A 144,179-nucleotide genomic window follows, 5' to 3' on the forward strand; every position below is an offset into this window, starting at 1 on the left:
TTTCAATCTAGCCAATTTGCTAAATAAATTTCAGAGGAGCAACCTCCGTATAACAAATAAACTCTGTTTCCCCGCGGTTATTCACAGAGGATGCACTTCTTTCGAAATCGGGGTGTCCGTCTACTCACTAAACAATCGAAACATTTCCGAAAGGTAAAATTTGTAGTAAAGTAAATAATTTTTATTCGAACATAATGATATAATTATATGAGTTTTTTTTTAATTTTCTAAAGTTGTATTACATTTGTTTGCCTCCATAAAATTCAAATTCTTTATGTAACCATTTTAACGCAAGGATATAGCGGCCCGTGATGGAATTCTGTATAGGTAATTATAAAAAATAAAAGATTGAGATAATTTAAATAAAGGATTTTGATTATATTCTATCGTTTTCTGATTTATTTTTGTAAATGTACATCGACACATGCCTGTTCATGTATTATCATTCACTTGCGAGATAAATCATTTCAATCTTAACGTTGAATGAAATCATTGCACAGTTGTAAAGGACTCATTTGATTAAATTCTACATTTATTTATGCATTTTTTTTATTTATATTTTTTATCTGGGATAGGGGTAGAGCTATGTAATTCAGAGCAACGGTAATGCGGTGTCGATTTTGTCGCATGATTGTGATAAATTGAATATATCAGAGTTCTACACTGAAAAAATTTCGCCGAGGGTAGCAGAGTTTTAAAGCATATTTTGATTAGATTGTACTAAGAAAAATAAAAAGCAGATTTATCCAGAAAAAAAGAGGAGATACTGGAAAAAATACTCACTTGCGCTATCTTGTGATTTAATGGTAGGGGAAGCGTAATGTAATTTGTCGCGAAAAGGAATTCGGTGACCCCATAATTTTATTCCTTCTATCGACAGAAAATAAACGTTTCATAAAGTTTACACCATTTTAAAGACATCTTCAAATGAAATTATGATGAGTAAAAGCAAATCGCGGTTCATAAAAACGGACGTAAACGATTGTGTTTGAAGGTTCGCAGAGAAAAATGTTATAGAAATACCAAAAAATTAAATACGCATTCGAATAATATGCTGAATTTCATATTGAACAAAATATCTTAACGGAACCCAACACCTTCAAATTAGGCGCATTCCACCTTAAAGTTAAGAAATAAATTAATTAAAATTATTGAGTTACACGGTGCGTTTTTTGATTGTTTGTTTTTTCCTATGGTCTGTAGATAAGCTGGTTTCAATAAAAAAAATCCAAAATTTTCACTAAATGATATTTTTAAAGATGCATCTAAAACATACCTGTTGCTGCTCTTTCTGGTAAGACATTAACAGTAACATAGATTTGTGCAAGGAAAACAGGTAATATGTAGTCCGTTTAATTGCGAATAAGACGTGTGTAAACAAGTAGTGAGCTTCCTTTTAAGCGCGGGTGTTCACATATCGTAAATAATATCTGGAAATTAGATCCCTTGGAATCACCGAAAACAAGGCAAACAGTGAAAATTGCAAACTCGGTTTGATCGAGTCTGTTCATGAGCAATAATGGAAAATGCAACACTGCCCACGCCCTCTAGCACCGGCTTAACAGAATTCAATCTTCAAATCTAAATGGGTTGAAATCAATGAACCCGAAGGACCAGAAATCATAACGACACTAAAATGAAGTCGGGGCGACTTTTTAAGGCCGCCACACAGCACCTTAACATCCGCTGTTGTGAAGTTAATAAAATCTGTAAATTAGATCCCTCGGAATCACCGAGAACAAAGCAAACAGTAACTTGCACCCCTTTTTTACGGAAACATGGATGTAGTGGATCTCACGAGAAATATGAAATAAATTCAACTAAAAGACATTCCACAAAAGCAAACTGTTCAACATACAGTTTTCAAATATCAAACCTACATGTTAACACTAGTTTTTTATCAATGAAATGAGCAGTCTCATCTTTTGTTACATTTGCCAGTAGAACAAAAATAAAGACTGAATGCTTCGATAACACATTTTGCCAGTGCAGCCAGGTCAGGCCCGTAGGTAGCATTGCTACAATTATAGGCTAGTGTTTGTTTCCGGTTTAACGCCGTTATGCAACTGTATTTCAGTTGTGTAACGGCGAGAGTTAAAGGCTAGAGGGACACCGTAACATGACGGCCTAAAATGGCCATATAACTAGATACTTGGCGTTTTAGAGCTATGAAATAAATTTAGTTCAATTATTGAGTTACACGATGCGTGGTACTTCTATGAACCTGCAGATAAGCTGGTTTCAATGTAAATACAAAAGCGTATCACTAAATGATATGCTCAAAGGGCTAATATAATACTTATCCTTAGACTTTAAAATGAGGCCACATACAGGAACATAGATTTGTGAAAAGAGAAAATGTACTGTGTAGTCACTTTTATTGTGAATAAGACGTATGAAAACATGTAGTGAGATTCCTTTACAACGTGTGTGTTAACATGTAATGACTTACAATCCTTTTCATAGAAACGTGTTTTTACTGGATTTCACGGAAAATATGAATTAATTTAAACTCGTGTTATCAAAAAATAGATAAATAAACAAGATAAATAAATAAATAAAGACATACCCCACAAATGCAAACAGTTTAACATACAGTTTTCAAATATCAAACCTACATATTAACACGAGGTTTGATGAGCAAAATGAATAGTCTCATTTTCATATTGCATTTGTCAGTAGAACGAAGAATGCAGAAGGGTTCGGAAACATATTTTGCCAGTGCAGACAGGTCATGACCGTGGGAAGCAAGTATAGACTAGAGAGGCACCGAGACTCGACGTTACAAAATGACCAGACATTTGATGATTTAGATCTATAAAATGAATTAATCTTATGTATTGAGTTAATCGGTGCGTATTACTTTTATGCACCTTCATGTAAACTGTATGCAACGTAAATGCAAAACCTTATCACTAATTGGTACATTCAAAAGTTTCATCTAGTACCTGTATTTTACCATTCTTTCTAACGACACTTTAAATTGAAATTGCATACAGTAACATTGATTTGTCAATGGAAAAGTGGACTATGTAGTCACTTTAATTGTGAATAAGACATGTGTACACATGTAGTGAGATTCCTTTAAAACTAGTACTTAGTGGATTTCACGGGAAATGTGAATACAAACTCGTGTTAACAAAAGAAAAATAAAGACACGGCCCACAAAAGCAAACAGTTTAACATACAGATTTCAGATATCAAGACTACATATTATTACGCAATTTAATGATTGGAATAAATAGTCCAATCTCATGTTACATTTGTTAGAAGGCTGAATATTACGTTAACATATTTTTCCAGTGCAGCCATGTCAAGCCCGTAGGAAGCAAGTATAGATTAGAGGGGCACCGAGACGCGACGGTATAAAATGGACAGATAACTCGACACTTGATGTTTTGGAGCTAAAAAAATAAATTAACTCAACTATTGAGTTAATAATCGGTGCGTGGTCCTTCTATGTACATGCATATAAGCTGGTTTCAATGCAAATGCAAAAGTTTATCATTAAATGGTATGTTAAAAGTTTCATCCAATACCTGTTTTAAACCACTCTTTCTAATGAAACATTAAACTGATGTTGCATAAAATAAAATAGACTTGTGCAATGCGAAAATGTACTTTGAAGTCACTCAAATTGAGAAGAAGACGTGTGTGCACATTGAGTGAGATTCCTTTAAAACGTGTGTGTTAACATGTAGTGTATGTATTGGATTTCACTGAAAATATGAATAAACTCAAACTCGTGTTATCAAAAGATAAAAAAAAATCAATGTTTCAATGTAAATGCAAAATCTTATCACTAAATGGTATGTTCAAAAGTTTTATCTATATCTTATATATTACCACTCTTTCTAACGAGACTTTGAAATGCGAATGCATATAGTAAAATTGATATGTGCTGTGTGAAAATGTACTATGCAGTCACTTTGATTGTGAAAAGGACGTGTGTAAACAAGTAGTGAGATTCCTTTACACCGTGTATGTTAACATGTAGTGACTTACAATCCTTTTCATACGTGTATGTAGTAGATTTCACGGGAAATATGAATAAATTCAAACTCGTGTTATCAAAACAAAAAAAAAAGACACAGAAGCAAACAGTTCAACATACAGTTTTCAAATATACAAATTTACATATCAACACGAGGCTCGATCACTGAAATTAATAGTCTCAATTGTATGCTGCCTTTGCCAGTAGAACGAAAAAGGCTAAATAGTTCGATAACACATCTTGCCAGTGCAACCAGATCAGGCCAGTTGGAAGCAGCTATATGGTAGAGAGACATCGGGACATTGCGGTACAAAACGTCCAGATAAATTTTAATCTAGTAGATGCATATTTACTAATTTATTCAGTCAAATGCAAAGTGGTATTTTCAAGGTTACATCTATTATCTATCTGCTACTGTTCTTTTCAATGAGGCTTTAAAATGAGGGTACATACAGTAACGTTGATTTGTGCGAGGAGAAAATGTAATATCTAGTTACTTTGATTGCAAATAAGACGTGGGTAAACATGTAGTGAGATTCCTTTCCAACGCGTGTGTTAACATGTAGTGACTTACATTGCTGTCAATGTGTCTTAATTTGATTTGACGGAAAATATGTATAAATTTAAATTAAAACTTGTGATTTCAAAAACAAACTTCTTCGTTTGTTTGTTTTTGGTTGTTCGCCGTTTTTCAATAGTATTTCAATTAGGTGAAGGAAGAAAATATATATACATAGTTCAGAAAAACAATTATTTGCACCTACAATTTCCTTGACAAGTGAAATAAGCAGGGGCATGGCGGTACAAAAAAGCCAGATAATTTCTAAATTATTAAATATATATTTATTTAAATTATTAAGATTCCTAGTCAACGAGCCGTTTTCAATCAAATGCAAAATTTATTACAAAATGGTATTTTCAAGGCTAATTGCATCTATTACCTAATCTTTAAAAATTCAAAATTTATCACTGAATTGTATTTCAAAAAGTTGCATCTATAACGTACCTGTTGCCGCCCATTCGGACTTTCTGATGAAACTTTAAAACGGAGTTGAATACAGTAAGATAGATTTGGCCAAGGGGCAAGTATACTATGTAGTCACTTTGATTGCAAGTAAAACGTGTGTAAACATGTAGTGAGGCTCCATTAAAACGTGTGTGTTAATATGTACTTAGTTCCATTCCTTATCTTAGTAATGTGTTTGTAGTGAATTTCACGGGAAAATAGAAATACATTCAAACTTGTGACTGTCCAGTCAGGTTTCAAAACGAGGATGCTGATGGACAAACAATTTCAAAATAAGACATGACTAACAAATTATAGACAGACACGTATTTAGTAAGAATGAAAGACAACCGCAAATCTAAAAAAAATATATTCATATGAGCAAAATGAGGATAACTTTGTTTAGAGTTACTGTAGAAGAAACTGTGGATTATGCACTCATATTCATAAAAAGGAACGTATTTACATGTTACGTAAACAACATAGGAAAAAACAACATTTTTACAAATTTGAATAATGTCAGGGACAACTACTATAGGTCCGCTGATTTGTATATTGGACCTAGACAAAATTAAAGGAAGGCAAACAAGTACACTAATAGCAGATTTGATTTAACTGAGTCTGTTTACATTCCGGTAATCTTAAACTTAACCCAACAAAAAGGCGTATTTTGTACGGCTTTAACTTAGCTAATATATGACAGACAGCAAGCAACTTTGCCATCATTCAGTTTACTATTCGTACATTGGTGCATGAGAGAATACTGGTAAAAAATTCGATTGAACTGATACAAAACTTCACAAAATAAGGTTTTCGACGGTATATAAGGGTAGGTAATCTTTTATGTTCAGTACTGGTGACTTATGTCTTTGATTGCATATACATGTATTTGTTTCTTAGATAATTGTCCTTCAATATCCAAAAGTTGAAGGAACTCTGTTTTTGATAAATATTTCGCCATTCTCATATACAGAAACTGTAGCGCAGGCCTTTAAACTTTTTAAAAGTGTCAATTTGCTTTTAATATCATGCATCAAGTCCCTTATTGCAAATACATGTAATTTATTCCGTCAAGTAACCTGTGCTCTAAACCCTTAGTATAACCTTAACCCACAACTTTATATTGACTACTTTTTAACATTTTTTCACTTCCTTTACCAAAATTCAAACGTTCTTATTGCAAGTTTTCGTTAGATAATAGTTCCGTTTGTATATCTACTACCTTTCTTGACGGAATGGAAAAGTTGTTCATTTCACTTTTGCCAGATAATGGAAGATAGCCTAAAACTTTATTGCTTATACTGCAAGCGCTTTGTATAAACTGTGCTGTATATGAGTCAAGCTCTGTTCGCCATTTTATTGCAGTTGCACTAGAATTTTTCCTCTGCGTGCAATGTCTACAAGTATCTCGGTTGGATAGTGTTTGGTTTTCCAAAAACATTTTGATGTTTTTTGAAAACTCTAAGCTTGCAAATTGAAACATTTCTTGTGTTGTTCGTATTGGTTCATTTGCCAGGTTCTCATAGCTAACAATGAACAGCCTATTAGGATATTGTACAAGAATCTTTTTAGAGTATGTTAGATCTTCTATTAATGTTCTGCAATGACTCTGTACTATCAGTTTCCAATGTGAGTGTTTTTGTTCAACCCATCTTGAATTAAAAATTCCCCTCGGATCTCTAACAAGATGTACCACTCTCAAATTTGGATACACATGCAAAAACCGTAATAAATATTTCATCCTCAATTTAATAAATTTCATAACTTTTACAGGTGCTTTTTTACAGTAATTTTCTTCTGCTTGTAGACTAGCTTTAAAAGTTCCATTTTTCCCACAGCATCCATTGGCATTTGGCGTTGACTTTTTTTCCACACATATTGGAATACATAATGAACTTAAATTACAGTGAAGCCAGAGATTAATTGCATCTAGCAAGTATTCCGTTTGTCTTGTCATACTAAACAAACTGAAAACAAAGGCTTATTCTATATTATATATAAAAACTTGTAATTGAATATATAGATGCCAATTCATATTTGATATTATGTTCAACAGTATTGATGCCTTTGTTTTTATTTAATAAACATTGATAAATAGCTTTTAAACTATAACTATAAAAAAGAGGATGAATATCAAATATGAAAAGCAACGTTTCAAAACCGCAACTGCAGCTGCAGGTGATAACATGCAGAACAATGTTATAAAAATATGAATTATTTTGCGATCAATTGGAACGAATGTGGAAAATTTAATATTGGCCAAACTGGAGATAAATTAAGAACTATTCATGCACACGAAATAAAAGATCTTTCAACTAGATACATCCAACTAAGTAACCATTTAGATGTTTATAATAATACAGCACCACAGTTTCATGTGTTCAAATTTCTTAAAATGAAACATAAGAAATGAAACTAATAAATATTCATCATATCCGAAAAAAATAAAGAATAGAAGAGAAACTTATAAAATATATCGAGAAATTAAGACATAGTTTGAAAGATACGAATAATATTACTGAAATACATCGACAAGAATTATTATCAAATGAAAAAGAACTGAACCAAATTTATGAAAACATGATAAACGGAATTTTATAAAAAGCAAATGCCACAAGAAATGAAGGAAATAGAAAAAAGGAAAATATTTTTCAAATCTAGAAAGAAGGAACGCAGAAAAAAGAACATATTGAAACTCATTAGCAATGGAGCTGAAATAAATCAAAATGAAATTTTAAATAAAGAAGTTAATTTCTATAAACGTTTACATAGTAAGCAGGATCAACATCCAACTGGAATTATTTTTTTTGATGATCAAGGAATTGAACTATCGCAAAAAGGAATAAAGTTTATGCGATGGATTACTCTCTGTGTATGAATGTTCAAGAACACTCTTACAAATGAAGAATAATAAAAGCCCGGGATCTGATTGCTTGACAACAGAAATTTATAAAATTTTCTGCCAAGATTTAAATATGTATTATATGAACTCAATCAATTTTTCTTTTGACAGCGGATCGCTGACACAACTACAAAAACAAGGCATTATTTCATTATTACCGAAATCTGGAAAAGATTTAACTTCATTATCAAAATGCATATGACGTCCAATAAGTTTACTTAATGTTGACTACAAAATTGCAACTAAAGCTCTATCAGATAGAATAAAGAAGTTACTTCAATCTATTATTAACCCTGAACAAACTGGATTCATAAAAGGGAGATGTATAGGGGAAAATAATGAACTTATTTAGAAAATAATTGAACTTAGAAAAAAATGAATTTCCTGGTATTCTCTTTTTTGCCGACTATGGAAAGGCGTTCAAAAGCCTTTATCACGACTTTATTTTTCAATGTTTGCACCACTTTAACTTTGGAACATCTTGAAGCAATTGAATACAACTATTTTGTTTTGATATAAACAGTATATTTATTAATAACGGACACTTTTCTGAAAGTTTTCCTATTAAACGCGAATTCCGGCAGGGCTGTCCCTTATCTTCGTCAACTTTTATAATTTGTTTTAACAGAAATGACTGAAACATGCAAATGGACCGGATGTAAAACAAATAGATACAGCCTGACTTGTGTGATTTTACAGAAAAGTGTAATTCTGGCAGTTGTTGTACACTTAGCCTGTAAATTTATAGAGTAAAATATTTAATAATAGTAATAACTCATTAATGTTTGATCATTTTCTTTTTGATCATTAGGTTTTAACAATTTATACATAAAATCATATAACCTGACTTTGTCTTGTAACATTTGTATGAACAATACAATAATAACCGAATAATTCACTTGTTTTGTTTTGATATTTCATGTTGTTATACTTTACTCCAGGTATATATATTGTTTTATTTCTTTTAGTGGAGGAACGGGTCGAAATATGTATTATCAATATAAGAATCCCAACGGGTCCCGGTCCGATAAAATCATCTAAATTGATTATTCCGCACTCATTATTTGACCTAGTACACTTAGTACTGTGAAAAACAACAGGTTTTGACTTAAGTTTTTTTTGGCAGATTATTCTACTAAAGTTTCAATTTTTAATTGTTCTACCAAATATTCAATTCTAAAGTTAGAAATTGGTTTGTTTATAAATTTTAATTTATTTTACAATAGGAATGCGTCTATAGGGCCTTTGTTGAGAATCAATCTGTATACCTTTACCACTTAACAGGTATTCCGAGACTAACAGCTAGCATAACTAAGAACTCATAGTCCTGTTTTTGTTTTTGAGTTTTCTTTGACTAGGTGTTAGAAATGGCGTTATCATGTTTCTCTTTTTAAGATTGTAAGAACAACCGAGATCATACCATTTCCAAGTAATTTACTGACTGACACCAGTACTGGCCAACTCAATTAATGTCCCAACACGTAATTTAGCAAATATTTTAGAGCTATATTGCAGCTACCGGAAGTACTGTTCGGCCTCACAAACAAGCCAAACCGCCAAGAAAACCCCCACTTTGGCCTTGACTAGCCATATGTTTTTTGTTGAAACTGTAATTTCTAATTCCCTCTTATTTCTCATAGACTTTTTAATTTGATTAATCTGTGTTTTTGATAAAAGTAAAGGAAGATTTCCACGCAGTTGTTCATATTATAATCTAAAAGTATATTGGGTTTCATTATTATAAGCTTTTACTAAGATTTTAGTTTCTCCATCTCGCGGGCGTAGAGCAAAATGGCTATAACTGCAATTTTTAAAATTTTACAGAAAGACGATATAACCGAATAGTTCATTAAACTTTGATTATTCAAATAGTTGGCTCCCCGTGTCCAGTGTTTGTAGACAAAAATCAGCGTCTTGGCGGTGAAGGCACAACCATGGGATGAAAGATCTCTTTGCTGGGAAATCACATCCAGGCAAGTAAAATTCAGCAAACCTCGGGTAAAATATTTCCGGGTCGTAACATCAACAGGTTAAAAGTCGTCTGGTGAAAGAAGCTAAAAACATAACATATGGTAAGCACCATAGCAAATACAAATATGGGCATAAAACTGCTCCTTCGGGTACACCATACCTCCGTAGGCTCCCATAAATTATACAAAATATACTTTCTACTAAGTTCATACGTAACATGATAACAATACGTCACTTATTACAGTAACTTCCATTATTTCTCAAATTAAATACGTACTAGTCTAAAGTTAAAGAATGAAAATATATAAAAAGATTATGATGAAAAATTATAGATAAGGAAATGATAAACTGCAGCTATTGTTTAATACTACAAATTAACAAAAAGCAATGTAAATCGAACTATAGCTTGTATAAATGTAATATCAACTACCGTGAAGCAAAACGTACTTTTCATCGATATGCTATAGACTGGCACACACATTTTCAAATTACAATTACATATCAAATACAAGGTACTATACTTGCCAACACATACATTTATACATTACAATGCAATTTTATACAGGCGTTCCATAATGTACAACGAAAAGATTGACATATACTATTTATGACAAAGATAACTTTCTAATTATCATGTTACACAATTTTCAATATAAATTGTACAAATTATACAACCGAAACATTTTAGATTCTTCTTTCGAAATAAATAATTTACAAAAGCCTGAAAAAAATATTAATTAGCCTGACATACTGAAACTTTCTAATCTCTTGCCGAAAAGTAAACATCTTACAAAATCCTGTATAATGAAAAAATGTTACAAAATCAAAATCGTAATTCATAAATTATACAAAAATCTAACAAATAAATTTCTTTCCTCGATCGAGCGAAATTTCTACCAAGAATATCATAGTGACATAATTTCGTCTGACTGTCAAAATGTTGTGCACTAAAGATATCTAGTCCAGTCTATTTCTAGGGTTATGTCCCGCCAAATATCGGATTTTCACGGAGTTCACGACATAGCCGTGAACTCGTACTATTTCAATTTTCACGGGAGTCACGATATAACCGTGAAATCCGATTACTTTGGTGCGGATGTGAATTTGACAATTTTAGGCCCGTTATAGTGGTCTTAGGGATAAACACATAAATTGCTGATGTTTAAAAGATATCAACTTCCTTTCTGCTGAACCGAATTTAATAGAATTTATATGGACATTTAAGTTATAAAATACAGAAAAACACGAGAGGTATTTCGTGCATAAATTCTGCCATTTACCTCAATAACTCAAAAAAAAATTACAAAAAGATGTTGCGATACCTGCATTTAAACTACAGATACATTGAGGCTCGTATGTCAGTTTGGGACAGAAACAAAAACTATTTCTTTTTCAATAAATTATGTGAATTTTTAATTCTGACTAATCATTGCTTTTTTTTTTTTTTTTTTTGTTTTTTTTTTTAATTTACTTACCTAACTACAAATAAATGCTGCTTTTTTTTGCCTAAATAATATGAATATGAAGCATACCATATTATAACTTTTAAAAGTAGCACTTTCATGCTGTGAAACAACCTTTGCAGACAAATAAACATTTACAACTGTGATTCATCTACTTCATATAATTGTGGTTATAATGTATATTTATCAAGAACGGATTATCTAAAAGGGCATCTGCAAACAGTGTACAACCAGATCTGATGTCAAAGAATGAGGTGTGTAATAAGGATCTACACTGTATGTATAGCATTAACTGCATTTGACAAAGATCAAAATAATTGATATGTCAAATGGACTTATTAAATATATAAGAGTGGAAGTGTCCATTCGGAATGAATAAGTCAATGCACTTTGATATTGAATCGACTGTGTTAAATTAAATGTTACAGAGGTATGAACGCAATGGTATGTCTTCATACACTATTTGAAGACAACAACATGCAAGTAGATCATCTTTAAGACTTCAGCGATTTTTCTGTTGAAAATCTTCATCTGCAATATAACATTTCAAAATAAAAAGTTGACAGCTTTTAAAAAAAGAAAGTTCCGGAAGTGGGTGTGAGTAGGTGTTAAACGATGTGTGGGGTAGGTGTGGGGGTATAGGGAGGTCTTCCACAGAAAATGCGTTCAATCAAAAAATTATCTCATTCGATTTTGAGGTAATCTGAATAGGTACTGTTCCTTCGGACACGCTGTATTTCATCATCAAGGGCGTCAGTAACTCGCAATCAATGAACACTGTTTGATAGTAGGCACTTAGATATGACAACATCCATGCATGTGCTTTTTCTGTGAATCCAAATTTTAGTTCGATTCTGTGTTACAGTATGTAGTGGTCTGTCGTGTCGAAAGCTGTATAGCCCAAAGACTTTTTAGATTTTTGGTCACGAGATGTAAAGACCCCATTCTGTACTTATATCAGCCGACACAGTTGAAAGAAACTTTATTTACACAGACTGCTGTCCCTCATGTAGCTAGATTTTACTCGAGTTCCGCTGAAGATGCGCATCTACTACATTTTCTTAAATTTTTAGATGAAAAAGAGCTTAGACACAGTCTTTTGTTTTTGAGAATATTTGGTTCAAGAGCTGGTTTCTTAAGCAGATGTCTTATTCTCGCACTCTTAAACTCTTTTTGTATATAACCTGATTCCATTGATGTATTTGTGATGTTTGTTTCTCGACAGCAAAAGCTCATCAAGACACCTTTTCTAAAGCTATGATGGTAAATAGTACAGTAAAATGGTGTAAAAATACTTCAGAAAATGGGAAAAGCATGAAACTTGGTACATAACTACTTTAGGGCAAAATACTAAAAATGAGCATGAGACCCACTCCGAAAAATCCAATATGGCCGAAAAATCCAAGATGGCCGCCATATATGCATATATTTTCAAAAATACATAATATTATATATAAAATTTCTATTGACACTTACAGTCATCAGTATAATAAGCTAAAACCAGCTGCCTGAATAAATCCAAACATATTATATTAACAAAAATACCGCTCTTCCAACAAAAATGAAAAAAGTTGTCTCCCTTGGATAAAATGTGCTATTAAGCAGAAGAAAAGTCATAATGCATTTATATGAATCAAAATTAAGTATATAATGGTAACTGGCATATCAAGAATGTTTAAAATGGCAACAGTCCTGTGCAGAACTTTACAACAATTGTAAATTAATTAATTATAAATACATTCGAACTTCGGTAACTGGAACCCATCAGGACCGACTAAATTTATTCGAATTATCGGTAGTATGAGTGATCGAAAAATATATTATAAAGGAATTTGTTTGGGACCTGACGATAGATTAATTGAAGAATGGTGTTCGAATTATCAGAGTTTGAGCAAATGAAGTTTTAGTCTGTAATGTCTATTAGTGAATAAATGACATGTGTTTCACTTTGTCATTAGTTTTCGTGACTCAGAATTTGTAAGTGTTGCTGTATTCATTTCAATTTATTTACACTAAGAGAACTAATGACACTTAATAAAACTATATAATTCATTAATTATGTTAGTGTGATAGACCATGTGAACATCCCTGGCCTGTCAGATCATCATGATTTCTTTGGGAAAAGGCCATTGCCGGTTGATCAGCGTAATCAAATTTACATTTGCATGTCCCTGTCATATTCTGTTTTTGTCAAATTGTAGCACATTGTGCCATAACAATGGTTTTATAGTTTAATGTCATAAGCATATAATGTACAATCACTAATGCCCTGATCACTCTCAGGCAAAGACCATGAAGATCATACTGCTTCCTGAAAATTTTGACGCGGTAGGGACGGGGATCAAACTCGAAAAATGTGCAGTTCTAAAGCTCATACTGCGCGCTTTTAACATCCTTGCCAGGTTCTCACGGCGTCTAACACGTTCACACTAATTTTCTTACCACGCGCTTCTTCACGTCCAGTGTGTTCTTACTACATTCTTAGTACGATCAGTCAGATTGCACCTCTCGCTTACCATGCTTTAACCATATGCTTATCACCTTTTCACTGCATTCGTCGGCTACTTATAAATACTACGCCATGCGCCTCTTTTTTTTTTATTCCTTCTGCAAGTTATATTGACATAATTGTGTCCGCATCTACACTCAACAACCATATATTACAATAAACGACGACCCCCCACCCCACCCCAATGAAGAAAAAAGAGCAGTCTTATAGAGAGACTGCGGTGGAATAAGCAAAAGCAGTGTGAAGGATATACGGAGGTCCAAAAGTCCACTACAAGCTGCCAGTGCTGCTGAGTCCATGATTATGTGGCAATTCCTGATGATGTTCGATACCCATTGCTGATTGAAAACGAAGTGATTGGGAATTGGATCCAGTATTCATACTTAATTATCAGAATCTGAACCAATCATGGTGAGAACCTGCTGCAAACGTGACATAGATGTGTTAAGAACCGAAAGAACGTATTAATAACCTTATGCGGTATACTACAATGTGGCATGCACGTAGCATGGTCATAGCACACAAACGTAGATAAGTTGTAGTAAGAACTCCATTGACGTAGCAAGAACGCAATGATAACCCAATGACAGCGCAGTGAGCACGCCATGCAGCCTTGCCCGTCCGCACCACGCTTGTACTATGTCCTACTAGGTTTTAGTTAATCATTACTACGTCCTTCTTGCTTCCTGATTAGACCACGTTCTCACTACATTTGTTTTGAACATGTCCAAAATTCGACCACGTTCTCTACACTCATGAAGACCATAATTATTAATTATCATGTTCTTATCGGAGTCTACTGTATTTCTTCTACATTGTACAAGTTCTTACTGCGTCCTGCTAGATTTTACGACGTAGTGGGAACGTAGCTGAGTGTAACGGGGGTATAAATTAAGAGCAGAATCTATCATTTCTACAAGAAAAATATGCTCTAATATCTATTTCTGGACATTTTACTGAAATTAAAATTAAATTAAATGTGAATACTTGAGGATTTTTCGAATGAGCACAGGTACATTCGAAACACAATTTTAATACCAATCTAAATTACTAGTTTTAAGACGACAAATATTATCTATTTACCATTTGTACTTCCAGTTAAGCAGTCCAATGTAAGAATAACACCGTCTTGTCAAACAAAACTAACCAGTACAGCTCGCGCTTACCGGTGAATCAAGCTTTTAAATGCATTTTCTACATCTTCCTACAAGCAAACTGTTCGTATTATATTTCTGGGGTATAAATGGAGGCTTTCGATACCCTTCTTTACAGCAAAACATGTCAAGTAGCTTGATCAACCATCTGTTCACATATAGATTAGGGCTATAATGTGCATTCCTGCATCGTCTGCTACACCTCTTGAACATACTAAAAAAGGTTGCCCATTAGGTCGGGCACCTAAAATTCCTAGTCAAGATAAATAAGGCTGACCAGAGAGATCTTTGATATATTGGAACGTTTCCAATAGTTTTTGTCTCAAGTACCCGAGTCTCGTACCAATAGCTCCTCAAGTGCATTTGCAACCTCGATAAAGTCTGTCGAGGAAGACGTAATTTGTCAAACGTGCTGAAATGCTCTGCACTGCCTTATGCAAGTTAACTAAAGTTGTCGACAATCTCGTGCTTGTGTGTACTGACAGGAGTATCTGACATGTACCTTATTTCAGATTTCAGCTCACTGTTCAGAGTAATATATTTCACAGAATAGTTACTAAGTGTTGTCCATGAAAGCAACTTTTATATTTTCAGCCTTACTCTTCTTTGTTACACAGTTAGCAATTTATTACGCAGACATTGTGACTGCGGGTGCATAATAAGGAACATTGTTTCATTTGATCCTACTAGCCCGTCGCTATAATCTATTCTTGCATTTCGAAGTCCCAAACTGAAAGGGGTAGTTGTCGTACTTGGTGTCAAAGAAACTACAATTTTATATAGCAACTAAGTTAATTGACCTTCACATTCTCCATATTACTTACCATCTATAAACAAGGTTTCATAAAGAAGTCTTTAGAATTTGCAATTTTGAAGTTATTGAAGAATCCGCCATTTGCTAATGATGGACCGACATACAGACGGACAAAATGATGTACAAGAGGAGAAAATAAGATAACAAGCATGTTCTCAATTTGTCCCTCTGTCTATGTAAAATTTCTCAAGAAACAATCTCTCCTTGTTTTGAAGAAATGCAGGATGACACTTTGTGTCATATTCGTGCACTATTTGTTGCCATAGCAACAACATTTGTTGCCATAGGAACAAATTTAAATGACATTGGCATTCTCTGCATTGCCATCTATCCATGTACCACGTATCATGAAAAATTCTGCTGTAGTTTCAAAGTTATTGCAGTATCCCACTCTGCATGGCTGACGTATTGACATGCATACAGGGGCAACCCATAAGCCCCATCTGGCTAAATACTGGTAAGGGAATAACAACAATGTTTCAATATGCTGCTGTGGAGGGAATTCAAGTGAAATAATATAAATTACATATATTAAAACAAAATATTCTTTAAAATATGAAAACTACGCAATGATAATATTAAACTAAGTTTTAAAGGTTAGATTTTTGCCGTTACCATGGAAACAGAAAGAAACTAACATCATTTGAATTGTTATTGTTGCATTTGATGCAAATTTAGGATTTATTTTATTATATACATTTATATTTAGTGCATTTTGGGGGTGAATGTAAATATAATGACCTTTCATTAGAATCTTCTAAGGTTAATATTGCGTTTTGGCGGCCATTTTGGAAAATGGCCGCCATATCGGCCATCTTGACAGATATCAAATGGGTCCCATGAAAAAAATGTTTTTAATGCTTTAATAAATAGCTGTGCCAATTTTGGTGCTTTTCCCATTTTCTGAAGTATTTTGGCATTTTCTGTTACGAATTGATCGCACTAAAAGGGTCGAGTTTGCAGAATTTGTTTGGAGACATTTGTATGAATTGTCTTCTGTAGTTACATTTTTCTACTTCCTGATACTCTGATCAAGTAAAGACAGCTGAATCAAAATTAGTCTGGCAATGCAAAATAATGTCATTCCTCATATTTTCAATTTTTAAGTCTTCTGGCTTTTGGTTATCTTGGCAAAGCCTTTGTGGTCACTGCCAATGACTTAATCTTATTAAAGAAGTTAGGGCCTGAATTATGAATGTATTTACGGGAGCATATTGGCCCCGATGAAGTTGATGGTCGAATTTTATTGTTACATTTAATTCCATTTCCGCTCAAGCTTGCGTTTTTAAATGTTTAGCCCCATGAAGTTCGTCTGTAAACAAAAGAAAGGATGGTGCCTTCTGGAAATATATTTAGTACAAGGGACGCTGAGATGCCTTCTCTGAAAGAATCTACTTCAATAGAGCATAACTGAATTAAAAGAAACCATCTTCTGACCAGTGCTGGTTTTGTGGCACAGACATTGAAATGAATTGCATAAAGGTCTTGTGACATCTTACAATTATTGTCACAAATACCTGGATCAATGATCTCAACACCTGGTGTTAGTCTGCTGCTGTCCCTGGTTACAACACATCTAATGTATGGCCACGGACATGGGTAGGTCCACTGGTACAGTTTGAAATGTTTGTAAAACTTTCATTCCGTGATTGAACTTTAATTGTGATTGCTTTAGACAGTACTTGTAAATTATTCAAATTGCCTCCTTCATTAACATCCCATACTGACTTAACTTAACATGTTCCCCCTCTTGTAGATCTACTTCTGTAGTTTATATTATTTTATACAATTAAATAACACACATTTTATACCACTACTGATATTTTGTCTTTTAACAAGAGCACATTTATTGTTCAAGAAACTAACTAAAAAAATATGTTTTCAGTTTTGAGCTAAAGCTGGCTTCAAGCTGAATGTCTTTCAGATAGCTAGGTAGATCGTTCGACCATTTTGGACCAACGATGGTCATAGATCTGTCTAATTTCGTTGGCCGTCTAGGGATGTTAAAGTTAGTGTCACTCTGTGAGCGTAGTATGTACCGTTGTCGTGTAGGTAAAAACATTTTTCCCCTCAGATATACTGGAGCTGTACCATTAATGACGCTATAATACACTTTTGTGCAAAACGGTTGTAACAGGCATCGACAAGGATGAATATTTTATTGATACAACCCTGCTGAGATTTTCAATGGATAAGGGAAGTATCTCTTATGGTAACAAACTAATAGACATGTGCAAGTCTGTCTCCCTTCGAATAGCTAATGGATGTTTAGGCGCCGATTTTGGTATGTACACGTGTTACAGTAATAATGGAGCAAGCGTGATTGATTATTTACTGTTAAGTGAATACGATTTTAAAATGATAAATAAGTATTATGTTAATAATGTCAATGATCATTCTACTAAAACGTTTGAAGAATTGTGTCATTCACAGGTTGAAAATTGCTCCACATCCTTTAAGATCTTATAAAGAAAAAACGCAGGTCTTTTAAATTGCAATTAACAAGAAAAAAAAAAAACGAAAAAAAAAAAAAAAAATAGAAGAAAAAAACACACAATTCAAAACTTGAAAAAGTTTTAACCTCGGGAATTTGGCATTATTTTAAAAAGTCAAAAGGGAGCCAATAATAATGGAATATCATTAGATGATTTTAAACTTTATTTTGAAAATGTGTTCTCGCACGTACATCATTCTTCTCATCAGAGTGCAGGCAATTTTAATAACATTCACTATTTTGATGATTTTAAACCTGTTTTTTTTCTGAATTAGTGTCGCGAAGTGCGAGAGAAATTTGTAATATTTACTCTACTAACCTAAAACCTAACTTAGCTTACATTTTTTGATAAGCTTATAATTAGCTTTTTCGACAGTATTACTCATAGATTGGCTATTCAGCTTTGCCTCTCTCCAAATTTGGGAGTTGCTTTTTGATTTGCACACGGCACTAGTTTTTTCTAGAGAAGAGAACAGATATATTCGGTATTTAGGCCAGACAACATCTAAAATTTTACAGAGATTTTAATATAGAAAATTCAAAGATATTTGTTACAAAAGAGGAATAAACTGTAGAAAACTAACATTGTTGTTCAAAAATTAATTTAACTGTTTCTAGTGTAGCGAAAAGGAAAAATAGTCACGGGTCGCTATATTAATTTGGTCCCGCGAACCGGATGAGGATTAAAGGACACCAGCAGGATTATGAGAAATTTCGATCTGGACATTTGTTTAAAGCATTAATTGCAGTTTGGAGTAAAGATTCGATCTGCAGACAAACGATTGACTAAATTTTTAACAAATGTGTTGAAGATGGAATAAAAGAAAGAAAAAAGGAGTAAACTGTAAAAAGGAAAATAAAATTGGGCTTGTGAACGAAAAATGCTGGAGTAAAGGGTTATGTGCTGCTGTTTGATAGGAAAGTAAAACGAAAAAGAGTCAGCAAAAATTGAAAGAAAAATTGTTAGATTTATGCAAAGGTTCAAATTTATCAGACAAGCAGCGTTAGGCGTTGCCCAGACAGGTTAAAGTAAAGAGTCGTGTGCAAAATTCATGAATGGAATTCCAGTGATATCTTTTTTGCTGAAACACGAGTGTGCCAGTCCAAAAATAATTAGGTGTTGAAATCGGAGACAATATAATCTACAGAGCAGTGATAAAAGGTCGTTAAAGCATAATTGCTGATGAAAGTTTCCATTGGAAATAAACAGGCTAAATGCTGTAACAATTATGTGATAAATGCCAGAACCTAAAGGTTGGTGGAAAGGGTCGTCTCAAAAGCAAAGAAGAAAAACGGAAAATAGACATATTTAAAAGATAAAGAAAGTTTGAAATGTTAAAAAGTGATGATTTGGTTGAATGAATTGTAACTGTGACTAAACAAATATGGAAAAGCAAAAAGACGGCCAGGAGGCTATTAGTGCGATGTCGTCAAATTCAAATTTACGATATCTGAAAAGCGTGAGGACAAGGTTTCGTAATACGTTGAAGGAAGAGGTTGAGAAAGCTGCATCATTGTTAACCTCGGAATGTGAGGAATACGAGTTAGATGAAAAAATAAGCAGTGCTTCGTCATGTATGGAAAAGATTAGCTTATACCGAGAAAAGGTAGAAAATCAGAGCGAAAAACTAGTCACATCGATGGGGAAAGTGAAGAAATTGAGGTGATTGTGGATGATGACTGTAGTTTGTGTTTTCCGTGCAATGGACATTATCTAGAACTAAAGAATTTCTTGAGCAAACTTTATAAGTTAAAGGACAAATTAGAAGAAAAACCACATGAAGAGTCGGACACTCATCTGTTAATTCAACTACAGCAAAATATGCAACAATTAATGTCTTCACAAATGAAGCAACAAGAATTTACAAACAGAAAAGAAGCTGAAAAATTGTCATCAGTTAAGCTACCGAAAATAGATATGATATCTTTCGCCGGCGATAAAACTAAGTGGACTGAATTTTGGGACTGTTTCCAGAGCGCGGTACACAACAATAAAATGATATCAAACATTGAAAAGTTTACCTATCTGAAGAGCAAATTATTCGGTGAAGCAGGAAGGGCGATTGCTGGATTAGCCCTGTCGAGCGAAAACTATAACGTAGCAATAGACATTTTGAAGAAAAGATTTGGCAATTCACAAGAAATAATTGATCTTCACTACAAGCGACTGATAAACATTCCGTCGGCTACAAACAAAGTTAGCAGTTTGAGATATTTGATAGACAATGTCGATAAACATTTTAGAAGTCTTGAAAGTCTCGATCAAAACGTCAACCAAGACATTATTGTGTCAATCATAAAGTCGAAAATACCTGAAGATGTGTTACTGCAACTTGAAATCATGAAAGATGTCGACGAAAAGTGGACAGTTAGAACTTTAAGCAAACGTTTAAATGACTATATTGTAGCGCGTGAAAGGGCAGTAAAGGACACGAACAGTACCGACATTAGACAACGACGCTCAGCTACGATGTCATATGAAAGGAAAGAGCGAAGCTTTGGACCGGGAATGAGAAATCGTACGTCTGAATCTACACCAAAACATACGACAGAGGCGTTTGTAGCGGGAGAAAATAGAGCAATTACGCAAACATTTACGAAAGCGTGTAGATACTGCAACGGCGAGCACTGGAGCGATGAATGTAAAAGGTATAAAACAATTGATGAAAGGAAAAAACGGTTGAAAGGATGCTGTTATAAATGTTTGAAAGATAATCATAGAGCAAAGGACTGTAAAAGCACAAGAGTTTGTACGTACTGCAAGAAAGTGAACGTACATCACAGAAGTTTATGTGACAAAAGATTTCAAATTAATCAAAATCATGAAAGCGCAAATTTGTCCAATGAAGTGGAAAATGTTGAAAATATGGAAAGCGAAAATAAAACATTAGAAAACGAAGAAACAGGTCTTCTATCTTACAATGAAAATGTATTAATGCAAACAGCATTTACAGAAATAAAAAATGCAAGAAATGGGCAAAGTGAACATGTAAGACTTATGCTTGACTGTGGAAGTCACCGAACATATGTTTCACAAAGTTTAGCAGATCGTTTGAACCTGGAGGTAAATGGAGAGCAAAGCATTCATCTTATAACATTTGGTAGCAGAAATAAAAAGGTTATACAAACAAAATCAACGAAGATCGATATTAAACTTCAAAACGGAGAGTACATGACACTGACTGCAAATATTGTACCTAACATCACTGGAACTATCAGTAGAAAGGCGGTTAGATTGAAATCACAGTCTAAATTTGACAGTCGTACAAAGGATCTTATATTAGCGGACAAAATCCCCACCCAAAATGAAACTGAAACACTTGATTTGCTTATTGGTAATGACTATTACCTGCACATTGTGCAGACTGAAAAAATCGAAGTTCAGCAAGGACTGTACCTATTAGCGACGAAATTTGGCTGGATGCTTTCAGGGAGAACAGAAGTTACTGATGAATACGATTCTAGTGACATGAACATGTTGATTCTAAACTATGGAAATAACGTAACGAAAACAAATGTATTCACAAACGCGGACAGTGTAGTTCCAACAAAACCAGATATCGAAGACTTTTGGAATGTTGAATCTATTGGAATAACTACTGAAAGGGAAAACACAGATGATCAAATTGTTATGCAACATTTCAAGGATACACTTAAGCGCGAGGACGGGCGATATCAGGTTACATGGCCCTGGAAACGAGATATTGATGAATTGCCGGAAAATCGTGGATTGGCATTAGGGAGACTGAAATCATTAGTTACTCGAATCGAAAGACAACCTGAACTGAAACAGCAATACGACGATGTAATTCAAGACCAGCTTGCAAAGGGCGTTATTGAAAAGGTTGACAAATGTGCAGAGTACGGATATAAACATTATATCCCACACCATGTAGTTATCACACCAACGAAAAGTACAACCAAACTTCGAGTTGTTTATGATGCATCAGCGAAGACAAGAGCTGACAACAAAAGTCTGAATGAATGCTTATACAGAGGCCCTGTCAAGCTACATGACCTCTGTGGAATTTTAATGCGGTTTAGATTACACAAAATTGGTATAGTTGCCGATATAGAGAAGGCATTTCTGCAAGTGGGATTGCAACCTTTAGAAAGAGACGTTACCAGATTTCTGTGGCTCAAGGACATCAATACATCAATCGTAAATGAAGACAATATACAAGAATTTCGCTTCGCAAGGGTGCCGTTTGGCGTAATTTCGAGTCCATTTCTACTGGGTGCCACTATCGAATGCCATCTGGATTCATATGAAAGTGAGATTTCAGAAAAACTGAAAAATGATATATACGTGGACAATGTTATTACTGGAACCGAAACCAAGACTGAAGCCATTAAGTTTTACGAAACATCAAAATCGATCTTTAAAGATCATCAATGAACTTACGTGAATGGACTACAAACAGTAAATCCGTGAATACTTCCATACCTACTGAAGATAGGTCAGGTTGTGAAAAGACAAAGGTGCTAGGACACTATTGGAATGTTAAAGATGACATATTTTCTATCAAAGCGCCGATTTTGTTACCTGAAACGTCACAGATTACAAAACGAACAGTGCTAAAACAGATAGCTTCAGTGTATGACCCTCTAGGTCTTTTCTGTCCGATTTTGCTTCGGGGGAAGATACTTCTACAGTCATTGTGGAGTAAACATTGTGACTGGGATGATGAACTTGAAAATAGTGACATTCTGTCATGGAAATCGATCAAAGAAGATTTTGTTAATATTCCAAATTCTCAAATTCCAAGATATGTTGGATTACAAGATGTCGATGAAAATACAAAAGTACAAAACAGATTGGTTTGCTTCTGCGATGCTTCAAAATATGCATATGCGTGTTGCATTTATCTTATTCAGGGAGATAAAAATGTAACAAAAGGGAAGCTTGTATTCGCAAAGTCAAGATTAGCTCCTATAAAACAAAATATGACGATTCCAAGATTAGAATTACTGGCGATGGTCATAGGAGTTCGTTGCACTGAATTTGTGAGAAAAGAGCTGAAATTAGAAATAGAAGAAACTTACTTGTTTACGGACTCGCAATGTGCATTGAAATGGACAGAAACAGAAAAGGCGTTACCCGTATTTATCAAAAACAGAGTTAAAGAAATAAAAAGTCACGGTGACATTTCGTTTAGATACGTATCTACAAAGGAAAATCCAGCAGACGTAGCAAGTAGAGGAGTTACAATGGATCAGCTACAAAACAATCAACTATGGTGGCATGGTCCTAGTTGGTTATCGAAACCGAAAAACGAATGGAAAATTGACGAAAAATTTGTGATAGCGGAATCAAAATTTGAAAATACTAAGCAAGATGTAGAAACGAAGAAAAATGAACCATTGTTAAAATCTGAAGATGCGCCTGCTTTAGGTTCAGACAATAATTCTCCTTGCGGAATTAAAAGTGAAAGTACTCATCTGCAATCAAGCTGTTCAGAGTTACAGCCCTTGTCTTACGTTTTATCAAAAGGATAAAGAAACAGAAATGTGAAACTGAATCGATTTCAAGTGATGAATTGTTACATGCCGAAAATTTGTGGATATTGCATTTACAGAGAAAGTGCTATCAAGATGTGTACGAGTCGATAACAAACGGTAAAAAATGTACCATAAAGCAACAGCTTGGAGTATTCATAGATAAAAATGGTCTGCTTAGATGCAGAGGCAGGCTTGAAAACGCAAATATTAGCGATGCAGCCAGATATCCTATCCTTTTACCAAAGAAAGATCATATTACACGTTTAATTATTGAACGCGCTCATAAACAGCAACTTCATAGTGGATTATCTCAAACGTTGAGTGCTGTGCGATATAAATTCTGGATTCCCAGTGGGCGTGCTACTGTGCGCAGTGTGTTACGACAATGCGTACTGTGTCGAAAAATCGAGGGCGGTGCGTACAAGATGCCGCCAATGCCCCCGTTTCCAAAGGGACGTGTTACGGAGGCGGTCGCGTTTGAAAGGACAGGTCTTGATTATCTGGGACCCCTGTACATAAAGACCTCTGGGGAATATAGAAAGGTATGGGTGTGCCTATTCACTTGTTTAGTAACTCGTGCAGTACATTTGGAGACAGAACACTATATGTCAACAGAAGAGTTCCTATTAGCGTTACGTCGATTCATTGCGCAGCGGGGATCACCAATGGAAATAAACAGTGACAACGCAAAACAGTTCAAGTTAGCCAGTGACACAATACATTTAATCTGGCAAAACACTATCAAAAGCGATGACGTGCAAACGTATGTATCAAATCATGGAATAAAGTGGAATTTTATTGTCGAGCGAGACCCTGGTATGGAGGTTACTGGGAAAGACTTGTGGGACTTGTTAAACGATCATTACGCAAATCTCTGGGACGTAGATCATTGACTGATATTCAGTTACAGACTGTTATCAAAGAAATAGAAAGTGTCATCAATTCTAGACCACTTTTATATGTGGATGATGATATAAATTCTAACATTACGTTAACACCAGGACATTTTCTGACACTGAACCCACGTACGGGCATACCTGAAGCGGATTACGATGATAATGATCCAGATTACGAACCATACGAAAGTTCAACGAAAAAATTGTTAAAATTGTGGAATAAGGGACAACAACTTTTGAATAATTTTTGGGAAATTTGGAAAAAAGAATACCTCATAAGCCTTCGTGAAAGGACTCAGTCGGAATTAAAATCACACAGAGTGCAGTCAAGTTTTAAACCTAGTGTTGGCGACGTAGTTCTGATTAAAGACGATTTGCCACGGGGATTATGGAAAATGGGAAAGGTGATTAAACTAATAATGTCGAACGATGGACAATACCGATCAGCCAAAGTAAATTTGTCAAATGGTAGAACAATTGGTAGAACACTAAACCATTTATATCCAGTCGAGGTATCCGATGACCATAATTCAGTGGAACAAACAAAATTATCAAAACCAGTACTAAAAACACCAAAACAGACGGAACAAACGCGTCCCAAACGAAAAACAGCGATTATGTCAAGAAAAAGAATACAGGAATTAATTGCTAATAAACTGATTAGTTAATAATAAAGTTAGTGAATGTTGACTGGGATTATATTAGATGCTTGAAGAAAAGACTGACATTTGCAAAATTCTTATTCTACAATAAACTGAAACCGTATAATACTGTACTTATAATATGCTTACTTGCTTTCATTTAATCACAATTTACGTTGACAGCTCATTTGGTAGGAAATGTTCAAAAACAGACACGTGCTAGAACAATCTGAATTAATTGCAGTGACAGGTGGATAATTAAAAATGATAAGCTCGTGTTTATCTAATGGTTTAGTGATAAACTTACATTCGGAGAACTGAAACGCATTTGTTTATGATAAGAAACAACAAACTGACTTCTGTTCAATGAAATGTATAAAAAGGAAGATTAATTCAACGTAAATTGGAATTTAGTATTCTTATATCTTACCATTAATATTATATGCTTTTACTTAAACAATTATTTCTTTCATTGCATTTATATTCTTATAATTCATAATTATTCTTTAAGCAAATAACTAAAACATGTTTTCTAGTAGATATTGTTAAGTGCTGTGAGACACCAATTTCAGCATTTTTGTTTAATTTGAGATTTGATATTATCTTCATTTAAGTTTATGTTAAATGTAATATGTACATGTTATGTTACATGTCTCTTTCTGTTCTGGCCGGAGTGTCGCGAAGTGCGAGAGAAATTTGTAATATTTACTCTACTAACCTAAAACCTAACTTAGCTTACATTTTTTGATAAGCTTATAATTAGCTTTTTCGACAGTATTACTCATAGATTGGCTATTCAGCTTTGCCTCTCTCCAAATTTGGGAGTTGCTTTTTGATTTGCACACGGCACTAGTTTTTTCTAGAGAAGAGAACAGATATATTCGGTATTTAGGCCAGACAACATCTAAAATTTTACGGAGATTTTAATATAGAAAATTCAAAGATATTTGTTACAAAAGAGGAATAAACTGTAGAAAACTAACATTGTTGTTCAAAAATTAATTTAACTGTTTCTAGTGTAGCGAAAAGGAAAAATAGTCACGGGTCGCTACAATTAGAAAGTGATATTACCTATCAGGAGGTATATAGGGCAATTTTAATGCTAAGAGAAATAAAGCAGCTGGTATGGATAACCTGCTAAACGACTGCTAAGTGGATATTTTACAGAAGCAAGTGATATTCTTCCGGGTCATATTACTGAATTATTTAATAATATTCTAGAATCGGGTATTTTCCCGGAAATATGGACAGAGGTTGTGTAATACCCTTACATTAATGAAAGGAAATAAAAAGTATAAAATTACAGAGGTATAATTATGTCATCTTGGGTAACGGTTCATTAGTGTATTAAACCAACGAATTACTAAATGGTGCAAAGAAAATAATGTGATATCTGATGCACAATTCGGATTTAAAAAAGGTTGCTCAACAATAGATGCTGTTTTCATTTTACAATCCCTGATTGAAAAATTTTTGAATGAAAATAAACGCTTTACGCCGTTGTTTGATTCCATATACATGAATGCACTTAGGTATAAATTGTTAAATATAGGTTTAAATGGTAAATTGCTAAGAATTGTAAGAAGTATGTACAACTCAGAAAAATCATGTGTACAGTCATGTGGCACCTTTTCTCACTTCTTCGATAATAATATATACTGTTGACTTTAAAAACTATAATAATATATGCTTTTATTCTGGATTACATTCCTAAAGAAGCTGTTTTCATTTTACAATCCCTGATTGAAAAATATTTGAATGAAAATAAACGCTTGTTGTATGCATTTATTGATTTACGCCGTTGTTTTATTCCATATACATGAATGCACTTAGGTATAAATTCTTAAATATAGGTTTAAATGGTAAATTGTTAAGAATTGTAAGAAGTATGTACAACTCAGAAAGATCACTTCTTCGATATTTCTATTGGTTTACATCAAGGGGAGATAATTTCCCCAGTTATGTATTCACTATTTATAGAGGATCTAGAACTGTATTTACAGAGTTTAGATAATACTGGTATAGGTTTTCAAGATGTTTGTTTGATTTTACATTTGTTCGCTGACGATATGGTCCTTATTGGCGAAAATCCTTTTGATCTTCAATGTTCATTAGATAAATTACACGAGTATTGTAATAAATGGGGCTTGGAAGTAGATGTGGCCAAAACTAAAATAGTGTTTTTCATAAGAGAGATGGTCTAAAAGCTAATGAAAAATGAACATACTTTATATTGTTTTGGTTTTGCCTACAGTTCTTCTTCTGATTCTTCGGTTGTTTCATCCTCATCTTGTATATTTTCCATAGTTTATGTTCATGAGTTTAAAATGTCTTTTCATTCTTTGCTTTAGATTTGTTTTGCGTATTAAGATTAATATACATTTTTTAGCCAAGGACTTTCAAAGGTTAATATTCTATGTATTTTTGTTACTTTTAATCATATCCGTTCATATTGCTCAAGACGTTTATAATTGACAGTAAAGTTTTTTTTTTTTTTTTTTTTTTTTTTTTCCTTTAATTTTGAAGCAATTTTTAACATTACTTTTTCCTATTTCAAATTCTTTTTTAGAATATTTTACTGTACTTTGAAAGCCATTTATCGGTATACCAATTTTCAGGAGCTAAGGGATAATCATTTTCAAGGTCGTGCAATTATTTTGGGTACTCAAGACCACACTCAATTATAATGTTAGTTTTAACTTCTGCAATGATGTTATTATATTGTTTTAAGCGTCGGGGTACAAAATTTATATACTGTCTAATTTGGGATTTAAACGTTTCATATATTTATTGCTTGCTTTGCTGTAACAATAAGCTATATAACTTAATATTCCTCTTCTTCTTAGTCCCTTTTCAATTAAGGTGAATATCAATATCAGATATCAAATCCAGATTTACTCCAGTCATTTTTAACATTGCATGCAAAGCTAAACCATTACTGCTAAAGTAGTGACAAGAGTTGAATTTAAAATATTCCAAACATAGTTTTCTAAAATTTTCCAAAACATCCGCTAAAACTTCAGCTTTTAAATACAGATCATGATATTCTCCTATTGTTCTTATTTTAAATTTATTCCAAACAGTTTAATCATTTCATATCTATTGTCGCTAATGCAACTTTCATTTATAATAGAAAAAAAATATTTAGGAGTTAACTTTGTTTCTTTAAATTTTTAAACGGACCCATGTAATCGTATGGACAAACACATTTTGCTTTTAATAATTCAATGCTATCGCCATCATATTCTTGATATGTGTTCTTCTATTCGGGAATATTTATTAAGTTATCCAATGGCTGAGGCAAAAATTGAAAACTATTTATAAAAATCAAACCACTTGCCATTAAAGCCATGTATCTTTCCACATTGTTAGAAAAAAATCCATCAATTTCTTTTTTTTTTTTTTGTTGCATAACAAAGTGGCCGTCATGGCCTTTTAAATTATAAAAAAATGGCAGGTGTTTAATGTGTTAGTCTAAATTTCATATAACATTTTGAGTGAGCACTTCCTCTAAATTTTCCTGTTATATGACAATGATCTCGGGCTGGAATTTCATTTTTGTTATATTCTTTTTCACAAAATTTTTCTTCTTTCTATAAAAATCAAGCCTCTTCTTTTTTGATAATTCTAAATCTTTGTTAAAGATTTCATTTTTATTTTCTTGCAATATTCTTCTTCCATGAGCTGGCCAAGAAATTGTACTCAACGATATTTTCAATGGATCCCATGTTTAACGCACTTTGTGAAGTCTGTGTTTGTGTTGACTTGTAATGATTGTACGTGAATTATACAAAATCTGTGAGCTACTTCCAAATGATCCCGGAGGGGGGATAGAAAATGCCGGCTGTATCTCCATGCAGAGGGGTACGACTCCCCCGAAAATGGAGCCGCCCGTTTGCCATGGGTGGCGGCCCGTAAGCCGTAGAGGAGGGTCCTGGATGTTGAGGTGCCCCATAGCACCCCGTGGAGTTGATGCATGCTTGTTTACATGTGTGCATCCCCTTTTCGAGGTGTGGGTGCCAACACACATTTTTGGCCTCTAATTCGGTCTAGACGTTTTTTTGCGGTCGTATTGGCCCGATACGATCAATCGGCTGGTCATGCCAAGCCCTAGGAAATTTCACTTCAATTACCCTTACATCTTCTTATTCGTCATATCAAATTGCATCTGATTTTTTTTGCTTTTTTTTTCCTTTTGACAATGCACAATTCCCTTTTTTTTTGGCAAATTAACGTCACACAAAATCAAATGTACTTTCCTTCTATCGTCACATTTTTCTGCGTTCAGACTTTCTGTACTTTCCCCAAAAAAAAGTATTGAACACGTAGGGCATTATGTATTAACAGCTCGGATTTTTTGCAAATCCGGAATTTTCGAAAACCAGCCCCTTTTTCTTTGATTTTTTTATGTGATCTTTTGACTCAAAACAATAGTTGGGTCCTAGAGAAAAAATTGGGCCCTTTTCCTTTAAAAAATCCAAAACAAAAAACTTTTGGGGCGGTTTAAAAGTTAGCCCTCCTGGGGTATTTTTTTTCTCCCGCGGGGTTTTCTTTTCCCCGGGGGTCCAACCGGGGGAAAATACCCCACGGGGTTTTAACAAAATTTCTGAAATTCATTGTTTTTCCGGGTAAGAAACCCTTAGTCTTTACTGTCGTGTTTTTTTATTTTAAAACCCTAAAAATAAGCGTTTTGAAAATCCCCCACTGGATTTTCCCCCCAATGTGATATGGGAATGGGGGGAGAGTTCCCTGCGGGAAAATTTTTCCCTTTTTTGAAAAGGGGGTTATTATTCGTTTAAAATGGGGTTTTCCCCCATTCATTCTAATTTTCATTATTGAATCATTTTTGGTATTTACCAACAATTTGTAATTACAATGTTTTCTTAAAAAATAAAAATAAACAACCAACAACAAAAAAATAATAATAAAATAATAATAAAAATATAATAACAAAACAACAATGATAAAAAATAACAAACTCTTAATGCTTTTTTCGTGTTTTATGCTTAAAAAGAGATCTCCCCAATTAATGTATGTAGTTACTTTATTGAGGAAATAAATATGTTAACGCGCACTGAAATAGTGGGGCGGGTTATACAGCTTCTCGGAATTCACCCGTGAAGTTTTTCTCTTGTTACCTGTTTGGTAAAAAATTTAAGATTTTCATTAGGTTTGCCAAACCTCATTTTTATGTAATTTTTTTGAACTACCTTTTTGGGGGAAAAACCTTGTACCCCGATCGTTTTATTAACTGAATTTCGGGGCTTTTTGGCAGTAACTCTTAATTTTCAGTTGCTTTCAAGTTTGAATTTTTTTTCATTCAGGCCTGCTGTTTTTTTTCTTCTTTGTTTTTCCCTTTTTCTAAAATAGCTTCGCCTTGATTTCTTTTTTTATAATTTTTTTTTAATTTTTCATTTTTAAATCTAATTGTACTGTTAATGAAAAATATTTTTTGTGTTTGTTTAGGTAATTTACATGTTCATTTCCAAAAAAACCCAAATTTAAAAACAAAATTTAATATAAAATTGTGAAAAAAATTTGTTCATACACATTAATCATTAATTTATTTTCAATGAGCAAATAAGTTACTTTTGGTATTATTATTTTTTTGCTTAATTTGATTTTTCAAATGTGCAGCGATAAATTAGCTTATTGCGCAATTTTTTACCATATTTTAAATATTCGCAAATTTAAAAGAATTGCATTTTAAAAAGTAACAAAATTAAAAACAGGAAACCCTTTACACATCCCGAATTTTAATCAATATAAAAATCAGCAAGTGACCACAATACAGTAACTGTAATATATTTTCGAAAAAGTTTTTTTTTGTATTCTTTTTCTTCGGGACCTTACAAACTATAAATAAAAACAATGAAAATAAAAATAAATTTTATTTTTTTTTTAAATTTATTTTTCCGTTTCCGTTTCTCTTTTGTGAGAGGTATGTCGCAATTAAACTGATTGCTAGTTTTTCTTTGTATTTTTTGGTTTAAACCCGTTTTTTAAATTATTTCATATAAGTAACGACGGTAATATTGTCAAAGGTCAGTGTCACGGGTGGGCTACATTTAGGGCATCTTTTTTCACAAAAGGGAAACAAACGGGTAAAACCCCTTGATCGGTTCTGACCAAAACCCCACCTGCTTTATCAGACGGCTTTAAATTAGAGGGGTGGCAGACATCTACGAAGTTAAGACACACATTTAACAGTAGATCGCATTTAACGGAATTCCGTTAGGGGGCATCGCCCTTTTTAAGTGTTCATCTGAAACGCGATACTCGTAGTGGATGATGAAAACGCGACAACACGATGTTAAATCGTGATACAAAGTAACGAAAACGCAAGAATACGAAGTCGGATGATAATGCTTACTGCGCGGTTTTTTTACCTTGGGCCCTGTCGCTTTTCGTTATCGAAGTATCGTGATTTCGCGTTATCATCATCGTATATCGCGTTATCACCATCTACTACGAGTTTCCTCTGTACTTCGCGTTATCACCCTTTGTCTGGTGCGTTAACACCATCGTACTGCCCGCATAACATTTTGGCATCATTGCCTTCCGGTGCGCTGTGCATGTCAAAATTAAAAAAATTAAAGTTATGCTTTTAACATTACAGCTCCCGCTCTCAAGATAGGCGATATGCCGATTCGAACCCGGGTCCCATGTACAAAAATCATTTTTTTTTTTGATGTCTCCACTAGCTACAGGTGCCAGTTAGCCAAAAGAACATAATTAACTATTACTTTGTTTGGCCAAATTACGAAAAATTTACAGAGAATGAATTTAAGGAGGGAACAGGTTCAAACGCTTTGAAAAAACAATTTTACTGCATTTTTCATTCCCGAAAATCGAATAAAAAATTTTGATTTTTAAAGGGTTTTAATCCGTCACTTTTGGTTTTAAGCGCTTCACTTTTTATTTTGACTGGAAAACTGAAAATGAAATGCATTTTTTGAAGAAAATTTTCCCGGTTGATGCATTAAAAAGAAAAAAATGTCCATAAAACTGCACCACACAAAAATCTTCGAATACTTGCGATGCTCCATTTCAGCGTGGTTATGGTTTTTGGAATTCAACTGATAACTTGAGTTTACAAGAATGCATTTGTTTGAATTTTATTTTCAGGAAAAATTTAAAACCAAATTTGTTTAAAACTCGTGACTATTTGTGAAAAATTTAAAGTTAGACACAAAAAAACTTTCTGATCATTGTATAATATGACATTCTCTTTTGTTGTTATTAATCTTGTACAACATAGAAAACTCATAGCGATTGATCTGTTTGAAAAATCACATATTTGGTATTACCTGAAAAACGTTATACAATGAACAAGCAACAGAAATCATTTTGAATTTTAACAGTACTAAATTAACGTGACAAATAGAAACCAGAATTCTGCTGGGGGAATTCTTCTATGCACATAGGCACCGGAAGGCGATGATGATAACGTGACAGTACGATGGTGATAACGCGACAGTACGATGATGATAACGCGGCAGTACAAAGTTGATAACGCGATAGTACTATGATGATAACGCGTCAGTACGATACTGACGATTGTGATAACGCGACAGTACGATAATGCGACAATACGATGATGATAACGCGACATTGTGATGGTGATAGCGCGGCAGTACGATGGTATTAATAAGACAGTACGATGATGATAACGCGACAGTATGATACTGATAACGCGACAGTGCGATGGTGATAACGTGATAGTACGGTAATGAAATTGCGAAATCACGATACCACGAGAACGAAAACACGATGATACGATATTACGATGGTGAAAACGCGACTGTATGATCGTACTATCGCATGATCACGTTTTCGTTATCGTAGCACCGCGTTATCGTCATCGTGTTGTCGTGTTTTCGTTATCGTAGTTTGGTGATTTCGCGTTTTCATCTTCGTACCATCGAGTATCGCGTTTCAGATGAACACATTCAAAGGTGATGGCCCTAACGGAATTCCTGACATTTAACGTTTTTATGTCGCTTTTTACGACTAAGTAATTGTGTATTCGAAAGTTGATTTTTTTTCACAAAACACACCAATGGCATGTGTGCGACTCATTGTTGTGTCCTTATTTTTTTAATTATGTCAAAAAAGATTTATGTTAATATTGATATGATTCAAATAAATCCATATTGTACTAGTATTTGGATTAATCGCCCCAAAATGCTATCGAATATTATGTCTTATAATTTTATATATTTTTTTAAATATACTGAATGTGAATATTTGTTAAGCGAGAGAAAGAAGAAATCCATTGTTTTGTTGGAGAGAAGATTGAAAAATATCATAGCTCCATGTTCTATGTTATTGCTTCGCATTCATCAAAACCGAATATATGTGCAGCACAAAAGAAGAAAGAAAAAAGACAAGTCAACGCCGCGAACAGCAGTATTATTTTTCAAGTAAAAATGGTATCGGGTATCAGGAGCAGATAATTATTTAGTGATGATTTAATATAATCTGTTTTTCATTTCAACAAAATTTATTTCCTTTTAAAATCACATCATACTTAGTTTTTTAAAAGGGAAATAGCCGGAAAATTCAAATACGTCAAAATTTTTATTTCTTTTAGTTTTTTTCTTTCCTTGCGCAATGACTGGGGGATAAACAAAAATGCGCGTTCCTGGGGTTTCCCTTCTTAACGGCACGGCAAATAAATTTTTCGCTTTCTAATCCTGTTTATTACACTTCTTACTTTTAAATTTTTTCAACATACAGTTTTTTTTAAACATCCCAGTAAATTTAAAGTTTAATTTCATTACTCCGATAATAAAAAAATTTTATATCTTTACTGTTAACCAAAAACATGCTGGACCGGGTTTCTGTTTTTTCGACCAGTGTAGATCATGTTTTAGTCTGCACATCAGCACTGTTATTTTCATAAGCGTTCCCTTTAACATTGAATTACCGCCCAAATTTAAAATTTGGGGACAATTCTTTTAAACAATTTCGCATAGAAAGGGTTTAAACTGTATTTTCAATTTTTTGAAGACTTCAAAATTGGTTGACCCCCTTTTGAAATTGTTACTTTTTTTCGGGAGTAGGGGTTGGGCGTAGGCAAGAAAAACAACAGTTCCACGAGTTCCTGAAACAATCCCACAAAATTTTTGCTTTGCATTTATCATTCACTTTTACAAACAAAAACTGACTTTTTTGGGTCCTGTGTTTTTGATTTTTTTGGAATATATGTTCTTTCTGCAAACTGTTTTCCCCGAATAGGAAAATTATTTTTTTTTTCATGATACACATGAGAAAGAATCATAAAAAGGGAAAACATTACTATTTTAAAATTTACTAAAGATTTATAATTTTACTCCAAGCGTTTGACCCCGAAAATAATTCCCAATGTTTTAAAAGCAGTGTTTTTTTGCGTTTTTTTTTGTAATATTTCACTTCCATCAACATTTTTTGTAAAAACATAATTAAACAAGGGTTCAACCCCAAATTAAAACAAAGCTTGACCTTCTATTTTACCAAAACCCCCATTCATTTCCAAAGTCAAAAGGGTCCCATTTTTCAGCCAATCAATACAAAGGAAAAAAAAAATCACACCTACGGCAACGTAAGTAAAAAAACCCTTCTTATACTTGTGCATTTTTTCACAATAAAAGAATTTAAAATTTGCAAAAATTTCTAAAATGAATGGTTTATTGTCTGGGAAAAAATTGTCAGTAAAAAAATTTATCTAAAAAATGCGGGGGTTATAAAAATAGAAAAAAACCCTTAAAAATTACTAATTTTATCCCGAGAATTATTGAAACATTTGAGCGAAATGTGGTTTGGTAGTCCCCAAAACAAAAGGGGGGTATTTGAATGGATCAATTGCAGATTTTGGGGAAAACAAAGAAAAACTTCAAAGTAAAAAAAAATTAATTTTTCTATCAAAAAACCCGGGTAATATTTTGTTCTCATTTGGGTATCCATAAGGCAAAAAAAAAAGAAAAAAAAAAAAAAAAGAGCTATACTTTTTAACACGAATGCTGCAGTCAATCTTTCAAAGAAAAAATACAAGTGGCAAAGTTTATTTCTTTTTTAAAATTTTTTGGATCCTTTTTATTTTTTTAAAAATCCGTTTTATAGAAGTGCTTATTTTCGAAAAATTTCATTGCTAAAAATTTTTTCGTGAATTACTTTGATGGAGGGGCGTTAAATATGCTCTATCGTGCGTTGCGTGGCTTTTATTATTTATTTTTGTTTTTTTATTTTGTTATACCCGCTTTTAGTTCATTTCCCACAAGACCAATGTACAAAAACCCCGAGTTTTCTAGCAAATTTTTATTTACTCCTAGAAACTTTTCCCCAATTTCGTTCAAGGAAAAACTCCTGAAAAATTCTCAAATATTTATATTATTCAAAAAATTGCTAAAAAAAGCTAAGAAAATATACAAAATGAATTAATAAAGAACAAGAGCGAAAGAGTGGTCTGATCAGTAGCAAGATTTGTGAAATAAATTTAACAATAACATTTTTGTATTATTTTATTCATAATTTATATAACAACGGGTGATTTTTTTTTCAGGGATATAACGTTCACTTTTTTCCCAAAAGAATGATTTTCGTTTTTACTCCACAGGACCAAACTTGAATTTGAAGAGTATGAAATTTAAAAAAAATTGGGGAAACCCCGAAAAAATATTTATCAGTAAAGTCTTCAAAAACAAACAGTTTTTAATTTTGCTCCGTGGTATTAAATTAAAAAGGAAAAATGAAAAATTATGAAACAAAGGCACTCCAAATCGGGAAATTTTAAAGGGAGTTGTGTAAAAAAAAATATGCCCATGCTTGACTGATGCGCGACTTGCGGTTCGGAAAGTTATGTGGCGTTATTTTGCCCAAAGGAAAAAGGCCCTTTTTCTTCCAAAAATAGAAGCAACGCTCTGTGCCGGTCGGAAGGACACATTTTTTAATCCCCCTTTAAAAGATTTCTCATTCGGTATATACCGATGCTACTGAAGAGGGGGCGATCCGGATTTTTTGTTGCTTCGGGTTTGGGTCGATTCCCGTCCCAAAAAAATTTTTTTTTTTTTCGTTTCAGCACCCTACTTTCAAGAATTTGGGGTATGAGTTTTTCAAAATGGCATCGACCATTTCGAGACGGGGGCTTGATTCGTTCCCGGCCACTCATACCCCAAAACGTGAAATTGTAAAACCCTATTCCCCTTGCTTGGCTCTCAGCATCAAAAGGGGAAATGGCCCCATCTCTAACCCTTTGGCGGGGGATTTAATCAGGGGAAAGAAGTGGAGATTAGAACTTGCTTTACAACGACCAAAAATAAATTTTGTATTAAAATAAATGGGCACACGCTGTGTAATCAAATAAAAAAAAACTTTAAAAAAACAGAAAAGAAAAAAATACGTTTCGAATTTCAAAAAGGGGTTTTACTTCTTTCACATTTCTTGCGTGTTAGCGAAAAATTGCATCTGATGTCAACCAAAGTGAAATTTTCCTTTTTTAAATGATAAAGAAAAAAACAAATTTCCTTATTCCCGTAACACTTAATTAGATAGTCACAAGGGACTTTAAAACCTCATGTGACATAACCATGTGTCCAGAAGTCAAAACGACTATACTGGTTTAATATGCAAAAAGATTTGTAAAATAATGTTAATACAGATCCAGATGAATTCTGGAAAGCTATTGGTAAAGTTGGTATTGGAATAAACAAGAAAAATAATATACCTATGGAAATCCTTTCCGACAATGGAAATATTGTTACAGACACTAGTATAGTTTTAGATAAATGGAAATCTAGTTTTGAAGCTTTGTATAATTGAAAGTCTATAGTTGATACATCTGTCAGTAAGAAACATGAAGTCATTTTGAATTACATTTCATCTTCCACACAGCAACAACAACCAATCAACAATAATATAAGTGTTCTAAGAAGTAAGGAAGGCAATTTTTAAAGCAAAAACGAGGAAATCTCCAGGAATTGATCAAATACCTTACGAAGTATTTAAAAAGGATGTATCTGTTTCTTATCTTCATGTTTTATTTAATGTGTGTTTTAATAGTGGCCGAATCCCAACAGAATGGGGTAGATGCATTGTTAATCCAATTCCAAAAAGTAACACAAGTGACAAACATGACCCAAAATGGTTTTCGGAAAAAACGGAGCACTATTGATCAATTATCGTCCTTAACAAATATCATTGAAACTAGAATTAAAAAGAAATTATCCACATTTACAGCATTCATTGATTTTAGGAAAGCATACGACTCCGTACATAGAGGTAAGCTCTGGCGAAAATTGAATAGCATTGGTATCCATGGTAAAATGTATAATGCAGTAAAGTCCTTATGTGATTGTACTTCTTCATGTATAAAGGTGAACGGTTTCTAGACAGATTGGTTTGAAATTACAACTGGTGTACGACAAGGCTGTGGTTTATCACCGGTATTATTCAGCTTTTTCGTAAATGATCTTGCTATTCAACTCAAAGCTCTTGGTCATGGCATTTATATAGGTAATAATGGAAAAATATGTATAATGTTATACGCTGACGATAACGTGCTTATTGCCGAAAATGAACAAGACCTACAATCAATGTTAAATATACTACATAGTTGGACTATTGCAAATCAGATTCATGTTAATCCTGCTAAGAGCAACATTGTACACTCTAGACCACGTAGTATGCCAGTTACGGAGTTCAGATTTAAATGTGGTGATTCATGTTTAGAATTGGTTGATAAATATGTATATCTAGGTCTTTTGTTAGACCAATTTTTGGATTTTAGTATAACAGCGGCCCATGTAGCTAAGGCAGCAAGTAGAGCTATATGACTTTTAACTGCCAAATTTAAAACATTAGGCGGTATGCCATATGATGTATTTACTCATGTATATGACTCACATGGGGCGGCTGTCTGGGGCACCCAATCATTTTCATGTATAGATTCTATTCAACAGAGGGCTATGTGTCTATTTCTTGAGTATTAAAGTTTGCCCCTTCTGCTGCAGTGTCTGGGGAAATGGGATGGAAACCCACATCGGTGAGACAAATGGATGTAGTGTCCAATTACTGGGTTAGATTGTGTAAGATGCCTAGAGAAAGAATAAATCATGTTGTATTTCTCTATTGTTATGGTCAAAATGAAAACAGATGTAGGAATTGGTGCTATAGAGTTACACAAAATTTAAGGTCAATAGAATGTGAAGATTTATTTAATATTATACTGCCTATGTCAAAAAATGAATTTGTTGGTAGAATAACAAAGGCTGGTATGAATAATTTTATAAGAAAATTACGAAAGACCCGTGGTGACATTTCAACTTCATTATTTCACGATTTCTGCTTCCTGATTTCACGATTTCCACTTCATGAATTCACGATTTCACGATTTCCACTTCATGAATTCACGATTTCACGAATTCACGATTTCACGAAAAAACTTCACGATTTCTTGATTTCACGATTTCATGATTTCACGATTTCTTGATTTCACGATTTCCACTTCTTGAATTCACGATTTCACGATTTCCACTTCATGTATTCACGATTTCACGAAAAAAACTTCACGCTTTCTTGATTTCACTATTTCCACTTCATGAATACACGATTTCACGATTTCTGCTTCCTGAATTCACGATTTCCACTTCACGAATTCACAATTTTGCGATTTCCACTTCATGAATTCACGATTTCCATTTCACGAATTCTCGATTTCACAATTTCCAATTCATGAATTCACGAATTCACGATTTCCACTTCACGAATTCACGATTTCACAATTTCCACTTCATGAATTCACGATTTCCACTTCACGAATTCACGATTTCCACTTACGAATTCACGATTTCACAATTTCCACTTCATGAATTCACGATTTCCACTTCACGAATTCACGATTTCCACTGACGAATTCACGATTTCACAATTTCAACTTCACGAATTCACGATTTCCACTTCACGATTTCACGATTTCCACTTCACGAATTCACGATTTCCACTTCACGATTTCACAATTTCCACTTCATGAATTCACGATTTCCACTTCACGAATTCACGCTTTCCACTTCACGATTTCACGATTTCCACTTCATAAATTCACGATTTCACGATTTTACTTCACGAATTCACTATTTCCACTTCACGAATTCACGATTTCACTATTTCCACTTCATGAATTCACGATTTCCACTTCACGAATTCACGATTTCCACTTCACGATTTCCACTTCATGAATTCACGAAGTGGAAATTGTGAAATCGAGAATTCGTGAAGTGGAAATCGTGAATTCATGAAGTGGAAATCGTGAAATCGTGAATTCATGAAGTGGAAATCGTGAATTCAGGAAGCAGAAATCGTGAAATCGTGAATTCATGAAGTGGAAATCGTGAAATCAAGAAATCATGAAATCGTGAAATCAAGAAATCGTGAAGTTTTTTCGTGAAATCGTGAATTCATGAAGTGGAAATCGTGAAATCGTGAATTCATGAAGTGGAAATCGTGAATTCAGGAAGCAGAAATCGTGAATTCGTGAATTCATGAAGTGGAAATCGTAAAATCAAGAAATCATGAAATCGTGAAATCAAGAAATCGTGAAGTTTTTTCGTGAAATCCTGAATTCGTGAAATCGTGAATTCATGAAGTGGAAATCGTGAATTCATGAAGTGGAAATCGTGAATTCAGGAAGCAGAGATCGTGAATTCGTGAATTCATGAAGTGGAAATCGTGAAATCAGGAAGCAGAATTCGTGAAATAATGAAGTTGAAATGTCACCACGGGTCTTTCGTAGAAAATGGAAAAATATTGTTAATTCACCTACCGGAGTTAGTAAACGAGGAGGCAATAAATTACGGACCTATAAATTGTTTAAAGTAGAATATGAACCAGAAAATTGTTGTAAAACAATACTGTCTCGATTACATAGATCTGCTTTAGCTAAATTTATGTGTGGTGTGGCACCATTACGTATTGAGACCGGAAGGTATGAAAGATTGCCTGTTAATGAAAGATTATGTCCCTTCTATAAGGATCAAATAGAAAATGAAAAACATGTTATTATGAATTTTGAGTTATATAGTGACATTCGAGATAATTTGTATAGAAAAGCTAAAGATATAAAAGAGACTTTTTTGGATATGTCAGAAAATGATCAGTTCATATTTATTTTTACCAGTAGAGAAATGACATATTTTACGGCCAAAACCTGCTTTTATATTCTGAGAAGAAGGAATGAATTTATATATAAATAATGTCTTGTGTATTTTATGTAATATAATATTTTTTTTTAAAGGTTAGAAAATATCTTAGGCAAATGCATAAAAAACAATGTTAATCAGTTCTTCTCATATCTGATATGAGATGATAAGTGTTTTAAGCTATATATTTAATAATTATAGTAGCCTTTGCTTAGATTTTTATGATCAGGTCTTACACTCCTTGTTTTAACTAGTTTTTAACAGACAGTAGTTGCTGTTTCTTCAGAATATGTAACAATTACTCTCTGTAAGATGAACATTGTTATTATGTTTCTTAAGTGTTAGTATGTAAATACTTAACAAAAGTAATTATAGTGTACTAGAAAGGAATGACACAATGACCTTTTGTTGTATCTTAAGAACGGATATGCACAATGTTATATTCTATTAGAAGTTATTTGCATAGATGATACTATAGAAATGAATAAACGTAAAATGTAATCATGCGGTCACTTACTCAACATTTATACAGGTATTATGTACTTACTTGGTCAGTTACTCTACATTGGTACACTCGTGTACTCGCTTGGTCATTTAACATCCGTACACTCGTGTACTCTCTTAGTCACTTAAAATTGTTGAAGAGGGCGTTTAGCCCGAACACACACACACACACACACACACACACACACTTACTCAACATCCGTACATATATTCATGTACCCACTCGGGCACTCATTCAACATCCGTACATTCATGTACTTACTCGGTCAGGTACTCAACATTAGTGCATTCATGTACTCACTCAACATCCACACACTAATGTACTCACTCGGTCACCTACTCAACATCTGTACATGTCCTCATGTACCCACTCGGTCACCTACCTAAACATCCGTACATTTATGTACTCACTTGGTCAGTTACTCAGCAAATGTGCATTCATGTACTCACTCAACATCCGTACTTTCATGTACTCACTTGATCAGTTACTCAGCATTTGTGCATTTATGTACTCACTCAACACCCGTACACTCATGTACTCATTTGGTCATCTACTCATCATATTCACATGTATTTATGTACCCACTCGGCTAATTACCTCAGCATGCGTACATTCATGTACTCACTCGGTCAGTTACTCAACATTCGTGCATTCGTGTACTAATTCAACATCCATAGCTGTATTCATGTAGTCACTTGGTCATTGTCAACTTTTATATAATGTCATACCAGAGGGATTTTATTCATATATGATTTTGAATATAGTACACATGATTTTATATTTTAATTCTTAATTAAGTTAATATGAATTTATAAGTTATATGGTATGTTTTTAAATGTGAGTATGTATATTGTCTCTTATAGTTCTATTTAGAACGGTCATTTACAATTGTTTTAGTCTGTATGTAATTTTATATGTTTGTAAATGAAAGAGACATAAATAAATAAATAAATAAATAATAAAAATCTCATACAGACTCTTTAATATTCAACACCATATTGTAGCTCATCTAACACCAGTCCGAATTGCAATGGATCCGCCGATCAGGCCATAAATCCCCCGCTGTCATGACGTAGTCACTTTAAATCGGATTAGTGCGGGAGAACATACAGACCCAGATTAAGGATTTTATGCAGGTTTGTAGTTTTTAACCGTTTGTTGCATATTTATTGTATTTTTGAGAAGCTTTAAAAACGAAGCAGAACGGTGAAACAGGGTTAAAAAGTACAGAACAGACATGTTATTATATTTAACTTGAACATTTACAGTTCATCGTCTATTGTGCTAGTTTTAACCCGTCAAATGTGATTGTGCGTTCGATACCATAACTTAGGTGCTATCCGTATGTTTTACGGAAATAAATTTTGGTTAAATGTCCAAATATCCTTATAAATGTTGTAAGTGAAACCCGTACTCGTCGTTCGTATTTGTGGCCCAGTGGCTAATATGCGGGAAATAGCTGGTTCGAGCCCATAAGTGAGAACATTTTTAATTTTAACTTTAGTTGTTTATTGATTTATGTTTTAAATTACAAAGGGACAAGGAAAATTGAAATCCACGGGCTTCACGATAAAATGTTTTTCGTACTGAAATTTTAGCGATCGAAACTGAATCATGAATATAGCTTGTTGTAATTCATATCTATTAAATTTTGTAATATACTGAAATGAACTGTGAATAAAAAATAATATGAAAAAAAAAAAAACTTGTTAAAATACAATGGAGGAAATATTAGATAAAACATGTACATATACCAAGTGTTTGTTGAAATTTGTGAAAAAAATCACAGACACTACACGGTTTCGATCTTAAGACCTCAAGGTTTCAAGCAGTGACCACTGAACTATCGTGACTTTCGTACCTCCGTATACACACAAACCATTTTAATTGCAGGTTACTTTCCGTACACGAACGAAGATTAAGACATTATGTGCACAGACCATGTAATCAATATGCATTTTGACAGGTCAATGAAATAGAACAATAACATACAAATAAAATCATACGCAGTCATGTAATAAATAATAACAAATGACTAGAAATTTAATGCCAGCAAAAACTATATAATTTATTACAACGAATTCAATTCATTTGATCTTAGTTTAAGGCTTTTTACAAAAACAAAGCCAAAATAATCAACGCTTTAACATTTGTAGAATTTAGTGAATTTTAACAAACATGGGGTGCCGATGGAAATATATAAAATATTTAGAATATATTTGTACATATACGATTTCTATTGTGCAAGACATTTTATCCATTATAAACCAGACATCAAACTTTAATTTCTTACACTTTACAATTCCTCTAATTAGGTTATAATTTTAGTTGTTGCTAGAGGACGGGGAATATGATAATTCGAGTGACATTGTTACAGTCTTCACCAGAACTTTTAAAAACGTAGGTCAATTTATTCTAGGTATTTGTGCAAAGAACAGAAAACGAAACAAAAACTCGTTTTTACTTCATTGTATTTCAATGAAAATCCATTACTTTTAAATCAGCAGTATAAATGAATGATTCATTTAAGGGAGTTGCCAGTTTTGCTTTCACTAAAGTTTGTTTTAGCCGACAGTGTGTCGAATATTGTCGTGTGTGAATGTAATGTAATGAATCAATACTTTTTATAGGCTTATAATAACACGACTCTCTAAGATATATATAAATCACAGGTCGATAGTTTGTGCTATTGACTATTCACTCGCGTATAGTTGGAAAATATATTTAGCTGAGCTAAAGTTAAAACCTGAAGAAAAGGTATGAAATTTTAATTCTGATGTAATGTAATAAACACTGCATGTTAGAAGTCTAAACTATTTGCTCTTGATATCTGAGCCTCGGTCGAACTGTCGACCGACAAGCCATCCAATAAGAGTATAATATTACACGATTTCTTAAACAAGAGCTGTCAGTTGACAGCGCGCTCGACTATTCTCAGTGCTTGATAGTATAATATAAGCTATGAGTAAAACTTTAACATTACAATAAGCATACTCTAAGTCGAAAAGGGGCCATAATTCAGTCAAAATGCTTGATAGAGTTGTCTGCTCTTGTTGCTTTAATGATACTTTTAAAGCTGCTATTTTTCTGTCGCCGCACATGTTTAGCTGATTCGTTATTGCTTTAAAAGAATAATTTATAAATACACACTGGATATACATGAATATTTACTTGTATATACTTTTTTAAAGATGAATTATACCTTGTCAAAATGGTAGATTCATAATAATCGGGTACTTCGTGTAATTAAATGTATAAGCGGTTAAAATTGCACGTTTTTTGCCTCTTCAAGTAAAATCTTTCTCCAGGTTTGAAGTACATAACCCTCTAAGGTATTTCAAAGTGAAAGTAGAGGGAAAATATCAATATTTAACACAAATCACGCGGCTTAACACTTTTCATCTGTCTTATGTTTTACTCTCCGAAGTCTGCGAATTTGATAATTCTATTGAATTTTGATCATTTCAGGTATGTCGGTTCATAAAGACACCTGATGTCGGGACGGTGAAGGCACGTCTACAAGATAATGCGTAGTAAACAGATGGTAAACGTAATTTCCGGACACAGATGCGAGTTGCAAGGGTCAAAATTTTTAAATTATGGTAAGTACCATAAACGTGTGTTCCGGTGGTCTAGAGTGAATAATATTAGATAAGATCAAGTCTCAAAGCGAGCTCAAAGAAATCAGATTTAACTAAAAAAATATGCATGTCATTTATATGAAACAAAGAAACTATTCGCTACTCAAAAGAATTCGCGAGAACCTATTCACATATTTTCTTTCATTTTATCTATTTTTTCCACAACTTCAAATTGTTGTTGTTACAGTATATATTTTTCTCCGACTTGAATGGCATCTACATACATAGGGGTCGCGGCTTCATGTCACTAAAGTTACTGTTTTAAGTAGTATACCGGAAATCATTACGTAACTATTATGCAATTGACATGATAAAACATAGGTCACTTCGGTAATCAAGACCCTAAGTTTATTTCGAGAGCGTCCCCTAATTAGAGCGGATCGTAAAATTTACTGAAGCATATAAGATGACTTTGATGTGACATACTTTAATGCCTTCGGTCATCAATGTCATAAAAAAAGCACTCGGATTAATAATATTGAGCAGCGCAATGAGAAAAAAATCATAGCGGCTTTGCGACCAGCATGGATCCAGACCAGCCTGCGCATCCGCGTGGTCTGGAGCCATGCTGGTCGAAAAGCCACTATGTTGATTGTTTCATTGTACGGCTTACATATCACATGGCGGAGCTGGGTTTTTTTTTTTGAATAAAAAATAAACATTTCACGCGATATCTAGTATTTTAAAATCTATAAGAATTAATATGCATGTACTTTGTGTACTTAGGAACTTTATGGACATTAACTTTTATAACGATGAAAGTATAGTTACAAAAAAATTTAAATTCGTAAGATATGAATCAAATCAAGGATTACAGCTACATACTGAAGGAAAATACCTTATTTAAATCTTTTTTTGTATATCTTATGTTTACATGCTGGATCATTTTCATATCGAAAATGTATCGTGCGCAGAAGGCATTACCCGTAAATTCATAGAACAATTATGTTAAAAGAATGGAACATCGTTTAACCCTTATCATGCTGGACACGACTGAGTCTGCCTTTGCGACCAGTGTAATCTTGATCAGCCTGCACATCCGTGCAGTCTGATCATGATCGGCACTGTTCGCCATTCAGTCAGTATCTTTTTGGTAAGCACCCCTTTTAACAGTTAATAGTACTGTCCAAATTGCAAGATGGAGAAGATCATTACAGAAATTTAGCAGGGCAAGGGTTAACAACAGATAAAGAATGTTAGTGTAGAACACCCCTCCCCGCTACCCGCCCCCTCTCTATTAAATCTAACCGCTGCATTAACCATCCAAACTACTTTGATATATTGTCAAATAAAAACTTTCGAATTCAAAGAATCAATAGAAATAAAAAATAACAGTATTAAGATGATTAATATTTTTTGAATACAGAATGAAATGATCCCCATTTGAGTATAATTTGATACAAAATCAATGCTGAACTTTGTTAATTGAACATTTTGTTTTTAGCTTCGACTTTTAAATTATATTGCAAGTATCATGTAAGCTTATTACCGTAGGTGGTAAGTTCTGTGAGATCATGTTAGGAAATAAAATAAAAACTTCATAATTACTTCATAAATTCATGGAAAATATAATTTTATTTCTTTTTCCTTAACCTAAATTTGTCGAGATCAAAATTGCTGTAAAAAAAGTTTATTAATCCAAAATCATCAATGATAATATGCATTAGTTAAAGTATACCAGGTGTGGTTTTGCAAAGATATTTTTCTTTGTCTTGTGGTGGATATTTACTATAAAATAAATTCATTACTGATCGAATAGATTGAAATACAATTTATCACATGCTTGACGTCGCGGGTGTGTAATAAAGCCATCAAATAAAAATGATAATACACTAGTGTAATAAAGCTTTGACGTCGACGTAATTTATATTGTGCGGTCAAGTCTTTTTGCCCTACATTGATTGCGCATGCGCGAAAATTATCTCCCGTTGCTAGGGTAATAGCTCTCTGTAAAATGATCTATACTTGCGTTACCGTAAAGCTCGATTCTTTGAGCTCGCTATTTGTAAAACTTCTGAAAAACATTCAAATGACATTATGTAGCGGCTCAAAATTTGAGTCAAATTCAAATGAGAAACTATCGGCAGCTATCTGTACTTGAACAATCAGTAAGATTGACTGTAGTATCTAATTGTATAAAATGCTACAGAACACCAATATTTAGGAAATTAACAAAACGATACATTTTTTATTTATCCTTTATTTCTTTCAGACCTCTGTGTGTATGCGATTATCTTCAGCCGACTTGTGAAATGTCCAAACAACTCCAACTGCTACCTAAGATGATAACACGGACGATAAAGGAATGAAGAGTTAGTTGATTTTTAAATTATATTTTGTTATGTGCAATGACACTTTTATTGATCAGGTGTGAAATGCTACAGTACACCTAGGCAATTAAGCATATTCGATACAATGTATTTTGTTGAGTTAGAACTTATGTATAGTTGCTTTTTAAAAAAAAAAGTAATCAGAAGCAGACACCTTACCGACAATTATCATCGTATACATAAATGCACGTTTTCTTAAAATGTCGTCAAAAGATGTACTTATTATATGCACTACTTCCGTTATAGACTTCCCTAGTATTCTCAAAATTGGATTTTAATGACGTTTTTCGCACTTGTATCAACGCAGACTTGTAACATTTGCGTGTTTTCAGCCCCTTGTCCCCATAATTTGTAAATTTTCCAAAGAACCGCTGTCATGGTGACGTTATTTCCTATTCGCCAAGTTAAACTGGCTTTTGGAATATTCATGCCAGTATTTCCAGTATCTTTCTAAAGTTTATCTGTCGGAAGAATATGATCATTTTGAAACTTGAGTGATAATTTAGAGCAACAGAATGACGTCTTCTCTTCCGACTGCGCAGAGAAAAAAAATCTCGCCGATAGGTTTGCCTTGTTAGCTTCCGGCGGTTATTTTCAAATCCATCACCATGTGCGTTACCGCAAAGCTCGGTTCTCGAAAAGGCCTGCTCTTAAAGTTCTGTACAACGCATGCATTTATACTTCATCTGCGTTACATTAGTTAACACATTCTGTTTCCGGCGTATGTTTTCAGTTTCTGTACATTATCTTGCTGATAATGTTTCAGAAGGGTAGATTTGGAAATGATGAACGATTAGGCAGTCTGTTTGTGCGACAATTTTATACATCTGTTAGGATCAGTTTGTGCGTAAATTTTATAAAGAAATTACCGATTTAGTGAATCCAAACAATAAGCGAGAAGTATTGATAAATGATGAATTGTGATTGTTTCAGGTATGTCTGCTTCATTACGATTGACAAAACTTGCACATATACTTTCAAGTTGGTGAAAGCATGACTTCAAGATGTAAGCTAAGAAAGAAGATGGTAATTTCCGGCCACAAGTGTCAAACTCTTGATATTAGGGTAAGTCTTAATAAATACATTGTTTTCCTCAATGCAGAGTTTGTGGCATGGCAATCAAGGTTGAATGTTAACGTAACTGCTTACAATTTAAGCATTCGTCTGACTTTATGCAGTCACTTTTAGTACTTTAGAACATTTAAAAGATATAAAAACCATATATAGCCAATTAGTATTACATGTCTTTTTACCAAAGAAAAGGTTAAGATGCTATGTTACATATAAGAAAAATAATCTGTTACGAAAAAAGGCCCTCTGACAATGCTCCCATGAAATTTGCAGCAATTAGGCGCACGTGGACATTTTCTCAATGATTAAAACTTAAACCTGGAAATTCACAATGAAAATGGTTTATATCTTATCTCAATACAATAAACAATGATATTAAGTAAAAATAAAGTTGTTTTATCCGCATAATACCATAATTTGCCAGCGACATGGAGCTACATTTTTGACAATTTAGCATGTAACTCTGAGTAGTCACTCCCCATTGGTGTAAACAGTCCTTAACAGGTATTCCTTTTACACCACACATGTAGATGAATGAGGATTTATTATTATTATTTACGGATTTCAGAATAAATAGTAAATGCTCGTTTAATCCGTTCTTTATTTCTTTCAGACAACTGTGAAAGTGATTGCTGTCAGGTGATGATCTTTGTCTTCAACCGACTTGTGTAATGTCAAAACAAGCGCGAAATTGCTACCTACGATGGGCACATGTATGATAAAAGAATACAAGAATTTAAGCTAAATGACTACCTTCGATTGGCAAATGTATAATAAACACAGACAGTAAGCTAAATTACATGAAAGTTTGTTATAAGGTTTAGTGTGAACATCTGCAGTGTACTGGCTTGAAAGTCGAATGAGCAGAATAACCGGGAACAGGAGGCAGACGCTGGCCCTACGTCATACGCACATACGTCGTAAATATCGCAAATATGTTTAAGGCGTAACACAGCCAAAGCCGTGTAATCATCTAAAATGAGTAAGATTTAACTGCAGGCTGACGTATTAAGTTTTGTTATTCAGAGCTAGATATGAGTAAATTTTAACATTGGTTTGCCAGTCGACCACTTCAAGATTGCGTTCTCCATTCTGAAAGGAAATTTTGATATTTGAATATTCAAGTTTACGAAGACGTGTACATTACGCTGCTGGTGTTGGGTATGGAAAGTCGAATCAACGAAACTGTCATGGTTAAATTTCTTACTTTCATCATTGTACTTTCGACATTTCGCCATTGTGGTTTCGTTGTTTCGACTTTTCATTATTATCGTAGTTTTAACTTTTGTTACACCGTACTTTCAACTTTTCATTACCGCACTTTCGACTTTTCGCCATCGAACTTTCAAGTTTTCAACATAGTGCTATCGCCTTCCTGTCGCCCATGTGCAAAGGTCTGTTAAGCATTAGACGAGGTAGAAGTACGCACAAACATAAACGAAACTACATGAATTATTTCTCAGTCTTGTACCCGATTCATTAACTGATAGGGTCAGATATATTTTCATTATGTCGTCATTTGTTAAGAGACTGTTTTAGAAATCTAAACACCGAATCTGAAAAAGTAAAAGTAGTTCTGCACGTTCGGATCAAAAGTTTTCTCCTACAATGTAGAGTTTGATTAAACCCCGATTTTTTAAAACTTTGAAACATGCGTAGAAAATTCGGCATTCAAAACAAATAGGGTTGTATGCTCGATCTTTTGCAAGACTATTTAAAAAAAAAGACCTTACAAAAGTTGTTGTAATGGTGCGCTACGGGAAAATAACAATTCTGATAGCATTTTGGAGAAAAGAATTGTTTCTGAAATGTAGATTTTGATGCAACCTCTCACCGTCTAAAATGTAAAGGCTTTTATTAAAGATATTTGTCCACGATTAGAGACGCGCAAATTTCATACTGATTTTAAAACATTGTTTTCGGAATGACATAACGTGTTAGACACATTTATTCTGGAAAGGCCTATACTGTACGCCTGAAATAACTGTATATTACCTGTATTATAAAAATGATTTTCATGAAGCTTTTATGGGCGATTAAAGTAGGTCACTAGGTCGTGATGGGTCTTTAACAGTAAAAATAAGTGCAGTTTTCCTTTAGTTTAAAAGAAGTAATGAAGTACATGCATGATGTATTGGTGTTAAAGCTAGAAAATGTGTTAACAATGTCGATACATGATAATGCAGATAACAAATCCTAATTGTATTTGTTCTCCCTTCTCTACTTTATTTACTTTGATTATGGGATAATTGATTTATTTACGTTTGAGTGTAGCAAATAAGGAAATTGTTTCTACTTTGGCAAGTATGTGTTTGTCTTGGGCGGTGACCCACTTGGTTGTTTGTTTTTTCTGGTCTTTTTGTTTTCTTGTGTATGTTAGAAGTGTATGTGTGTTTGTTTCTCTTATGTACGTGCTTGTCTGCACTGTTGCGGTTTACGGTTTAAGGAGACTGCGCTTTAAGAACGTAGACATCCCTGTTGAATATTCCCCCTTGCTTTCTTTCTTCTTTCCCCAATGCCCGACACTTCTCTTAACCTCTTCTCGACTCCCCTTTTCTTTTTTCTGCATTTTATTAAATATACTTTTTGATGGATCTTTGAAGCAATCCGTCTACAATACATTTCTGTGGCAGCTTCTTTTGTTGTGGACTTACTTTGCGATGCATGGTTCTATATTGTAATTCGGGTGATGTATGCTTCCTTGAATCTACTCATACCTATCATCTTGTTGGACATCAGTCCTGAAATTGCTGACCTGAGTTGGATTATATATACATGTTATTTTATCATACGAGGAGTATTCGAAAAAAAATGTGTATCGTGGTTTGAAACCTTGAAAACTGATGGAAACGTGCATTTTGTATTTCATATCCTCAAAATATTCTCCGTGGTAAGAACTGAATAATTCTAGTCTATTAATCCATTTCCAGAGAGCGTCACGGTAGGCTGAATTTGGTATTCTCAGTGGTTCTGAGGGACAGCAAACCCAAGAGCTAGTCGCGATCGTTATCTACGTCCAAAAAGGAAGGTTTTACTGTTTTAGAAACAGAAAGAAATCGCATGGCGCCAGATTTGAGAAATAAGGTGGATGTGATAGCATAGTAACCTTCTTCGATTTAAAAAAAAAAAAACTGTAAAAAAGTACTTCTTTAATATTTTCAAGACAGGGTCATGGTAGTACGTACTAGTTACATTTATACCCTTTTTATACGATGTGTACTTCTATAACATCGCAGGAGAAGAATATGGCATTCAAACTTCCTCAGCAATATTTGGCCTTTGGCAATGTTTGGTGGCTTATATTTTGTTCCAAACCTTTCTGGTAGGCTCAAAGCAATGCACGCAAGTTTCATCACAAAAACATTTTGACCGTATATTTGGAACATTGTTAGCATTGTTAGCAATTGTTTTGCAATTACAACACGTAGCTTGTTTTGGTCGTCAGTCAAAAGATTGGGTACCCACCTAGCAGAAATCTTTCTAACTTTCAAGATTTTCTTTAAAATAAAATAAACTGTTGAAAGTAAAATGAAAACAATGCGTGCAATATCGCGTACATTACTTTTTTAAAGAATACATGTGATTTTCAAATTTTTTTTTCACACGTTGTTGTTTTCAGCTGACCTGATTTTGGAACAGTTTTAACAAGCCATACACCACAATCGACAAAATTGACAATTGTTGAAATTTTCGACAAAGAACTCTTTCAAAAAACAACCGAGTTAACTGCGAGCTTTTATACATGATCTTCAGTATTTGTTATTTTTTTTCCAATCATTTTTGCTACTGTGGTCAACGACTCGTAAAACGGTTATTGAATTGTTACATTTATATAACAATGTGTAGATATTGATAAGAGGTAATCAGCTGTATAAACATCGACTTAAATTCCTCGTGAAAATGGCGTGTCTCACAATACACAATACTTCTCGAACACTCCTCGTATGAAAACGTTTATATCGAGGGATTAAATAACTCACGGGGGAGGAAGTGTTACGCGAAGGATGGAGTTCTTTTGATAACCTGTCATGTTTTCTTCTGATAACTGTTACGGAGTTCCTGGAAAACGTTACAGAGTTCTACTGATATCTGTATGACAAAACAAGGAATCGGTCGAAGAAATGGTAATTATCAATCTTTAAAAAGAGAGTCTGGGGTGTAAAACTAGTCTGGTGATCAAGTTTGCCTCATGTTTTGTGCTATGCGTCAGAAAAAACTGTTTAGTCTAATAATCAGCGCCACTTCTTTGAAATCAAGACATTTTGAGCAAAATATCGAAATCGTTTGTTTATTCATACATATTAATCAATTCATTCACGTTCTTATTCCTCACCACACGCAATAGCCTAATTTAGTGCAAAGCTGCAAACATAAACCACTATCTAACAATTTTATGCCCGATTTTTCAAATGCTACGGAGTTCAGGTGATAACTCTGAAGATATCACAGAGTTTTTATGATAACTTTTGTTACTGCCAGGGTGTTTCTTGAGCTATGTTAAGATACTTTTTAGCTAATTTTATTATTTAGAAAGGATGTTACTCATGTTCTAATGTAATACGTTTATCCTCGGCACAGTATTGTGGTTATATAATGTATGATATGAGTACTTTTGTAAAGTTTAAAACTATGTGCAGTATAATGACATATATATAGTAAAATACGAATAGGTAACAAATGCAGTAAATTGTATTGTTCATTCTATCGATGGATGTGCTAATGTTCGTGAACAACGGTTTAGTGGATTCCGTTTGGATTGATCACTGAATTAAAATCAAATCCTTTATCTTTAATTTAGGGTACATCTAAATAAGTGGTTTATTTGCATTACTATGTATGACTGCTGTTGTCATCTCATGTGATTCAATTACTTATCTTGTTATGCATATTCATATCATGACCTTTACGTTGAATTGATATGTGGTAGTTTGAAAAGGCCAATATGCTAGGTAAAGCTTTAGATAATTGTCCTTTTTTCAGATGCGACAGTCAGATGTAAATACTGTCACAAAAGATTCCTGACACCGTCTGAAGCAGTTGCTCATGTTGTAAATATTCATCCTGAAAGGAAAGTCGCGATTACAACATTGAGGCCGTGTGGCAAAATTAAACCATGCGTGACCATGCTATGACAAGAAGGAAATTATTCTAAACTAAAATTGTTATTGTATGATATTTGTTGATTAGGGACCATAATTTGCCACGCAACAGTAGATTATACTCCATAATCAAAAAAAATCGTACAATAACTAATTAATATACGTAAACGTCGACAAGAAATTATACTAAAACACACCAAAATTATAGCTTCAGATGTACATGACAATATACATATAATTTATCAAGGATAATTGTGTGTATGCGATTTTGTTAATGTTTATCGCATGCCCATTTTCATTAAGTTATAGACCCAAAACATTTAACCTTAATCCGAACGCTTTCGCATACTATGTATACAGTTGTATACAATCATATCAATAGATTTTCATAAAGAATGTAATAATAAAATAATAATGCTATATATTATCAGTAATATAATTATAACTTTACCATCATAATTCTTCTAATCATTCATATAGTAGAATTTTAAAAGTTGACGCTGAAAAAATTCAGTCACAATGCGACATTATACAGAGGGTGAATTTAAATGTGACTGGCGTAAATTCTGCGATAAAACTTAATTGGTATTGTCATAACATCTTACAGAATGCATATACATTTCAATGCGCTGAATACTGCGTACCAAAAAGGGGCTTGTCATCCTCATACATGCATATACTATTTGTCTTAAAGAATATCATAATGCATATTAATGTGAATTTTAAAGTGCTGTCTATATCAATCCTCCACCAGAAACGAGCTTTGAATTTGCCAAAATGCTATAAGATGAATATGAGTACATTTTGAGTTTAGTTGGAAAAGTAAGAGGAATAGTTAGCTAGATCATCATTATGAGCGTACACAGTCCCTTTAAAAGTAACATCTAGTTAGAATTAAAAATATAACACTAAAACGTTATCATTGGAACTCAAAAACACACATACCATACATCATATAACCACAATACTGTGCCTTGGATAAATATTTTACATCAAAACATGATTAACACCCTTACTAAATAATAAAATTAGCTAAAAAGTATCCTAACATATCTCAAGAAACACCCTGGCAGTAACAAAAGTTATCATAAGAACTCTGTGACATCTTCAGAGTTATCACCTGAACTCCGTAACATTAGAAAAATCGGGAATAAAATTGTTAGATAGTGGTTTATGTTTGCAGCTTTGCACTAAAATTAGGCTATTGCGTGTGGTAAGGATGAAGAACGTGAATGAGTAGATTAATATGTATGAATAAGCAAACGATTTCGATATTTTACTCAAAATGTCTTGATTTCAAAGAAGTGGCGCTGATTATTAGACTAAACAGGTTTTTTCTGACACATAGCACAAAACATGAGGCAACCTTGATCATCAAACTTTAGTTTTACACCCCAGACTCTCTATTTAAAGATTGATAATTACCATTTTTTCGACCGATTCCTTGTTTTGTCATACAGATATCAGAAGAACTCTGTAACGTTTTCCAGGAACTCCGTAACAGTTATCAGAAGAAAACATGACAGGTTATCAGAAGAACTCCTTCCTTCTTGTAACACTTCCTCCCCCGTGTAACTGTCAATTTTACACTATCAACAAACTTTTGTCGGTCATCTGAATTTAGCTTCTATAAACTGTGTATTTTAAAAAATTTAGAAGCTAATTTGTTATGCTGTTTTGAACTAAACGAATTCACTCAGATTCATGTATTAATGAAACCTTGTAAAATTAGCGGCCATATTGAATTTTGGTCGCCATGTTGACTTTTGATTTTGTGTTTTGACGAAAAACTAAATGCTTGGCATCAAAAAAATCAATGTACAAAGTGGATAGCTTGAGAAGTCGGAAATTTCTTTTTCGTTTGTTGTAAATAGTAAGATTAAAATTGAGTTGAAATATTACAGATCTACCCTACTAAGATGCCACAAATAGTTGACCGGGCTATGATGAGAAACGGAACAACCTTTGATTGGATTGAATGCAAAACTATACTGACGTCCATTAAATTTTTCATAGTGAAGATTTGAGAAATGAAAAGTTTTCAAAGCAATACGTGGATGGATCATAAATAATATACATCAAACAGTCCGCTTATTTATGAAAATCAGGGTAAATGAATTCGTAACGCATTTAATAGAGAGTTTGAGATTTCAACCTTCGCCTTCCCATTCAACGTCTCTCATATATATTTGGGGTAAAACGTCACCGATATGCGTGTATTTTATTTATATCAGACGTTGCTACTAAAGTTTTCCATGTAATTTCAAGTAAGCCTAAGACTTCGCTTTATTACTATGTGAAATAAAAAGCTTAGTTTCAGGATTTCAGCTTATTAAGTTATTAGATTATCCATATGTATAATTGGACTAAATTTGATGCGAAACACGATTAATAAGTATAAGAATATTGAAGTTTTGTTTGGCTAATGATTTTAACTAAATACATCGAATTGAACCTGGAAGTATGAAGTTATCAACTGATTTTGAGAAACTTTGCGATGTTGTTCAAACTTTAACTTCTACGGCATATTTGTGTCCTCAGGCGGTATTGATTATACCAGATGGGCCTTTTTGTCGTATGGAGTGAAGTTTTGAACGTCCGAAGATGTAATATCACGAAAGTCAAAACTTCAGTCTTTGTACATCTACCATGTCCACATACTCGGCATCAAAGACTGGAATCTGGATGGAGGCACATGGCATAACAATCATTTTACTTAAAAAATGAATGATAACGCGCGATTATCATATGGTAGAACTTTTTATTTTAACTTCCAAATAGAATCAATCCGTTTCTGCCGGGCACTTAATAAGACAACTGCGTTTTAATTATAAACATAAAATTGTACTAGTAAGACGGAATTTTTTTTTCTGAAGTATTAGACAATTTCAGATCTATGATATCATGATGCGAGAAGTTTCCTGTAAGCCGTATGGGATAACTCCATTCTTTACATGCACGGACCCAGAGCATAGCAGAGGGGCATTGTGGGTCAATCCCCCATTGCTTCTTACATTTTACAAAGAAAATCGGTCTTGAAACTCGGTGTGACTACCCACACCCCCCCCCCCCACCCCTGAATGGGTGGCCCCACTCTTTAAAGTTGGTGTCCCTCTAACCAAAATTCCTTGATCTGCACATGCTTTACTTATGAAATAGTATATTCAAACAAATACGTGTATATGCCCACATGCTATTTTGTGCGACAATTTTCGTCTCCACCTAACAGTTCTTGACTGTTTCGCTAGACACATGGTGACTTGGCACGATTATATTGTGCTGTCTGAGAGTTTGGCATTATACAGAGTCAATCTTAGTGCCATGATGCCAAAACGTATGATATCACGAGAGTATCTTACATTTGTTTCAAATCGCTTGTTACATGTATCATTCATAAATTGTGTATATTGGCTCATGTTATCAACATATCTTTTAAAAGGTTAGATTTTCAACAGGAACAGTCTACAAGCAAAACGCGTCTATAAAGAAATTCGACGTACAAAGTACCAATTCAAAGTAAAAAAAAAAAAATATGAAAAACTATCAAATACTAGTCAACAGCCTTTTGTCTTTGCTTTATCCCATATATTTAACTTAACTTCAAAGTATATCGAGAAATGCATTTGTTGTAGTTGATGTCTCATGTTTTTGTTTAAAAAATGTTAACTGTAATATATTTCAAAAACACCATCAGCAATAGAATAAGTTGATATGATTATCATTTTTATTTTCTCTCATGTATGATTTACAATCGTGCATTGTATACTGACTTCAATTTATATAAAATGATTTTTTTGTAACAGCACTGATATCCATGCGATGATTATGTTAATTGAAATGTTTTTATTTAATTTTCATTTCTAAAACCTTTTGTAAAAGTCCTGCACTTTCGGACAATTGATATCAAAATGCACGAGAAAAACGATCATAATTATAGATAAATTGAATGGGCGGATTAAAACAAGTAAGATCCATTCTAAAGTTTGAAATCTCAAGGAATTTTAATCGAACTTCAGCTTCATACGTTAACGTCGCAAGAGACGTTGAAGGGGAAGGCGAAGGTTGAAATCTCAAACTCTCTAATAATACGACCTTTTCTTTACTTGGATAAATTTAGAAATACTTTTGCAATGTATTGTATGGATAAACAGATACCATTAATCACATCATTTCAATTTATCTATTCTTTATATAAAGTGCAAAAATGAGTTTTTCAATTATTTGACGAGCACAACGTATAAATAAAGAAATCTTCAGACATCAATTTCAGATAACATCTATAACAAAAGAATTGTTAATATCACTTTAAACTGAAATGACATTGGACTCGGAGATATGCATCTATATATTATATGCGATAATTATTTCTTCTCTCATGGACTGTTTGTAACAAATTATTTCAAAATTTAATATGAATAAAAGAAATAAAACAAGGAAGTATTTGTATTTTTCAAACAACACGTCGGTAATATTTTTCTGTTACAGCTTCTTTTTTGTTTCGGGCCAACCTCGAAATGCGTGGCTCTTAGGCTGTGTTTTGCCAATGAAAAGGGCATCAACACCTTTCTTGGTGATTGTGCCGCCCTTTATGTATGTTCCTATTATAAACAAGAATGGACTGCCCCAGTTACTTAGTAGTAGACACACGCTTCGAGAGCGGGAGGTCTTGGGTTTGCTCCCCGGCTATATAATTGAAAATGTACTGGTAGCTCCCTCTCTTTTATTAGAAGCATGGATCCGAGACAGGTCAGCTGATGTCAGTTGTATTATTGGAATATCATTTCACGAGTCTACGACGTGATATTTATGTAATTCAGAACAAATTTTTTGGATAGTATGCCCAATTCTACAAGTATAAACCGTCGTTTATACGACCAAATTGTTTAAAAACGATACACACGAATACAGCACGAGCATCATATGGCATTGCTCTTAATATCGCCTTTACTTGAATAAAGGAACATTGACTTTCGACATGATACCTTGTCTTTTAGTGTCAAAGTTCGTTGCCAAAGTGTGCTTTGGTTTAGACAGTTATTTCTGGGGAAAAAAATAAAGCAAACGGCAAATACAAAGCACCTCGCCAAATTATGACAGTGGAGACTAGTAATATACTTTTCTGGTATTATCATAACTAGGAATCCTTTTACTCAACTTAATAGTTTAACAATGCCGATACTCTCCAATATTTGAGTTTAGGTTACATCTTTCCTTAAAGAAACTTACCTAGATTTCCGATAGAAATAACTTAACGTGACATTGTCGTTTCTATACTTTGTAAATGGTAAAGTTAGAGCTCGATTAGGTTCATAAAGGTAAAATGCACCAGTAATTTCTCGAAATATTGAGCCCGTAAATGTCGATCCAGATCTACCATATGCTATTATGATGATGATTTTAGCAAATTCAAAACGTCTTCCATTCCCAATTTTGATGTACTGACTGATATTTCCAAATTCGTGGTTTTCTTTTGCTGAGTCTGCAAATTGTGCATACAAAATGTTTGATTATAAACATATAATTGGGATAGTGAATGCAACATTAAAATCTGTCTTAGTATTATAACGATTTTGTTTAACACGTGCAGTTATTTGTTTTATTTTAGTTTTATTTCTTTTCTGAATGATAAAGTGTGAATGCAGTTTTCAAGAATTTATAAATGCGACATATTGTATGTGAAATATGTTAGAAAAAACCCTGGTCATTGCTTTTATATTCCATTTTCATCTTTTTTCTACTTTGATATTTTTGTAACCACAAAAAAAATAACGTTATCAACTTACCGTTCGGCATGTCCATGTATGCTATATTGCATTATGATATGGTATGCCGTATGTACTGTTAACATACATGGACATGTCAAACGGGAAGTTGATAAATAAAAAGGCGGTAGCGGCCGTGGCCCAGTCCATCTTACAATAGACAGCATAACCTCTACTTCGCACAATATCTCCTAATGGAACTACAAGAAGGCCAGGTAGACATTTTATCAATGCCTGAGTGATGAACTATGTAAAGATATCGGAGTGGAAGGTAGAGACATCAACCGGATTGTCAAATACTTCAACGCTTGCATACTAAAGGCAGCTTACAAATTCATTCCAAGGAGAGCAATAAAGGACTGTATTAGCCCTACCAGAGTGATGAGCTGGAGAATTTTTCAGACAAAGTGATCAGGAGCCAGGGAGGAAGCAGAAAACAATCCCCCACACTCTACAGCAATCCAAGGCTAAGATCCTCAGGAACAAACTGAACACACTGCGGAAGATTTTGAAAAAAAATAAAGCCTCGCTCAGCCTACAGCGAGATGGTCAAAAGCTGTGGAGATTGTCGAAACCGCTGAACGATGAAGACACAGGGAAAGGTTCTATTTTTAAAGGAATGGTAAACTGTTGACAGATAAACACGCGACAAACACTTTTGCCTCCAACTACAAAGATGTTTCCAACATCCTGATCAACAAGGGGCGACAAAAAACGGAAACCAGAAGAGAAAAAAAAGGGGGAGACAGACAAGTCAAGTGTCATCAGAATGCATAATACAGAGTCTTAAACTATATGAGCTACAAATAGTGCAAGAAATCCGTGTATATAAAATGGGCGCATCGTGCACCTCCTGTGAAAAGCGTGAAACTTGGCACGGTAGTGCATAACTTTCACGCTTATTTAAGACTGTGAAGCTGTATTTGGAAATCAAAGATGAAATCAGTTTACGAAGAAAATGGCAAAGCAAATCCTGTGTATCCTGTAAATAGCTTTGGAATAATAGTGGAATATATTCACTACACTTGGAATAAGTTTGCGATTTATATTGAAAAATGAATATGTCCGCCAAAATCCAAGATAGCTGCCCAGAAATCATTTATTTGAAAATGGCGAAATGATTTATTATTATATCACGTAGAACAGTGTTATTTCGAATAGTCATATAAAAATATACCCTTATACAATCAAGACACTCATATTGAGAAATTAACTTTTATGGTCATTATATTCCAAGATGACCATCATTATGAATCTATTTTCATTACTCACACTTGAGCGTCTTTTTTAAAGTAAACAAGCAATGTTATTCATATTGTCCAGACTGGAAAAAAACACATTATCTTAAACTATTCTACTTGTATTCCTTGATACTAAACAATTATGTATAAAAGCTGGTTTCTTTTGTTTACATATAAAAATGATGAATAGAAGTTGCGCCCCCACCCTTGTTTAAATGCAGTAATAACTTAAAACAGTACCTAAAATGTCAAAGGACAAAGCTCAGAAATTGATTTCAAAGACATTCAAATTAGCAAATATACCAACTGATTTTATGTGAAAGTTTTGTTCGTATTGATACCGTTTTGCACTGCAGTAACAACAAAATGAGGGACATTTGGTTCAGATAGGTATATAGCAGGTACTTGTAAGGTGAATAATGCATATGTTAGTGCATAGTGCATTAAGTAATGGGAAACTGTTTTTATATTGACATTAGTTTGTTTTCAAAGCTGAGACGTAAAGTAAAAACCACCGACCTTCCGTAATTTAGTAGGATGGCTTCCTCACATGAAGAATTCAACGCCCCGATTCAGGCTCGATGACACAAATGCAGTAACAGATTTCAATAATTCTTTGTACGACATGGGTTTGCAACAGCATGTACCATTTAGTACACACACTGGTGGTAATATTCTTGATTTAGTCCTTACGGAAGTGGTGAATGGTGTTGAAGTAGTTTCTTGTGAACAGGGTCCATATATTTCTGACCACTGTGCAGTTAAAATTGTGACAAATGTTAGAAAGGAAACTATAACCAGTGAGGTGGTGCTTTTTAGAAATTTCAAAGACATGGATATGAACACACTTTCAAGTGATCTGAGAGAAATGACCATCGAAAGTGATAATGTCGACTTTTTTGTTGAAGCATTTGAGACAGCAGTAGAAAAGATTATGAACTCACACGCACCAATCATAGGAAAAACAATCATCCGTCGCACTCCAAAACCCTGGTTCACAGAAAAACTCCTTCATCTTAAAAGAGTGGCTCGCAAATCTGAACGTTTGTGGACGAAACGTAGACAATCATATTTGTATGAAGCCTTCAAAACAGCACGTAAAAACTACGAAAAAGAACTCAAACGTGAGAAAAGATCATTTCTGAGTGAAAAAGTTCTAAATGTAAAAGGTGACTCGAAAAAGCTTTATAGATTTGTAACTGAGACAACTGGCACTAGGTCTGAGAACCCTCTGCCAACTGGACATGACAGCACACTGGCAGAGATATGTGCAGATCATTTCATGAATAAAATCGAAAAAAAATCGAGAATCGTTGAAACTTTTCGATAATTTTCCACCATGCGAAAAAGGTATTCCTTGTTTTGACAGTTTTAAAGATCTCAGCGAGGAAGAAGTTAGAAAACTTATAAACCAGCTACAGACGAGATCATGTGAACTTGATATTCTACCAACAAAAGTACTAAAATCGTACTTGGATGAGCCGTTGCCTGTTATTACCAAAATGGTAAATTTGCCGTTGCATGACGGCATCTTTCCTACAAAATGGAAACAGGCAATTGTAAGACCTTTGTTGAAGAAAATGGGACTCGAACATGAATTTGCAAACTACAGGCCTGTTAGTAACCTATCGTTTCTGTCAAAATTAATTGTAAAAGCAGCTCTGTTCAGGCTCAATGATCATGTAAACGAACACAATCTTCTAGCAAAAAAACTAAACAATCTGCTCACAGGAAAAACCATTCTTGCGAATCAGCATTGTTACGTCTAGTAAATGATATGGATGCTATGGAGAACAAAGAAGTTACGGCGCCAATTGCCATCAATCTCAGTGCCGCCTTTGATACTGTAGACCATGACATTCTTGTTAATGTGTTAAACAAGCAGAATGGCGTTCGTGGAACAGCACTGAGCTGGGTCGATTCCTTTCTGCGCCCCAGAAGTTGCCGTGTAAGTGTCAATTCAGCCATGTCCTTTCCACGACAATTAAATTGTAGCGTTCCACAAGGTAGCTGCTTAGGACCGTGGCTGTATTTGACATATGCGGGGACACTGTTTGACGTTATTTCTCCATCGATTTCAGTTTACGGCTTTGCGGATGACCACACTGCTAATAAACGCTTTAAACCATCCTCTCTAACAGTAGAATCCCAGGCAATACAAGAACTTGAACAATGTGCTTAAACAATCAACAACTGGATGAATGAAAATAAGCTCAAAATGAACACTTCCAAAACCGAGTTCATCATGTTTGGTAGTAGGCAACAGCTTTCCAAGTGTGCAACTGACACAATATGCATTACAGGTGATAAAGTGAAATCAGTGAGCTTTATTCGATATCTAGGTGCATATCTAGATGAAAACTTGAATCTTAAGGAGCATGTAAAACGAAAGTGTAGAACGGCAATGCTCAACTACTTCAGAATAAAATGTATCCGGAAATATCTTACCAAAGAGGCTACCGAACCCTTGTGCTATCATTGCTGATATTCCATTTAGATTATTGTAATGTCATTATGTATAGTATTGCTCAAAGCGAGGTAAACAAAATGCAACGAATTCAGAACATGTGTCCTAAATCGAAGAAAATATGACAGTTCCAAGCAAGCGCTCTATGATCTTCACTGGCTACCCATCAAAGCCAGAATCACATTCAAAATTCTGACCTACATGTATAATTGTTCAGTTGGAAACTCTCCAGAATATTTTTCAGAACTTCTCACAAAACAAACACAGACAAGGAACTTGCGTTCTTCAAATTCCGTTACTGGGTGTTTCGTTGTTCCTTTCAACAAGCGCAACACGTTCAGCGACAGAAGTTTTAGTACTGTTGGACCTAAACTCTGGAATGAATTGCCTTTCAAAATAAGGAACTCAGACACAATAGATGTTTTCAAAAAGAAGTTGAAAACTCATTATTTTGTAAATTACTTTGCACTCTTTTAGGGAATGTGACTGAGTTTTAAGATATTGAAGTAACATGAACTGGATGATTTTATTGTGTAGATACATTCGAATATGAACTATTTTATCACAAATACAAAAATACAGTTGTTTGTAATAACTTTTGAACATGTCGCAATAACCCACCACTACTTACTTAATAACAAAACAGCTATCTTACTGTATCTTAATATTCTAGTATTTTATTAGTCTTATGTGATGCCTGACCTTTTGTTTAATGCTTACTAAATAGTTTATTCACAACTATATTTATGTTCATTTATCATTTATTTCATTTATGTCATTTAAAATGTCTTAATTTTTAGACGAATTTACTATGTATTTGTAAAACGCCATTGAATATGTTTTACGTAAAAATAGGCGTTTAATCAAACAAAACAGTTTCAGTTTCAGGCTCGAACCCAAATCGATGAGGGGCAAGTGATTTGAACTCGGTGACTTTAGCCATCCAATCAAGAATTAAGAAATTGGTATCAACTTCAAATACACGATTGTTTTTCAACCATTAACATCACGACTGACAAAATTGAAGAGGCTGACTGTACTCAACTTATCATCTTTATGAAACTTAGAATGTTTTTCTTTATGAAATCTCGGTCAAGTTTGAAACTGGGTCACTTTGGGTCAAAAACTAGGTCACCAGGGTATATCATAGGAAAACCATGTTTACACTCTGGTGGCCATTCTTTCGACTTGATCTTTATGAAAATGTTTGTCATGATTAAATCTAGGTCATGCTCAAAACTGGGTATGTGCATTTGTGGCAATGTGGTCTCAGGTGAGAGATAAAGGGCTATCCTGGCCCTTTTGTTAATAGAAATGCAGAGAATATCTTGTATCATGAATTTATTTGAGCGACAGGAAAGTAGGGAGCTAGTTCTTATGTACGATTTATTTCTGTAAATTGTGCAAAGTTGGAGTGATACTCGGGTGAGCGATATAGGGCCATCATGGCCCTCTTGTAACAGAATTATGCTCAATTAGCTCCTTTTTAACTTCGAAATTTTGGTTAACCCATATATTTTGAAAACTATCAAAGGTATTCATGTGAAACTTAAAACAGTTACAAATGTACTTATTATCAACATCTGTGTTGGATAAAACAATTCCCATAACTCTGATTTGAATTTTGACAGAATTTTGCCATTTTTTAACTTAGAAAATTTGATTAAGGTTTTCATATTAGTCCTCATTTTGTCTAAATTATTTTTATTTCACTTTGAACTTTAAATATTATCTTACAGTCAATGTCTACATTTCTTTGATTGGCACTCTGATTGTGACATTCTTGTTTCTTAGTGGTTAATACAGTACTTAACTATTTTAGTACTAGGGCAGAGGACAATTCTGTACAAAGCAATACATTACAGCACAGTACCACTGCTGCACTATCCAATGGTACAAATGGTGGCCAGAAGAAAAACATGAGCCGCGCCACGAGAAAATGTACATTGTGCGTTTGCGACCAGCATGAATCCAGATTAGCCTGCGCTTACACGCGGTCTCGTCAGGATCCATACTGTTCGCTTCAAGCTTCTGGTTTGACAGCGAACAGTATGGATTCTGATGAGACTGCGCGGATGCGCAGGCTCATCTGAATCCATGCTGGTCGCAAATGCACAATGTACGTTTTCTAGTGGCATGGCTCACATCTTGTACAGATGAGCGACTTGAACGTCTTTTAATTAAAAGTTGTAGCTAAGAAGATTCACTAAAATGATTTAGATTTTGATGTAAATCTTGCTGTAATTAAAACTTGAAACACTGAAAATATAGTTGTTTGTAATTATACCCACACCAGATGAGTTTGGGGGAGTTTATACACATAATATGAAATACTTTTTCATGTTATGGCCTTGATCTTTACTCGAGACATTTAAATTACTTACCAGATCGATGTAGTTGGATCTTTGATTGTTGGGAGAAACATGTTGATGTTGAAATCACTTTAATTTAAATCTGACTTTATTCATTGAGTCACAGGCATTACTCTTCTGACAATGTTCTTTTTCATAATTTTATTTCATTCATTGAGTCAAGGTGCATTTGCAGGGTATGAATTACTTGCAGTGATTGTGCAAAATAAAATCACCATTTTTAGCTCGACTTTTCGAAGAAAAAGTAGAGCTATTGTACTCGCCCCGGCGTCGGCGTCACCGTTGGTTAAAGTTTTTGATAAAATATTTATTTACTATCAAAGTCTACACCAGGAGAAACAATCCCCATAACTCTGTTTGAATTTTGACAGAATTATGCCCCTTTTTAACATAGTATTTTTGGTTAAAGTTTTTGATAAAGTCAAATATCTCTGTTACTATTAAAGCTTTTGACTTGAAACTCAAAATAGTTATTTACCATCAAAGTCTACACCAGGAGAAACAATCCGCACAACACTGTTTTTAATTTTGACAGAATTATGCTCCTTTTTAACTTAGAATTTTTTGTTAAAATTTTTGATAAAGCCAAATATCTCTGTTACTATTAAAGCTTTTGACTTGAAACTCAAAATAGTTATTTACTATCAAAGTCTACACCAGGAGACACAATACCCATAACTCTGGTTTGAATTTTGACAGAGTTATGCCCCTTTTTAACTTAGAATTTTTGGTTAAAGTTTTTGATAAAGTCAAATATCTCTGTTACTATCAAAGCTTTTTATTTGAAACTTAAAATACTTATTTACCATCAAAGTCTACACAGGATCCCCATAACTCTGATTTGAATTTTGACAGAATTATGCCCCTTTTTAACTTAGAATTTTTTGTTAAAATTTTTGATAAAGTCAAATATCTCTGTTACTTTAAAGCTTTTGACATGAAACTCAAAATAGTTATTTACTATCAAAGTCTACACCAGGACACACAATTCTCGTAACTCTGATTTGAATTTTGACAGAGTTATGTCCCTTTTTAACTTGTTTTTTTTATACTGGCAAAGCTCTAATTCAGAGTCAAGCACTGAGAAAATTCGAGCGCGCTGTTTTACGGACAGCTCTTGTTTAAACAGCATCTCAAAACCACCTTAGCCAGTTGTTATGAAACTTGGCAGGGATATTTCTTGCATGGAACTCTACCAAGTTTGTTCAAACAATTCCATTCCATGTCATGGCAACAAAGAAATATCTTTAAAAGTCTCTAAAACCACAAGACTCAGAGCTTATATATTTGACAATTTAGATACTTGGCATGTAGTGTTGCTTAGTGAACCTCTACCAAAATTGTCCCAAGTCATGCCACCTGGGCCAACAGACCATGCCACAGGAGTTACTTGAATTTACATAGGTTCCAATAGGAAAAGCTTTAAAAAAAATCTTAGAAATCATTAGGCCTAGTGTTAGATGTTTGGCATGTAACATTGTCTAATAGAGCAGTTCAAAGATTATTGAAATTATGGCTCGCTGGTGAAAATTGACCCAGCCCCAGGGTTTACTTGAATATACATAGGCATATATAGGGAAAACAGAAACTGTGCAGTTTTTAGTTCACCTGAGCCGAAGGCTCAAGCTTGTGATTGGTCAATGTCCGTCGTTCTTTAAACGACATCTCCTCCTAAACCACTGGGCCAAATTTAAAGAAACTTCACAGAAAAGATCCTTAGGTGGACCTCTACCAAAGTTGTTCAAATAATGGAATTCCATGTGGAACTCTGGTTGCCATGGCAACCAAGAGGAAAAACTTAAAAAATCTTCTCTGAAGCCACACGGCCTAGGCCTTTGATATTTGGTATAAAGCATTGCCTAGTGGTCCTCTACCAAGATTATTCAAATTATGTCCCTGGGATAAAAAATGGCCCCGCCCGGGGGTTTACAAGTTTTACATAGACTTATATAGGAAAAACTTTAAAAATCCTCCTCTGAAACCACAAGGCCTAGGCCTTTGATATTTGGTATGTAGCATTGTCTAGTGGTCCTCTACCAAGATTGTTCAAATAATGTCCTTGGGGTCAAAAATGGCCCCGCCCCGGGGTCACAAGTTTTACATAGACTTATGTAGGAAGAAACTTTAAAAATCTTCTTCTCTGAAACCACAAGGCCTAGGCTTTTGACATTTGATATGCAGCATTGCCTAGTGGTTCTCTACAAAGATTGTTCAAACTATATGCTCCTGGGGTCAAAACTGGCCCCGCCCTGGGGGTCACAAGTTCTACATAGACTTATATAGGAAAAAACTTTATAAATCTTCTTTAAAACCACAAGGCCTAGGCCTTTGATATTTGGTATGCAGCATTGCCTAGTTGTCCTCTACCAAGAATGTTCAAATTATGCCCCTGGGGTCCCGGAGTTCACAAGTTTTCATAGACTTACATAGGAAAAAAATTTTAAAAATCCTCTCCTCTGAAACCACAAAGCCTTTGATATTTAGTAGGCAGCATTGCCTCCTTGTCCTCTACCAAGATTGTTCAAATTATGTCCCTGGGGATCAAAAATGGCCACACCCCGGGGGGCACAAGCTTTACATAGCCTTATATAGGAAAAGAACAGTAAAAATCTTCTTCTCCGAAACCACTATGCCAAGGCCTTTTATATTTGGTATGTAGCATTGCCTAGTAGTCTTCTACTAAGAGTGTTCAAATTATGCCCTTGGGTTGAAATGAGGCCCCAACCGTGGGGTCACAAGTTTCACATAGACTTATATAGGAAAAAAAACTTTATAAAATCTTCTTATCTGAAACCACAAAGCCTAGGCCTTTGATATTTGGTATGCAGCACTGCCCACTGGTCCTCTACCAAGATTGTTCAAAGTATGCCCTGGGATGAAAGGAGGCCCCAACTGAGGGGGGTGGGGGAGTCACAAGTTTCAGATAGACTTGTATATGATTTTTTTGCAATATAGATCCATGATGATTTCGGGTGAACGATATAGGGCCATCATGGCCCTCTTGTTCAAGTCGAATGCTGCTAGAATTTTACATGCAGTCCAGTTGCCAAATTTTTCGCATGCATAAACTGAAAATCATTTGGGTTTGTTCTTACTGTTGTCCTTTGAACATAAACCTTTGCTGCAAATAAGTGATACCTAGGTCAAGCCGAACGCCTAGTGATTGCCAAGAAAAAATATGGGCCCCATATGTAATGCTAGCTGGGAGGTATTGACACATTTTGAAAAACTCGTCGCTTTACTAACGGAACCTGGTTGCAAGTAATCCGAACTTCTCTAATCTTGAATTCTGTCTTACATGAACGTTTCAGTCGGGACCTACAATACAATAAGGGCACAATAGAAACCCATCTCTCTAATCGGAATAATTTCTCCAGTATAAGCTGTTTGAATTAGACAGATTCCACTTAGTTTGACCCAGGTAGATTGCTACTGAAAAAAATCCATATTCCGGACTTTTGACTGTGTAACATATTATCAGGGCCTATCGGTTCACGAGTTTTCAAATTATTTCTCCTCATATGCAATCCGAGGACTTGTAGTTTATGGAACCCTCAAAAAGACGCGCTCTCAAGATTATTCGCACTAAGCGTGCATTGAGTTTGTATATGTGACGTTGTGAGGCCTAAATTTTCTTAACAGACTAGGGTTGTGAGGGCCCCAGCTGTTTTTCGAGTCCTCGTTAAAACGTTGCACCGCATTAACTGTGTAGACTCGGAGAGGCTTTTTAAGAATCGATCACTAAGCCACTTAATTTTGCAAAGACTCGCCTCCGTGGTCGGGTGGTTAATGTCGCTGACTTCAAATCACTGTAACCTCTCACTGATAGAGGGTCGCGGGTTCGAGCCCCCGCTACCAACCATGTCTCTTTATATGAGAAAGTTGGTAGTTTCTTACGGACGATGGGAGTCTAGTACTGGTCCTTCCCAGGAACGATGGTTAGGTAAACTGCCCGCCTCATATGACTCTGACTGTTAAAAGGTGCGTTAAACTCCAGCTAAACCAATCCAAACAATTTTGCAATATTTGTAAACAGGTTGTTGTTATAGGTACACCCTGATATATAACGGTGAAACTGGTAAAAATGAGGTGCAACTGGCAACAATGTTACAGACTATTTTCACGAATTTGACAAAATGTCCACCCATGTGATTTTAGCTTTGACTTTTTTATCTTTCTTTATTCATATTATGAGGCAACACTACAATAGCATAGAAAAATTCTCGTACTCTTCTTTGAAAAACAAATTGTAAAATTCATCAGATTTTTGTCGCATACAGTTTAATATCGTAAAATTTTATGAAAATTACACATAATGCTTTTTATGGCGTATACATGTAGTTGTCTGCTTCAATTTAGATCAATTGATCCGCTGAAAACCGGTTTACGGATGTGGGATGGCGGTAAAACAATTCATTATATTATACAGGTAACTGATTTGGTTACGGGACGATTTGTATGATTACTAGGAAGGTTAAGATTTTTTTATCTTACAATAATTTTCGTCTTTAACAGCGGGCCGCTCGATCTCGCTGAATTTCTATTCTGAATAACTTGAAAAAGCAGAAGCATCGGGCTTAGGTACATTCTTTTCATTGTCTAAAGAGACAGAAATGCGCAGAGGTAGACAGTCATGTCGATTTTGAAGAACAGTTCGTATTTTAGGTGAAGTCGTGAGAAAACAGACATACACTTGAACGCAGTCACTAGGAATTAAAGATGCTGAGCATGTTATCTTATTAACGGGTTTCAGATAATTTCTGTTTAAATATAACAAGAAATAGCGAAATTCACTGAGTCGCCAAACCATTTATCCATTTTTACTTAATGGAACTGTGAACTGTGAACTGTTGTTGGACGCTTATATATATAAATATATATATACATATATCTAATCGACCATTTGACACCTGTTACTAACACCAATTTATGGTAAAGATTGTGATACATTGAAATTTTGTTTAGAAATTGAAGTCAAATCCTATAAAATATTTTTGCGTTGTGCTTAAATTTTGATACGCATGCGTCCTCATACCGTTCTCGGATTGGAAGTGTGTATGCAAATTACGTCCTCGTCTATATATTTGGTGTTGATTTTGTGTAATTTATGCAAATTCAGGTCCTCATGACTACGTTCTCAGAATGATGCAAATACATGAAATGTCCTCGAAGCGTTTTACGGTGAATTAAGGAGAGTGTAAAGAAAAAACAAGTTTCCCATGGTTCCTTTTACTTTTTAGCAGTCTTCTACAATGTCGACTGTATTACAATTTCAACATTGTGGACATAAAATAGTCCAGTATAACTCACTCAAATGGTTATAGTTTTACTTTGAGTCTACCGATTTTTATTATTCTTATGGCACTTTAAATGGTTCAATAATGTGAGGAAAACTACATTTAAAAATAATCAACGGTTACGGAACTACTTACAGAGTAGCATTATTTATTGAACGCCCCACGTATGAAAGGTATATGAGATTTTGTACTACATATTGTATTTTCGCGAAAAGTATATGCAGGTTAAGATTTTCCCATAAATTCCCATTATGAAAGTATACTTGAGATCCAAATTTTTCAAATCAGTCTAGCAAAACATCAAGCATACGACCCTTTTTTTTATTTGCTGAATTTTCTGTGTATATTCTGAAAAACAGAGTTTAATCAAATTCAACGTGCATAACTTCCTTAATATTCGAATCACATAATTTGCACAGTAAAATAGTTTGTAAATGTATAAATTTGAAATACTTATCAAGGACTGAGTTTGTGCTATTGTCAATTTATTATTCTGTGGTGTGTAAGTAATCCTTTATTTTTGCTACTTACATGCCTACGTATTTGTAAACAATCTGCTGCAATGTATTACTATATTACTGCAAGTACAATGCTTTTTGCCTAGAAAATTTTCTTTCAGCATAAAACGATGTAATAACATATGTACTTTTGGTCGTGGATTCAGTCTTTATGGAATCCATTCAATATCTATAGAATTCCGCTTAAGCCAGTGGTGCTAGGTTGCGTAGGAGAATTGCACTATTAATTACCTCTCATGAACAGATTCTGTCAAACGGTGTCTGCTATTACTTTGCTTGGCTGTATTATATGCGCCCAAAAGATCATATAAATTTGACTACTACGGTATATAGTCTTGCAATATGTCATTTACAATAGGAAAAAGATAACATCTGTATATTGCTTTGCTTCTACTAAGGAATAATCAAGTCAGATGTAAGATCACAAGTTACGTAGGGTATTAAAATAAGGCTTTGTCCAATATGCCCAGAAACTGCTAAACATCCACTGCAATATCCTGCCAACCTGTACCTGCTCAGTAATGTAAATTTTAGAGAGGAGTTGTACCACTCAAAGTACATGATAAAGGCTACTTCCCACCACCACTTTTTCCACGACATACGAACAACCTCTGTATGCAATCGCCAAACAGATAAAGTGGAATAAGAGAATGACGTATGGTGAAAATAGGATTTTGATCACACTGAGAGGACTATACATAAAGACAGAAGCCTTTTTGTGACATGCTAGACAGTAGATATACTGCACACTATATGGTCAGACTCTGAATCAGTAGACATCATGTTTTTTTTTTCATTTGACCTCACCCAGCCCAACGGTTTTAGTATGCTACCCGTTAACATCTGAGAGAAAGAACCTCACACGTTTTATAAATTTTCTATATTCTGAAGAATTAAAATTCATTTCCGTTTTTTCCACGTAGCTTAACTTGCGGTCAGAAACAAAACTTGAACTACTATCAACACTTTAGTATATGTCTACGAGTGTCACATCATCCGAAGTATTCATACATAATGCAGTGCTATTGGATAGCGCTTAACAGACTGAAAACGTTCCACAAAAGCGTTCGTTGAGTATTCAACATAGGTACTTCAATCATACATGTAGGTTCTTAAAAATTCTCATGGCAAATCTACTTTTAGGACATTCCTAAATCTAGTTGTGATCAGACTCCATTCGCCTGTATTGAAAAATGGAAGAAATCAGCACATTCCTGAAAGCAACATCGATGCTTTCAGTGTAACATCTGCGAATTCCTAAGGTAATGTAATATTGCCGGTGTATGAGTAGTTTAGCGGTTTGTTGCCTTTCGTATGACAGAACATGTGCAACAGAATAATTGTGTCAGTACTGATATAATGGAGATCTAAAGACATAAGGACAGGAGATCTGTCTACATAGGCAACCTTACTGCGACATACCACGGAAGTAGTTCCCTCGGAAGCACCGAGAACAAAGCAAACAGAGAAAATTGCAGACTCGGTTTGATTGAGTGTGTTCATGAGCAGTAATGAAAAAAATGCAACACTGCCTACGTCCACTGGCACCGGCTTAAGCAGTATTCAGTCTTCAAATCTAAATGAGTTGAAATCAATGATCCCGAAGGACCAGGTCTACCTTGCACCCACTAGACTTTTTTCATTTACCAAATTGTCCGGCAGGACCGACTCTTCACAAAATTAGAAATGTTCCCATGAAAAAATTCTTTTGAACTATATATGATTTCACAGTTCTATGGCAAACGTTCAATTTTGGAAAGGACAGCCATAGAGATGATAATAAAATATGGTTGCATAATGGAGCTAAGACATTAACTTTTAAACAACATTATTATCATTAATAATAATATTATTATAATTATTATAATTATTATTATTATTATCATTATTATTATTATTATTATTATTATTAATATAATTATTATTATCATCATTATACCAGATTTGTTGAGCGCCCTTTTCATTTTAAATATAAGTTCAAGAACGCTTTACAGTTAAACATGTGACATATCGCAGATATGTAAGAACTCACAAAACATGACATATGCAATGATAAGAACAACTTCTGAAAATGAAACTTAATAATTGTTGAAATGGTAACGTAACATAGAATAACTTAATAACTGAAACTTGATAATTAACTTATTTGCATATTCATGAATATTAATGAGAATGTTACAAAATGACAAAAGTTTATTAAAAGGTAATAATTTCTAGGTTTCAAATCCATTTGAATGTATCAAACAGCTTTGATCTGGTTTTAAAGTCTCTCAGTGTTTTTGTTTTTTAATATATTATTTTGTTACCATAATGGTACATTTTTAGTAAAACTCGGATATACTACTAACAGCTAATTTGCAAAAAATGTACCAGTGTCACAAACAACGAATAAAATTCTGAAACCACTAAAGCTGAATAAAATGGTATTATTAAATGTTATCAAATGAGATAACAATTTTATATGGTCTTCAATATTGCAGACATAGAGTTAATATTTTATTGAAGGTAGAAACAAAATGTAACATACATTTCACATGTCACGTTACCATTTCAACAATCTTGTTGTATTACATCAATTATTTAAAAGATATTTCAGAAACATAATAAATATTGCTTATTTCGTACTATAATAGTACCATATGCTTCTTTACTTGTAGGACAGTGTGATTTATTCCGCACCAAACACTAAAATACGTTACCACTACCATTGTTTTTTAAAAAAGATGTTTAAGAAGAAATTGAAGCCCAAATTATCACATATAATTGATTTATTTAAACTGTTAGCGGTAAGTTTTAAGAAGGTTTTCTTCTGTCTCTTCCATGTAACTGTAATTTTAGATAGAATTTCAATAACACATACAATAGCATCCAACTGATGAAGAAATTCCATACTCAGAGCAACATTTCAACTTCCGATGTAGCCATAGCAACCTGATTCCCAACAGCGTACGCTTGAACTCGTCAGTTTCTGGTCACAATGCTAGTCAAATTTTGTATAAGGCTGAACGTAAACTACTTCAGGAACGTACCAGTAAGAAATCGAGAGTGAATTAGATCAGGTACGAAATTGTTTGGGCGCGAACTTAACCGCCGAGTTGTATACGGAAGTGAAGGTGTTCTTCGCGCATGCGCACGACAGAAGATTTTTTTAAGTAAATATTCACAACGTGAAAGGTTTGAAAAGCTTTTGGCGAGCAGAAATGGAATTGAGAACGACGTTGACAGCACTCCAGGGATCAACAAAGAGAAGTGGGTGGTTAATCTATCTGATTGTACTCTACAGGAGGACGAGAAAAGCGTCTTAAAACGAGGTATGAACTTTTGTTTTATCCCTCCCACTTTACCTGTCAATGAGATTATTGCCTCCACAGAGGCGGCATGTTGACAGATTAAGGACAAATCAGTAGCCGATAGTTTACGAGCTGAAGTCGTGAAAGTGGTTAAGCAAAGTAAGATCCCTGAGAGTAACATTTCTAATGGTGAACGTAAGGCCTTGAACACCTTAGACAAAGAGAAAGATATCGTCATTCTACCGGCGGACAAGGATAGGCTTACTGTAGTTTCCAATAGTTCGATATATGAGAAAAATATGGACAGGTTAGTGACAGATAGAGACACATATGAACCCCTGAAAAGTGGTACAACACGGCCGGTGAAGAATAAACTTATGGATTTATTGGAAAGTTGGACAAAGGCTCTTCTTATCTGACAAACTGTACAACAGACTTAATCTAACCCTGAAAATGTGCCCAAACACTACGGACTCCCAAAAATACACAACAAGGATGCCCTACAGCGACAGATTGTCTCAAGCAATAGGAGTGTAATGTATATGAAACTGCTAATTATGTAGCGTCAGTAATTGGACCACTGGCGGTTAAAACACAGCACCGCATTATCAATAGTGTTCATTTTGTGCAGAACATTCAGGGACTAGAAGTACCATCGGGATAGAAATTGGCATCATATGACGTTTCCGCACTCTTTACTAGTATATCTGTAGAAAAGGCGCTTGAGATCATCAGAATGAGACTAGAGAAAGATAAGAATTTGAATGACAGATGCGAACTAAATGTTAAACAGGTCAGTGAACTTTGCCTCACAAGTACATACTTCGTATACCAAGGCAAGTACTACCAACAGAAACAGGGAGCGTCAATGGAGTATGACATTGACCAGTTCACAGAACATCTGAATTCCATTGACCCGCACAAAAAGTTCACTTCAGAACTTGAAAAGAGGATTGGAAGATACCATTTTTAGACACTTGTATGCAACAAAAGTAACAGTTTACAGAAAGCCCACACATGCTTACCAATATCTTAATTTCAATTCAAACAACCACTTGGAACACAAAAGGTCAGTGGTACGAACCTTGTTATACAGGGCTATCACACTTGTCACAAACGAATCAGAGAAGAAAAAGGAAGCTGAACACGTGAAGACAGGCTACGTGCAAATGGATACTCGAAATGGATATTTCTGCTAACCAACAAGAAATCTCAACAGGACAAGACTCAAAATAGTGCGGTAAAGGAAATAAAAGTAAACGTGGGTATGCCCTATATTCGTGGAACATCTGAAGTTCTGGCGAGAGTGTTTAAGAATCATGGAGTGAATTTCCACAAACCATACAAATCTATAAGGGGTCAGGTCACTCGGGTGAAAGATCCAACTTATCAACTGAAAATGTGTGGAATAATACACCATGTGAAATGTGAGAACTGCAAAGAAGATTACATCGGGGAAACTGCCAGAAAACTAGATAAAAGGAGCATGTGGACAGAACAAATTCAGCCATACATGAAAATTGTCAAAACACCGAACATACCATCAAATCTGACAACACCAAGTTTCTGACAAGTGAAAGTGGACTTATCAAACGCAAAGTCAAATAGGCTATCGAGATAAAACAGCGGAGACCACCGCTCAATCGAAACGAGGGCCTGGAGCTCCCCGTCTACGGACCTCTCCTCCGATCACATGATCTTCCTACGTCACCTGACCTTCCATAACACCGGTCAGTCAGTGCTGAAGAAGGCAGTGAGATTCTGCCGAAAATTATACTAGGTAAACATTTGCTCTTAATATGGAATTTCTTCATCAAAATACAAAAATATCCATCTGTGCGTTCATAATATAATATGTGCATTCTTCCTGTGAATAAAAATCAAGCTTTATATTAGTATTTTTTTCTTTTTTTTTAGAAATAGTAGCATATACAAAACCAACCCTAGCTCGATAGGAGGAATCAAAGCGCTAGAGTCAGATATCAAGATAAGGCCTTTGTCCATGACGATTGAATAAAGATATCGTGCCTGAATTCAATATACTTACACTTGTATACTACGTAGAACTTAGCATGTGTCTGTAGAGAACTGAGTATTTCCAGTGCAGTATCCAGAGACACTTGTTAGGTTAACTGCTCAACATTACGTGAATGAATTTCTGTTGCAAAATAGTGCTAAACCAAAACTGATAAACAAAACAAAACATGCAGGTATTTTTACCAGGTTGACAAACCTATTTTAGTGATACCAAATCAAGGCATAAGAAATATATAAAACTTTATTTATATGAAATAAAGAAGACTATTGTAGTCATTTAGAAACGTATATAAAAATGACAGAATGTACAACATAATTTTTGAATATTGCAACTTGTACAGACAATGCCCAAATTGTATTATGTTGTAGAGTGTTCCTGGCTAAACCGGAACATTAAGAGAAACACAGCTAAGAGAAACTATGCATGAAGCATAACAAATAAACTTTGAATATCAATTATTAAAGACATGACCTGTCTTTATCAAAAGTTCAAACTGTATCAAGAAACTCAAGAAACACAAGAGGATGATACAAATTGTTTCAGAATCAAAGTATAATCAAATGTCATTCATAAAAAATAAAGTGATTTTTAAGAGCCTATGATTTTATTTTGTCAGTTGCTTTCTATTTTATAAAAATAAAATGTTTTAAAGCAACATATTATTCATAAAAGCTAACCAACAAGAGAGCTATATTAGGTTACATTTAAGAGAAAATATCGTAAGTCACATCTTAATCAAGACATGCAGAATGTGAATTTTGTAATACTGCTACCTCAAATTGTATTTTTCATCTGATTTCAGACTCAGATTTTAACTAATCAACGCAATTTTACTATGACAAAACAATGTTTAAGCCAGTGCTAGGGCGTGAGGACAATTTCACTACATCTAACAAATGGACACAAGCAAATCAAGTCGCTGTTATTTTGCTTGGTTGTGTTGTTATGCTTCCAAAGGATCATCTTTAAAAAATACTTGCTATCACATTAAAAGTCTTTAAGTGCTATGTAATGGTTGTAGAAAGTCTACCCATACTCGTTTTTAGTGTTGTTAGATTTTCTTGTCCTTTTGTTAATTAACATAAATTCCTCTTAAGCCAGTGCTATTGGGCGTAAGGTTTGTTTCACACTTCATTACCTCTCATAAACAAACTTGATCCAACAAAGTTTGCTATTTATTTGCTCAATTGCGTTCCTTGCTTTAACTCCCTGAGGCCGATATCGTACCATACCTGCTGCGGCGAGATAGAAATTACCACCTGACGTCAAAGAACATTATCTGATCTTATCATAATCACACTCGCATGCAGTCAATTGAAATCATGCAGGAAAACATTATTAACTAGGGTATAAATCAAAATAAACTTATAAAATCTTCGAAGTTTGAACAAATATTCTTATATCCAATTTCGTCCGTAACTTATATCCAAATAAATAATATTTTCACTTCGAAATATTCACAATTTTAACACACCTATTGAGTTCAATAAATATTTGAACATTTCTGATTTTCTTACTTTTTCACATGTATACATATTAAATTTCAATAAATGAAAATACATTATTAAAACAGAATAATTACATCAACATTACTCGAAATTTACACACCTTTTTTGTGAATATAGATGGTTTATTTTGATGTTTAACCTATTTCTAAACATGTACACAAACGTTGTGTGACACGTGCTGAGATAGTTAAGTTAATTTGTAATATTTACATCCATCTTTGAAGTATTTGCACTTTTTTTTTTTTATGAAAAATGTTTTGTTGTGTTATTTTTATCCATTTGATCGTATGCGATGTAAGTGTACGAATATTTCAGCCCTCTAAAACTTTACATTTTCCGACCATTCATTTCTCTGATAATAGAATTTCATTGTCGGAATCATCATCCGTCAGATGTCAGAATTAGCATGACGATGAATATTTTCTCATGACCGCATAATTACAAACATTTATTTTAACAAGGGAACTAATTATTAGCACAAATAATAATTATAACATGTAAGAAATAATAGCCATTATGCAAAATAATTTTGCCTTTGTCAGGATTAACAAAAATTAACAAGTACATGTCATAATCAGCATGATCTCGGTGCCGCAACTATATTCGTCAGTCGCCGTCCTGGGGAGTCCTGATAACGCGCGTATAGTCGGATATCGACGCTACAGGGGTAGAAAATATAACGCCTATAGTCGCATTTCGGCCCCAAGGAGTTAAAGAATTTTCATAAAGTCAACAGCAATATGTTTTCAGCAACTCTGAAGTGTCGTTCAAAAGGCACTCAGTATCTTCTATGGATTTTTGAATAGCCCTATGTTATTGTTTTCTTAACAATTGTGATTTTCAAACATTTGATATTGTTCTCATTTCTGACAGTGTTTTTTGCAATTTCATAAGTTTAAATCCAAAGATTACTTAACTCACTCTGCTCTAAAGCGTTATATCCACTTCTAATCTGCTGATATTAGACATTTGCGAATCAAGTCTACGTGGACTGTGAACACCTAAGACGATTTTTCAAGGGGACCGTCTCAACATGATTATTTTACTTTATGTGTGGTAGGAAAACATTCCTATAATGACTGTAAGGTCTAGCTTATGTAACAGCACAGGATAAGATTTAGATTTGACAGTCCGTCCGTCTGTTCGCCAGAGAAATGTTTTGTTATACATATCGCAAAAAGAATTTGATCTAGCGTCATAACACTTTCCTGAAATGTTCTTCAATATTATAAGTTGCGCATCTGCGACAAAGTTTGAAAGATGAGCTGGTCTGATCGCAATGTATCCGTATTTCATCGTCGTCGCCGTCCGACATGAAAAAAATCTAAACCGGGTCAGCTGGGATCAAAATGTAGGTTAGCAGGTAAAACATTGTGAAGACTGTACAAAACGTAATATCCTGCGTCTCCATTCCTCTGTTGTTATTATACGCCCGAAGGGACGTAGTTTGTTATACCCCAGGCGTTCACCTGGCCGTCTGTCTGTCTGTGCGTTAGCTATTTAGCAAAACTTGACTTAGAGGTCATCAAGACTAACATTCTGACCAAGTTTCATAAAGATTTGGTCAAAAATGTGGTCTCTAGAGTGTTCGCAAGCTTTTCCTTTGATCTGATCTACTGACCTAGTTTTTGAAACCACATAATCCAGTTTCAGACTTGGCCTACAAATCATCAAGACTAACATTCTGACAAAGTTTTTTAAAGATTGGGTCATATATGTGGTATCTAGAGTGTTCACAAGCTTTTCCTTTGATCTGACCTACTGACCTAGTTTTTGACCCCATATAAGACAGTTTCGAACTTGACCTAGGCATCATCAAGACTAATATTCTGACTAAGTATTATAAAGATTGGGTCACAAATGTGGCCTCTAGAGTGTTCACAAGGCAAATGTAAGCGATAAAATCAGGAACTTTAAACGTCTGTAGTGTGATTAATCCTCCATTATTTTGGTCCTACAAAGATTTGACTTTAGATTGCCCTGTCACAAATATAAAACAATCTGAATGTCGAATTATTTTGACTTATACGGACTATGCTCATGAATTGTTGAATTCTCGTTACTGTTTGAGAAAAAATTAACAGTATTTACCGTTAATTGCTGTTAAAATTTCATATTCAGTAGAAAAGCCTCCAGCCCTAGACTGGCCAGAGAAATTAATTATTAAAAAACTATTACCGAAAAAAACGTAATAACCTATTCAGATTGCTTACCACAGACTGGGTTGTAGGATTGAAATCTTTCCTGTTGATTGCCTTCATCCAATTACGTTTCATCACGTCATTTCTTGGAATGTAATGCATTTTGTTTGGAGACACGGACAATCCTCGTGTTTTTGACCTACATGCACCTCGCACTGTGATTTCTCCCAAACGTACAGTTTCTTTTGTTTGTTATTACATCCAAATACTACACACTGTTTTCCTGAACTGTTTGTATAAGGCATTTTAATCCGTAATCACTTAATTCCGTAAAAATCTTAAATAATCAACGAGCTTTGTTTACTGTAATCTGCAGTGGCGTAATGGCGGACAATAAAGAGTATTAAGGGGAGATAATCAGGGAAAATCGATAAATAGAATTGTCTATTCAAAGTAAATTTTCCTCAGAAACAGAAGGCAGAGTTAGACATCTTTAGAAATACGGAGTTACATGCGGTAAAATTTCTCTATTCTGTCTTTACTGTTTCTGTTACATATTGTGGAAGAATTAAATGAGGTGTTACTTCTGGCCCAAGGTATTTATGAATGAAGTGAGCAAAATTTACCACAGCCCCTTTGGAACCGATCTTAATTTTTCAATGTTGGAGTATGAATTCTGTTTCATTAAATCCTTTCACACTTGAGGCACCCTAGAAAAAGTGATATTCACAAGTTTTTTTTGTGTTTTATAATTGTTTACCAATAGTTTCTTTTATCAGAATTGATAGTATAATGAATTCTCTGCAAACGTGTTGGACATTACAGTGGCCATCACTTTGAAATTTGTCTCTACTTGAGCTTTAGGAAATATCATGCATTATAAAAAAATATAAGAAACAGCATGGTAAATGTTGATTACATTTTGCATACACGTCTCTCACTGGACACATTTTGTTCCTGTGACATTGTTTTAAACATGTTCAATATTTACCATTAGGTGGGGCAACCTTTAGTCATACCTCTACAACAGGAAAGCTGATTTAAACGTCAATTTGAACATGACAGCAGTAAAATGCTAATGTTGTGCCATGGTGTCCTACAAGGCGGAGTCGTATTCCCGTCACTGTTCCTGCTTTTCATCTATGACTTGGTGTCTGAACTACCGAAAGGTACTAAAACAGCACTCTACGTTGAGGATCTGGTGTTATGGTGAAGGGAAGACCATGCACAAGCCACATACAGGATGCAAAAGCCTTTCAAAAGTATTTAGCTTAGGCTGAGGATTAGTATGTCAAGATCAATACCGAAATCATCCAACTATTCTCCCTACCACCAAAGAAGAGGGAGGGCAAAATAAAGATGGGAAATTCTTTGCCAACTGAATCAGAGAAGGTAACATACCATGGAGTAACCTTTTACAAGTGGCTAACATTGAGACCCTACAATTGTCGCGAAGACGGAAAGGCCCCTAAGAAGTTTACCATGATGCATAAACTTGCTTGAACAACTTGGGGACCAAAAAAGTATCGAGCACATACTCAGGACAGTATATCAGGGAATAGTGAGACCCCATTTTTAATAAATCAACAACCTGGCCCAGTTGTTCGAAACTTTAACAGACTGTTATACTAATCGCCTTAAATTTTGATTCAAAATACAAGTCTTAGTGGGAAATAGTACTGAGATGTTTCAATTGTACTGTAAAGACGTTTTTGTGTTCACAGTCCTTAAGTCATACATTTGTTTTCTAAGTTTTCTAAAATGTCGAAATATTGTATTAAAAATAATCGACTGTTAGCATAATCAACTGATAAAGTTTCGAACAACTGGGCCCTGGTCAACTGGTCAAAATTAACCAACAGGCAAATCCAAGCATAGCGGACTATGACAGGTGCTACAAAGTCTTAAACAATCTCTTTCATGTAGAAGCTAATAGGCATTCAGCCGTTACAAGACAGGAGAAATACAAATGTCCTGCTTCATGCAGAGATGTTCAGGACCATTCCATGAAAACAAAGTTGGACGACTGCACCAAACATTAACTAAAGCGTAGCGGCTTCGTTCATGAGGCAAAAAAAAAAAACCTCGATCGTGACATGTAAAAATGAGCTAAACTGGGAAGAGAAGGGATTGTAAACCCTCTAGGGCATGATCTGTCATTATTGACATTATTGTCATTCAGGACCGCGGGAAGAAAGAGGAGGCAGATATTTGGAATGGCCTTACACTAGCTATGATAAATGAAGATAATCTTCGTGAAACATAGACCTATGTCTAAACAGATGAATAAAATGGATGTGCATGAGTTTTCATTCCTTACTAATACCAATTATGGCAAGAGAGAAATACTCAACAACACTGCAGCAATAACAAGGCAGAACTTAAAATACACGTGAACGACGTCTCAGTGATTGAAGACACGGCAGAGTAAATCTGCTTCATAGTCCTTCTCGAAGATGCACGGTCTTTCACGGAAGTTCTGATTAACAATTAAGTTTCTTAGTTTGCCTGGAGAATGAAGAGTCTATAACCTGAAAAGTGATACTCCAGTGGATTCCATCTCATTGTGGACTTGCTGACAATGACGATGTGGACCAACCGACAAAGCTAGAACGCAGTCAGAATAACCAAAAACACATGCGAGCTGCAAGGAGAAAGTCACCATAATCAAGACACTAAAGAAACCAAAGACAGAGAAATATGCTTTTCATCTTCTTGATCTGTCGGAACAATTGATGCTGGTCAGGATTCGCTCGGGGCATAATAACCTCAATGCTCACGTGTACAAGAAATACAGACTGGCACAATCACCAACCTGTCCATGTGTTGAGAAAGATCAGACTACAGAGCATATACTCCATAAATGTAATAGGCATGACCAGGAGCAAGCTGCCACATGGTCGATTGATACCTCGATTCACCAGGAGGCATTTAAGATTTATGGTAAAACCAAAAGTTACATCGAGGCTTCTGGTCTTACAGAAGAAGAAAATGAAGAAGCTAAATGACCTAAAGCATGATTTGTAAACCAAAAAAAAAAAACACCTGCTGAAGGTCAGATAAAGTACAGCATAATAAACGTAAACAAATAAAGCAAATAGTATCATGGATTCAATAGAAATAGTAAGGTATTGATCTAGGAGCTACATAGATTAACGAATTATGTTGCGATATTTGGAAGGAACACAACTCGAACAACTGGATGTGAAAGTACTGTGACGAAAATGCATGCATATTAAGTAGGGTTAAGTTGATGTGTTGCGATGATTATATAATACAACAACCAGCTAATCAATAGGGACAAGACAGATGTGCGGATCTCGGGGTCGTGAGTTCGATCGCCGAGCGGGTCGTATGTTCTCCGTGACGATTTTATGAAATACATTGTGTCTGAAATCATTCCTCCTCCACCTCTGATTCATGTAGGGAAGTTGGCAGTACTTGCGGAGAACATGCTTATACTGGTACATAATCAAGGAACAGTGGTTAGATTAACTGTCGTTATATTTCTGAAATAGTGTTGAAAAACAGAGTAAAACCCAAAACAAACAAACAAACAGAACAACCAGCTAAATGTACTGTCGCCAGTAATCTATACCTAACGATATTAAACAGATGAAAAGTAGAAGGTGCGTACACGTGCGTCAATGACAAGTTCAAACAAAGGTTATATTTCTAGAGCAGGACCATTATTGCTTTAGTAAAGTTTAGAATAGCAAGCGTCTTCTATACAGAATTGTCTACCTGCGTATGATTTTTAGACAGGCATCAGTCGCAAGAGTCCTTTAAGATAAATATCTCTGGAATTAAATACTCTCAAAAAGCTTATTCTGAGGAGAAAACAACACTATTGCTTATATCCGACTCTAACGACTAGACAAAAGCGATCTGAACTGTGCGGTTTTCATCCCTAATAATCACCATCTCTTAAGAGAACATTGCAAATTTGTTCATGATGTAAGACAGCTCCTAGTTGAGTCAAGTGCCATCCTTATTTGGCTTTACAGTGTGTAAAATAAATTGCTTGCCAATGAGTACCTTTTTTACCTGATGAAAAGGAAATGTGTTAATATACTTTACTTTGATAATCTTTAATGAATACAAGTAGATATGAGTAATTATAAGCATATCAAATCATTTAAATTCAGAATTTATTAATAGTATACTGTTATGTTAAATCATGCTAAAGATGCAGTTACAGTAATATCTTGTAACATAGTTAAAACTTGACCAGTATGTAGAAAAAAAAAGAAAGATTGATGATAACACCAAACAAATATTGATCATGTATGGGAATAAGTTTATTAATGAAATTACACAATCGATCTTAACAATGACTGACGTCATTATATCTTGTCACTTTCATGAAATATTTTAATCATACTTTTCCGCTTTCCACGCAATTTCAATATACAATTCTTAAAACCTCCCTACGAATGAAAAGCGTTGCACGGAAGGTTCCGATATCCAATAACATACACACAAGAACATGGCGGCATAAAAATACGATAACAGGTGAATCCTGAAGACTGGAGCATGAACTACTATTTATTTACTGTCAAAGTAGCTAGAATCTAGTTGAAATTTGTTTTGCCTTCAACGCGGAAATTGTAAACTAAGTACACGACCAGATATAGATTCACTGATGTTGATTTACTGTCTAGACTGGCTAAAAGAATTCCTTAGCGTAAAATACATGCAAATAAATGCTTCAGTTTAATTACATTTAATATAATTTGTTTCAGAAAATTTGATGTACTTTCTATTACTATTACTGAGCATGGAAAAGATCGATTATTCAGTCGGCATATAACGGAAGCCGAGTAGAATCTCACAGTCATGTTACAATCGAAGGGTGGAATAGAACAACTATATTTCGTCGTATATAAATGTATAGGCAATTTCACTATATGTTTATGAAGCGAATTGCACGGATGGTGTTAAAATTTGGTTTCGAAAATTTACATGAGGTGCTTAAACATCCAGGTGACTTGCTAGTGGTTATACCCTTGTGTAAGCCCATACCAGAAACAATGCCCGGAGATGCCCGGGGCCTTCCTCTACCGTTACATTCAGGTATATGACTTAAATGTGACAGTGTGGCGCAATCCCTATCCACCACCCCCAAAAGTAACAAAAAATATTTCAAAAATATTTTATTAAAACAATACTGAATTACTGATTACTTCATCTGTCTAATTAAGAATTAATCCAAATTAGGTATGTGTGAAACATTGAAAGAAATAAGATGTTTAATCATTTAAAAAATAATTATTCTATTAGATAATCATGAAAATAAAATGTGATTATATCTGCCTGTAAATAAATCTTTAAACATCATTTAACTAGTATTTTCATCAATTACAAATTAGGATATCCAAACCATGTGCATGTTTAAATTGACCACAAACGTGGTTATTCGAGTTCTTAAATTGAACAGGATACAACAGTTACTTATAGTTGATCTACGAATATAGTACAGAATAACATAACCTATGTTTAGCTACAAAGATTTTGCCACTAATACTAATCAGAAAATTGATAGTACGAAAATTATTTGTTTGTTTGTGTTGGGTTTAACGCCGTTTTCAACAGTATTTCAGTCATGTGACGACGGGCAGTTAACCTAACCAGATTTCCTGGATTCTGTACCAGTACAAACCTGTTTTCGCAAGTATTTGCCAACCTCCCCACATGAATCAGATGTGGAGGAGTAATGATTTCAGTCACAATGTCGTTAATCAAATAGTAAAAAAGAGAAAATACGGGGCGGCCCGAGGGTCAAAATCACGACCCAGCGATCCGTAGACCAACGCTCTACCTACTGAGCTAAGCGGGAGGGCTCAGTATGAAAATTAAAAAAATATGCTTATGTAAATCGTGTAGTTAATCGTCACTATCATATTTTGCAAAAATAAACCCTAGTAGTTTTAATTGTTTACCAGATGATAAAGGTAGAAGTTGTTAACGGTGACATCAATCCTATGCATCAGTTTTTATTTTGTTTTAAAAAAGTACTTTTCATAAAGTGTTAATAGCAATTTCAAAAACATAATGAAACATAAACACCTTTCATTTTACCAATAGTAATGAAAATATCTAACAGAATTCTTTTGAAGTTTAACATTATCTATTCAGCAACTATAAAATCGCGTGAACATACTTCTATATGGGTTTCTCAATGTGGCAAAGGCCTTACTTTCTTTTGATTTTAGAGAAAAACACATATGACACAGGCAACTATACTTCAAATAGTTTTGTTGCCGGGCAGTATAGCATGGCTATTGAAGGGTGGTTCTAATTGCTCTTCTAGAGGTTATATAACCTCAGAAACGCAATTTGTTTGTTGAGATAAACATAGAAAGAAAAGGGCTTTCTAAGAAATTATCAGCGACTTTAGGAAGACATATTAAATTCTGTTACAGATGATTACTTGATTTAAGCAGACTTTGTTATTATAATGGCTCTTGTATGGCTTGAAGATTATGAAAACCATAATGTAACAGTATTTCCAAGGCAACAATTGCAAGTACTTAAATATTATATTTCAAGGGAGATTAGTTTAACTGGATCTTTGAGTAATATAGAAAAATATCCTACTGTTATTTTTTCAGTATTTCACCAGTTAGCATAAAATAAGCAATGGGTGTTTTTTTTTTCGCGATGTCTCTGAAGTAATCATTTCGAGAACTTCTAAAATCTATCTATATATTTTTAATGTGAAAACACTTAATGTCACTCATTGATGTATTACCTATCATTCAATTTAGTTCATGTGATTTTATCATGAAAAAAGTCTATAATATATTAAAGTAACCAATTTGATTTGTCTAGTTAAGAAGTTCCTAATTTGAAGAAAACTCATACATTAACTGTTTTATTGATGCCTTTAAACAGTAAAATGACATTTAACAAGAAATGCAGTTATTAAAGTTATTTTAATAAAAGAAATAACAAGTGTGAGTGTGAGTTCCTTTTGGTCATAATTTCGATTTTAGTAAGCTTGTTTTCATTCTCTTTTTTATTTAAAACTGAAAAACCCTGACTGAAGAACATTTATTTAAAATTACGAGTACTGTGAAATCATTAATGTTCGTAGGGCTAATTTTCGTGGATTTCGTGGTTGAGTCAATTCACGAAATTTAATCCCAACGCACAAGTAAAATTCTCATTCATTTTATGTTCAAAAATCGAAATCCACGAATTCATATCTCCATGAAATTACCGTTTTGACCAAACCCACGAAATTTCATGCCCACGAAATAAAATTATTTTACAGTATATGATTTTTTTCTGGTAGCCAGTAACGGTGATTTGTATCTGCTCAATTTAAGAGAATAGTGTAACTGATCGGGACTAGTGTAAACACTGTCACACATTACACTTATAGACCGTTTGCTTTATTCAAGATGTTCGCCATTTCACAAAGTTTTTACACGTGAATAAACACAAGAAAGCATCATTTATTCCTCAATATAAAAGCAACGGTTGAACTTATTTGAGCCAATTCGCTGTTGTTATCTGTAGAACATGAATAAAATATACAGCTCCACAGCCTATATGGACGTTACGCATGCGTTTGGCACTGGCGCTGCGTTTTAATTAATGACCTGTTTCGATTGTAAAATATAATGATAATTATAATATTGGAACTATCGGACTTAATTAGATTGAATATGGATGGTCAATTCAAGTAAAAATCGCTGAAAATGCATGAGCAAAAATGTATCTTGGTTGCCTTCTTTGCTTCCATAAAATCTTCTTATAGATTTCTTTAATGGTCTGAAGTCATCAATTTGTACTTGGTAAGATGGTATAGTCTAAATTAAGGACATTTAGAATACGTTGCAAAAATATTTTGCTTATTTCGAACCGGTCCGTTAGTAATATCAAACATATTAACGAGAATTAAATTGTCGGTTAACTATTCAATATTGTTAAGAATCGATACTTTCTGTCGAACTTTATTTTCTTGTTAGACACCATCTGAAATATTTAAAATGACAATGTTTGAGCTAGCAAATCTTATTAAATTGAAAACTAAGAATGCGCAACTAGTACGAACTTATTTGTTTTCCTAATTTACTAGCGGTTTCCAGTAATTCATCCCTTATTTGTTAATTATCGATAATTTTAATCTTTCCAGTTTCGAGCAAGTTGACATCTTGATTTTTGCTGTATAAAGCTACAACTGACGAAAAGTATCAAACTCTAAATGATTTTGTTTGACTAAAATATGTTTTGAACTGCCTTTTTATATTTGAAACAGATAACATCTGCAAATGAATATTTATGATATTTTTGAATATAGCTTACTACAGTATTTTCACTAGATATACAATAAATCTAAAACCTTATTTTATTTATTTGTTAAATGTACTTTGATAAAATTATGTTCAAATTCAAAATCGACAGGAGTCGTGAGAAATGACTGGGTGTAACTTTGAATTAGAATTATATAAGTTAATGAAAGGGCAATCATTGCCTAATTGTTTAAAATGATTTCATCTCATATGGCATATGTTACTTATATTAATGAAGACACATAAATATGTAAGATATTTTCAAGAACTAAGGTAAAATTGAGTAGAAATCAATGAATGATTCGTTACGATATAATTCTAAAACTGGCAGTTACTAAAATAATAATTAAAACTGTGCGGAGAAAAAAAGATACCTCAATCCGATACTTGAATATCCTGAAAGGGAAAAATTCAGCTTTTTCAAAGTACAGGCAACTAAATGCTAGCTGAAAATACGAATGTATGAGTTTCAGTTTTGCAGGAAATAGATATGACAATCAAAATGTTGTTGCACTTTTGATTAAATTTGCAATTTTTATGAAAAGACTAAAGACATCTCTGTCAAAGCTTAAGGCACGGAAGGCAAAATACTTCCTTATTAAATCGTCTGGTCTGAAAGCGTCACAAAATCAGTAAGGAATTATTAAAATCAGATATTAGGGAATTTTGATGAACAAATGTGTGCATGCTAATGAAACATGTGTGCTCGTGTTAAGGTAGTTCTGCACGTTTGGATCGAAAAATTTTTCTACAATGTAAGATTTGATTAAACTCTGATTTTTGAAAACTTCAGAATATACCTAGAATGATATAAAAATGAATGGGTCGTGTGCTTCATTTTTTGCTAGGTTGATTTGAAAACTTTGGATCTCAAGCAATATTTTATAATGGGAATCAATAATAAAATCATCAATTTCATAATACTTTTGCGAATATAATTTTTTCTACAATGTAGATTCTGATGAAACTTCTCACAGTTGTAAAATAACACATTACCCATAATTTAGTGAAATCAAATGTATAGGTTCGTGTGCTTATTTTTGAGATATTTGATCATGGTTAAAGTGTACCGGACATTTCACGCTAATTTTAAGACATTATTTTGAATTTGTTAACGTTTCATATGTTAAAATATCATAGTTTGACATTAGAAATATAGCCACAGTGCCATCGTCATCAATTTACTCTCAGGTTTCGATTAATTTATAAAATGATTTTCATTTCTGTACGCCGAATCCAGGCTTTATTCTACGTTTTCCGGATAAATGACATTACGCCATCACTTCCGGTTTATCAAACGTTCAGAACTTCCTTAAGATTGGACAAGGAGGAATAACCTTATCCTAATGCACACATCCAGAGTAACGTGTTATGTATAAGAAATAGTCAACAAGGACAAAAAATTAGTGTGGCGCAGACAGGTAGGCAGCAAAGAACACAAAATTGGAGCTTTGGTCAGATTATTGCGCGCAAACCCTAATTTTATTCCCATTTTGTTCCCATGTTCGAGGACATTGTTAGTGAATGTTTTCCCGTCAGATAAATCCTTAACATAAGTACCACAATATGTAAAACATAACATGCTCGTGTATAAAATACCTATAAAAACCTGAATAACCAAATATGCTCTTACGCAGTGCATTGCAGAAAGCAGTTCAACATGGGAACAATTTTAAGAGCGTGATGAAACAAAATACCAAAGAAAGCTCTCTAAGAAATTTCTGTCATGGAGTTTTCTACTTGTGCTCAGAAAATGTCAAAAAAAGAAAGGAAAGTGTCAAGCTATACACGGGCTGAATACTAGACACGCGATCTAGATAGAGCATAATATAACAATAATATAATAGTCCCTTTAAACTTGGACAATTCCCTGTTTCATAACAGTTTATAAATTACTAAATGTAGTAAAACGCCGCCTGCCCGTGTATTTTGAGAATGGCTAACATAAAGCTGCTTTCAAAGCAGAACCAAAGCAGGCAAAAAATGTTTTGTTTTTATTCAGGGTGGCCTAGTTTTTACCCATATCACTCAGTTTCAATCTTGACCTATTGATTATCAGAAACTATGTTTCGTGAATATTGGGTCAAAAGTGTGGCCCAAAGAGTGTTAACAGGCTTTTCATTTGATTTAACTAGGTAACCTAGTTCTTAACTCTATATGACCTAGTTTGGAACTTGGCAAATCTCCAGGATAAATATTCTTACCAAGTTTCATAGAGATAGGACCATAAATATGGTTTTTGACCCATATGACTCAGTTAAAGCCTTGGCCTAGGGATTAGCAAGAAAACTTCTTACAAAATCTCATATATGCGGTCTCTATGGCATCATCATCGTCTTCTTAAGTCATTAACTCACTCTACAAGAGCATATTCACATATATGGTTAACCAGCTTTTCTTTTGGCTTGACCCTGTGACCTAGTTTCAGACTTGGCATAGAGATCACCAGGATAGACATTCAACCTCTTTATGGCTGAAAGGGCCAAAATACTAATTTTGTTCTTATCAGGGACAGTAATTTATGAACCCATTATTCTATCTGGCCGGTTTCCGAAAGAAATCCAGATCTTATTGTGATAAATGTTCTGTGTAAGTGTGGTTAAATTCGAATGCAAAATGTCAACTTTGTTTGCAATGTAAAAGTTCAGAAATTTGTGATTTTTCAGGGGTCAATCAGGAGTCGTAACTCCGGGCCTATTATTAAATCAGACGGAGTCATCATGTAATCCAAGATCTTTAATCAAATCAAGCTAAAAGCGAATAAAATAACGTGTACATTTACCTACATGAACATTAAAGTAAAGCTAGTACTCGCATGCATGAATGCTAGAGAAACTTTGAAATGTCAGTGTAGCAATATTATTAGTTACACTGCTAGTTGATGACAGGATACGCGATATACGCTGTCGAAGAATTCGTGTCAGTAGAGAGCGAATATGGATTTTTGAGATAGTGTAGATCCTGTATCCTGCTATTAACAACCTGTGTAACTATTTTATCTTGCCGACTACCCTTAATCCTTAATTTGCATACTTTGTAAATTTGGACATTTCTTAAACAAAACACTTATTCTGCCTACTACTCTATATGTCAATATGTGCTCCATAAGTCGTTTCTAAACAGTCGAAGAAAAAGTGATCATAATGTGGCACAGACTAAATACTATCTAAGCTACTAACAGTGCATTCTGCGGACACAATTTATTTGGATTTTAGCATCATATAATTATGTTCTCTTCACAAATGTCCTGTAAGCACTTATGACTTACAATACACAGAAGGCAAAGCATGAGGAAAAATGATAATGTTTTATTGTAAGAAATCGTGTGTAACTGAATCAAGGCGTAGGAATGTACAAATAAGTAAAAGTATCGAAAAATAAATATAATAAATCAATATCGAAAAACTTTTTTTATCAATGAAGTTTACGTTATACACATAATCCATTGACTGCATGAGAAATAGAATACTAGGTTATTGTTTTTCTGTCTTTCTTAACTTCTACGAGCGAGTTTTTTTTTTTTAACCAATACTTTTTTCTAATCTGTGAGCTTGAAGAACATTAGTTTCCAGGACAAACAAGAGCAGATCAAAACATAGGCCACCGAACTCGTTTATATTTTATAGGGCATTATCCTCAACCACTGTTTAAGCATTTCTGCAATTTTGAAAAACTGAAAAAGGGGTACTTTGTAAAACATATCCCACTTAATGTTATAGGGATTTTAGGTCTTACATGTTAGTATAAGTACAAGGTAATATCAGTATCATTTAAGTACAAATGTCAATATGAAAATCTCTTTTATTTGTAAATGCGGTCATTGAGTTTGATTCTCTGATGCTTGTTGGAAGGGCATTTCAAAACTTCGGAGCTTCATGTCACCATACTTTACTGTTCGACTCCTCGGTACAACCAAAACCACCGGGCCATTGGCCGACCGTAAGTCTCTACGAGGCTTGTACATATCTAGCATATCGGCAATGCATTTGGGAGATTCATTGTGCATGGCTTTGTATGAATTGAACTTAATTCGGTGCTGAACATTAAGCCAATGCAACTCCTTCAAGACCGGCGTGATGTGATCGTATCGTGGAGTCTTTGTTATGATGCGGGCCGCTGTGTTTTGTACACATTGAAGTTTTTGCAGTGTATCTTTGGAGATTGGATACAGCAGCGAGTCTTCTTTCGATGTAACCAGAGAGTTCACACGTGACTTGGTCGCATCAGCTGTGATGTACTGCCTAATGTAGCCTTTTTGCCGAAGTTGTGCACATGACGGTTTGAATTTATTCTAGCACCGAGTTTCTTCGCACAAATTGATGACTTAATCTGATAGGTTTCTTATTTCACGCAGATATCTTCGGGTGCATTCGTGTGATTTGTGTGAAACAAAGTGACCTCAGTTTTGTTAGTATTGAGCTTCAGCATGTTCTGATGCATCCAGGAGACTATGTCGTCGAGACAGATTTCAATTCGAAATAGGTCTTCATGTTGGTAGGAAATATGTTTTGGCTTAAATGACAAGTATAGTAGTGAGTCATCGGCATAAAAATGGTGATTCCGTGCATGGCTTCTGCAGATTGAACCAACGGGTTTTGTGTACAAAATGTAGATTTTCGGTACTAAGACAGATCCTGTATTTTATGTGAACTGAAGTAGACAGTTCGCCATTTACAAGACTGTTTTGTCGTGTTCATTCAGATAAGAAGTCATCAACTGTAGTGGTTTGCCAATGATCCCGAAGTACTATTCCAAGCGTATAAGCAACGTTTCATACTCGATAAAATCAAATGCAGCTGATAAGTCAATCATTACCAAAGCATGATTTCGTTTTGATCCAGGGCTTGAAGAAGATTGTCATTTTGAATATTGAGAAGTGCAGTTTCTGTCGAGTAATGCTTTCTGTAAGCAGACTGGTGCTGTTCATATTGGTTCTTCGAAGTCAGGTGGCACTCAATGTGTTTATCTACTACTTTTTCCTGTACTTCTGGGACAAAAGATGTATTTGATACAGGCCTATAGGTCTTTTGTTCATTGGAATCAAGGTCTGTTTTTTTTTTTAAAGAGATCTAACGTGAGAATTTTTGAATTCATTTGGAACATACGCGGTTTCCAATGATGTGTTGATACTTTTTGTCAAAGCTGTAAGGAGCTCGTCAAGGCATGTTTTTAAACGCCAAGTTGGTATTGGGTCTAATCCACACAACTTACATGGAGATGCTGAATAATATTCTTTACTTCTTCTGGTGTGGTTGGGGTAAAAGTGTTTAGACCGTCCTCCGTCGGTGCTTGTGTTTAGGCGTCAAAGCAAGATGCTATGTATACCCGTATTTTGTCTATTTTGTTTATGAAAAAGTCACTTAAGTTTTGTGCGAGTTGTTTGGAAGATGCAGCTTTTTGGTAAAGTAATGTCGTTTGTAGCACCTAAAAGATTCTTTTCGCAAGATTCTATCTTATTCGAGTAGAAATGTATTTTTACCTTTTTATTGACCTATTAACTGTTGGACATTGTTCTCTGCAAAGCTGTCGGTCTATTGCCAGTCATGATTTGCGCCATTTCTGTTCAAACTTGCGCCTTTAATGTTTAGCATCATGAAGTTCTTGTGTATACCAGGGACAGGTTGGTCTTTGAATAATGGTTTTTGTGCACAATGATGCATGATTATCAATAATTGATTTAAGTTCTTGTGTGTATGTGTTAACTAACTCACCAGCATCTGTAATTTGCTTGATTGCTTCCAAGGACTCTGAGTTCTAAAGATCCCCTTTGAATGAGTCGACATCAATTTCCCTAAGTTTTCAAAAGGAAACAGTTTTTTTTCACTGGTGGAGGTCTTGCAGCCTTTGCTTTGAAAGTCACTGAAAAATGATTGCGGGCGACCTTACCGCTGTTGACAGACATACCTTTATCAGTGACTTCAATGTTTGACACGATGTCATCCAGAATGTGTCCACCGAGGTTAGTGGCTTCATTAAAATGCTGTCTCATTCCGTGTGCATCCAAAGTACTTTGCTGTGTGTCTGTCAGTCGGAATGTCAAAATGAAAGTTAATCTCCTACAATGATGATTTGTTTGTCAGTTGTTCCAAATCTAGATAGGAAATTGGGCCATTCATTCTCAAAAAAGTATCATATTTTAAGTCCTATTCCCCGGGATAGTGGTGGTCTATAAACGACAACTAGACGCAAAATGTATTCTGCTCAAATTGCAGTCCATGTATTTGAGAGTTTATAAATCTATGTCTCGTGTTGATGCAAGAAAGCGCACATCTTTAGAAGTTCTATGTTTTATTGCTACGCAACCGCCACGGCTGCCGTTACAAAGGGGAACGTGCTTGATCATGTAGCCATCTGGAACAAGTTCAATTTATCATATTTCATCTAAAGCACTGCCAAGCCAAATTTTGGTAACAGCAACTATATCAAATTTATTTGAAATAATATAGTCACAAAAGGAGAGTGCTTTGGTTTTTACTGATCTTGTGTAATACTACATACTTGAATAGAAGTCTGACTTTTAACTAGAGAGTGGGGTTCACATTGTACATGTACAATATTTATAATGTTGTTGGTAGAAGGCACAGCTGATTCTTTACTTCCACCCTGACGAGTCTCTGCAAGTATAGGGATTGTCTGAGATAACTATTGTACGTTATTGAGATTGACCCCTTGACCTGAAACTGTTGAAACTTTGCATGTATTTTGGTGACTCTGTGAAACTACAGGAATTAATTGGGGTAATTCCCGTAGATTGTCTATTTTTACCCCTTTATTTGCGTTCCAAACACGACCTTTTTTAGAAATTCGCCCTCGAGTACCCCTGTACTGAGAGTAACATGATTGTCCAAAGATCAATAGACCTAAAGTTTTATTTTTATTTATTTTTTATACTTTTATTATCCCCGTCATAGGTGTGTGTGTGTCGGGGAACCATCCGCACTCCACACCTTAGAAATTTTATATATGTATAAGCAGAATATATCCAAGTCTGATTCATGGCATAATATTAGCTGAACGTAATTGCGAAATATTAAACTCACTATTTAAATGCAGGGGTAATAAATAATACAGTTTGTAGATAGCTTTGTTATCGCGGAGCTGAAGACGAATGAAGTAGAACACTTTCAGTGTTGATGTCAAGTCTTAATGAATATAATTAACCAGTAATTAAGAGTAATTAAGAGGACTATCATGAATTTAACACTTTGATTTATTAAAAACATCTGTTAAACTTCTACTGGCATAATCGTCTTGATCATGCTTAAATCTAATCAAAATGAACTTGCAAACTATGCATGTAATTTGCACATAATCTTATACTAATAGCACAGACAACTATTTTTTGCGCCGAAATTGATTTGTACTGCATTTCAAATTCCTTTCCTCCTAGGTACTTATTAAATCAGATATTGGTAACATATATTCCCTTATTGTATGTTATATTTCTTGTAACTTTCGGAAATTAACTTATTTCAAGTTCAACACCATAAGAATAGTCGAAAATAGTTAATATTAAGTGGTAGAAGCGACATGTAAAAATGCATTGTAAATTAAGCGGATGGGGTACAAATGAAATAGTTAAAATTAATTGAATATATTGTTTCCTGAGAAAAGTGTAAATATAGATATTTCAAATATCCCATTGACTTGTTTAATGACATGATATTCGATATTATAAGCAATTTTACTGATTTTTTTAGTATTTAGCAGTATTATTTTCGTAATCGGCCGCCATGTTGATGACGTCATTTCCGGACCCAGTCGCGGTCCCCGGAAGAGATACATATATATTGTTTTTGTCTGAGATCAAGGAATAATTTGGTATATGTGGCTATATTTCTCAACAACTAGCGTGATTACAAGTGGTCGAAGACTATCAGAAACGATTTAGCAAAAATATCAAATTAACAAAACTTACAATTTTCTACATTTGTTGTGTCTCAGAAGAGTGCTTATAAGTCTTCGGCAAAGAGTTGGTATTTGTGTCCATTTTAAAGGTGCATTAAAATAATAATAATAATTTCTCTAGCTTGTAAGTAATGTTTGTACCGTAGAAATACCACGTAACGTTTAATTATTATAGCGAATGTTAAAAGCGCACACGAACCATCATCAATGGAATCACTTCTTTTTCATGGCTAGCAAGATCGAACAAAAATTTGGGCAAATGTTCTGAATGGCAATTTAATAAACTGTAATTTGGCAGTGACTTGGAGGGAATGAACTCTCACACAAACTTGAATGGCCACTAAACCCTGTCAAAGAATTGAGCCAGCATTGACCGTTATATTTGAATTGTTCTGTATGGAATTATGAAAATTATTACGGAAAAAGTCACAAATTACCTGTTGTACAATTTGGTACATGTCGTGCTATTTTGTTAGAAGAAGGTAACTTCTCTTATACAGGTTATGTCGCAACACGTCATACATAGTTTTCGAATCATTTTCACCTTTGGTCAAGCATATATCATATGTACCTAATCGTCTCTGATATTGGTTCAGTACAACATATAAGATGACTTAAAAAATGTTGTGAACAAGTGTCAACGTTCATAGACGATATCTTAAAGTGTTTACACCAGTTGGCATATGTAAAGGTAAATGAGTGTCAAATATTCCAAGTTTTTGCAATATTTACATTTCACTGGATGCAAAAGGAAAACTCTGACCAAAGGTGTTTAATTACTGCAATGTCAATCATCGTTAAAGGCTATAGTTAGCAGAGCGAACCGTGTCGGATAAGCTATAGTTAAGGAAGTGTCCGTGCTTTTGTAACTGTGTATACCGCAGGATGTGCTATTTTTATTTGTATATGATATCGGTGTCCCTTAGTTTGTTTCTTATGTGTTTTATTTAGTTCGAAAGTAAGAGCAGTCAGTTTTAGGCTTTGATAATATTTGTTTACGAAGATCCGCCTACTACCACAAAATAACCTTGAGCTCATGTTCATTGTTACCGACTTTTGGTCTTGTCATAACTACGTATATTTTTAAACCTACTGCGCCGTAAGATGAAACATCATTCATTAATTGAATCGAACTTGGAGAATCACTTCAATTTTACCAGGCTTCCTACGATATCGGGCACCTTGTCTTACACCTCGTCTAACATCAACAGGTCATTTTTCTTACTTGAGTCTGCGTCATAAATAACTGTTTTGCAACGTCAAATAAACCCAAATTTTAAAAAAGGAGATAATATCTTTTATATTAACGATGTATATTTGATTTTCCTTTCTAGTTATTTAACTCGTATACATCCAAGTAAATATTCCCAAAATACTGGTTTTCAGTATCCAGGTGGATAGCTACGAAGAAAGAAATATTGCTTTCAGACAATTTTCAGAGATATTTGCCTGATAAAATTGTGAAGGTTTGTAAATTAAAATTGATATGATATTTGCAAGGCATGCAGATAACAAAGGCCCGCCCATGTACAAAAAACCATATTACAAGAAATAGATATAAACTATTATTCATTATTTATTATAACATTTTCCAATAACGAAAGTTCTCATCTTATAGAAGAAGAAATAAACAAGTTCATTCCTTAATTTGACGATATCTTTTAGAAACTCCTAACTTTGCCTAGCTTTATTGGTAACATTTGGTTGAATCAAGCTTTATTGCTAACACGGATTCTTTATTTTAATTATTTGCGCTTATCGTCTAAAGTAATAGGTGTCAGTGATTTCACTATATATGTTGACATTAAATATTGACATAAATGCTTTTTAAATATTTTTTTTCTGTTTTGTTTTGAACAAAATGCCTTAATCTAGCATAGCCTTAGAACTGTTAGAACTCTTTATGAAAGGCTAAGTATCAATAACAAATTACAGGTGTATAATAATACAAACACAACTTGAAGGCTGCAACAGTTTGAAAGTATTTAGTCAACTTACCTTTTATCATTTTCATTCCATTATAGTTTTTGAAAACTATATATGTGAAAGCGACAGATAAACATAGAGAGTAAAAGGACTTAGCCTTGTACATATTGACATAGTACGTATTTGAAACCTGTTTCTGATATGATGAAATCTGTTTTAGCCATCCAAATGAAATACATTGATATGTATACTATAGCGTCAGCCGGCATATTAATCAATGCCTACATTCTACATGAATTACTATAGATTTTGCAATAAGCGAGTACTGTTTTTTTTTTCAGACTCAATTTTCACACAATATGATGATAAGTGGTAATTTACCAAAAATACGTGATAACAATTTGCAATTGTGTTTAAAAATTCGAAACAAACCACCCGTTTCGTGTTCAGTGACTACAGTAAATGCTACGCTTTCCACTTTGATTATGCCTGACAGAATGCATAATCATACTTTATCTCATATAAAATAGCTGCAAAAACACCAACAACCAATTTAAATGTCTGTAACTTACATTTTCTTGATAGATAGTGTCAGTGCCGAATCAAAGGAAAGGTTTATGATTTCGATGACAAAATAATTTCTGTCAAACACATGAAATGGAAAACCAGCTAAAATATTTGATCCTAACTTGAGGTGGTGGTGCATAATATAACTTTTTAATGTTATCACTTCTGTATATAAATCCGACTATGCAATTCAAATTCCAAGCATACAATATGTCAAAGAATTTCAAGAATAACAGGAAAAATGCTCTACAGATAAACACAATCTAAGAACTACTTGAAATTTCCATAATATCTTTAAACCAACTCTGCCGAAACTTGGTGTCACTTTTATTTTCGTCTTATCCCAAATTATCTGCATCCACTGTGGTTTCATTTTGTGGCGCTTCTCAGCTTTAGAAACTATTAGTGTGAAACAGTCCATAGATTTGAAGCAGTTTTCAATTTCATTTGCGGATAGAGTGGGCGGAGAACGGTTACTATCATAAGGTTGTTATGGTCTATGGGGCTTTAAAGAAGTCGCATGAAGTACTAGGCCGTTAATCAATAGTTGAAACGTTTTCGTTGTTTGAACATTTGAAAACTTATCCATTTGAAAGCGGAAGAAAAATGAACAATTCTTACTCAGTTCCGGTCGACCCCAAGCACATTCTTTTCGTAAGGCGACAACTGACACTTCTAGACAAATTTTAGCGTGATAAGCATGGTAATTACGTGACATTCCCGCGATATCTTGGCCTTGGCAGAACACTCCAGCCACAGATATTATCATATGATGATAGTAATGACAATTATAAATATGTATCTTATACTGCTACTAAATGAGACACACACACACACACACACACACACAAACTCACACTCTTGGAATGCCAATTAAGGGTATTTCCAGGAACCTCCTGCGCGGTATTTTTTTTATCGTATCAGGTCCCTAACCTACAGTCATACTTTTATTATTAAAACTTTCATTTCCTTACCTGTCATTTTAATATTTGCAGTATTAAGTCACTCTTATTTTGACATTCTGTTCCCCCATTACAACAGAGACACACTATTATTCCATAAGGATTATTTACTTATTCCTGTCTTAAAGCCACAGACTATCGCAGACGTCTAAAACATACCATCAAAACGAGGGTCCACATTACCGACAACGTACAGCGTAGGACTACCGAGAATTTTTAGTTTTCTTTGTATCTGCGTGGGTGGGGGGTGGGGTGGGGCGGGAGTGGGAGGTTTGAATTTTATTTTTTGCAGAATTTCATCTGCAGTGTAAACTTTAATTTATGTTATTAACATAACGATATGAAATCAGTTAAACTAGTAAGTTAAGCCATTCATATGAAATGCTTAATAATATCACGCAACAAATCACATTACATTTAAAACCAAAATGAAACGTCTCGTGCGCAATGATTGTCTCAAATCATTGTTATCACAATCTGTTGATAAGATAATCCTTTTCAGGGAATTAAGGGATCATTACTCTTCAAAAATACCAATTAGTTTTAAAGGTTGCTTGTCGCGTTAATTACCAAACTCAGTTTTTAAAACTGAATTAATTACTCAGTTTTACGCTACGGTATTAAAAGCTATTTTACTACGTCTGCATTATGCGGCTTCGGCATTCTAGGAGTCTGAAAACCACAGATCTGCCACCGATGCGATTTGTAGACTTTTCTCCAATTACTTTCACTGTGGCACTACGGTAATTCTGAACTTTTTCCAGTAAAATACAAAATTGCACTGTGGTAATCGATTGTGATGTGCAATCGCAATTTGGTACATACGATTTTTCAAGACTGAAATAGTGTACATCTATACACTGCGGCAGTAAAAGTTTAAATTGTTTTTGACATGGAACATACATATGTATACTGTGGTAATTTTTTACAGAACGCTTCATCGTTTATACGCCCCAACGGTAATATATGCACACATCGCTTCTTCCAGTTGCATACTAGACGCGTGTTTATTTATCCAGTATGGAAGTATTGTACTTTTCAACTTTTAAACTCATTTTTATGTAAGAATGCATTTAAATTATCCCAAAGTACAAACTGGTAATTTTGACTTTGAGCTCCATGCATAATGCATTATATATAAATGGTGCAATATTCAATATTCCACATGTGACTTTGTATACTCATTATATTTATTTATAGTCCGGGTCCGTAGTGAAGGAGATACATTCTTGCACTTGTAATCTCTGAAACCTGTACTAGACGGAGGGTCGCAGTTCGAGCCCTGCTACTGAATAGGATTTTTTTTCATGTGAGAAAGTAGGCAGTTGCTTACGGACTTTTGCGTCTAGTACTGGTCTTTCCCAGAAACGATGGTTAGGTGAACTGCCTGCCTGATATAACTGGGATATTGTTGAAAACGGCCGTAAATCCGAATTAAAACAAACTATTTATTTATATACTCTGATACCGTGGCAAATTTTGGCAATTTTCTTCAAGATGTAAATTTGTCATTGCGCGGTTTTGGCAATTAATTCTACCCTATCGACACTAATGTCTATGTGTAGACAGAAATACTTTAAATATTAAAGCATAGTAATTCTATACATTTGCAATATGGCCTGGCGACATGTCTGATTCCACCGGGCTCTAACACCCAAATAAAAACCCGAGAAGGGAGCCCGACTACCAGAAAGGCCAATAAAGTAATCAATTAAAACAGAACAAAAGATAAAAACCTAAGTTTCTTTTGTCAAAAGTCGGTAATATCTCGTACTAATTTCAATGAAATCAGATGTTCTTTTTAAGTCTTGTTCCGAAAAGAAACAATCGAATTTCCTAAAAAAAAACGTTCATAATCATTTCAGTCCTAGAAGTATTAGTATTAACTGTTTCCAAAAACGTACATGAATGTGTTTTCGGTGAAATGAGATCTTACAATTCTTCCTTATACAATTAAACCATTAATACCTAAATTGTGAATTTTAAGAAAAGTATCAACGGAAAACAGCTATAGTCCGATTCAGGGAAGACCGGCAGAAGAGTATGAGTAAAACATTAAAAGCAGACAAAACATATAAGAGAAAATAACAAAAATTATAATTAAACGAAAGCAAGTTGTAGAAGCAATAATAGATGTCGATTTCCCAGATGATTTTGATGGCATTTACGGGGGTTTCTGTTTAAATATGCACCTTCCTGGGTGATTTTTGCAACGGTTATGTAGCTAAACTGAAGGAAGGGACTTCTTAATAAACTGTAGTAATAATAAGCAATAATAAAACGTATCAAATTATAATATTTAGTGATTTACAATGGTAATATGTACTAAAATGATAAAAGAATACTTAAACACTTCATGCACTTAATTTCATGAACACAGTAGTTTAGTACCTAATTTTTCCAGACGCCGTTTTCTGTTGCCCGGTCGATTTTCTGGAGTTTCCAATTTCGCCCTAGTTGCCAAAAGTTTTACGGGCGTTTTCGGATTGGAGGTCTGTGCGGACTCGTCCTCAGCCATCCCAGTTCTGGATGCAACATCATGATACGGAAGAAAGCATTCCCTGAAAGTATTATTTAAAAGTTCACGGGGAATAACATTGAAATTAGATGACAAATATTTTTATGTAAGCCAGACATTTTGATTTTCAACTACAATTATTGCACTACTTATCTGGAACTGGCTTCTGTACTTCAGCGCTGGAATTTCTCGAAACACTTGATCCTGTACTAAGAAGATTAACCTGTTATGAGCAATCGAATATATAATGCAATAACAGACCTGTCCTCTTATGGCATGCTTAAATGTTTCGAGCAATTGGACCCAGAGGGATAATTTGAGTACATTTTTGGAATTGACAATTTATGTTATCAGCAATGACTCAGACCTAGTTTATATATATTGAGTATTAGAAATTACGTTCACTTAACAGAGCAAGGACTCAATAACACAATAAAATTATCAAAACTACTTATAAGATCAATGTTACTTTATAATAAGAATTTACACTGCTTACAACCAAATGATGATGTTTGTGTTCGGAGACCACCGGTAGTCTTTAGTTTCTTCATACTGCAAAATCGACATGCCCTTGTTTGCCCATACATTGAGATAATTTCATGCGAGTCCGCAAAATCTCGGTCAATGGTACCAACGACTTGCGTTTGTTTGGGTTTCCTAATTCTTGAACGGTAACCTCCAATCACTTGTTCCGCAACCTGATGTAAATGATTCAATTTTTATTTAAAATTATATTATAACAATGCGCATTTTCATATTAGATATTTACAGGATTTTTCTTTCATTTATTTTAAACATTACAGGTAATCTTTTTATAGTTTTAAGCTTTTACCTTAGTTGGATTAATATATTAAGAAATAAGATTAAAACATGACTTCGAGAAGAAAAAAACCTTACCTTATTTAGAATATTTGGTGCTTACCCCCTGGCCTAATGTTTTTTACATAATGTAGCTGTTCATCAGGGCTATGTCAACAGCAAACCATAGGAAAAGGGCCCACCACCTAACGCTTGGTCTTTGTACGGTGTAGCTACTTCGCAGGTGGTCGTACCTATCCACGCCCCCATGTACATTTTGAGTTCAATAATAGCGGTAGGACAAGGGTATACCATCTTTTCCCATTTTCTTTAAGGATTTACTTGCTCTCTGAGGACTGTGTCCTGGTCTTAAGGAACGGGATTTAAAAATGCATGCCTTGAATCCTTGCATACTCTAGCTACCATCTTTCCATAGTTGGTTTGACGTGTCATGAGCTGTGCTCTGTTCAATGTCCTAACCGAATCATTTTTCTGTCGGACTGATTTCAGTGGTTTTAAATCATATGGCCAGAATTTCCGCTCTACATTAAAAGACACCAAAAGATTGGTTCAGCTGGCAAGGAACGCCTGTGCCAAAGGGATTGATGTGTAGAATGTGTCTAGAAACATTATATGATTTCGTTCATACACTGGCTCAACCAGATGTTCAACAACCTTTCTCATTAGTCCTGCTTCTTTTTTCCATATGTATAAACTTGAAAATTCCAGAGATCCCCAGAAACGGCATCTGCTGACAAGAATATTTTAAAACCTCTCTTTCAATGTAGTACCTAAGTGTAGTTTTACTCGTCCCATTACTAGGGAATATAGTAGACTTTTTTGAGAAACTTGAATTTTAAGGCAGTACCATAGTTATACACATAATATGAAATTAGGTGCACTTCCATAGTGCTGAGAAAGTTACCCAACGGATGGATTATACTAGTAATCAAATTTATCCTGTAGGCATTATTTATTCCCCCGAATACCACAGTAGTTTTATGCGGGACATGCGGGACATGCAAAACTCAAGACAGTGCCGCAGCGTATTAATACAGATTCACACAAAATAGCATGTACTGCCACAGTGATGCAGTGACCGTTTAAATATGTGACTTTTGATACATAACGTTAGCTGTATGTTGTATCTGCATATAAATACCATAGTAGGCTATTGCAGGAAACAAGAAATTTTAAGTTGTGCCACAGTGTAGTTATACCAATAACCATACAATTGACATAACTACCATAGTGTAGCAACCGTTTTACATAAAAATTACCGCAGCGTAAAATTGTAGTTTATTCTGAGGAATGGCCTCGCCCTCAGTGTTTCAACCCTCTTATAGAAATTCATTTCTTACATACCAATTGATTATTTGGTATGAAATTGTTAAACTGGGTTAAATAGGTCAATGACCTCGAGTACAGTTATTTTTAGATATGTATAAATTTGGAACTTCGAACTTCTTTACTACAGTACTCATTCATCTATTACCTTTATTAAATGTTTACTGTAACCTTTTCATTCTGGCAGGCTTCCCTGTTAAGTAATTTAAGATCATTATTGCATTGTCACATGTAAATTTACATTCATCCGCCATGTTTGTTGTCATTTCCGGTTTGCACCAGTTAATCTCGAGTCAAAATCAAATCAATATTTCTTAGCATTTTGATGTATTATGCCTATCTAAATGTACCCCACATGTATTATTTATAAATTTGCTATATGATCATTAACTTATTAGAATTAAGTATATGTTCTTAATGGGGTTTATTTAGATGTTAATCTCTAATCGCCTCATTTGCATACCAAATACCGTGTATCTAATTTGCATAAAATAATACCAGCGTTCTTGTACATAAAATCCTCACTTTGCCTCTGTCTCCACTGTAGACTAGACACGATTGTCTTAGCTCTCAAAATGTCATGTTAGTAAATTTCAAATAACTTTTCCTTCATGATAAATTAATTACTTGAATGGTTTAGAAGAAATTTATTGAAACACAGAGTTCATAATCGAGAACGTTGTTTCATTACATTTATTTATTTATTTATTTATTTTTTGCTCTGGTCATAGTTTCGGACTTAGAATAATTACGGCGATTTCGTGGCGTTGATTTGACTTTGAACGGGAATAGTTAGTACATTTTTCGGCCTGATTCCTTGCCGTAAAAATTGTTAAGGGCTTTTTACCAAATGAAATTCATTTAAGCCGAAAGGATTGGTGTTTGTGCTGAATCTAAGTAATAGATTTTGTTGGTTATTTGTCAAGTTTGGCCGCTACCAGGCTTAGCCGCTACCAGTCTGATTACGCTATGTATAACCAGTTGCCCTCCCTACTTAATAAAAATACCCTGAAACCCCTTAGTAATCTTAAAAAGTAGATTGCTGCTGTAGGCTAGCGGGACTCTTAGTTGTTCCCCCATGTGACCCCCTCAGAGGTAGGCCTGCGGGCGCTACAATATTTTTGGGAATTCCTTTTATTTTCAATTGCGAAAAATACGATTTTTACCCAAATACTGCATTATGTTCTATGGAAATGGTACGTATTAGTCGTCTCCGGTAGTCCCCTGCAAAACAGTGGTAATGGAGAACCCCCAAAAATATAGTCTGCATTTGGCGGCTCAGATAGTGCGTCGGTGTACGATAGCGGTAGTCGAAAGGATACATAGTAAGATACGTTGTTGTAAAAAATATATGTATTGTGGTACAAAATTTCTTACCCAATAAGTTTTTAATTTATGGATCTGAAATTAAATGGTCTACCTATCAGTCGACTGACAATAAGCAAAATGGTTTACACAAACTCATATTACAGGAGGTTATGGAAAAGAGAGATAAAAATCCCTGAAAGTATAAGAAGAATAAGTATGTCTAGAAAACACACTTTAATAGTCAAACTTTTTTTTCAAATTAGCCTGCATCTAATATCTTTCCGCCTTTGATAAGAGGAGCTAAAATGCCTTCTAAAATTCTACACTTTTCTTCATATTTCATAGTCATAATTATAATTCCGGAAGCGCTATGATTATAAATATCTTGCATTTCAGTTAAGCAGTGTCATTCATGGTCATGTTTTATTATAGGTCAGTATTATATGCTATAAATGTTACTTTGTTCCCTACATAAAATAAAAGTACCTTCCGAAGTATTTGATAATTTCTGCTTTTCCAGTACAATCTTGAGCTCGAATAAAGTGTAAAGGTGATAATTAGGATGTCTAAATTTAAGACTATGTAATGCTGTAATTGTGAAAACAAAAAGTAAGTATTTTGTATGCAACACAGACATATAAGTTTTGACAAGGTCAGTCACGTGAGCATCATGCCATAATGTATAAGAGTTAGAAGCTTTGACCTGAACCAAGTATCAGTAAGTTAACATGTTGGTCTTCGTTTATCACTTATTTGGGAGGCAAAACCGCAGATATACTTGCATGCAGGAAAGCATACCTTTCCTTTCTCGGCTCAGCAGTGTACATATAAAAGTAACATGACATTACTATGGCGACAAGTTTATCGAACCTTATACAATCTTTCCACACATACATATGTCAGTCAGAAATATAATATAACGTTGGAAGAAAGGAAAGCAATTACGTCCTTACAAAATGATGACAACATTGTAATCAAACCGGCAGACAAATGGGGGTGGGGGTAGGGGGTGGGGGGGGTGGGGGGGCGGGTTCTAAAATAACATTTAAGAAAATAAAAGAAATATATCTTTTTTATTAAACTTTGTATTAATACCCTGTATGTTTTATGGTCTGCCTTAATTTCTTAAATAGTACGTTTTTAAAAAATAAATGCATTGGACAAAATACTAAATATATAGAATTAGCAGACCCGGATTATTTCAAATTTAGACCCATATTGACAGGCCCAATATATGAAACACATAGACTTAGTAAACTCATAGACATAATAAAATCCTTTGTCTTCCATGTTAAAAGTTACATTTTAATAGAGATAATATTGACTCTCTTTCCCACTTTCCATCAATACAACTTAAGATGCAATAATAGTTTCATTTTACGTCACAAACATTTATACAAATAGTTCAAACAAATTGAGACTAGTAGCAATTTAACAAATGCGAGAAGTAACATCCTGATAGTATTAAAAAAATTACAAAGGAATTTATCTTAAAAGACATCAAAACATTTTTGGAAAATTGTATGTTTTTCATTTAATGGAAAATTTTATAATCAAATCAGGAGAATAGCTATGGGAACAAAATTGGCATCTACATATGGAGCATTAGTATTAGGCTACCTACAAAATAATTTTACACAATCTTGGAACATACGACAGACACAACATTTGCGACATATATATAAAAGAACTGGAAACGATTTCTAGATGACCTTTTTGTCTTTTGGACTAAATCACAAAATCTACTTGAACATTCCGCGTCTTGTTAATTAATTTACACCGAGATATAAAATTTACAATATAAATAGGTGAAACAAAATTATTTTAGAGATATTCTGATTTTAAAAAAATGATTGCCATCTTTAAACAGACGTTTTCTTTAAATACAAAGAATACCTTAACTTTAAAACATGCCGCCCTAAGCAAACAAAACTAAGCATACCATATGATTTAGCAAGACGTATTTGCACAATTGTTTCAGCTACTAATACTAATAATATACGACTAAAATGACTTATGTTATAACTTTTTAACAGAAATTATCCTAAAACTATCATCCAAAATTGAATCAGCAAAGCACTAAAAATTCAAAGAGAGAGACTACTCAAACAAATATTAAACCACATCAAAAGATAATAGGTAAGGGTAGATTTCTCAGAGCACCAAAAACACAGCACCAGAGCCACGCATTTACATAGTAGGCCCACAACAAAAAGAAGCTATAATGGAAAAATATTTCAGACGGGTTGCTTCAAACATCCAACAAGTACATACTAATATAAGCTAAAAATGATTAAAGGGGAAGGAAATGGTATGTGGCGAAAAGGGGACGGGGGTGAGGGGGGAATCCGAAGGGGAAAGCCAAACAAGGAAGAATATACAAGGGAATGCCATTTTCTTTAAAAACAGTCGCACTACAAACGCAAGCCACAATAGCGCAGACACTGTACCAAAGATAATCACACAACAACGAACAACCGACCAACATAGAAAAACGAACAAGTAACACATAAGAAAACAGTAGGGCACCGTTATAGACTCAAAAACCCACAAACGTACCACACAAATAGGGAAAACAATCTAGCACTGTCTTGGGACCCGGCTGTCAAAACAAAGAGGAGCCACGAAAACACGAACACAATACCTTACGTGTCTACATTCAACCCTAAAATCCATGAACTATATACAATTATCAAACCTCATTTACCTATGATAATGGTCAGACACTAAAATGAAAGAGGTACTCGCAAATTCAAAATTAATCAAAAGAAAACTGCAACCACAAAACCTTAAAAAACTATTGACAAAACAGATAAGAGACCCTTCAATTAGACAGATTCCACAAAGAAAATATATAGATGTTTCCAGTAAATCTTATGTACATGTCATTTCCCCTGAGGCACATTATTGTTACTGAACTAGTTTTAAGACATCATATAAAGTTTAATCTAGAAAATTGTTGTTTGTCATAATGCTGATAAACAGTGCATGACCAGAATTATCCAGAATTTTCTTTTCATTATTTGCTTTACTTGAAAGTGCTGCAACCTTCCCCGATTCTTTATATAGAGATCGATGTGTATTAAGATTAGAACTTAGACTCTAGATATTTGAAAATATTTGAGAGATTTTTCTAAATTGTGGATTTAAAAAGCTATAATTGAAGAGGAGAATCATATTTTTTGGATGTACTTAAGTGACTTTTAAACTGTGGATTGGATTTAAATTTGACTTGGACAGGATTTGGACAACTTTTACATATAAGCTTGAATTTTACGGATCTTTGACATTTTTGAAGGTATTTTAATTGCTACTTAAATAAATGAATAAAATAATGTTATTGTAATAGTTGCTGGTCTGTCTTTCTGTTTCTTCTATTTACTGTAACAAGAAACTGCTACCCTCTGACGTAACAAAATAAAGATTAAAAGTTTCAAATGTTACCATTCTTTATAATGAAATCAGATAGTACTTCAGCTGGGTTCACGAAAGAAAATTATTTTTAAAAATACTTTGAGCAAAAACGTAACAGACTACAGTGACAGTTAAATTCTAAATAATCAAATAACAATATTAATTACCTCCCTTTGAAACAAATAACGTCAGGATTACGTCCCTTTATACTGACGTCACGTCACTACCATAGGAACATCACGTTACATTTAAATGTACTCTCATGAGTCGATATGCGAAAGAAGTTATATATAAGACTTCACATGCCTTTCTTACGTACATACCACTGTTTTCCTCTTTAGGCAGACAGTAGGTAAAAAATGAGCATTCGGCAAACATTGTATATATGTTGTATTTTTTTTTTTTTTTTTTTTTTTTGACATTTCGAGGTCTGTTTTTCACAATTACAATGAAAAACCTTTTGAAATTGCGTAGTAAAAGCCGCGTCTTGAAATACTGAGAAATGAATTATAAATAAAATTCTTTGTCTGCCTATTTTGTATACGTACGAAATACGAATTAGGCAGACATTACATGAATATTCATCATAAGGCAAACCTTATATGTATTTTTATATCCATCATTAGGCAGAAATATAATAAGTATATACAGCATTAATCAGTGATTTATCATATATTTATCAGTTGGAAGAAAGTATACACCGGACATTTTGAAGTATGAAAAGAGCTGAAGTGTGTCATACAGATTATTATAATTTTGAATACAATGATATTTTGCTTATAAGTACCACTCGGTCGAGTGAAGTGTGTTTGTACAACACCCTACCGGTTGAAACTCATTTTTATACCTCATAAAAACAATGTAAAATAGGAATAGACCAACGAAGACTATTCTTGAACACTACATTTCGAAAAATATTAAGGTAGGATATGTTTTGAATATCATCATGTCAGATGATATTTTTGAGTGACACACTGCCGGCGGATTTTATTTGAACAGCGCCCTGCTGACATTCGTTTGAAAACAGCAGCCAGGTAATATTCATTTAAATTCCATCAGTTCTGGTGATATTCATAAAAATAATACCCGTGCCGCGAAACGTTCTGATTATTTAATCATTGGAGAGAGTAGACACTACTCTACAATACAAAGTTAATTTAACGTCGATCCTTATATAAACAGAGAAAGGATGGGGAAGCACAACATTACGATGGTAACACTACGATTGTGAAGCACGGCAGTGTGATGGCGACGCGCAACAGAAAGATGATATTACTGCGATGGTGAAGAGTGACAATACGATAATGAAGCGTAGCAGTTCGATAGCGAAGCGCGACGGTGCAATGGTGACACTACGATGGTTAAGCGCGATAGTGCGATGGCGTAGCGCGAAAGTAAGATGGTGTAGCACGACAGTATGATGGAGAAGCGCGACAGTTTGGCGGACCGTCATCATCGTACTGTAGCGCTTCGCCATCATACTACGCTTCGACATCTTTCATTTTTGATGATTGTTTGATAAAACGTTTTATCCCATTGCATATCAGTTGACGCAGCCAATTTCTGAGAGCAGAATTCCTGTGATATCAATTGCGAACATAAACGCATCTTCTACTTTAATTGAATGTTTGGCATAATTTATCTCAGTGCAATGAAGTAACTTTATACTGTTTATCTTTTCTTTCTGATATGTACTGAAAAAAAAGTCATATCAGGACAATATGTTCAATCGAGCTCGAGTTACAAACAGATAATCATTGATAAAAAAATATAAAGGATTTCTTTAAACTAAAAACGGATAAATAAACGAACTCACGTGACAGTAAAAATTCAACTTGTTGATATTTCCGTTTACTTTTCATACATATAGTAACAATCTGACACATAAGGTTATAATGTTTTACGTTGATATCGTACATGTATGTACAGTCTTGTTGTGCTCTAGATAGTTTTGAAATGGAAGTGTTCCATAATAATCACACATTCACATCATATATTAATAAAGCTAATTTAAAAGAAGATTTTATGCTGCGCTTTTTGACAGAAACAATTCCATTATAATCGCACATGACAAGATTAATTATAATTTAAGTAAAAACCGAAAGTTCGCAGCTCAAAACTAGTCTGGACATCTTTTTTCTGTTATATTTCGAATTATAAATGTTAGTTTGTTGTATTTCAGTTTTCATTTTCATTAAACGTATATTTTACGATAAAATGTCGACAACATGTTTCATATTACACGTTTTCTTAAATTGTCTGAAACCTTCGGCGTAACTTTAAAAATACCACCAAATAACGTTAAGGGATTGGATTTCCTATAGTTTTTTATGCGCATCTTTTTGCGCAGCGGGCACCATTTATGGGAAATTGAAGTGAAGTCAATAGTTGTTGAAATATGTGACAGACAATCTTAAATATGAGGAATCTTGAATAAAATAACATAACATTTTAAATTGTATCAGTCATCAAATGTTGACACTGGTTAATGTTGTATTGACATGAATCATGCCCGACATGTATCTTGCCATTTTTGCTGCTGTGTTTTGACAGCGCATTTTAGTACAAAGACAGTGTTGTTCATATAATGTTAGACAATTAACTTTGTATTGATAAGACAACATCTCTTTTCAGATTATTAAGTTTTCAGTAAAAGAAAAAATTAAGAATTTTTAAACCTTTTTTCTTAACCTTCTAGCAGATAGCAATATATTCAAGCGGTCTTAACATAAAATCTAGCCTGGTGACCCATACATTTTAGCCATTTCTATGTTCACAATACAATTATTTATACACAAAAAAAAAAAAAACAGAAAAAAAGTCTGTGAAACAGTTTTTTTTTTTCAAAATTTAAAAATATATTTCCACTATGGGTATTTTTCATTGAGAACAATTCACAAAAGTGAATATGAAACAATAGTGTTTTTTTTTTTTTCATTTGTACCCATTATTGTTATGATATAGTACTACAAGTATGACTACCTTATATAAAACGTATATAATAAATTTGTAAAAAGAATTAACCTTATTGTGCTGTCTTAATACATATTTTGGTTGGTAATTATATTAAAAAAACAAAAGATAATTATAAAAATGTTGAAAAATCGCTGGCAGTTTCAGCAATAGTGGGTGTGTTCAAAACAATTTTTCACAAAAGCAAGCCTTGTGACCCATTGTTTTTGTTTGTTCATTGTTTTCAGCACAAATATTCCTATCACATATGTGAATTTAAAAATAAATCTATGAAATAAAAAAGAACTGCAGGAATTCTCTTTAAGCTCGGGCTGGGGAAATAAAACAGGGATATGCTAAAAACATTGGAGAAACAGTGAAAATGACGCAAAGAAATGATGCCCAAAAAGTGCCGTTACTGGCCAAGTTTGACAGTGTACTAAAGAAATGTGGCTTGGATTAGAGCCAAACGGTTCATATATCTATGTAAACTTTTGTTAATGGTCGCACTCCTCCTTAAGTCATTTTGTCTGTAATCTCTTGATATTGCTTTCGTTGTCAATCATTGTTAAATTTCCATGGGTACTTAACTTTTTTCAATAAAATGATTATTATGAAAAAACAAAATACAGACTTTTCATCAAATGCTATATAAGTATTTGCAATGATTCATCCATCTCTTCGTAAATAAAATGTACATCATTTTATGCGGAACAGTTTTACTGCAACTTTAATGTGTTTTTAATGATTACCATTCAAAACCTGTTACTGAAGGAGCTCTTATCCTGTTGTAAGGGCCCGTTTTAACTTATGCCTTGTTGGTATATTAATATACTTGTTGCGATTTAATCTCCTTTTGGGTCCTTTCAGTTTTGCACATGGAAGAAGAAGGTCGTTTGCAAATAGATGCGAGGGTTGAGTTTGCTTCTTATCGAAGGAATCCTCGATTGGTTATACTTGCTGATGTTTAATATATGGACTTAATTATTCTACACGCATTTAGATATTGGGAGAGAATACTTAAATAGTATTTTGAGATGTTTGTTGAGTGATTTAAATTTATCAGTTATGCAGTTTATATAGCAGGGAGGTAGCCTGTATTATTTGCTTATTTTTAATATAGTTTGTATTTATTGTACGGATATATCTGTGAAATTACCGAAGGATTTAAACATTAAATTGATTAATAGCTTTTCTATTATACTTTGCAGTTATCATAATGACTATTTGTTTTGTGACCTGCTACAATTTAATCCTGAAGTATTGAGGTGTTTGTTTGTGTGTTACTGGAAGGTGTACACTAAAACGAGAGGTAAAAGAGCAGGTCGATATTCGAAGGTAATATGAATTATTAAATTGGTAATATGTCTTGCGAATTTATGTAGGTAATTATGTGGTTTCCCACGCGAATTTTGATAACAATGCATTCCTTTGTAATGCAGAGTTAAAAATAGACATGTGTAAACATCCATGCTAGCAGTGTAGCAGACGATTTCTGTATACAAGTGGCGAGTTATTCATGTAGTCTGTTAAACTATATGTAGTTTAAACACGTGGAAGAGTATTATTCATGATACCTGCTTACAAACAGAGGGTTTAAGCAACTTTATTGCTAATGTCTGATTGTATCAGCCGGTACTGGCTTAGGAAAAAGGATGACATCCTTTTCCTTTGTATTGGATTGTAACTGGATTTTGAATTTATTATTACTGCTTAAGGATGAACTTTTTTAGCCCATTTGGCTATGTTCGATCGTTTCTAATAAAAAAGAGAAAGTTGCTATTATCTCCATTGTGTTGGATGGTATTTGATTTTGAATTGATGATTAATGTGTATTGACTGTGTTTCGCTATGTTCGATCATTTCTAATAAAAAAAAGAGAAAGTTAAGAAAGTTGCTGTTATCTCCATTGTGTTGGATGGTACTTGATTTTGAATTGATGATTAATGTATATTGACTGTGTTTCGCCCATTTGGCTATGTTCGATCATTTCTAATAAAAAGAGAGAGAAAGTTAAGAAAGTTGCTATTATCTCCATTGTGTTGGATGGTACTTGATTTTGAATTGATGATTAATGTATATTGATGAACTCTATTTAGCCCATTTGGCTGTGTTTGATCATTTCAAAAAAAAAAAAAAAAAAAAAAAAAATAGGTAGCCCATTATATCCATTGTGTTGGATGGTAACCAAATTTTTGAATTTATGATTATTGTACATTGAGTGTTTAGCCCATTTGGCTATGTTCGATCATTAAAAAAAAAATAGGATGCCCATTATATCCATTGTGTTGGATGGTAACCAGATTTTGAATTGATGATTATTGTAAATTGATGAACTATGTTCAGCCCATTTGGCTTGTTCGATAATTTCAAAAAAAAAAAAAAAAAATAGTTTGCCGATTATATCCATTGTGTTGGATGGTAACCAGATATTGAATTGATGATTATTGTACATCGATGAACTGTGTTTAGTCCATTTGGCTATGTTCGATCATTTAATAACAAAATAAAAAATAAAAATAGGTTGCCGATTGTATCCCTTTTGTTGGATGGTAAGCGGATTTTGAATTTATGATTAATGCATATTGATGAACTTATTTTAGCCGATTATATCCATTGTGTTGGATGGTAACCGGATTTTAAATTTATGATTAATGTATATTGATGAACTGTGTTTAGCCCATTTGGCTATGTTCAATCATTTATAAAAGAATAAGTTGCCGACTATATCCCATCTGACTCTGTTCTATCATGAACAAAATGGTTGCCGATTATATAATTTGTATTGATGGTAACCGGATGGTTGCCGATTATATACTTTGTGTTGGGATGGTAATCGGATTTTTAATTTATTATTAATGTATATTGATGAACTTATTTTAGCCCATTTGTTAAATGATTGACCATTTCAGTCTTATTGACTGATTGCCCACTATAGACATTGTGTATGCTGGTGACATGATTTCGAATTGATGTGCTGCCAAATTGCAAATTTGTCATATTTTCCTTTCTATCTCAAAGTTTATTCAGGGCTAGCGACAAATGTACATATATTAATATACTTTATGCCAAATTGTCAAGTATACAATTAAATATTTCTAGACAATGTCACGATCAACACGTCAAAAACCCAAGGACCTCCGCAACACAGTCCAGATGGTACAGCCACACCGCAACGCCACCCAGCCGTTTCAGCCCCGCAACCTGTGAATCTGAACCCGCAACAACTTGTGGTTGTGGAGACCCTTGTTGTAGAACACCATTGCTCCGTGTTTGCGCAGCGAAGGTGCATTTTGGCTGATGATTCGCTGTACTGTCACACAGTGTTGAACAAAATGGTGAGTTTGCTCCGATATAGAGCATTTATAACGACTTGGGAGACCACGTTTCAGCAAATGTTAAAATCACGATGGTTAATGGCGAATTCATAGAGTAAACAGTATTGTTACGCTCAGATCACATTAATAACAGTCAAGGTCAGAGTGTTCTTGTTACTGAAGCAGACTGATATCTAAAATTTCAGTCAAAGGCTCCGGCCAAAAAGATTCATTGCCGGTCCTTAATGTACATGAGTATCTATATATACCGTGCCCAAGAAAATTTTATGACTTTAGTTTTCAAGGTATTTGTACCACATTTGCTTGTGTATACGAACATAGCTGTACGCGTTGTCATGGGAAGCACTCTAGGAAGTATTTTGTTTTCAGAATCACGTAGCTACCAATCAATATCGTTCTAGGTACTCGTCACTTGGACCTCGTGGAAACTTCAGATAGCCAAAACCGGCATCTCAAAGAGGGTCACTTAAACCTTCATTCCCTCACCAAAACCCTTATTGACTTAGCAGTATTACAAGTCTATCTTTCTTTATATCCGAATAAATAAGTGGCAGCTGAAGTTTTAGAGGGTTCTAACAAAGGATTTCGATTACAAAACCAGCGCCCTAGAGTCCAAACTTCATGTCAAACTTTAATTTCCGTTAGGCAAAACTCTGCTGTAGCTAATGAGAAAGTTATGTAGGAAGAGCAGTTAAGCAGAATTGCGGTTCATTTTAAAGAAATGTCTGTTCCAAATTTCAGGCAATCCGCGATCAGTCTTGTGGCCCAAAAGATGGTAGCTCGAGGATTATACACCATCTTTCCTTCCCGCAGGGTTCAAGTTTGTATGATTTTATTGATACGTCTTCTTCCTCAGTTCAGTACACTTCTTTAGACAGAGTGACGGAGCTATTGTTTCATTAGTGCAATATTGCGAAATGGCTAAAGTTGGCATCAAATCTGCCTTTCGCCTTTTGAGGTTCATAATTATGATTTTAAAATTATTAGCCTTCAAATTAGGAGGGGATTATTTTACGGACAAGGCGTTACCTATGACAGATAGGTATGATATGGTTATCATTTGTTTTAATGGTTTTAATGGTTACTGCAGCTTCCACGACTTACACTGATTGGATAGTTCTGTCCTAACCTTCTTTACGGATAGCGCTGGCGTACATGAACTAGGACGTGCAGCTTTTTCGAAGCAGTTTGTTTTTTTCTACATTTGGCCTTCTAGTGGGCAGACGTTCGTATATGCAATAACGTAATCTTTTTATATTTTAATATTATATAATAATACTAATATTATATATTTAGTGCCGATCGTGTCAGCTTTACTTGCATGCACAGACGACTTGCACCTTACTCCACTTTTAGCCCATCTTTTAATCAAGAATGTAGCTCGTCACACAACATGTCTGTATATCTCGGACATTTCTTCTATTGTAAAATTAATAGTTTTGAACATCTTACTTAAAGATTTATGTTACGTTGAATGCTTATCAGTTTTGATAGGTTGCATCGGACAATTGACATCAGGCAACCTATAACGCTTGATTTACTTCGTAAACTTATACAGGTGACAAATACTGTTTGCTCTTCTATATTTGAGGCATTACAGTTTTCAGCAGTATCTTCCCTGACCATTTTTGATTTTTAAGGATATGTGAGCTTGTACACACGAACTCAAACTCCTCGAATATAAGTGCTAAAGGTCACGCATTATGTGAGGGAGACGTTAGTATTGTAAGTATCGGTGTACTTCGCAAAATTCTTCATTCATCAAAAAACGATCAGAAAAGGCGAAGGAGTAGCTATTCATTTACAACCTTGCACATTGTTCTACTTGACCCCTGGATTTAATAGAGAGATATATGGTTGTTCGACCATCTAGTGCTTCAAACTAGTGCCATTCCATATAAACCACATTCATGCAGAGTAGGTGCTGCAACAGCAGCATGCCTGCTTACGATATTACAAGAATGGGGCGTTGCGCCCCGGATTTAAGTGCATTTAAATCTTACATTAGAATCATCTCACGTCAGCTGTTGTCACTCCGATCTTAAGCCTATAAGCAGTTCCATTGTACCTGCCATCTGTTTGCCCGTTTTTGTTGACAATTGTTTTCAGCTTTTCAGTGCGTCCTACCCATATTTGGATAGTTGGATGTTCAATTATAAAGTCGGTATTTCGTTCCGACAAGAAATCAGCTGAGGGTTTTCAACTTGTAATGCAGCGTCATAATGCGACTATACTGTGTCAGAGTCAGGGTGGTATGAAATGGCGGCAAGTTAAACCATTAATCTTACACTTGTTTCCTTTTGAAGACAAACAAGGTATCATTGTTATTCACTAAGTAATTAACTTACTTTTCATTAGAGAGAGCTAGAAAACGCGTTAATAATTTCGCTGTTCATTCTTTTTTTTTTTTTAAAATACATTGGTGGATACGTTCGTTAACCAGAAATCGTCGAATCCGTGACGGGTCTCTTCAACAGGGATGGGGTGCACTTGTCATAACTTGGTAATATTTTGTTTTTACGCGCACTGAACACCAAACCCTCCTCAGCGTTTGGAAACAAAAATTCCTATTCTGATGTTCGTAATTTGATCAAACTTCAATTTGAAAGATAGCCTTGATGAACTGATAGTATCGAATATTCGGTAACACTTATACGAAAATGTAAATTATATTGATATTTTTTCATATTTCAGTTAGATTAATCTGTAAGATTTGGATTCATGTGTCTAACAATTATACTAGTAAGTTTTCTATTTCATACTTGAATACAGGACTGCTGAATTAAAAGCATTTTAATATGAAGAGATAAAACGTTTTTAATGAACATTTTACTTGTCTACAAAAATCTTAGCGAGAATATTATACTGACCGCGAGACTGGATATTCTGGAAACTCTTCAGATCATTTAACCAAAAAAATAAAACATTTAGTGGCAAATATATCGTTCAGAACTTGTTAAGTCACAAAGTTTTAAGAGATGTTTGAAATAAAATATAAAAATAATATTAGCAACGCCACTCATTATGTCGCTTTCATATATTTAATCAAAACTGTACAAAAGAATTATTGTGCATCTAACAATATAAGAAAAACACGGGGAATCGCGTAATGGCGGACAGGTTATAGAACACTAATTTAGCATTATAACGGCGAACAGGTTATGGGACTCTATCTTTTTCACAATAAATGGCTACGAATGTTTATGTTAAAGCTAGCTTTGGTTTAAATTGTGGATGCATTTTTGACATTTTGGTAGAAATAAAATGGGAAAGTGTTATTTAGATCACATCACTGCACTTTATATGCTTTTGAAGTAAACATCTGTCGCAGGTAAAATCTCTCTTGAAACATATCTTCCCTACTTATGTCAATACTTTATGTCAGTTTGAAGACAATCCTTCAAAATGAGGTCACGATTGGCCTGGCTACGTGTGTCGGCACTATGAACACCATGCATTTTATATAGAACCTATTGAAGGAGATAGATTTTAACGTAATATAACCATTAAACGCCAATGAAACACTTTAAATAACTTGTATATCTAGTTTCTTTTCGCGACGAAATGAGTACACTTTAATGATGTCACCCCTGCCAACACGTCATTGCATTCGTCATATTTTTCACATCAGATATAACTCTCTGTATCTGTTAACTGCAAGAGTCAAGTTATATAACTTTTAATGCGTGCAAATTTTATTTCAGGTTGACACAAGAGATTTTTCAATTAACTCAAACTGGAATTACAAATCCGAGAGGACGATTTATTTTCACGATAGAGAATATGCTTATGTGAGAAGTTTGGTCAACAGATGGTGACAGACAGCCCGGATGAGCCATTCGTTCTCAGTGACATTCGTACCTCAACAGAAAGAATCTTACATTTATTGAAATCAGGAAACTGAATATTTCCATGGGGTGCATCATTTGTAGCATGCTTACATATTGAAATCAAACACATAATGCAACATGCGTCTTTTTAAAGCGCTAACTTTGAATACATTTTCGGACATTAGAAGGGGTCTTCTTAGCAGACGGCAAATCGAAAAGACTATAGCCGTAATCAACATTCATTAGAATAACGAAAACAATTACAAAAAGTAACAAAAGAAGTGGTACTAAACTGATTTGTTGCGTAAACGGCGCAGAATTAAATGTGCGAATTGTTAGTTTTTCAATTAGAAACGAACATCTAGAAATGCATAATGTTAATGATTACTTACATTTTCTGCTTATTTCATTTTGACAAAAAATAAAAATAACTCATAATCGTACGAAAAAAAAGCTGTTTTAAAAAGTATTTATGTTGAATACAATGTTAATTTAATCTGACTTGTCTCCATTGGTGATAATTTTTTCTCATACCCTGTCTTTGTCTTGTTTTTCCTAACATACCGTATTATGCTATAGGTTTATTTAACCTTCATTCTACGTCATCTTTCAGTGTGTGCCCCATATACTAAATCAGTCCACATAAAATAAAAATACGGGATAGTGCATATACGGGCAAAGTCTGGTCAACGTATATTTTAAAAATACTGGTCCGTGTATTCCCCGTATACAAAAAAATATCAGTTTGTATGTGACACAATACGGGATATGTATTCTACGTATATCTTGCATATACGGGAAAAAACCTGGCCCGCATATCAACAAAATACAGTTTTGTATATTCCCGTATATCAGATGCAAATAAATTCCGTATATGCCAATTGTACGGGATCCGTATATTACGAATACCATGCATATACGGGACAAGTCCGTAGCCCGTATATAAAAAAAATACAGTTTCGTATATTCCCTGTATATGTCAAAAGTACGGGGTCCGTATACTAAGTATATCATGCGTATACGGAAAAATCCGAAGCCCGTGTATTAGAAAATACAGGTCCGTATATGTCCCGTATATTAGATGCAATTGAAGTCCGTATAGGTAAAACATTACGGGATCCGTATTCTACGTATATCCGCAATATACAGGCTCGTATACTTGTTCCGTATATTCTAAAATACGGCAAGTATACGGGAAAAATATCTAAGACCCTTCGAATACATGAAAAAAAAAACGTTAAAGCAGAACACGAATAAACACAATTTTTAATGGATTTTTTTTAAACTCGTACATTTAATATATACGGGAAATATACATGTATGTATATTCGGCGTATACGGGATCCCGTATATGCATGATAAATATACGGACTTCACGTATACTAGATGTTCCGAATACGGGATTGTATACTAGGTCCGTATATTCGTAATATACACCCCGTATACTCCCGTATTTTTTAAATAAACGGGACAGTATACTCCCGTATATTGACCCTTTTTTGCAGTGAAGGCTGTGGCACACTGCATTCAAGATGGCGGTGTGATGAATGTAAATTGTTTATTATCTCAGAAGGGGAAACTTAGCAGATATATCTTCAACCACAGTGTCTCAGTTTGTTCCCAGGTCGTCCGTGATGATCACAGGTATAATAAATATAACAAACAATTTGATTGGCTGACTAACTCGTGGGAACGAGAAAGTTATGTCGTGGTAACGAGTTAGCTATGTCATGGAAACGACTTTCTTTGTCGTGGGAACTCGTTCCCTCGACATAGTTAGAATGCACCACTCTTTTTTATTGATTCTTTTATATTATACCACGTTTTTATTGCGCTACTCTTTTTTCAATGCACTACTTTTTATTTTAATTGCACTTTTCTTTTTATGTCATTCCCAAGACTTAGTATCTCGTTACCACGACATCCTAAGTCGTTCCCTTGAGTAAGTATCCCGTGGGAACGACATAAAAAAGAATTGCAATTAAAAAAAAAGAGTAGTGTGCCACCGTACTATGATGTAATAATTGTCACGTCAGAAAGATGAATTGTTGAGTAATAACACATAGTTTTCAGTCTTCTTTGTTCAACAGGAAAACAAATCGGATCGTGTTATAAGTATTTTCATCGCCGCTTTACATAAAACAAAGAATTGTCACTAAATGTAATTTTGAACTAAAAATGACTTTGACATAGCAAGTTACCATAGAGAGTAACGCAATTAACATTTAACTTTGTTTTCCTTGATATATTCCATTGATTTACAATATGTTTAGGCTTAAGAATTATAGACTTTATGACAAGTTGACCATCCGCTATCTATAAGTCATGACAAGTTGGCTATCGATTATCAAGAAGAAAATATCTTTATAGAAATGTAAGGTTGTTATGTTTTCTGATCCTTTGGGATCGTGGAAATCATTTAATATCTGTGTAACAGAGATCCGCTAAAGCCGGTGCTACGGGGTGATGCACTTTTCATAACCTTTCATGAACAGACACAATCAAACCGAGTATTATTTTGCTTGGTTGCATTCTATGTTTCCAAAGGATCTTTATACAGATACTATCACAACAGCAATCTTTAAGTGCTGTGAGGTGGCCGTAAAATTTCTCCCCGTATTTGGATTCAGTGTTGTTATATTCCCATGATCTTAAGATCAGAAGTGAGTGAGTGAGTTGGGATTCGCCGTAAAACCCAACTCACTCTCTCACTCACTTTTGATCTTTGGGAATTTGGAATTCATTAAAAATATATGTAATAGAGTTACGCTTAAGCCAAGGGATGTTTTATTTAAAACATATGGAGTATCAGTCCCCGCAGAAGCAAAAGTTTTAAATGATTGTAACATGACGAATAATGCAGTAATATTTATGACTCTTAAACGCGGCACTTCCTCCCAGGTTCCCTGTGAATATCTCATAGCATGTATCATTTGATTATATTGAATCATTCTTTGAATGTGTACGCCTTTTATTTTCATTATCGTCTATTATCCATGAAAGCTTGTTTGATTACCTCCATATTTCCTTGAGTTCCGCTCCAGACAAGAATGGCATGGGGATAGTGGGAAAATGGATAAATAAAGAGTTTAAGAAATAAGTAAAACGAACAACTCTTACATTGTGTAAAACTTTTACTCACTGATATCTCAAATTTTTACAGAAATTCAAAATTATGAAGCTTTAAAAATTAGGCTAGATTAATACAAAGTCTGACTTAACATCGTAAATATAATAATTAAATGTGCATGGAGAGCGTGTCGGTGACATTTTTGAGAATATACCAAAAAGTGTTGTAAAATATGCATTTATTATCGCATGATAACAGTTATTTTAAAGGCACCGGACCCCTAATAGTAATGTTTAAGAAAATGGCATTTGCTTGGTATATTCTTCATGTTGACCGTGTTTCGAACTGTGTTGCAATTTTTAAACAACTCTTACCGTTTTTGTTTTTTTTGTTGTTTTTTTTTATAAATTTTGTATAATTTATCGTATTTCCTAAAACTCAAGTAGAGACAAATTTCAAAGTGATAGCTGATATCAGAAACGTTTGCAGAGAATTCATTTTACAATTAATTTTGATTAAAGAAACACCAAACTAATGGTAAAGAATGATCAAATACAAAATAATATTGTCAATATCTTTTTTCCTAGGGTGCCTCCAGTAAATAGACAGAATTCTAACTCAGACATTGAAAAAAATAATTTTAAATCCTGCGGGTATGATTTGAATTTTCCTCATTTCATTCAAAAATAACCATGGGGAAGAAGTGGAACCTACCTACATTTCTTCCACAAATATGTATTCTAAAGAGTAAATGCAAAATAGAGATCTTTTATCGCATGTAACTCAGTATTTTTAAAGATGTCTAACCCTAACTCTGCTGTTTAGGTAAATCATTTTGAACAGCAAGAAACTGCTCATCAAATGATATTTTTCCACATTTGTATCATAAATCAATAATATGTCTTGAAAGATGTAAACACCTACTAGAAGAAAAGGAAAATAAGGGGGGGGGGGGAATGTTGGCCTAGCCTCGCACCCTCCCTTCCCCCCCCCCCTCTCAAACCCCCTCTGAAAATGGCAGCCAAAGTAAGTTTATGGTAAAAATTGAATACTCTTCCAAAAAGGAAGCACTCTATTACGGACCTAATACCTAAGATTTTCAATTTTATTTCATTTTCATCCAGAAGGTCTAATACCCATATGGCATAAACAACAACACAGCCAAATATGGCGACAAATTATCATACAAATAATACATATAATTATAGTGTCCATATAATTTGAATGTTACATTTATAATATCATACCATTGAAATTTTACATGTATGTACAAAATGAAATATGTATTATTTAAAATATTGATTGATCTTTATTTTGTACCTTAAACTGTTCATTTTCTTTTGTAATGTTAATTTTAGACTTTAGAAAAGTAAGCCCTATTTCATGCAAGGATCTTGAACCGAAAATTCGAAATAACAAGATCCGATCTATAGTACTTTAAAGAAGAGTGTAATCATAAAAATGTCCATACACTTCCACTCTTTGTCCAAAAACAAAATAATAAAACGCGACACGTGGATTTAGACATTTTATCCATCTTTTAGAGAATAATGATATACATAAAAGTTTGGTTGCATAATATGCAATTACTATTGCTAAATCAGTATTATGTCATTGATAAACATTACAAGTTGAAATGTAAGTCTACCTATATAGCATGTAAAAGAAGTTAAAGTTTATATTACATAACATATCTCATTAAACAACATGACGTACAAAATATAACTTACATATTGATTTCTCTATAGAGTTAATCTTGTTCTAATAGTAAAAGCCTTTTTTAAACGTACATACTTGATTTTTTATGACACTTTTATTGTCTGTATTCATTAAATCAATGAATTTATGCATATTTGGTCGCCTGTAATAATAATTTGGTATGTATTGTTTCTTTAAATCATCATTATATTGAACACATTCTAAAACAAAGTGAAACTCAGCTTCTAACTAGTAACATACTGATGTGCTGTTCCCCACCTACTTTATGCAATGTCTTTTCAGTCAAAAAGTAATACTTCTCGAAAAATATATAGTAACCATTATTGATAATAACATTAAGAAATGTACCTTTTTAAGTAATATCCATAATTACTATTTCAATCATTTATGCATTATCTTGTATTAATTTTATAAAGTTGCTCCTGCAACAACGTTGTGAATGTCCGCCATTTTGTTTCCCAGAATTCTAGAAGGCGACCCAGTTTTTACGGGAAAACCTGATTCTAGATGACATCACAATGTAAACAAAAACATTCATATAAATAGGCCGAATTTTAAATGGCCATCAGTTGAAGACTGGATATTGATCAGAATGGTAAAGATAGAATAAGATAAAGATAAAGATAAAAATAAAGATAAAGAAGATATATTGAGCATGAATACTCATAAGATACAGGTATTATTCAATGAATGGTTACAGTTAAATATTGTTGTTGTATAAATAAATATTGACATATTTTTACACCAGGTTGAGTGTGAAAATAAATATAGTAAACTTTTATTGCTTTTCTTATTTAGCGTTTGGCCCTCGATCCATCCTAACATTTTGGTGTCAGAAGTGGGATTAATTATTTTTGTTTAAATAAGAAAAGATTTATAAGAAATTTGATTCCTGACCTAGAAATCATCACCGCAATCATTCTGACAAAGATTCATAAATATTGGGTCACAACCATGGCCTCTTCCTTTTCCTTTGATCTGCCCTACTGACCCAGATTCTGACCCCACATGACCTAATTTCAAAATTAACCTAGAAATCACAAAGACAAACATTCCGACCAAGTATCATAAAGATTGAATCAAAATTGTGGCCTCTAGAATGTTCACACATTTTTCCTTTGATTTGACCGAGTGACCTAGTTTTTGATCCCACATGACCCAGTTTTGCATTTTGCCTAGAGATCATCAAGACAAATATTCTGACCAAGTATCATAAAGATTGAGTCGAAATTGTTGCCTCTAGAATGTTCACAAGCTTTTCCTTTGATATGATAGAGTGTCCTAGTTTTTCACTAGAAATCATAAGACAATTATTCTGAGCAAATTACATAAAGATTTGATCACAACTGTGGCTTCTAGAGTGTTCACAAGCTTTTTATTTGATCCGGTCTACTGACATAGTTTTTGACTCCACATGATCCAGATTCAACCTTTACCTACAGATTATCAAGACAAATATTCCGACCAAGAATCATAAAAATTGAGTCAAAATTGTGGCCTCTAGGTGTTCACAAGCTTTTCCTATGATTTCACCGGGTGACCTAGTTTTCGACCCCACATGATCAAGATTCGAGCTTATGGAGGTAGGTTACCTTAGTATTTGTATGTGCGCATGTCCAACCTGAAGCTAACGAGACGATTTACGACGACGTTTACGACATACTAAGTGTGTTTGTATATCTATTCTCCTGAAAACAAATCATGAACCTGTCTCCGATCTGATGCTTTATGGTTTTATAATGCAGAAATAATGAATAAATTGCCGCAGAAGCGCTTCAAAACAAGGTTGCCTTAAATTGACGTCATTGACGTCATGACGTTACGTGTCATTTACCGCGCAAAATTAATAGCTTTTATTTTGGAAGTACGTAATTCTGTGCATTTTCTTCATTTGAACTATTTTCAAACAGCTATTATTTGTTGAAATATTACTTATGAGTCTTTTTTTCTGAATTATAATCAAGATTTTGCTTCTTTTGTGTAGTTATATTGCAATGTTATGCGGAATGTAAGAAATGGATGATGGTAACCAATATTATTTGAAATATAGTTTGGTGGAAGGTTACTTGTTACGGCCATTATCAAATGAAACACTGGCATTAGATTTGTAATACCATTTTTTTCAGTTTCCGTTGATAATTGTTTACTTATGTACTAAAACTTAGCTCTAAACTTTTCGTAATTTCAGAAGAAAATTATAGTTTCTTGAATTAAATTGATGATACTATGGAAACGAAGCCCGTGACCTATATAACTAAATGAGAAATTCAAATGCGTTGACACTTGTCTATTTAAGGAACACATCTTCGACTTTTTATTTTCATTTCATCAATATGCATGAGAATAATAGCAGCATGCCGAACGATTTTTCCATGAAAAATGCCAGACGAAGGGTACTGCAGTAAGTATTTTAAGTTGTGAAATTTGTTTGAATAAATGCAAATAACAAGAAAATATAACTTACGTTAGAAATAATATGTTTTAAACCTAAATTAACAAGAAAAATAATTTTGTTCAATATTTTTTACAAGAAGTTACGACAAAAAGCAAGATGTAAGCTACTTTAAACATCTCTATTGCCATGGTTACTTTAAACTTTAAGAAAAATAGGGTACCATGTAAAGCACTTGGTATTTTGCTAATACTATTACCCAAATATTCCATGATAGTCATTAACCGAATGGCACTGAAACCGTCGAAAACTCCGTTTTTGATACATATTTGTTTAAAAATTAGAGAAAATGCGTTACCATGGAAACACGAGCCCCGCAACATATACATTTTAAGCTTCTGTTAGAAAGCTTACGCGCATACTAACAACCTGGATAAAAATTGAACTTTAATAGACAGATATAAACGAAATTGAGATTGTAGCAGTTAAAACATCATATTACACGAAATACAAAAAATTGCTGCGGTTCAACTAATTTGAATTTACCCTAGTAACAAGGTAACCTACCTCCTTAACATAGAAATCATCAAGGTGATCATTCTGACCATGTTTCATAAATATTGGGTTACAACTGTGCCCTCTAGAGTGTTCACAAGCTTTTCCTTTGATCCGGCCTACTGACCTAGGTTTTGATCCCACATGACCCAGTTTCATACTTGACCTAGAGATTATCAAGACTAACATTCTGGCTAAGTTTCGTAAAGATCAGGTCACAAATGTGGCCTCTAGAACGTTCACAAGACAAATGTTGACTCACGACGCAGACAGCACGCTGCACGCCGACGGGCGCCGGACAATGACCGGTCACAATAGCTCACCTTGAGCAGTTCGTGCTCTTTTGAGCTAAAAACTTTAACGAACGGCGTCGGCGTCGGCCGAGTGCAATAGCTCTACTTTTTCTTCGAAAAGTCGAGTTAAAAACTAAGTATTACCCATAGATAAATTGTTTGAATTTTCTCCATAATCATATCTGATCTCTTCTCCTGCATGTATATCCCGTGTTGCAAAAAGGCACAACCTTGGATAATTGTTAAACACCAGCAACTTCATTTTACTGTTACAGTTTGCTATTCCACTTTCTTCTTCATTGATGGATCCAACAAGTCTACCTGTTTGTCTAACATTAAGTTTCGCTAGCTTCGACATTTCATTGGTGTTTCTTTAATTTATAGGACATGATAGAAGCGAAAGGTTTAAACTCAGTGATACATATTAAATAATCAGCCTGGTAGCCGCCTGGGCTACTGCAATGGAACTTTAGGTAGCCCAGCTTAATATTTTGGTACCACAGTATTCATATTTCCTGTATTAAAAATAATCGTCTTGATCAGTAATATATAAAGATCTGAAAAGAATTTACAAACTAAAGCTAAAGTCAATTTTTTTTCAAGAACTTTTGTAAAATTTTAACTAGTATATTGTATTATACATATTATTCATAAAATATGTATTTTGTTTCACTTTGTATGACGAGAAAGTTAAAGTCAATAAAACGTTTTTCCTTCCTCTAACAGTATAATATTATACCACTGAGTAACCCCAAATCATGATATCTTCCTACCCGGTATACTGGAAAAATTTACGACATTGTGCGCACTTCCCTTTGTGTGACATCATCAACATGGAATTTGTGCAATTAATATCCTTCTTTCGTAATTGATACAAAAAATATTTCACATAGCAGAATACTGTGTGAGTGGATCGGTTCCATAATTTATGCAAAACTACAATAGAGGCAAACTTTGGCTAACTGTGACCTAAATTTTGAATCCGGTTGTATAGAATACATATAATGGCACACATTAAAAAACAAAAAGGAACCCTGTGCCTTTAGCCTTTTAGCAATTCTCTATGGGTATGAGATAAAAACCTTAAAGGATATCTACTGCCTTTTTCCAATGTGTTAAAGATGCATACATTGTTTCTGAAAACAAAAGTAAATGCACAAGTTTTTAGGATTATGGTCAAGATGTACCCATTACCAAAATGAACCCAAATAAAAATAGTTGAAAAGTATCCACTTGTGAAGTTAAGATGTACGCAGCTGAGAAATTAAGAGGTACCCAAAAGTAAACATGTTTCTATTGCTGAGGTGTTTCATGGTTAATTGACCGAATATGAGTTATCAGTCATTAACAGAATAATTTTTTATGAAGCTTTATTGGTCAAGATCTTATCAAAAATAAGCAAATTACGAGGATGTATATTTATTTGCTAAATATACAATAATTACTTTTTCTTATCATTTAAATGTGCATTTTTGTCAGAATACATGTTGAAGCATCAAAAATAAGTGCTTAGGAACTTGCAGTATCATATAAAGATTGAAAACCTAATATTTTTAATAATTTTATCGTTATTTTTTTTATTTCGCAGAAACTGAAGTTCCTTGTATGAATGAAAGAGTGAAGTAACACTGGAAAAGAAAATATTTTTGTGTAATTTGAACTGTGTCGAGTAACAATAAAACACTCTAACAGCAAACTATAACATACTCACTTTACAGAATTTCAACCAAAAATGTTCTTCATTCTCATACAACCTGTCTCACTCCTGACATATGTCTTTAATGCCTAAATTCAACAAATGACATAAACATTAAACTAACAATCACAAAAGTTAACAAGTTAACAGCTTTTAGCAAACAGAAAAACAATCAACCCCAGTTTTAACTTCAGAACAGCGTCTTTAACCACATTTACACGGAACAACATAGCTAGGTATGATTTATACATCCTCAGTCTTTCTTGTAAATTAAATGTATCAAACTTTTCTGTTATAATTGTTATGTTGTTTAGGATACTAAATTCTGTTTGAAATGAAAATTCTAACTATAAAAAGCTAAGAAGCTGCTGTAAAATATAGCGTCATCTATCACACTCCTGACAGCACAACTGATACTCAGTTACAGTATGTATGTTTATAGGTTGACATGGCACTATAAAAAGTGTTCTTTGCCACTGTATTGATGAATCGCATAACATGAATATGTATATAACGAAATGAATGAAAAGCATGCAAAAAAGTGCTATTCAAATATTCCAGTTTAAATCATCACAGTTACCGCAAAATCGCCGTGTCCGAATGTTCACTAGACCAGCACTAAATACACTATATTTCGGGTTAGCCTGCAATGGAACAACCAAAGCATATATGACATAGTCACGTAATACATTCCTTGTGAAAATGTAGTGGTGCCTTAAATAATCATGCTTTATTAAGCTGAAACACTCGGCACCCTAATTGCACATATTCCATTACTTGCAATTAGCACACCAGACATTACTGACTAATGAAAAGACGCAAACAAAGGATTTGGAATCTTTTTATTACAACGATTTAAGTTTCTTTTTATATTTATTTCAGTTGTAATGTATCAACTATCATTTTTTTAAGGTATTAACCCCATAATAAAGAATCTCCTTTTTGAAGAGCATTCAATTCCTAGAAATGGGCCTACGTGGCCGAGTGGTTAAGGTCGCTCACTTCAAATAACTTGCCCCTCATCGATGTGGGTTCGAGCCTCACTCGGGGCGTTGAATTCTTCATGTGAGGAAGCTGGCTTAAGGAAGGTCGGTGGTTCTACCCAGGTGCCTGCTCGTAATGAAATAATGCACGGAGGGACATCTGGGGTCTTCCTCCACCATCAAAGCTGGAAAGTCGCCATATGACCTAAAATTGTGTCGGTGCGACGTTAAACCCAACAAAATAAATAAATGAATAAATTCCTACAAAAAAAACCTACGCTGACTGAAATTTTTCAAGGGGCATTATTATTGCAGCATAGGTTCAAGCTACACTGGGACCATTTTTTTCCTTATTTTCCTGTTTTCCTTTTAAGTTTTTACTTTTTTCAAGACTCGATTATATTGATTTATTGCACACAAGTGGACAATTTTCGATTAATAAGCAGTATGTTGCTGTTCAAAGTGAATTTACCTCTTACAAAATTGGGCAGAGTTAAACATCTTTAAAAATACTGAGTTTCATGCAGTTAAAGTTCTCTGTTTTGCCTTTGTCACAAATTGACATACGGGCCTTATTGTATTTGTAGTGTAAATGCAGGTATTGCATCATCTTTTTGTACATTTTTGAGTTATTGAGGTAAATGTCAGATTTTACGTATAAAATACCTCTCATGTTTTTCTGTATTTCATAACTTAAATTTCCATCTAAATTTCATTAATTTCGGTTCAGTAATAAGAAAGTTGATATTTTATAAACTTCAGTAATTTATGTTTTTATCCCCAAAACCACTATAACGGGCCTTAAATTGTCAATTTCAATCCGCGCCAAAGTAGTCAGATTTCCCGGCTATATCGTGAATCCCATGAAAATAGAAATAGTCATAGCACACGGATTAGCCGTGATTCCCATGAAATTTAGTATTTGGCGGGACATTACCCTTCAAATAGACTGGACTAGATATGCCTTGTGCACACTACCTTCCGACATTATAGACGAATCTATGTCTGATTATTTTTTCTTGCTAGAAATTTATGCTCGATCGAGGTAAGAAATTTATTTATTACATTTTTGTATGATTTTTGCATTACGATTTTTATTTGGTAAATTTTTGTGCATTCTACAGAATTCTGTAACATTTACTTTTCGGCATATGATTTTAGCTAGTTTCGGTATGTCAGGGTAATTTATTAAATTTTTCAGACTTTTGTAAATTATTTCGAAAGAGGAATCTAAAATGTTTCGTTTATATAAGATGTAAAATTTGTACTGAAATTTGTAACATGATATTTATAAATTACTCTGTTTCAAAAACATATGTCAAACATTTCGTTGTTATGGAACGCCGATACTGCATTGCACTGTAATGTATAAATCTATATGGCAAGTCTTGTACCTTGTATGTAATATATTATTGTAATATGAAATTGTTTGCCAGTCTATAGCATATACATACAATGTCCGTTTTGTTGTATGGCATTAGATGCTATATGGATGCCAACTATGATATAACGTTTGATTTACATTGAATTTGGTTAATTTGTAGTTGTAAATAATAGCTGCAGTTTATCATGTCCGTATCTATAATGTTTCATCATATACTTTTCATATCTTTTTCATACTTTAACTTTAGTCTTTTAAGTAAGTGATTTTTGTAATAATGGAAGTAATTAGTGACGTATTTTAATCACGTCACGTATGAACTTAGTAGCATATATATTTTGTATAAGTAGCACGTATTATTTATGGGAGCCTACGGAGGTATGGTGTACCCAAAGGAGCAGTTTTAAGCCCTGACTTATTTGTTTTGTTATGGTGCTTACCATATGTTATATATTTTAGCTTCTTCCGCCAGACAATTTTACCTGGTGATGTCATAACCCGGAAGTACAATGCCCGAGGTTCACTTGTCTTCACTCGCCTGGATGTGATATTCCCAGCGCAGAGCTTTCGTCCCACGGTTGTGCCGTAAACCGCAAAGACGCTGATTTTTGTTATCCTCTGAAGTCAGCTCAGGGATGCAATCACCTACCACCATAGGGAGCCAACACGGAATCAACGTATTCACGGTTTAAAGGGACTTGATTTGAAGATGCGTTATATATTGTTTGTGCTACTTAAAGTTCGCAATTAAATTAAAGAACTGTGCCACGTCACATAGAATGGAACTTTGAATATATTTTTCTTTCTTATAAACAGATTTTTTTTTTCATATCATCTATTCATTGTTAATAATCATCTTATATAAATAAATTTGTAAATATTGTAAAAGGTGTTGATTTGTTCTGATGGTTACTGTCGCCGGTACGGCCTTTCCTGTCACAGCCTTTACCCTTTGGATTACATATTGTGAAAGAAATGTAGGTAGGTTTTACTTCTGCCCTTAAATTATTTTTGAATGAAGTGCAGTCCCACCATTTACTGATTTCAGCCGCTCTCAATACAGAAAATGACTTTTCTTATTGACTTTAAAATTGCTGGCAGGTTCCCCTCCAATGTACCCATAGTTGTGTCTAGTTTATTTGTAAAAAGTAAAAGAATGCATTTTAGGTCAAGAGTGTGACATTAACTACCAAATTAATTACAAGTGTGCAGGAACAGCAAAAATTATATAAACTTCTTAATTCATGATCTAAATCAGTACAGATTATATGAAATAAGTATAAAATAATCACGTTATGTTACTCATCTTTTTTTATCATTTTTCATTATTCAAATATCATTTGATTTTCAATAACTAGTTAATGTTCCTTTTTCATATTACTTCAATATTTTAACACAAATGAACTGCAATGAGGTGTATAATAGTCCTTCAAAAACGATGCTGCACAACAAGAAATTGTGTCAGACTCCTGACTAACTCATGTGTGCAGTGTACTCATTAATATTTCACTAAGGTCATGATTGTCACCCATTATCAAAACATGACACAGACTACCAGAAAATCATGCTGTATTATATATCTAAGAAGTATGTTGACAGAATATTACAAAATATGCATGATGTCACACTCCTGACAAATTTAGGTCATATTTTCTCATGGGACCTGAAGACAAATGTAATTACAATAAAGGGGATGTCATATATTTACTGAGTCTAGATACATTAAACTAAATGATATACAATAAATTTCTTTTGTATAATTAATCTTAAAACTCCAATAAATTCATAAAGCAAAATGTATTGATTTTCTTCATGTTTTTATTTGTCTACCACGCTTGACTTCATGACGTAAATTTTGGTCACATATATATTTTAATCTAATTTTATCATTAGTTGATATCCAGTACATGCATCTCTCACTCAAGCAACACTTAAATTTGCTCATCTTCCAGCTTTTTGTAAATGGATTGTCTAAACAAACATGCTTTTTTTTTTAAATTGTCACACATTTTAGCTACACTCCTGATATTTTATGCCCATTATTTTAGAATTTTTTTTCAACGGATGGTGCTATCTTGATCAAACTTCACTAATCATTAAAGGGCATAATGAGACACCTCTACAAAACAAGAAAATGATGCTACAATATGCTGTATAGGTTTTTATAGAAGGGAAACCAAAACTAGCCATTTCTTTTAAAATTATAGCCCACATCATTTTTAAAGTTACTGATTCAATTAACTAGGGAAAAGCACCGAAGTAGTGAAGCTGCATGTAGCTGCATGGAAAGGGGACATGATTATGTCAAAATGTAGGTCAGATTTACATATTGAGTATGAACTGTACTTAATCATTCTTCATAAACATTTCAAATTTCAAAACAGTATCAACGCAGGTGCCAGACATAACCAAGAGAAAAAGGGACATTGTAATCTTACCAGTTTCCACGATGATCCGATCGTGATTGCTTTATTAAAGACAATTGATATTGCACAGACACTTTGCTTCTAGTTGATACAGAGCGTCTGCTAGCACGGAATTACCTATTTGTACCACAACTGTTCGTACATAGGACCATTTTTTTTAACCGAATAAAAAATTTTGGCGTGGGCCGATTTTCATCAGGCGAGCGAAGATGAGAATCTATAAAAAAAAATTTCAGTGCCTTATGCATCTCTTTACAGAAGAAAAGTAGAAGAAATGTTTTATTTTAGACGCTTAGGCCTAAAACAAAATTCTTTGTTTCTGGTAGCATGCTCAAAAAAATAGAGTAGGTAGGTCTGAAATCTTTTTTTTTTTTTTCGAAGTTTTTTTTTATTAAAGGAGACTTTAAGGGATGTGATATTACAAAAACGTTGAAAGTTACTCCTCAGATAGCACTTCTGAAATAATCTTAGAAAGATCATTTCAAATGATATCTTCATCACGTTTAAACAAAATGTTAACAAATTTTTATTGAAACTCTTGCTCTTTGTGAATAGTAGTACTCTTTGTGAATAGCAGTTAAGTTTTAAAGCACAGTTTAAATCCTTGGCATCTGCCCCACCCCCCTCTGGCTCTAGCCAGGGTATTAACTGGGGGTTTTATCGGCCACAACCAGGCCCTGATCCATTGTTGCCAGGTTGTGTATTAAATGTTCACACCAGACCAATGACATTTTGTGCAATTAGCCTCAATAGATGATGATGATGATGAAGACAGGGAATAGAATGGCAGTTTATAATCTTTTATACAATGTATTATATGCACTTCTATTTCCGAACAAAATTTTTCTTTCTTCTTTTTATTTTCATTTTTTCCCTCCTACGACATTTCTAGATCGTTGCTGCCAGTAAACCAAAGAATTAAGTAAATGGCCCTATTGTTTAAACTGGATGTACACAAATGATCAGCATGTGTAGGTCACATGCCATTTTCAGTATCAGTTCGTCGTCAGCTCTCTAAAATTCTTGTAATGTATATGGGGCCTTCCATGAGAAAACCTGTATTGGTGACAAAAATTTCAAAATTGAGATAACAAAATATTCATGAAGAACATTTTTTTTTTACATTTCAAATCGGAAAATTTGAACTGATTATTTTCACTATTGCAAGTGCTACAATGCCTTTAAGTAAGTCACCGAAGGTATTTTGAGACATAACGTTAAGAACGTCACGAAAGCAATATGACGTCATCGTGCAAGACGTGATTTTTTCAATTCATTAATGAAACAAAATATGCGTCACTGAAGGCCAAATGCAAAAAAGGATTCATTTTCTTGTCTCCAAGAAATAAACATTAATATCCCAAAGAGTAATAAAAATACAGCATTAAAGTGTTTGTTTTCTGGAAGATATTACTGTAATAGTATTATGGTGAAAATTTCAGCTTAATCGGAGGATCGGTTTAAAAGTTATATCAGATTGAAAATTGCAAAGAAGCCTAAAAATGCTGTTTTCAGTGTGACATGCACATTAATAACATCTTTTATTTTTAAATAAATAAAAAAGTTATTTTATTTTTAAATAAATAAAAAAGATAGCTTTCTGAGTGGGTTTTAACATAGATGTGTCATATGTATCCATATACTTAGCAGAATCACGAAATGATTTTAATCCATAGTTGAAAGTTACTTTTAGATGACATACTTTTAAAAAATGTCGAAATGTCTCCAAAATCTGAAATTTGAGGTCAACCACATAAAGGCAAATCAGCCATAAGCCAATAATAGGTTACCTTAAACAAAAAAGACTGGAAATGGTGTAGGTAAGATGTAGCTTCATATGTTGACCATTTTCTTTGGTTTGTTTGCATGTCACACTGCTGGCTTGTATCCTTTGCTACTAACAAAAATATATCCCAACCATAATGGTTAACACCCTTCTTTTGTTCGTTGGTACCATATACCTTACACTAATGCATTGCTCATCTAACTAACCTTGCTTTATTTTCCTTAATGATTATCAGACCTCATGCATTTTAGGTATACTTTCTACCAACCTATTAGAAAGTCCTAAGAGGAAGAAAACTTAATGTCCCACCATAATGGTTTTGTCCCAACCATAACGGTTATATTCTTCACCACTGACATTCATGCAACATCTTTTATAATGAAATCAGTATTTTATTTAATCATTTTATAGTTGTTTAAGTAACACAGGTCAGTCAGAATAATGGAAATGTTAAATACTTTTCACTTTTATTGTGAGTTTTAAATGTTTATTCAAGGAGACAACTGCAAACTCAAAGCTAAAGCCACATGATTGTTTAAAGCTTAGTTTATGTTACATTCAGCAATTTTGCATAGGATATAGATATTTCATATTACTGTCTATATGTTAAAACTCTATTTTGGAAGGCTAATTCAATGCAGACAGCTACCGTTATGGTTTGGACAATTTTCAAATGTTTTCTATGCTAGTCAATATGTGGTGTTGGGTTGCTGTTTCAGACAAAAATGGAGACGTTAATTGTAAAACTGAACTTTAGAAGGTGCTTAAGGTCATATAACTCACACAAAGCCAATGATGTAAACAAAACTAAAGCAAAGGATCCAACAGGAGCTAAGAGACAAAAAACACATCTTGACAAATGGAAAAACAATAAGCTAATGAAACAAGATATATAATGAAACTTTCTAGCCCAGAACTGGTTCCTGGTCAGGGCCTGATGATGCTTTTCAAACAAAGTGAAATTGGCATGTGCTTAAGTAGACTTAAAAGTCTTAGAGTAGACTACAATGTACATGTGCATGTTCTACGAATCAGTCTATAGTATTCCACTGTGGAAGCAAATTTAATGCTCAGTAAATATTGAGTATTACATGTAGAAGACCGCAATGGATTGAAGTTAATGTTCGAAATAGACAAGCTAATTCCTTTCACGTACATTACACAAGAAACATGCATTGCATTTGAATACAGTCTTTTTATCAATTGGTTGAATGTTTGTTTGTTCAGAGTAACTTGTTAGTTATCAAAGTTTTAGAGGATTATGACTTTGACTGACAGAGTCTTCATTTTGCGAAGAGTTGCTTGTTTTTAGCTCGATTATTCAAGCTACTCTATTCACCCTGGTGTTGGTGTCACAACTTTGTTAAAGAGTTGCATGCAAATACATATGGCTATTATTCAAAGGCATATAGCTTTGAAACTTATTTTTTTTCTTTTTCTAGGTCAAATGCCAACCGCACTTGGTCAAGTCCCCTAACTCCGACATAAATTATACCCCTTTTTGAACTTAGAAAATCCTAGTTAAAGTTTTACAAGCAAGTTGACTTCAAAACTAATGCAGATATTAAATTGAAACTTCACAATTATTAAACTAGATGATAGAATCAAGTCCCATAATTTTGACTTGCATTTTGGCCAAATTATGGCCCCCATTTTGGACTTAAAAAATCCTGGTTTAAGCGTTTCATGCAAGTATATATAGCTATCACTTTAAAGCTTTGAAGCTTTTTTTTTGCTTTTTTTCTAAGTCAATTTACACCCTCACTTGGTCAGATTCCATAACTCGGACTTGTTTTTTGGCCAAATTATGCCCCCTTTTAGACTTAGAAAATCCTGGTTAAAGTTTTGCATGCAAGTTACTGTCTACAAAACTAATGCAGATATTGAATTGGAACTTTACTTGTGTCTTCAGGGTTATAAACCTAATTGATAGCATCAAATCCTATAACTCTGACATGCATTTAGGCAAAATTATGCCCCATTTGGACTTAGAAAATCCTGCTTAAAGTTTTGCGTGCAAGTACATATAGCTATTACTTATACACATATAACTTTGAGACTTATCTTTTCTTGTTTTATGTATATTAACAACCTCGCTGGGTAAAAGCCCCATAACTCTGACTTGCATTTTGGCCAGATTATGCCCCCTTTTGGACTTAGATAATCCTGGTTAAAGTTTTGCATGCAAGTTATTACCTCCAAAACTAATGCAGATATTGAATTGAAACTTCACTTGTGTCTTCACTTCACCTTTGTCTTCGGGTTATAAAACTAGGTGATACCATCAAGTCCCATAAGTCTGACATGCATTTTGGCCAAATTATACCCCTTTTGGACTCTGAAAATCCTGGTTAAAGTTCTGTGTGAAAACTTCAAACTAATGCAGATACACAGGATTGAAACTCTATAGAAATTTTAACATTTATGGTAATATTCCTGATTCTTGGACAACAATTTGCATTTTCCAGCATTGGCTGTCTTACAGACAGCTCTTGTTGAAAATAAGACATGTAAGGATCTTATTTGATTTACAAAAAGGTTTTTAAAGTCAGTTAACACAGATCATTTATGTAGCAGGTGTTTACAATCTTTCATAAGTTCTTTTGGGAAAACTTGAACATCATTCAACTTTTTGTCCCAACCATAACGGGATATAGTGTGCCTTAAAAGCTTAATTGTGTTGTTTTTTGTTTTTGTTTTCTGAGCAGTTGTGTTGATCAAGAAATGATCTTGTTAAATACTGTGATGAACTAAGCTAGAATTATGATGTGTGAATCAGGCATTTATTGTTATTGTGAAAGGTGTCTGACAATTAACATCTTCAGGAAGACTTGAGCCATAAATTACATAGTTGTTTTGTAACAAATTCAGTCTTTTGTTAGTTTAATGGTGAAATGAAGCACAAAGTGTTGCTTGTTAAGATCTATTTTTCTGCCTTTTTATCAAGTAGTGTAATATGTCCCAACCATAACGGTAGAACAGAAATGTTTGGTTTGGACGCTGCTCAGTAACGCCTTTAAATATCAAAGCCAGATTGGTTTTATTTGAAAGGAGTTTTATATAGCTTTAATTTAAAATGGTTATTTTAACTAAATGTTCAATTACCATCTAAGAAAAAAATAATTATAGGTATATTTCTTTCTGTTGTTACTTTTCCGGGCATTAATTTGTCATATCTTTTCAAGAACGCATTGAATTTGATTGAAATATAGCTTGAAAGTTTGTTACATGCTCTTGCCTAATGAATAAAGAACAAATAATGGCAAGCATAATGGTTTATATAATATTTTGCCAGTTCAACAATGCTTTATAAATTGAAAAAAAAAATATCATCTTAGTCCTATATAAAGTCCATATATCTTTAAGAAGGCTGCTTCTAGTTAGAAAAAGGTATACTTTCTGCGCTTTTTGATATATGTCCTTTAAAATAAAACTAGCAAAACATGCCTTAACAGCGGTTCATTTTCGGACCCCAATGTCCTTCTTTTAGTTTGTGAGCAGTACCATGCTTGTGACCTCGTGTTGCAGGGGCATCCGTGTCTGTGACTCATTCCTAGTTTACATTTCCAATTAGTTTTTCACAACAAAAGTTTAACCTTTTAGATTTTTGTCGGAAGCTATTAAAATGGTCATTCATTCTATAAAGTGTGTGTACAGTATCAAAGTTATTATTATTAACTTAAAATACTGAAATAAGTACATGTATTCTATTTAAAGCTACATTGATAGGCATGTGGGAACATTGTATAATTTAAAGCATAAACCATCAGCTCTGTGTCAATGAAAGTCAGTTTCCAGAAAGATGTTCCAAAGTTGATGTAAATTTTATCATTTTTTCACTTTGTTTCACAAACAATTTTACAAACAACATCTGCGACATTTTTTCATGACCACCGACGCAATTCTATTACGAATTTCTTCAAGTTCATTGTTATCACTACCCTCCCGTTTATTCATACTAAATTCTTACCGTTATTTATAGTGCTGGTTTAAAACAGACTCTAAGCGGTCATGTTTCGGGAGACCCGGATTCTAAGCTTTTGCGTACAAGTTTGGAAATGGCATCGATCTATTATATCTTATACCTCAGTTTATTTATATCACCCGGTTTTGTTTCAAGCTAAAATTGAAAATGACAGAGATTTAGCGTCTATATCCAGCTATAATATTCATGTTATTCGAATTTGAAAAGAAATAAAAAAGATACACATACTGATAAAAAACGGTGGAAGTTTCTATCTGAGTGTTAAGATTAATTCGGTAAAATGCTAGATGGCGCTTGACCTTAAGGTTCAACAAATTGCAGCAGATGAGATTTTGACGTAACGTTAGCTACTCTGTTAGGACAGAAAAACTGAAATGTATCATTTATTATCTGCTCGTCGGAATTTCGGTTTTTATATGCTTATTTACTTACCATAGAATTGAAAATACAAATCGTAAAAGTTGTTAGTAAATCTATTGTTTCAATTTTTGTGTTATTCTAGTGCACTAAATGCTTTGCTTTTATTAACTTTTAGTTCAGTTTAGTTCAGTTTTTACTTTAATCCTATCATCTACCCTTACCTATTGATGAAATTTCTGTATTCTATTTAATGTCACCCTTTTCAAAACTTATTAGCGAGTTAATTGAGTTTTTTTTTCGTGTTTTCTTTTTCTTTCTTTCTTTTTTTTTTTTTTTTTTTTTTTTTGTATCTAGAACTGATTTACAAAATCTTAGTACATGATTTCAAATATCAAAATTTTATTCCTTAATTTATATGTCGAGCAAAACAATATTATCCCCCGCTTTTAAATGGCCCGGCATCTGTTTCTCTGCTCCAGTTTTGTGCGTGTACACAGGGATATTTTTGAAATGCATTTTACGCGTCCATGTGAAGTTCGCTGCAAGGTCTTTTACGACATTCCTGTATTTTGTTGTTATGACGTAACGTCATTTTATTATTACAAAAAGTAACCTCCTGAAGATAAGCACAACATTGAAAGCGCTTGCAGTGAAAAACTGAAAAAAAAAACAAACATAGAAAGAATCTAAGAAGTGTACTGCTGTTATTTCCTCGCGCTTCATACGAAGTAAATATGAGGACGATAATTAATGTATTTATTGCTATTTATACCAATAGTCATGTTACGCTTACAGCCATATTGTTGATTAACGGAATTCCGTTAGGGCCATTGCCCTTGAATGTATCAATTTGAAACGCGATATTCGATCATAGTACGATGATGAACACGCGAAATCAGGAAACTACGATAACGAAAACGTGACAACACGATGATGAAAACGCGATACTACGATAATGGAAACGCGATAATACTATATGGTACGGTGATTATAATGCGATACACTATCGCGTTTTCACCATTGTATTGTCGCGTTTTTACCATCGCCCTATCGTATTATCGCATTTTCGTTATCGCAATATCGTGCTTTCGCAATGTCATTATCGTACTATCGCTTTATCATCATCGTGTTGTCGCGTTATCATCATCGTACTGTCGCGTTATCACCATCGTACTATCGCGTTATCATCATCGTTCTATCGCCTTCTAATGCCCATGCGATGAATTTCCCTGCAAGTGTTCTGGTTTCTATTTATCTTGTTGAAACTCAGAATGGTTTCTGATGCTTGCTTATGGCTTGTATGGGTAGGGAGCTTCAGTTAATTAAAACTAACAATTCGGATACTGATGCTTCGTTGTTAGATTTACATCTCTCTATTTATGACAATATTATGCATACCAAAATTTATGACAAGAGGGATGATTTTAACTTTAGTATTGTAATTTTTCCCCATTTGGATGGGGATGTACCTCAGGCTACATCTTACGGGGTATATATTTCTCAATTAATTCGGTTTGCCAGAGCGTGTAGTCATGTCAAGCATTTCAATGAACGTAATCTATATATTACAAGTAAACTTCTTCAGCAAGGCTACCGTTATTACAAATTGCGTAAATATTTTGCTAAATTTTACTATCGTAATTCTGATTTAGTTTTAAAATTCAATAGTAATTTAAAGACACTTCTGCGAGAAGGTATTTCTAAACCCGTTTTTTATGGGGATGTGGTTTACAAACTTCGTAAGATCTTGGGTCATGGTAATTTTCCAAATGTATTTGGTAAAATTATAAAACGTTTATTAAAAGTGGTTACGACCCAACTGTTTTGAGACATGCCGCATGTTTAGTGTTCAACCCGTTTACAGTTGGACACTATGCTTCCCTCTTTGATTGTGTCTGACGGAAGAGGGGGAGGACTCAATGATAACCAGTTTTTAAATCTACCAGGACTGAACTGTTTTGATATCTGTCTTCTGGCCTGTTTCGTCGGGCCCTTAAGGGTGTTTCTCTTGTTGCTCTGTCTTCTGAAAAGGCATCGAGTACATACGTTTTTGGTTCTTAAGGTTTGCTTTTTATATTTTTATACACGAACATTTTTGTGTTTTACATGCCATGCCTTTTTGTTTCCATTACGTGTGTTAGAGATTCACCTGGAGGGGATTACTTTTATTTACACTGTCCCGTGTCTTTGGAACATGGTGGGGTAAGAGTGAGGTTGGGTGCGCACCATAAACCGATTTAAGCTCCCCAGTGGTGTTTTTGCCACTGACCGTTCCAAGGCGGTGCTCCACTGTGTTCCCTTGTTTGTTCGTTTTGTCCTCTTGTGTAGGCTTTGTGTGTGTGCGCGTGTATGTGTGTGTGTTCCTTTGTTTGTTCGTTTTGTCCTCGTGTGTTGGCTTTGTGTTTGTGCGCGTGTATGTGTGTGTGTGTTTGTGGTGTGCACGTCTGCGTGCTGTAGGTTTCGTTTTGGGGAGGCTGCGGTTTTGGTACGTGGCATTCCCTGTTTGATATTTGTCTTTGTTCTTTTGTGAAACGCTTTTCAGCTAAAACCAAATATGTACTTTGTCAAGAATTCTGCAGGTCAATAGCTTTGAGTTTTCTTTATAGTATAAGATTAATAACAACCAGAAAGACCATGATTAGGGCGTTGTTTGGTCTGACATAAATATTTTCACAAATACTTTCTACTCTGAAAAGCAAATGCATGTCTTGTAAAGCTCAAGTTATCGGTGTTGAATTCCGTAAGACGCATAGCAACACTAAAATCGGAGCATCGCAAATATTCGAAAAATATTGTTTGCCGTTTTCATGGCACTTACTTTCATTTTGATGCAACAACGTCTGGCAATTTTATGCAAAAATAAAATTAAAAGTACAGCGATTTGCAACCAAATGTGACAGAGTTAACGACACTTTACTGAGAAGTTTTATTCATGATTTTACAGGAATGAGAAATGCTGCAAAATTATATCTGCACAGCATTCTGAACCAGTTCAACATCCCACACGCTTTTTCTGGTTAAAATCGTTTTCTGTAAATGTCTCTTAAATTGGCGAAAACTGAAAAAAAACATACAAAATGAATGGTTAATTATGTTTTGCTTTTGCCTAACAAGCAGCTGATGCTATACGATGGTCATTAATAAAAATCATGATTTCCGCACAGGAGCACCCGCGTTCGAATCTACAAATCGCCCTATCGCTAGAGTAGCAACTGTATTAAAAGCATAACTTCTTTTCTTCTCATTTTAAGCATGCACATGCGCACCGAAAGGCGATGGTGCGGTAATAATCACGAGACAGTACGATGGCTATAATGCGACATTGCGATGGTGATAACGCGATAGTGCGATAAATATATTGCGAAGTCACGTTATTACGATAACGAAAACGCTATAATACGATAGTACGATGATGAAAACGTGACATTACGATGGTGAAAACGCGACAGTGTATCGCATTATCATCATCGTACTATCGTATTATCGCGTTTTCATTATCGTAGTATCGCGTTATCATATCGTGTTATCGCGTTTTCGTTATCGTAGTTTCGTGATTTCGCGTTTTCTTCATCGTACTATCGAGTATCGCGTTTCAGTTCAACACAATCAAAGACGATGCCCCAAACGGAATTCCGTATTTATCAAGATTACCAAGGTTCAGAATTCAGATTGCTTAAGATTCATTTATACCGATTTGAACGTTAATACTGCATTAAACATCGGATATGGCGATTCATTCGATGACAGGTTGAGCAACGCTGTGCGATAAATAGCCTTGCAGTCTGGTCAAGATCTATATTTGCTTATATATCTCTGACGTGCCAATGACTTAAATAAGTGGACAAAATAATGTATAGGTTGCTAGGCCGCTAGTCTGCTAGACTGCTATCTCTACGCTGCTAGGCCGCTAGGCAGCTAACTTTAGCTTCTCGTCCGCTGGGCTGCTAGACCGCCAACTTCACGCCGCTAGCCAGCTAGGCTGCTAGGCTGCTAACTTATTTCCTGTAACCTCATTTCATGTTATGTTCTTATTTTGTAGCTACGACATTTATCTACATTATATTGTAATTATAATGATATGTCTGCAGCACTGGACTAAAAAATATATAACCCGACCAAAATGTGATTTTTATCGTGACTTTTGTATGTATTGATCAGGTAAAGGTCACTTCATTGTGGGTCAAAATTTATTCATCACTTAAAGTTTGTGCCTATCACTTACTAATAATAATTTTTTATTACACCAAACTTTATTTTTTTCGCATTTTTCAAAGTTTTTAAAGATACCAACTCCAACAACCATTAACACCCCAGAATATTAGTTTAGGGTAAGATATTTTATTTTTGAAGGCAGTTCCTCGATGAAATAGATTAAACTCGATTTCCTGAAAAAAAAGAAAGAAAGAAGAATCAAATTGGAGACAAAAATATATTTTCTAAAATATTCACCAAGGTAAACTTTAATATACAACAAAATGTACAAAATATTTTTGTCTCCGATTTTTTTTTTATTTGCAGGAAATCAAGTTTAATCCATTGAGTGAGACCATGTTTAAGTACTTG

The 144,179-nt window shown here is 34.1% G+C and overlaps 1 protein-coding gene and 1 long non-coding RNA gene across 2 annotated transcripts; one reads left to right on the forward strand and one right to left on the reverse strand.

Annotated features, from left to right (window-relative positions):
- Window positions 1-5,289: 5,289 nt before the first annotated feature.
- On the reverse strand, window positions 5,290-98,141 carry LOC123544995 (carbohydrate sulfotransferase 3-like). Its single transcript, XM_045331203.2, has 3 exons — window positions 98,009-98,141; window positions 58,392-58,644; window positions 5,290-6,967 (listed from the first exon to the last, which is right to left on the reverse strand). The coding sequence occupies exons 1-3, from the start codon at window positions 98,100-98,102 to the stop codon at window positions 6,175-6,177; spliced, it is 1,140 nt and encodes a 379-aa protein (XP_045187138.1). The 5' UTR covers window positions 98,103-98,141; the 3' UTR covers window positions 5,290-6,174.
- A 14,332-nt stretch (window positions 98,142-112,473) lies between these two features.
- LOC123544990 (uncharacterized) lies at window positions 112,474-119,466 on the forward strand. The gene is made up of 2 exons (XR_006685224.2): window positions 112,474-113,140; window positions 114,905-119,466. It is a non-coding gene; the product is annotated as an uncharacterized LOC123544990 (long non-coding RNA).
- Window positions 119,467-144,179: the final 24,713 nt, after the last annotated feature.

Source organism: Mercenaria mercenaria, chromosome 15 (assembly GCF_021730395.1).
Source record: "Mercenaria mercenaria strain notata chromosome 15, MADL_Memer_1, whole genome shotgun sequence".
Classification (NCBI taxonomy): domain Eukaryota; kingdom Metazoa; phylum Mollusca; class Bivalvia; order Venerida; family Veneridae; genus Mercenaria; species Mercenaria mercenaria.

Coding starts and splice junctions, on each gene's coding strand:
- LOC123544995 (XM_045331203.2), bottom strand. CDS start 98,102: ATGTACAAGGCTAAGTCCTTTTACTCTCTATGTTTATCTGTCGCTTTC. Junction 58,645..98,008: donor TGGAATGAAAATGATAAAAG/GTAAGTTGACTA, acceptor CACAATTTGCAG/ACTCAGCAAAAGAAAACCAC. Junction 6,968..58,391: donor TATTTCTATCGGAAATCTAG/GTAAGTTTCTTT, acceptor CTTTGTTTTCAG/TTTGTTTAGTATGACAAGAC.